The sequence below is a fragment of the Echiichthys vipera genome (assembly GCF_963691815.1).
Source record: "Echiichthys vipera genome assembly, chromosome: 12".
Taxonomy (NCBI): Eukaryota; Metazoa; Chordata; class Actinopteri; order Perciformes; family Trachinidae; genus Echiichthys; species Echiichthys vipera.
In genome coordinates this window covers 25,832,169-25,976,347 of record NC_139837.1, presented here as the reverse complement: position 1 = coordinate 25,976,347, position 144,179 = coordinate 25,832,169, and the positions used below count along the sequence as shown (strand labels likewise).

Here is a 144,179-nt window from a genome sequence, read left to right as displayed (position 1 = left end):
TACAGTGCCTCCAATCTTTAAGGTGGAGTGTTTTCTTTCATGTTACTTGGACATAAATTGACGTTGTGAATCATACGAGCCACCTTAAGTCAAACTACAGCTATTCTGTATTTCTCTTGAGGAAGAACATACCACTGTAACACTGATCAGCAGATTACCGGCAACCCAAACCCATTCAAAGTGCTACGTCACCTCCGGAGTCTTTTAAATTCCTCTCGGGTCTCATTTTGTAATGGAAACACGGCGAGTGAACGGCCATTTGAAGGGGCGTGCCCTGAAACCAGTGGCGATTGCTCTAAAACTGCAAGGGAAGCTCAGCTTCCCCTAAAATGTCAACCAAAAAACAAAAACAAAAAAGTGGGGAAAGATGTATGTGCTAGAAAGCCTTCATCTTTGCTGGGCTTTGTCCCGCCCATCAGACGCTGAGCGGCTCTGGGGGTCTATGGGACAGTGGGCTGGCCCGTACGCTTGGCTTCTGCATGATGATTGGATGAGTTGTCTTAGGCGGAATCCTTTTTGATTGATTGAGATCTAAATGAGCAAATTAGTGATCTTGAAGAATAAACATCCAGTGGAGCATTTTCCAAGTTTTCATTCCGTTGTTCTGAACTGATCCGGAGACTTTACCGATCCCCAGAGACTTTGTCTTTGTTAAAAACGACTAGCGTTGTGTCTTGTGACTCTGTTCTGTCACTCTCCGGTTCCTTTCCCCAACGGGCAGCGGCAGCTGTGGAGCTTCTCCCCCGTCACGATCACTCACAATCACAGGCAGTCACACTTCACAGTAGCCTGGCACAGCAGCCCCAGCTGGGCCAAGGCCGTTTAAGCAGCCTAGCTCTGCTGCCATTGAGAGGACACTGGTCAAGTCCCTGGAAAAGACACCTAGTTGGTACGAGAAGGTCACAGATAATTTTCTTGGAAATGAACGAAGGGTAGAATTTACATATAAATAGACAAACACATTTATGATGTTGGCCAGAACAATTAGCTTCCCCTCCTTGAAAAACCATTAGCTGCCACTGGTTAGACGGGACCACAACTGCTCATTCTCCAAGTCGTTCGGATTATGAGTCTCACTTCCGCAATGCACTGTAAAGAGTCCCGGTCACGCTGCCGGTAAGTGCTGCCACCCAGTGTCCGTAGCCCGTAACTTCTCATCATTGTGTGTTTCTCTTTTTTGGTCTAAATGAACAGAATAAAATAATAAAACAAAATGATGCAAGAGCAATAAACCAAAAAGTGCCTCCAGAGGGAATTAAACAATAATAGTAGCTCAACAAAACACTTTTGTGACTATCACACATCCATGCAGTGTAAGTATTTTCCTACTATTGTTGTTTAATTCAAGCTAAGTTAGATATAATTGCATTGCATATAAATGCAGTATAGGCTACAATAAAGAAGGTTCTTGGCAGTGAACATAAAATATCAAAATATCCCTATTTCATTATGTTGTCTATAAAAGAGCAGGTGTGATATACAGTTTAATGGGCGCTGAGTATAATTATACTTAGATTTAGTGGGTCACTTATGATTCAGTGACATGGAAGAGGAAGAGAATAACCAAGCCTCTGCCTCAGGAAAAATGATGAATTTCAACATCAGCAGGGTGATACACAACAACACCCACAAACACAGATCAAGGTCAGATCCCAGGTCTTGTCAAGCAATCGAAAGGCTTGCCACCTCATCCCAAGCTGGCAGGACATTGATGTGAATCCATCCACAAAGTGCTACATCCTCTCCAGGAATTAACTGAATATCATGTCGACATGTAATTTGCGTAGACAAACTTAATGATGAATGAGTTTGAAAAGTGGATCGGTATGGTGACCTATATGCAAAGCTTGGACAGCGTCTCCACTAGACATATTTCAGCTGTTTTCCAGGTTGTCTCTGGTTTGTCTTTGGCCCCGTTCAGACCTGTTTCTTAAATCGAATCACAGTTGGACAGCTCTTTGTCCAGGTGTGAATGCACTCAGGACAGAGTGAGGTTTAATCCGTAGCTCCCCCAGTCCATCTTTTGAAGTGTCCTTGGGCAAGACACTGAACCTCAAATTGTTCCCTGTTCTGCACATGCATGAATGTTGTTTGAATATTTAGATTCGGTGATGGGCAGATAGGCTCTGCCATTGGTATGAATGTCTGTGGGGAATGTGAAAAGTAGTGCAATGAATATAAAATAGTAAAACAAACAGTGGCGGCTGGCCCATAGAGGGCGCTAGGGCACCGCCCCTCCTGCTCTGCATCTAAATTAATACATTTTCTTATTGATTTTATTTAATCATTATTTTCATCGTCTCCGGGAACCATCATCTTATCGTGGTGGAGAGGTTTTGGTGTACCTTGTCAACCTGAGGGCTGTGTTTTCTGGAGCCTGGTGCTCCTGGTAGGGTCTCCCATGGCAGAGTGGTCTCAGACGAGTGGCCAGACTAAGAATGGTTCACAAAGACTCTATGGAACAATGAGGAAGAGGAAGAGAAAGAGGAAGAGAGACCACAGACGGAGGGCTTGCCGGTGAGCGCCTGGTGGCCTGGCCGGGCACAGCCCGAAAAAAGTGATGTGGCGCCTCCCCCTTCTTCATCCTGTGGGCACACCAGTCACAGGAGGAACCGCTGGGGTCGGGTGCACTGCTGCACGGGTGGCGGGTAAGGTGAGGGGCCTCGACGGACCAGACACGGGCAGCATCTCTGGGGACCAGGAATGGCACCTCTCTGTGTGGGGGAAGGAACCGTAGCTTGTGCGGGAGGTGGAGCGCTACCAGTTAGATCTGGTGGGGATTACCTCCATGCAAAGTCTCGCTTCTGGAACGGTACTCCTGGATAGGGGTTGGACCCTATTATTCGCTGGAGTTGCCCAGGATGTGAGGCGCCGGGCGGGTGTGGGGATACTCACAAACCCCCGGCTGAGGACCGCAGTGTTGGAGCCTCCTTACGCCTGCGGGTGGTAGGGGGAAAAACTCTGACTGTTGTTTGTTCATATGCACTGATCAGCAGTTCAGAGTTCTTGGAGACCCTGAATGGAGTCCTGCATGGGGCTCCAGTAGGGGACTCTATAGTTCTGCTGGGAGACTTCAATGCCCACGTGGGCAATGATGGAGACACCTGGAGAGGCGTGATTGGGAGGAACAGCCTCCCTGATCTAAATCCAAGCAGTCGTCTGTTATTAGACTTCTGTGCTAGTCATGGATTGTCTATAACGAACACCATGTTGGAACATAAGGATGCTCATAAGTGTACGTGGTACCAGAGCAACCTAGGCCAAAGGTCGATGATCGATTTTGTGATAGTATCATCTGATCTGAGGCTGTATGTTTTGGACACTCGAGTGAAGAGAGGGGCAGAGCTGTCAACTGATCACCATCTGGTGATGAGTTGGGTCAGAGGATGGGGGAAGATTCTGGACAGACCAGGTAAACCCAAACAAGTAGTGGCATCCCTGTGGAGGTTGGGGTTATTAAACCGGAGTGGGCAATGTTCAAAGCTTCCATTGCTGAAGCTGCAGCGGTAAACTGTGGCCTCAAGGTCTTAGGTGCCTCAAGGGGCGGTAACCCTCAAAGACCGTGGTGGACACCGGTGGTCAGGGAAGCTGTCCGACTGAAGAAGGAGTCCTTCCGGAATATGTTATCCCAGAAGACTCCGGAGGGAGAGAAGAAGTTCAGAGAAGTCATGGAGAAGGACTTTCAGGTGGCACCAAGGTGCTTCTGGAAAACCATTCGACACCTCAGGGGGGGGAAACGAGGAACCATCCAAGCTGTTTACAGTTAGGACAGGAAGCTGCTCACCTCAGCTGATGAGGTAATTGGGCGGGGCAAGGAGCACTTTGAGGAACTCCTTAATCTGACAAACACGCCCTCATTTGTAGAGGCAGAGCTCGGAGATGATGGGGAATCATTGTCAATATCGGAAGTCACTGAGGTAGTCAAACAACTCCACAGTGGCAAAGCCCCAGGGATTGATGAGATTCGTCCTGAAATGCTGAAAGCTTTGGGTTGGGAGGGGCTGTTTTGGTTGACACGTCTCTTCAACATTGCGTGGAAGTCTTGGACAGTGCCAAGGTAGTGGCAGACCAGGGTGGTGGTTCCCCTGTTTAAAAAGGGGGACCAGAGGGTGTGTGCCAATTACAGGGGTATCACACTACTCAGCCTCCCTGGTAAAGTCTACTCTAAGGTGCTGGAAAGGAGGGTCCGTCCTATAGTTGAACCTCAGATTGAAGAGGAACAATGCGGATTCCGTTCTGGACGTGGACGTCTTTCACTCACGCAAGGATCCTGGAGGGGGCCTGGGAGTATGCCCATCCAGTCTACATTTGCTTTTTGGATCTGGAGAAGGCATATGACCTGGTCCCCCAGGAGATACTGTGGGAGGTGCTGCGGGAGTATGGGGTGAGGGGGTCACTTCTGTGGGCCATCCAATCTCTGTACACCCAAAGCAAGAGCTGTGTCTGGATCCTCTGCAGTAAGTCAGATTTGTTCCCGGTGGGGGTTGGCCTCCGCCAGGGGTGCGCTTTGTCACCAATCCTGTTTGCGGATATTGAGGCATAGTCGTGGTGGGAATTGGTTGCAGTTGGGCTGGCTGACGATCTCGTCTCTGCTTTTTGCAGATGATGTGGTCCTGATGGCATCGTCGGTCAGTGCCCTTCAGCACTCACTGAATCGGTTCGCAGCCGAGCGTGAAACGGCTGGGATGAGGATCAGCACCTCTAAATCTGAGGCCATGGCTCTCAGCAGGAAACCGGTGGATTGCCTACTCTAGGTAGGGAATGAGTCCTTACACCAAGTGAAAGAGTTCAAGTACCGTGTAGCGCGCAAATTTTTTATCATTATTATTATTTTTAATTCAAATACTCATCTTTTTAGCAAAGGTGCAGTCGAAACAGATGTGTTTTTAGCCTGCGGCGGAAGATGTGTTGACTTTCCGCTGCCCGGATTTCAATGGGGAGTTTGTTCCCACATTTGGGAACCAGGAGAACAGTCGTGAATTAGTCCTGTGACGATTTTGAGTCGATTTTTACTTGATGCAAATCAGTAACCCGATAATGGCCTTACCCCGGTTAAGGGAATAATCAGTTTACACGAGCAGGGGTTAATGATGGAGTAACTCTTCGTCCGGTACAGTAGGTGGCGCTCGGCCAACATACAGCTGGTCGGAATACAGCTTTATTTTCCGGTTCACCTTTGTCAAAATCACAAGCGGGGGGAAAATGGCCGACTTTTGGACAGAATTACGACAGAAACAGGTCTTCTTGGTAGTGATGTTTCTTGCCATGGCGAAATCCTCCCTCCACTCTATTGTTGCTCTTTTCTTCACATTATTTTGGCGCCGTTGCTTCCTGGTTTATTCTATTTCCGGGTCAGAAACCGCTGCAGTGGAGTGGGGAGGGGGAGTTATAAAGTTATAACCCACGGAGCAAGTGCAGATGCAAAACCTGATAATAATCCAGGTAAGATGTTTACATGCATGAATACCCTGGTTACTAAGGAGTTCTCTAGGACTGTTAACCAGGGTGTGAGAACTCTGATTTTACCTGGGGAACAGTGTTTACATGGTGTTTAAGAAACCAGAGTATTGCCTTAACCTGAATAAAATCAGGTTTTTAAACTGCATGTAAACGCACACGACCTGACTTTGGCAAGCACTTCTGGAGCAGAGAAGTTTCACAACGACAACAACGTGAACACAACACACTGGTAATTTCAAGTTCATAAGTGGAAAGAGCCATCTTTTCCATAGCACGTGAAGGCAGCAGCAGCAAGGCTCACAACATTTCTAGTTTAGTATGTACAGAACATCAGGGCCCATATTTGTCAAGTGTCTCAGCCTAGATAAAAATCAAGTTCGCGTGTTGAACTTTTTTTTCTTTGGGACTGGATCCTATCTCTGATATTTAGGAGAGCCATTTGTACGTACACATTTGAACTGTTTTAACTGATACACTTCTGCTTCTTCTTGCTTACATTTCTACTAATAATTCAACTATGCTCAGTGTCTGCAAGGAAATGGGCACACAGTCTGTCTTACCATTTGCACAAAATTAAAAAATCTGTCTCTCACATGTACACGTTTTTATATTAAGTCGTATCTAGATGATGACCCTAGATTTGCAGAAACTTGCGAGACTTGCTTCACCACTACCGATCTTAACCGCAACCGTTGGATTTCAATGCCTAACCCTAACCATCCGGGTCATAATTTGGTCATAAACTACTGAGTGTCTTTGAATTTGTCTGATGATTTTGGCATTGGCACAAGTGGGGGGAAAATGGCCGACTTTTGGACAGAATTACGACAGAAACAGGTCTTCTTGGTAGTGATGTTTCTTGCCATGGCGAAATCCTCCCTCCACTCTATTGTTGCTCTTTTCTTCACATTATTTTGGCGCCGTTGCTTCCTGGTTTATTCTATTTCCGGGTCAAAAGCCGCTGCAGTGGAGTGGGGAGGGGGAGTTATAAAGTTATAACCCACGGAGCAAGTGCAGATGCAAAACCTGAAAATAATCCAGGTAAGATGTTTCTCTGTGAGCGTGAGTGTGTTCACACTCTCTCAGCAGCTGTCTCAGGCCTAACTAGTCTTAATGCTCCCTCCTTCTACTGGACATCACAGCAATTAGATCCTACTGAAATGAGATATTTTGGGGGAGAAGCTTGTGAGGAAAATAAACAGGCTGAGGCTCACACCAACTGAAGGCAAAGGGGTCAGCAGTGAGTGCTCACAGCACCATTCACAAATAATGATCCTTATTTGTGAAACAATTAAATGTGTGTCAGCCATTGGAAAATATACATATTAAAGTTCTCCCTTCTGCCTGAGGGTTCCTGCTGGTGAGGAATAATGATGTGATGGGCAGGAAATGTACCTTCAAGTGAGTGTTTGGAGGGATCTGTAAAAGTGTAACATCTTAGTGCCATCTAGGGGAGTACCAGAGTATATTTCCAGGGAGACTGAAACAGTGATATGACAGCTGCCTGCAGTCATCAGCAAGGGAAACAATTATGTGAGACCTCAGATTATTATTCACATAAGGAAACTACTTAACTACTAACTTTCTTTCCAAGCAGGGACAGATCATGAGACAATGGACCTCCGACCCCCACCACCACTTCTCCTACATAGGAGCAAGACAAATGGAGAAACTGACAGTCTTAGCATCTCTTAAGTGTTTATTCTCTTTAGAGTTAGTCAATCACAAAAATGCGATTCGTTTAATTCATATTTCACGTGTTATGCGGCTGTTCAGTTCAGGGATCATTGTTCCATGCGGACCGTTTTTGCAGATGCACACCGCTACATCTGTAATAGGCATAGAATAAATTTGGGATAATTTCACACTTAAAAAAGAAGACAAAAAGGTGCAATGTTTCCACTGTGAACTAGAACTGTTCTACCACAACAGCACGACATCCATGATTCAGCGTCTGAGCCCAAAGCAGCCCGTTGTTAACGCCACTTCACCGAGCGTCGCTGTTCCACTTTAAGGAGGGCGGTTGCTGTAATGACGGACAAACAGGAAGAGAATGGGTAACGTTAGCTTTCCTCATGAATGCCTCTATGTTTAGTTTTTGATGAATGTTAAACATAACGTCACCTCCCGGATCAGTCTTTATAGTTTGGTTTGAGAAAATGTGTCAGTGGAGTTTTGTTCGATGTTCGTTGATGGTTGTTACAGTAAACAGGAAGAGAATGGGTAACGTTAGCTGTCCTGGTGAATGCATCTGTGTTTAGTTTTTCAACAGAACGTCACTTCCCTGATCAGTCTTTATAGTTTGGTTTGAGTAAATGTGTCAGTGGAGTTTTGTTCAATGTTTGTTGTTTGTTGTTACAGTAAACAGGAAGAGAGCGACTCACTCTTCCTGATAATATCTTTCTCTAATTAATTTTGTAAATTAATCTATTTATATTTGAAACCTGTTTGAGTAAACACACTTGTGTCACACAAAATTTTAGGCACCACTTTGAAGTGTTTAAATTGTAACTTATTAATGGTAAATTGCAAGTGTATGGCCTTCAACACACACACATTTCTCTCTCTCTCAAGCACACGTGCACACTCAAACACAAACACACACACACACACACACACACACACACACACACACACACACACACACACACACACACACACACACACACACACACACACACACACACACACACACCCCTTTTAAGTTACCACACCAAATAGGCCTAACCCAGACATAATATGTTTTTTTTGCAAAATAATACATTTTTACGCATAAAAAGTAAATATTTTATTTTATCTGATTACTCCATTAATCTATGGAATAATCGGTAGAATACTCGATTACTAAAAGATTTGATAACCGCAGCCCTAGTTTAGTGTCTCTCTGGGGTTGGTTTGTGTGTCTTTTGGTTATTTACTTTATAGTTTTTATTTATTCTGTAGTTATGTTGTATCTCTTTTTGTTTCTTTAGTGTCTCTTAATAGTCATATTGCCTTTCTTTTAGCCACTTTTCATTCTTCTATGTCATTTTGTAGCTGTAATTCTTTCCAATTTTCCAACAAATAGTTCCTTGCAGTTCATGCTCTGAACCAGGGCTCCTTGACCACTTGCGCCCAATGCCTGCAGGCCTGTTCAGTAATCCATCCATGTCTTTGAGGCCTTATTTATTTACCTCATTACTTCCATAATGTATGTACCTTGTTTTCTTTCCGCACAAACATCCATAGACAGTCAAGACTTCACTGTAAACACTAACAATCTGAAATCCCAGAGGAAAACCATCCTCAGAAATGATTCCTCTCTGTGATGTGATTTGTAATATTCTTAGGCCTGTCGTTACCGTATATTCTCTAACAATGTTTTCTGCTTTTGATTCCCCTGGAGACTCATTTGGGTGGAGCAGATCATACAGAATGCATTTCTTTCTCCTTCTTGTCTTCACTGCAGTGGAATGAATAATTTTCTACTCCTATCTGAGCATCTGCTTTTGATAGATTCCAGCATGGCATATACTTCACTGCCTTCACCAAACCCCCCTGAAAGACGTTTCAGATGGCCTTGTAAAGTTCTGACATACTGTGTGTTTGGCTGCATTTATGTTGATGCGATTATCTGACAAAAGGAATGGCAGTATTTGTACACTGTGTGTTTCTGTGGACATAACATAAATACAGAGTACAAAGTAAAAAGTAATAGACACACGCTATACCAAGTCAGTTTTTAGAGCTCTTCAACACAAATGGAGCCTTCACGTCCTATGGAAAATACGGTAAATACCAAAATCCGACATGGAAATTGCACATGAAAACCCCCTCATGTGGTAATTTCCACTGGGAAACTCATAGAATATTTTCAGATACACGAGTTTCAGAGATGAGATAACCTTTGACCTTTTCAACATGGCATGACTATTACAACAACACTGTTTTTGAGCTGGTAAGGAAGATTATGTGCTTCAGATTAGTGTAGACCAAGACCGAACGGAAGTATTAGCTATGTCTTTTGTCCTTTAAAAAAAATCTTCTATTCATGATCTTTTAAAAATACAGTATATTATTTACCGTTTGTGTTTTGATAAATCCTCTTCCCACTGTAGCTGATGAATTAGGCAGTCTAAAATGGTTTTCTCCAAGTAACAGGTCAGGATCTGTCCACCGTGTTTCATTTCACAACGACAACAACGTGAACACAACACACTGGTAATTTCAAGTTCACAAGTGGAAAGAGCCATCTTTTCCATAGCACGTGAAGGCAGCAGCAGCAAGGCTCACAACATTTTTAGTTTAGTATGTACAGAACATCAGGGCCCATATTTGTCAAGTGTCTCAGCCTAGATAAAAATCAAGTTCGCGTGTTGAACTTTTCATTCTTCGAGACTGGATCCTATCTCTGCCGATATTTAGGAGAGCCATTTGTACATACACATTTGAACTGTTTTTAACCGATACACTTCTGCTTCTTCTTGCTTACATTTCTACTAATAATTCAACTATGCTCAGTGTCTGCAAGGAAATGGGCACACAGTCTGGCTTACCATTTGCACAAAATTAAAAAATCTGTCTCTCACATGTACACGTTTTTATATTAAGTCGTATCTAGATGATGACCCTAGATTTGCGGAAACTTGCGAGACTTGCTTCACCACTACCGATCTTAACCACAACCGTTGGATTTAATGCCTAACCCTAACCATCCGGGTCATGATTTGGTCATAAACTACTGAGTGTCTTTGAATTTGTCTGATGATTTTGGCATTGGTCCTTACCGACAGAAGTTCCTGTTGTCTCTCCAGTTAGACATTTTCGTTTGGTATTTGTTGTAAGTCACCCTTCTTCACCCTTGGAGGTTTGTTTTCTTCCGAGTTTGTGCAAGTGGCATGATATTAATTTCATCAACTAGCCTTCTCCCTGTCTGTGAATGAAGGAGGGGCTGTATTCACACGGCTCACTTGGAGATTACACAGACTTTGGTAGGGTGAACTCCGTTTGATGCATTTTCTTCTCAGCATGTGGTGAATGAGATGTAGTTTCAACTAATCTCTCCTAACTGGGTGGATACATTCAGTGATATCATTCACTCCATGCTGTGAGTAGCTTGAAGAGGGTGTGAACGGCACTCTGGTCTGGGGAGTGAGGGCACACTCACTGTCCATCCGTACCGTGCCCCGCAGCCTGGTCTCACTAAGGCGTGTGAATGACACGCTATTTCTCTCAAGCCATCTCGCATGTAATTACAACGCATGTCCTGTTTTTTGCGTGTCATTTCACGCCATTTAGTCTCAATTGACTTGTATAGTGCAGAGATGGCGTTGTCATTTCACGCACAAATGTCATTGAGGGAAAACCCACGTGTTCGTATTTCTCCGCTACTTTCCGGAGAAATCTGAAGTGGTGGAGCTTTCTGTCAGAGGGTTGTTTTTAAATCAATATTTCATGTGAAGGATGGCTGAAATAACGGGCGTGAAATGCCCTAACCCTAACCCTAACCCTTACCCTAACCCTTACCCTAACCCTAACCCTAACCCAGACCCTAACCCTAACCCTAACCCTGGGGAACAACGGGCGTTTAATGACACGCGAAAAGCTTAATATGCGTAGACATGCACGCGAAAAGTCATGCAAGTCATGAAAAGTGGCGTGCTATTTATACGCCCTCCCATGAGACCACGTTGTGCCCCGTGCTTTAGGGTACTTGTCCCCCCCTCCCTCTCCCCCGCGGCCCAGGCCTGTTTGTACTCACACTACCTGGGCCACTACCTTGCTGCCTATACGTCATCACGCCGTAACACGTCACACACATTGATTGACGTCATCGCGATGCGTCGCTTTGTTTACAAATCCTTCCATAGACCTTGGAGTTTTTGTGCGTCTTGTCCAACTGTTTTTTAATATTTTCATCCGACCAAATCTGCGGTAAACATTCCACCTCCGCATCACACCAACGTGAACCTTTCGGCGCCATTGTTTTAAAGTCCGCGCATGGTCCGTCCTTCTTTTTTCTATGTCCTAACAGGCGCACATAAAATGACATCAGAACCGCCGTAGGCCTCGTGCTCATACATGTGCGCACGCTCGTGCTCGTACATGTGCAAACGTGCTTTACAAAAGTCCACCTCTCCCAAAAGGGCCGTGACCGGCAAGCGTACCACTCCTAGGAGCTTGCACTCACACTGGTCAAACGAACTAGATTTTAGCTGTGAAACGTGCTTGGGCACGATACAGATGGACAGTGTGAGTGCGCCCTAGGTGAAATGTCTTACTCAACTACCTCCACTTCTTCACTGCACTCATGTTGACTTGTTATCACAGTCTGTGTTACTCTATGATCTCAGTGTGTTTAAGAATAGGAAGAGAATTGCTTTCACACTGTATTTCCAACACTAAAAAAAACATCGCCAGCAGGTTTGTAGCCTTGCATTCTCAAACGATTTAGTGGGTCGTACTCAAGAGCTCAGCGCCAAGTTCTAAACAGCCTGAGGAGCAACATCAGCACAATAACTTTTCCGCTCCATTACATGAGTTGCAAGGCCAAGACGCAGCACACATACACAAGGCCAGGACTTTTAACACAAAATACTTGTTTGTGAATGAAGGCATGTTAAGTAAAACAAACAGACCAACAAACAGTGTTTTTTTGTCTGCTTTTAGAAATAGAAGTAAGGGGAATCTAGGCCTATAGTGTGAAAAGATATCCACAATCATCTATCAGTAAAGATGCGCACCTTTCAGGGATGCTGTCAGTAACTCTGGGAGGTCTGAACAGATAGCGGCATAAGTAAGTGAGGTCAGACAATAAGGTACATTTAGGTAATTTCTTAGGGCGCACTCACACTGTCGTTCTGTCCCGGGCCAAAACCGTTTTTTCAGCTAAAGCCTAGTACCTTTAAGCAGTGTGAGTGCACCCGCTCCGCGCATAACTGCGGCCAGCGGGCCGCCCACGGCCCGCTTGAAAGAGGTGGGCTTTAGCAGAGCCGTTTGCACATGTACGAGCACGAGAGTGTGCACGTGTACGAGCACGAGCACGAGCCCTACGGCGGTAGCAGTATGTGCGCATGTTCGGACATAGAAAATAGAAGGACGGACCATGCGCGGACATTTAACAACAACAACAATGGCGGTGAAAGGTTCACGTTGGTGTGATGCGGAGGTGGAGTGTTTACTGCAGATTTGGTCGGATGAAAATATTATAAAAACATATAATATAAAAACAGTTGACAAGACACACAAAAACTCAGAGGTCTACGGAAAGATTTGTAAACAAAGCCACACACACGCGATCAATGCGTGTGACGTGTTACGGCGTGATGACATATGGACAGCAAGAAGCATTGGCCGAGGCCCAGGCAGTGTGAGTACAAACGGGGTTGGGGCGGGGGGGGACAAGTACCCTAAAGCCCGGGTCGCGGTGCGGAAGGACAGTATGAGTGCGCCCTTAGACGTGATGAAAGGTGTCAGGCCCAGGCAGGAATGAGGACTCAGATGCGGAAGTTTCGTGGATCAAAACTGAATTTATTAACTTGACGACAGAAACGTGGCACAGAACAAAAGTCACAAACAGAAAAATCACTCCGCACAGGAGAAACAAAACAAAAGTCACCAGTAATAAAACAAAGTACAAAATAAAGACGCTCCGTCAAGGACGAAAAAACAAAAAGCAAAGTGAACAAAATAGTTCATTAAAGAAGGACGCTACAACCAGGAGGGAAAAACAATGGAAAAAACGAGAATTCAAAAACGCTACTCTTACTTTGACAAAACAAGAAATACTATCACCAGAACATGGAAACAATAAACTCGAGGGCATGAACAAGACTGTGCGACAAAACGCTGGATACATTCGACACAAGGTACGAAATAATCTGGCACGGAACAGGGGGAAAGACACAGACTTAATACACATGAGGGAAGGGGAACCACAGGTGGAAACAATCGGGAAGCAGGGAATGAAGTCATATCGGTGACCCAAGAGGAACAAGGAACTGGAACGAGAGGAGAGTTATCTTTCAAAATAAAACAGGAAATGCACAAGACAAAAAACCCAAGACATGACAGACCTCACTGCGGCGTGACAAATGAGGCTTTTTACCACTAAACATGTAGCATAACAGACAGCCGCGTAGCTGTGGGTGATCAGGGTCCTTCCTTCCTGCAGTCAGACTTTTCAACCTAACACTGCTCTAAGTAGACTGTGCAGAACAATTCACCTCATATGCAATTATAACACTCGTATTGAGTCTTGACACGGTTCTTGTGTACTATTACAGTTTATGTATTTTTTTCCTTCAGAAGACAAGAGGCAGCAGGCACGGCGTTCACTTTAACTTCAACCTAATAATATAGATTGTCTCCCAGAATGCATGTGTTCTCCTACTAATACCTGTTACTATGGCGGTGCTGTGGCCTATACTGGCATCTCATGGTGGTTGTGGTCAATACTGAAAGACTGGAATAGTTGTTTTAACCAAAGACAAAAGTATTAACAATCTTCATTATAACGTGCTACAAAGGAAAGGTAAGTTTAACATTTTTTTTACAGGTGTGACATCAAATGTATATTCGTGTACTGTAGGTATAACTATATATTCGCATTGAATAATGTCATTTTCTCTTACAGGTCCTACACAATAACAATGTTTACTTAACGATGCAATATTAATATCAATATTTCCTATATGCAATACTGTGAATATCATGTATTCAACCTTGCGCTGTTTATATTTATGTCTCCATTTCTGTGTACTGATTTGTTATTGTTTACTGATTTTACAGCTTTTTACTGTTGTTGATTTTACCTATTTTTACCATTTATGTATTTATTCTAATGCTTAGTTGCTGCCCTTATACTGTATATTTCCATGCTGGGGGACTAATAAAGGATCTTGCACATGTATAAATATATGTATATGTACATGCAATATATGATATAATATATGATATGTATGGGATATGTAGTATGGGTATAATATACATACTGATACTAAAAAATACTATACTATGATATGTGGACTGAGCATGTGCCCAGATCTGCTTTAGTCCAGGTGGGTGATTGAGGCTCTGACGGAGGTTTATGAATTGAAAAGTCTTATTTCCGTGGGTAGGTTTCCTGATTTCCTGTCTTTTATTGGTATTTGATTAAAAAATGTACTGAATTAGGCTTAACTCTATTTTAACTTATTATTTAACAGACTTAGTTTGATAATTTGCTGTAAAATTAGTAAGTACTTAACTGCATGGTTTTATTTCCTTTTCAAAGCTTTATTTCCTTCAAGGTGAGCTGCTGCCCTCTGCTGGTGATGTTACTTCTGTACAAGATCAAAGTTTAGTCTGAAGGAGTTCTATAGAGAATCAGCCCTGACAAACAACCTCTTTACATTATTGTATAAAAATAGTCTTGTCTGACAGATCCGACATATTTCCATGGTGACTGCACTCTATACATCTCACTGATGTTGGTTAAGCTGCTGATATGAATGCTAACATTTTGGCCTGTTATTAGCTCTAAATGCCATCACATCCAAAATAAAATAACATAATATGCACCATGAGGCATGAGCTATGAAGTATAAGAGAAAATAGAATGCAATATACTGTATATGATAGGAATATGGCAGGAATAAAACATTTACTGTATTCTTTGGTGGTAAAAAAAGAAAAAGTATACGTAATATAACGTAATATAGTAATGATTTTAAAACCACTCCACCATAATTTCCCACAGCTGTGTGAGCACTGAACGCTGCAGAAAAGAGAATGATGGTTCTAAGCAAGTTGTAAATGAATTGAGCCCTTACAAGGTACAGATACAGGGAAGAAGAGGGGTATGACAAACACTAGGGTTCTCACATTTTGCCATACTTGTCATTTTTTCATACTTGTCTTTTTTAATATTTTTTACAAAAGCTATTGTTATTGTTATTGTGTTGTTTGTTGGTTATTGTTTGTTTTGTTGAGTGTATTAAAAAAAGAAACAACAGGATACACAGGAAGTAAGAAAACCTATAGTACAAGGTACTAAGTGGAGAAGGGGTAGGAATTAATAAGCTAATGCTTCTTCCTGCTCCTTTTCAAACATACAAAGGGTTTTAATGATTAGTGCTTCAAGTGTAATGTAATATATTTTTCACATGTTTGAAATAAAGCATTAATTCATTCATTCATTCATGTCTTTGTCCAGGGGACCGTCTCCTTATGATCTGCCTATCAATGATACAATACAATATCAGTGATCACTATAGTATTTTCAACGTTGTCCAAAATGACTGTATTGATGTGAGGGCTTTTATTTTCACACAACGATGCAGGGATCGGGAGACGTGATTTTACAAACACGATGTCCTTTCTGCATTTTTAGGAGTAGTGTCTTTATTCAGTCATCATACACAATGCAATAAGTATAAACTTTACACAACATACAATCTAAGATACAAACCTTTTTCCAATAATAAACCCCATTTGAAATATCTTTTTCAACACTGCCGACGCAAATCAGTGTGTGATTTACTAAACAACAAGCTTGTAACTGAAAAAAACATTTAAAGGCCAATGTTTTGAATCTATCACAAATAACATTTTTTTCAATTGCTAACAAGCACTTACCTATACTTCAGATACTTTTTCTAAACCCTTAACACAGACTCACACCTACAAAACACGATTGGCCAAATATATAATTTTCTTCTTAAAAGAATATTTTGTTAAATATATACTATCTCTTCATTTCAACATAGAACACATCTTTCTCTGCACACACTAACTTTACCAAAACACTGGAAATCTGACTCAAAATGAAATTATTCTGACAAAGAGTAACACTTGTTTCACTTCACAAGGTACATGCAGTCAATCAAAAGGCACCAGGTTTCAAAATACTGGCTATAGTTGACATTAGAAAAACGCATAGACATTTATATTTCAGTTTTACAGGTATTTGCATGCAAAACATGCAACCCACTGATTTTACACTAAATTTCTTGGTTGGGAACTACGTTCACATGTAATGTTCACATTCAAAAGAATTCCAGTTAAAAGCAAATCAGTTTTTTCCCTTTACTGTTTACTACAGGAGGTACAGTAAAAATACTGTTTACAATATGATAGAAATGAAAATGTTTTACAGTACTGCTTACAGTCAACAAGTGAACAGTGAACAAAAAAACAACAGCAAAAAGCCCAGATGGGGGGCAAAATTACTGTCTAATCTTCAGGCTTATGCCACATGTTTTCATCAACATCGCATACCATATTATCCATGGCGATGCACCTGGGATAAAACCGCTTGGGATGTCTGAGCCACCCTTGGCAATCAGCAACTGTGATGTCCCTGCAGCCTGCATCCATGGCTTCAAGGAAGGACATCTGGTCATGCGGCTGATGGTCACATACCTTCCACCTCCATGCAGAAAAGAGCTCCTCTATGGGGTTGAGGAAAGGTGAATAGGGTGGAAGGAAGAGATGTTCCAGTCTTGGGCGGACTTAGAACCATTGTATCTTAAAGAGCTCATAGTACCGTATTACCCGACTAGATCGCTGCGCTCTGAGAATGCAGGGCTACTTGTAGTTCCTAGAGTCTCCAAAAGTAGAATGGGAGACAGAGCCTTCAGCTACCAAGCTCCTCTCCTATGGAACCAACTCCCAAGTGTTATTCGGGAGGCAGACACTGTCCCTATATTTAGGAGTAAACTTAAAACTTTGCTTTTTGATAAAGCTTACAGCTAAGGCTTACGAGCCCTCAGCTATGTTGTTATTTTTAAAGCTGATTTTGTTCTGCTTAATGATGCTGCTATAAGCCTAGTCTGCCGGGAGATAATCCTGTTGCTGATACTCTTAACTTCTCATGTCTCATCAATGCATGTAACTAATTCAACTCCATGTTTACCACCATAATTATTGTCATTGTCATGTTCTGTCACTCTAGCTGTGCCTGTTTCTTGCTGTTCTGCTGTATTAACTGCCATAACTTGTAAGTCATATTCACATTGCTTTAGCTATCACTATGGTCACTGTTACTTTTGTGGTTGCTTGCATGTTTGGATGTGTGTATCTGTCTGTCTGTCTTTGTCTCTCTGTGTCCATCTGTCCGTCTTTTCTCTCTTTCTCTCTCCTTTTCTTCCTCCCCAACCGGTGCAGACAGATGTCCGTCCTCCATAGAGCTGGGTCTGTTCCACGTTCCTGCCTGTTATAGGGAAGGTTTTCGTTGCCACCGTACTCTACGGGGGATTGGGTCTATGTAAATCATAAATAAGTCATAGAGTGTGGTCTTTACCTACTCTGTAAAGTGTCCTGAGATAACTTTTATTAGGATTTGGCACTATAAATAAAATTGAATTGAATTGAATTGAATTACTGTGTAGGTTACCTACTTACAGAGTGCAAAGCTTATGGAACTGGACATTTAATTGAATATGCAGTACTATACCTGGATATATTGTCGTAGCTCTTTGACTCCCTCACCGTTCCTCTCAAAGGGAACAGTGTCGAGCTGCTTCTTCTGCACTCTGTGTTTGGACAATGTCCACGTAATGGTTGTGAGGCTGATGCTATCGTTGTCAAATAACTATCTTATGTTCCTCCACAATTCTAGTTTGAAATTCATGCAACAACCATTTCTACAATGACAAGCTCTTGATCATTCCTGAGGAGCTTTCCTCTTTCCCCAGAGGGAAGACGTTGCATTCTTTAGAGGGACAAATAAATCAACATATGCGTTACTGTATGACTTTATTGACATGTCAAGTGAGAATACAAACAATCTATGTAAAATGCAATACTAACATGTTGGTTTGTTCAAAGATGCTTATAATGAAGGCAACTGTTGCCCGCACGGTTGATTACGGGGTTAATGATAGTGGCATGCATTTCATCACTGACTGCTGTTATTGCAGCCCTTGGAATGCCACTACCACCAGGTTTTATCTGCTGTATCTAAGGTTTTGAATAGTTTTTTTTCTATTGTGGGATGTTGTGTGTTAACATTTGTAAATAACCTATAACATATAACATAACATATCCTAGACAAATAACCAAGTCCAGTTGCTTTTGACTGAAATTGCTTTGGGGATAACGATGACCTGGACAAATGAGAACATTCACAGGCTACAAAAACAAACAACATTTTGTTGGGAGGTATAGCTTGTCATTTACGAAAATGTTAGCACTGTGGAAATGTGCTCACTGACTGCATATTGTGTGAAAACGACATGAAACGTGTGCATGGTATGGCCACAAAAGACCGATGCTGTGCTAATTGTGTTTAGAGTTTTGAAAATGTGACAACTGGTTGGACAAACGCTTGTTGGCAACTGAAAAAAACTGTAATCCATTATTATAAATGCTCCAAAGTTCTACTAGTGATGGGCAAATGAGGCTCCATGAACGCTTCATGTAACCCACATGGTTACTAAACCAATTTATGTGATTTGAATGTAGTACCTTAGCCCCACCATATGGTGGCGCGTCCGCCCGTGCTCAATGTCATGGCCATTGAACGTGACCGCAGTCTGGCTCTAGCGCCATCTAGGGCCGAGCTACTTACCAGAGCACTCTGTGTCCGGGGTATCCTCATGTAAACGAGCTGACGGGCGGGGAAAGAGGGAGAGAGGAGCCGGTTTCACCGTGATAAGCCTCTGAGAACTCTGATAAGAACCATGCTACATGCTAAGGGGCTAGGCCTCGAGTTTAGCTGTTGATATTAGCATGATGTGAGAAAATTCCTTTCATTAGAGTATGTTCATAAAACCAGTCGGAGTCCCAGATATGTTTCCTAATGTTTGAAACCCACCGTGGTACTAGTGTTGCTTTCGTCAACGAAAATGATGACGAAATATCTAAGTCAACGAACCTCTATCACGTGACGAAAACTAGACAGACGAAACGAAAATGCTGGGCATGTGACGATGACTAAGACGAAATATATAATGCAATTTCGTTGACGAATAAAACGAGACGAAATGTTTCTTCATGTTCGTTGACGAAAACGAGACGAAATAACGTTGTTTCGTCTCGTTTAGTCACGTTATTATTATTATTATTATTATTATTATTTTGAAGTTTCACTCCCAGTCTCGCATCTGGGCGACGTCACTTCCTCAATCCCCACACGCGCATTATTTGGATTCTGAAGATGCCGCTGCTGTGGGTCATCGTTACCGTTAGAGTTAACTAAACTAAAGAAACATGAGAACAAAGTGTGACACCAGCCGGGGGTCGTGTTTGAGAGGAAAAGAAGAAACACTTTCATTACATAGACGTGGAAAGCAAAACGGAATGTGTTGTGGAAAAAGAGATAAATGCAGCCAAAAAATCACAGGAAAAAACACCACGGATCTTAAGAGACACCTCAGGGCATCCCATAATGAACTTTAGGTAAGTCAAGATGTAACGTAACGATACTTTCTGTTTTAGAAAGCTCATGCGACATGAGGCTACGGTTAATGTGTCAGGTTTTAAAGCTAGCTTTAGACGTTAGCCACTGGAGGTGTGTGTGTGTGTGCGCGCGCGTTTGCGTGCGTGTGTTTGTGAGAGAGAGAGACTAGCGCGCGTGTGTGTGTGTGTGCGCCTGTGTGTGTGAGCGCGCGCGCGGCTAGCGTGTGTTTGTGTATTTATTTGTGAGAGAGTGTAAAGTGTGTTTTTAGTTCCTACCTGACTGACTCACTCGATAGGTGCACTAAACTGCCCCTTGTTGGCCAAATACTTTCACTAGTTTTGTATTTCACAGAGCAAATGACACTGAACTGAGTTTAGCATCAACATAAATTGGATTACTTCTTCTAGACCTGTACATGCTGTAAACTAAAGATATCTGCATGGGTTTGGCTAAAAGGAAATGTTGGTTTCGTCAATACTACTAGGTACTTTTATTATGTTGATTAAATATAATTGCATCACTAAAAAGAGACTAATATTCTTCTTTTCTTTCTTCCGAAAAAGATTACTAGGTGAGCAAGCGCGAAGCTAATGCTAATCCCGGCTAGCGCCGTTAAGCTAACTTAGGTGTTACCTGTAATAGGAATGCTAATTGTGTAGCTGGTTGAGCCAAATTGCCACTACTTCAGCATATTACAGAGAGAGCAATGACATATGATGCATATTTGTGTTGATATGATGACAGTTGTGATAGAAACATGCTTTTTGATTAAAGTAATGTGCAAAATGTGTTTTACTTTACTGAAGTTGTTTAAATATTCATTTTGGTTAAATAATACTGTTAATATACGGTTAAGAGTTAAAAAGTGATAAATATTGATGATTGCTGATTAAAAATATAATTATCGGTTTATTAAAATAAATAAGTGCATTTGTTAAAAAAAAAAGGTTTGTGATATGTAATTGTCATGGTAAAATACTTATCCTGTATTGTAAAAAATGCTTTATGTCCTGCATCAGAAAGGCTGAGCGACTCAGGCTGAGCGGTGCACGGTCTGGTCAACTGTGGGATCTACTCCGAGGAACTTCAGACATCATCTCACTTCACTCATGGTACAGATAAGAATATAACACAACAATCTACCTGGGTATAAACCATTTGAACAGAACTGAAACTGAACACTGACCTTCTACAAAGAAGGAGGGATACTTTATTTTGAACTTTTTTTGAAATTTAATTTAAAAAAAGTTCTACCCGTATCTGCATGGGTTTTCTCTGGGTTCTTCGGCTTCCTCCCAGAGTCCAAAGACATGCATGTGTTAGGTTAATTGATGACTCTAAATTGCCCGTAGGTGTATATATGCATTTTCATACACTGCAAAATATTAATTACCTGTGGCAATAAACTGTCAACTGATAACTTCATGCTATTGTGTTTGAATAACTATTACCAGCTCTCCGAACCTAGAGAGATTGTAGGTGTCATAGTGTGTTCTTCCGATCAGGCTAAAGGTGCTACATCACTTAGAGCAGGCATCTCAAATCCTGCTCCTGGAGGGCTACTGCCCTGCATGTTTTAGGTTTCTCCCTGTGCCAACACACCTGGGTCCAATGCTCTGCTCATTATCAAGCTTCAGCTGCTCCTTATCGGTCGTCTGATCTGCTGGTCGTCTCTGGCCTCTGCTCGTTATCAAGCAGCTGAAGCTTGTCCTTGGTTAGATAATCATTAAACTCCAGGAGCAGGATTGAAGATGCTTGACCTAGAGAGAACTGAACACAGAAGGGTCAGAAAGTTTAGCATGTTTTTTTACTGATTGCAGGGTCAGCGGTTCGATCACCTGCTCCTCCTGTCCACATATCAGTGTCCTTGGACACCTTACATCGTAGCTTGCTGCCTTCAGTGTGGGAATGGATGAATGAGAGGCTAAAATGTAAAGCGTTTTAGATAAAAGCTTTATGAATGCAGTCCATCCACCAAAAACCTCTTTCTCTGTCATCAGTTGAGTTTCACAACACAGCACAGCGCTCGTAGTCTAAGGGTATGTCCACATGATCGAAAACAACTTTTTTTTCCCTCCGTCGTTGTTAACAAAGTATGCGGTTTTGCTGTCCAGACGACAACGCCACGGGGGGCGTTCTCCAATATTCCCACTATGGGACTCTGTGTCAAAAGATACCATTTTCAGGCTCCGATAACGTTGGCTCTGTGTTGATGGTCGGCCAAAACGATACTAAAGTTGTGCGGTTACAGGAAAACACGTCTTCATGTGGACGGGTCCTAAGGGGAGAAAGTCACCCATCCAGCTCCTAGGACCGGGTTAGGTTTTCACATGTAAATGACCATGCTGTGATCTACTCAAATGCAAATTAGGAGTGTGTGTGGCTCCACCAAAAAGATACAAAAGTAAGGGCATTTATATATAGTCTAATCAGATAAATAGGTATATGTTCATTAGACTCGTTTACGTTCTCAAAAGCCTTCACTTCCTTCAGGAATTTCAGTTTACATCTTTGAGAGTATAAAGTATTTATTTAAACAGCAAAAAAAACCACATCTGAGAAAATGGTATTACATATGAAAATATTTCCATATTTACACAACAGGCTAGAGCTAGGGTTTGGTAGTTGGTTGTAGTCACAAGACTAGAACATCAGTGCAGAGTTCAACCAACGTTACTAAACCTGGTAAGTTTGACTTTTCAAATGTTTTGCCTTGCTGCAAACCAACTATACATTTCTTAGCTTACCAATCTATTGACTACTGTTCGTAACAGCAGCTGTTAGTAGTTGTAGCTTGGGTAATGTAAGCTGACGAGCTAGCGTTATATTGCCAACAATAGCTAACATTATCATTCATGCTAACATTAGCCTCAGCTTGACCTCTGAATTGATCCTGAAATGGGAAACTCTGAGTTTTCTCTTCCAGAACAGCTGATCAGAGTTACTTCAAGCAACTCCTGAGTAGGTTCAGCATGAACATAAAAAGCCATTCCATCATCAATGGAGCTCTGCAACTACGATTCACCATGGCAACAGGTAAATTAAAGGCAGAACCTCCATTTTAATCCTGAGGATGTCGAGATATTAAACCATGTATATGCACCAGTGTACATTTAGCTCTAAAGAAAATAGCCTTAGTCAAAGGAGGCAAAGTGTCAATAAGTTAACACAATACAGTTTTATTCTGTATTCTCTATTAATTCATCATTTAAAAATATAGTTGAAGATGTATATTGCCTAGATGTTTGTCCGTGTTGTTGTAATAGGCCAGCAAGTTATCTTTAGTGAGAGATGACCTGTACAATTTTGCAGTGAACTCTGTATTCAAAGCGCTTTCAATGACTGTTGTTGGAACATCATCAAAATTAACAGTAAATGCAAGGGGTATATGGTCTGTCAATGCCACCCCATACTTAATGCTCATATTCCCTAAAGCCACATGTCCATCGGCTGTACTAATACAATGGTCAAGCCATGATGTGGAGTGCCAGGCCTCATGTATAGCTGTCTATGGGCAGTAGCAGTTTGTTCGACAGAGCCAAATTGTTATCCTCACTTAAGTGGGTCAGTGGTTAGCAAATACAGAGTTATTGTCTGCAATATCAGCATTCATATCCTCAATAACATATACACTGGATGTATTGTTTATTCGTATAAAAGCATTTATAAGACAGTCTATTAAGATATTCATCCTCATTTTAACAAAGCTCATAGGGTGTATATACAGTCATAAAATGTTGCATTCCTCTAAGAAACTGTCAATGACAATGCGGCAAGCTTTATCCCCTGCACTCAGCCCCAAGCGCAGGCTGCGACAGTTGTAAGAAAGAACCCAAAATGATCTACTCATAGTGTTGAATTGACACTGATGGGCACAGTTACCTCTCCTACGGCAGGCACGTTATTTGACCCAACAGCACTGGCCTTGCGTGATTCATAATAACGCTGTACTAGGGCCCCCTCAGGCCAGGTCTCTGGAGTGTACATTCACTGATGTCATTACATTCAGCAGTCACTTTGAAAGATCCAAACCTGCTATGTACATTGTGAATTTTCTGGCAGGTGACCACTTTAAGTTTACTTTTAAGATAGGCAAAGAGTGTCTCAGCCTCCAGGTCTGTCGAAAATTTAGTAGCAAACACACTCACTAATTTAGTCTTCACCATATGTATAGTACTCACAGCACCAGTGCCCCCGACGGATATAGATCCAGTCCTCTTTCTTCCAGTGGCAGTAGCCCGTCCTCAAAACCTTACTCCAAGCCTGGGTAGCTCAGATGGCAGAGCATCAGACTCTTAATCTGAGGGTTCAGGGTTCAAGTCCCTGTTTGGGAGATAAATTTGTTGGGGCGGCAGTAGCTCAGTCCATAGGTGACTTGGCTGGGAACCATAGGGTCGCTGGTTTGAGTCCCTGTGTGGACCATGGATGAAGCGTGGAGGTGCCAGTTCATCTCCTGGGCACTGCCGAGGTGCTGTTGAGCAAGGCACCGAACTGGCAGCCCCCTTGCTCTAACATCTCTCCATTAGTTGCATGTATATAGGTCCTGTCTGTGCATGTGTGTGTATTTCGGGTCTGTGTTTGTGTGAAATGAAAAAATAGAGTGAAAATTGAATTTCCCCATTGCGGGACAAATAAAGGACTACTTCTTCTTCATCATTGCCGAGAGCCAACTGGATCTTTTCCTGTTGGAGCACTTCCTACTTTGAGGCCAACGGTTGTCACAACCGTCTTGCGACTCACACCTGTGCTCAGGTTCGGCGTAGCCGTAAATCCCAAGCCAACCGCTCTATGCATGACGCCGTGCGGCGCAGTCCCTCCTCGCTGCCGTAAATCCCAAGCCAACCGCTCTATGCATGACCAGACCGTACGGCGCAGTCCCTCCTCGCTGTCCCTCCTCGCTGTCCCTGCTCCTCCAGGTGGTTATCCTGGGCAAGGCGATCATCAGCTCCCGGCTCCAGTGCAACAAGGAAGCATCCCCTGCTGGTGCATCAGACCGGAGCACCAGTGCAGTCACTCTGCAGTTTATTTCATGAGCTCTGGCCAAACTTGCTCACATACTCTGGAGCTTAGTTATGTGTTTCAAAGCACCCGTCTCAGTGCACAGCTTCTCCATTCTCCGTAGCAAACAGGAGTCATACAAGCTAGAGAACCTCACTAGTGGCAATTCATCGAGGTAATGGGCTATAAATCTAGGTATGCTCTCCCTACATTCATTCAGTACTTTAAGACAGAGTTTTATATTGTTTGGATCTTTGTTCTGTCTTTTATGACCAACGCACTGCTGTGTAGTAGCGAGACAGAGCTCAAACTAAATTTTCTTGGAGGCATCAATCGCCTCAGAGTCAAACATGTTAGTTGCCAAAAACACAATTTCATCCTGGCTTAGAGTATTAATCTTGACAGCTATAAAATTGAGTAGTTCATCCTCCACAATGATCCTGCCAGCAGTTGTTTTGTATATCTCTTGTTTTGATCGAGAACGTTTAAAAGCCGGAGAAACACCAACTGCTACTGCAGTGTCTGCCATGTTCCATTGAACATCTTGAAACTTAAAAAACAATTTTATGAGAAATTAGGTCAAATTTTCACTTTAAATTAAGTTTTGTAGATATTTATCTAAGTGGCTTTAAAGAGATATAATGTCTATTTTCTTACATTTTTAAATCAGATTTATGAGCTCTTATTTCAACGTTTTAAATCAATTTTGTGAGATTAAATCAAGTGTTTTACTATAGTTTATTAGATATTTATCTAAGTTTGACTTAAAAATATTTTGCATAACATTTTAGATTTAGAAGTTATTTGAAAGTCTCTGAGTTGAATTTAAGATACTAAATTGTTATTAAGACTAAAATAAAAATTCTTGATGGAATAAATGAAAGTCACAAGACGGAAGGTGTGAGTGTGCATGTGTGCGTGCGTGCGTGTCGTGTGTGTGTGTGTGTGTGTGTGACCCCTGCACCTGTGGTCAGGTGAGCGGAGCCGCTCATGCTGTAAATCCAATGGCTTCAAAGTTCACACACACACACCACATAAAAAAAGACACTGTTCTTCTGTGCTGTCTTCGGGTGCAGACGCGTCTCTGGACCTCTCACTCTGTCTGAGAATCTACAGCTGAAGAAATAAAGGAATTAAAGAGCGGAAGGTGAGAAGGATTAATCTTTTTCCTCTCTTCAGTGTTTATGTCCATGTGTGAGTCGCTCCTCTTCTGTCTCTTTAAGTCTCTTTAGCTCCTCCTAAGTGTCCGAGTTTAGACGTCTGTGAGTGTTTCTTGCTTCGACATGTTTGTAGTTCTGCAGGATTTATTATCGATTTGTCCTCAACTGTTTTCTGTTGTTGTGATCGTGTTTTCATATGTTTTACAGTATGACCTTAGTTGGTTTAAGAATGAGAGACAAAGGGATGTTCCCAGATGGAAAAACACACACTGACCTGGATTATGACACGTATTTTTACAGCGGGTGTGACTGATGCAGTCAGCATAAAGACTACCAATCAGCTGACAGAGCTGAGTGACCGTTAAGTTTAGACGACAAAAGGTGACCGTCAAGTTTAGATGACAAAAAGTGACAGTCAAGATTAGACAACAATAGGTGGCCGTTGAGTTTAAACGACAAAAGGTGACCATTAAGTTAAGATGACAAAAGGCAACGATGAAGTTTAGACGACAAAAGGTGGCGGTTAAGTTTAGACAACGATAGGTGGCGGTTAAGATTAGACGACAAAAGGTGACAGTTAAGTTTGGGCGACAAAAGGTGACGGTTAAGTTTAGACAATAAAAGGTGACGGATAAGTTTAGACCATAATAGGTGACGGTTAAGTTTAGACGATAATAGGTGACAGTTAAGTACAGACGATAATATGTGATGGTTGACTTTATATGAAAAATGATGAACCATATTAACACTTCCTCTCTGTGCTTTCAGCCAATCAGGATGGAGGGGGAGGAGGACGGGGCGGGGCGAGTTAAAGAGCTGCAGGAGCAGCGGATGACTGTTCAGAAGAAAACCTTCACCAAGTGGATGAACAGCGTCTTCACTAAGAACGGGGTGAGACAGAAAGTCACGAAGAAGAAGGATTTGAGTTGATTTGATAAAAAAAAAACAACTGGAGTGATTAAAATATAAACCCACGAACCTCGTTTTTTTAAGTCAGATCCTTTACTGTTGTAAAAGTACTAAAACACACTCTGAAAATACTACTTTATAGTGCAGTAAAATGTTTTCCTATGATATCTGATGTTTGTGGATTAATATTCCTGCTGCATTTGAACTCCTTTATATCCTGTTGGGTAGTTAATCTACATCAATGCATCATATTCTATGAGATCATGTGTTTTTGTTAGTGGCTGTCCTGTTTTCATCTTTGTGACGATGCATTTTCCAGCTGATCCAAGAGGCTTTTTAAAATACTTTATTTCCCTTCAGGAGTAGTATTTTGTATTAGTAAAAATCATGTAGGCATAGATTTTAAATCCCAAAATACGTCTCGAAATACTATGACTTATTCTTGAAATACTACAAGTTTTGGTCTGAAAATACTACGACTTTTGGTCTGAAAATATTACTACTTTAGTCTGAAAATACTACGACTTTTGGTCTTGAAATATTACGAGTTTTGTCTGAAAATACTACGACTTTGGGTCTTGAAATTCTACGCCTTTTGGTTTGAAAATACTACGACTTTTGGTCATGAAATACTACGACTTTTGGTCTTGAAATACTACGACTTTTGGTCTTGAAATACTACGACTTTTGGTCTTGAAATTCTACGCCTTTTGGTCTTGAAAAATTACGACTTTTGGTTTGAAAATATTACGGCTTTTAGACTTGAAATATTACGGCTTTTGGTCTTGAAATTCTACTACTTTTGGTCTTGAAAGTGTCAGAAAAACATGTGTTTTCATGTTTGTGACGATGCATTTTGCAGCTGAGTCTTTTTAAAGACTTGATTTCTCTTCAGAAGGAGGAGGATTTAGTAACACATAAAGGAACACTTCAAACATCTAACAGCAACACATCTGCAGATACGTGGTTTTCACTGGACATCTAAAAAGGAACTCAAGCTGTCAGACACATGTAGTGCACTAGAAAGTATAAAGTATCCCAACATGGAAATACTGGTGCCACTCAGCTCATGAGCTTGTCACACACGGAGACTTGAGGTTCGTCAGGTCCCGACACTGTGACTAACTGCGGGGCTCACGTGTTATGTGTTTGTTTTACGGTGCTGATGGCACTATCTTCTGCCTTCTTCTTACACTGCTTATATATTGTTCCTGTCTTATCTGTCACTCTGTTGCTTTTTAGGCACTTACATATTAATATGGCGACCAGATGTAAAATTCAGTCTCACACCCTCAAATTTTGGTCGCAAAATGCGACCATTTAGTTGCAGTCTGGAGCCCTGGTGAATGTTAATGGGTTCTCTTGGTCCAGATGTGTGAATGTAAACGGGTTCTCTTGGACAGTGTTACTCCTGCAGTACCTATACTAAAATGGACTATTGTAATATTTGTGCATACTGGGGTCCATAAACAGTGTTGAAGGTAATAAACTGGACAGTAAACATTAGACTCTTATGGATTCAAAAAAGTCAGAACATTTCAATTAAAAAAATGTGCATATTTGGAGAAAAAAGACTGAATATTTTGAAGAGAGATGTTGTGTAACACACTTCAGGGGCAAGAAGCATCATCTCAGGATGATTGAAGGGAAATGGTTCTTTTGACTGTGACCTTCCTGTCAGCCACAGAGCTGTAAACATGTCTCTTTACGCCTTAGAATAACTCTCACACTATAAAAATACAATGGAGGAAGTATTTTAAACTTAACTTAAATGTACATTGTCATTTTCTGCCGTTCAATCAAAACAACAACAACAGCATGTTATTTTTGTCTTGTGATATATGCATTCATAGTACGGTTTTGTCTTTAACTGTCATCTGTCATCACCTCCTGCAGGAGAAGGTGGAGCTGACTGACGTTTACACGGAACTGAAGACCGGAGTTGCCCTGGTTCGTCTGCTGGAGCTCATCTCCAGAGAGTCGCTGCCTCTGCCCAGCCGCCGCAAACTGAGAGTCCACTGTCTGGAGAACAACAGTATCGCCATCAGCTTCCTAAAAACCAAGGTAACTCACCTGGCAGTAGGGCTGGGTATTGTTAAGAACCTCACGATTCAATTCATATCGATCTAAATGCTTCAATATTGATTCAGTAATAGGTGTAGAAGACAGAAATACACAAATAATTCATCAGAGTACCTTCTGATTGTTAATTATAATGTGTGCAATATTTGCGCTGGTTTAGAACAAACTGAACCCAACAGAGATTAAGAGAAGATAGTTTTTTTATAACTATTAAAATTACATCAGCAACAGGTTCATAGGACGTCGGACCAAATGTTATGCACAGAAATTTGTAAAACGGTGAAAGAAATTTGGATGAAAGACCAGAAGTGGTCCGCGACAACGACAGCGAACCCCAAAAAAATATTATGTGACCGATTTTATCCAACACGGGTTGATGGTTAAGTTCACACTACAAATGGTGACGGTTACGTTCAGACGACAAATGGTGACGGTTACGTTCAGACGATAAATGGTGACGGTTACGTTCAGACGACAAATGGTGACGGTTCAGTTCAGACGGCAAATGGTGACGGTTTTGTTCAGACGACAAATGGTGACGGTTAAGTTCAGACGCCAAATGGTGACGGTTAAGTTCAGACGACAAATGGTGACGGTTAAGTTTAGACAACAAATGGTGACGGTTTAGTTCAGACGACAAATGATGACGGTTACGTTCAGACGGCAAATGGTGGCGGTTAAGTTCAGACGACAAATGGTGACCGTTAAGTTCAGACAACAAAAAGGTGATGGTTAAGTTTAAGTGGAGCCGATCCCAGCCGACATCAGGCGTGAGGCAGAGTCCACCCTGGACAGGACGCCAGTCTATCACAGGGCACATAGAGACAAACAGAGACAGACAACCATTCACACTCAAATTCACACCTACGGGCAATTTAGAGTCATCAATGAACCTAACACGTGCATATCTTTGGACTGTGGGAGGAAGCCGGAGAACTATTTATTTATTTATAATATTTACAACAGAAATAATCCATTTCAGGATTTTCTGAATCGATATTGAATTGGAAAATATTATATTACAATGCACTAATAATCAATACTTTTACCCAGCCCTACCGGTCAGTGTCAGAGTCATAAAATCATTCTGAGGAACAAACCAATCACTGTCCTTCCTGTCAGATTCGAGTGGATCTGATTGGTCCAGAGAATGTGGTTGACGGGGACCGTACGTTGATCTTGGGTCTGCTGTGGATCATCATCCTCAGGTTCCAGATCGGACCCATCAACCTGGACGAGGTAGGGAATCGAACCCTCGACCTTCTGTCTTCTACTTCTCCTCTTCTTATGTTTGACTAACCTCTCGTCTCTTCCTCTGCTCATTTTTGATTCTCCTCTCTTCTCCTCCTCTTCTCATCTTTGATTCTCCTCTCATCTCCTCTTCTCATCTTTGATTCTCCTCTCGTCTCCTCCTCTTCTCATCTTTGATTCTCCTCTCATCTCCTCCTCTTCTCATCTTTGATTCTCCTCTCGTCTCCTCCTCTTCGACTCTCCTCTCGTCTCCTCCTCCTCTCATCTTTGATTCTCCTCTCGTCTCCTCCTCTTCTCATCTTTGATTCTCCTCTCGTCTCCTCCTCTTCTCATCTTTGATTCTCCTCTCGTCTCCTCCTCTTCTCATCTTTGACTCTCCTCTCGTCTCCTCCTCTTCTCATCTTTGACTCTCCTTGTCTCTTCTCGTCTCCTCCTCTAATTTCCTCCTCTTCTCATCTTTGACTCCCCTCTCGTCTCCTCCTCTCATTTCCTCCTCGTCTCATCTTTCACTCTCCTCGTCTCCTCTCATCTCTTCTCGCCTCCTCCCCTCATCTCCTCCCCTCGTCTCCTCCTCTTCTCATCTTTGACTCACCTCTGGTCTCCTTCCCTTGTCTCCTCCTCTTCTCATCTTTGACTCTCCTCTGGTCTTCTCCCCTCGTTTCCTTCTCTCGTCTCCCCCTCTTGTTTCCTTCCCTCAGGCGGGGGGTGGAGGCAGCATGGCTCATCGTTCGGCTAAGGAGGCTCTGCTGATCTGGTGTCAGAGGAAAACGTCGGGTTATGACGGTGTTGACGTGCACGACTTTTCGTCCAGCTGGAGGAACGGACTTGCCTTCAATGCCCTCATCCACGCACACCGGTAACACACACACACACACACACACACACACACACACACACACACACACGTTTTTCTGTTCTCCATCAAGTCTGCTCCATCCTCTCTATCTATCTATTTATCCATCTCCATCCCAGGCCTGACCTATTTGACTACTACCGTCTCCACGCCGACAACCCCGACCATAACCTGGAGCACGCCTTTTCTCTGGCGGAGCGGGAGTTTGGGATCATGCAGCTGCTGGAGGTGGATGACATGGTGGTCCCCCATCCAGACGAGAAGTCCATCATGACCTACGTGTCCCTGTACTACCACTACTTCTCCAAGATGAAGCAGGGACAGACGATCCAGAAGAGACTGGCTAAGGTCTGGACCACTGCCGCCGCCAGGGGCAGTACCGAACCGCTATAACACACCAATCACATTTAAAGTTCAGGTTACAATCCCATACAGAGAGCAAAGAGCCGTCCTCACTGATAACGATAACGGTGTGAGCGTCTACACTGACGCAACAACATCACATCAGTTATCTCCCATAAATAATACATATTTCATAAATATTTATTAATGCACCTGATTTAACTTTTATTTGTCTTTATCCTTATTAATAAAAATAAGAAGAAAGCAGATGAAAAGCAGCTGCTGCTCAGCTCCACCTTATTTATTATTATATAGTTTAAACACTTTATATATTATTATATATAGTTTCAACACTATTATTACATATTATTTCAAAACGTTATTTATTATATAGATTCAACACTTTATTATTATTATTATTATATAGATTCAACATTTTAACATTTTATTTATTATTAGTTTCCACACTATTATTATATAGAGTTTAAACACTTTATTTATAATTATATAGTTTCAATATTTTATTTATTATTATTTAGAGTTTCAACACTATTATTATATAGATTCAACACTTTATTTATTATTATAAAGTTTCAACACTTATTATATATTATTATATAGAGTTTTGTGATATCAGGAATTATCCTATTACTAAAAATTAATTTACACCCTCGAAGCCACACATACAGTTCATTATTGTCACTGTCCAAAGCATTGACTCTTCTGCCCTCTGCAGGCAGCTGCAGGAACTGATTAAAACACACATGGCATTTGTCTGTGTGCTGTAGGTTACTATAGAAACGCTCACCGCCTGTTGTCCATCTGTTGGCTCAGACTGACATCGTGACTGCCTCTGATCCGTCAGTCAGCGGGGATTACTGCTGGATTAGATTCACCTGCTGGCAGAGCAACAACACACACAGACCCCACAACAACTGCCTCTGTTCTGTCTGTCAGCTGTGTCCGTTTAGAAACAGCACTAGCACGTAAAATGCACCAGCTGTGTCCAGGTGAGTTCCAGCTGTGTGAGAGGGTTTCAGGTGTGTTCCGGGCATGTTGAGGATTGGACAAGAGGCTTTCCACCTCAGAATTGGTGTAGGGATGACTGGTGGTGATGACTGGTGTGTCTATTTAGAAATATCCCTAGCAGTTTTTCAAGAAGACCAGGCTTGAATCGGATGTAACAGGTGTGTTTCAGGTATGGTCAAAGTATATAGAAGCATCTCCGGATGTGTCCAAGTGTTTTTCCAGGTATGTTAAAGGTTTCAATAAAAACGATTATGTTGGAGACAAAAGATGTACGGGTTGTATTTTTCGTGTGTTTAAAGACCCTGGAAGCATCTTTAGCAGTTTTACTGTACGTAACAGGTGTGTCCAGGTGTGTTTCAGGTGTGGTCAAAGTATATTGAAGAATCTCCAGGTATGTGCAGGTGTGTAGAAGTTTCAACAGGAAGTTGGAATTAATACAGGTGTGTTTCAGGTGTGGTCAAGGTACTTAGAAGCATGTTCAGAAGTTATAATGTATACACCGGGTGTGTTTCAGGTATGTTAGAGGTTTCAATAAAAACCTTTTATGCTTATATTGGAGATGACAGGTGTTGGGTTGTATTCTATGTGTGGTCAAGGTACCTAGATGCATATTCAGCAGTTCAACCCTTTGCACCAGGTGTGTCCAGCTGTGGTCAAAGTATATAGAAGAATCTCCAGGTGTGTGCAGGTATGTTAGAAGCGTCAATAAAAACATTTTAAGCTTAAATTGGAGACGAAAGATGTATTTTCTGTATTTTCTGTGTGTTTAAGGTACTTGGAAGCCTTCTTAGCAGTTTTACTGTATGCAACAGGTGTGTCCAGATGTGTTTCAGGTGTAATTTAAGTATGTAGAAGAATCTCTAGGTGTGTAGAGAGCCGTTTCTCAATCTGCGTTCTCATACTCCGCAGCAGTTTTACTGGTTGCACCAGGTGTTTTCCAGGTATGTTAGAGGTTTCAATTAAAATGTTTTAGGTTTATATTGGAGATGACAGGTGTATGGGTTGTATTTAATGTGTGGTCAAGGTACCAAGAAGCATTCTTCCGTAGCAGTTGTACTATGTGCACCAGGTGTTTCAGTTGAGATGAAGGTATCCAAAAGCTTTGGATTGGATCTTGTGATTTCCTCTGATATATATTTTACTTTTTTATTTTATTTTAACTGTATCTGGTGACTAAGTACCAGGTGTGTTCATGGTTACCTATGTCTCAGGTTGTCTGTTCAGGTCTCTTTTGACCTATGTCAGGGGTCTCAAACTCAAGTTACCTGGGGGCCGCTGGAGGCAGAGAATGGGTGAGGCTGGGCCGAATAGGGGATTCCACAAAAAAAACACGAAAAAAAATCCTCAAATGTCATTATTTACTGTTTTAATGATTTCATCTGAACATGAAGTGTCTTGAACATGAATGGAACATTGAATGAAGATCATGAACGGTTCTTCTGAACATGGCTCTTGCCTACTCTTTGCTGCCAGAGAGTTGACAACGCTTCTTCTCACATATCTGAGCCACAGATATGTGAGATTTGGCTTGAGAGAGGAAGCAGTTGAGACCCTCAGTATGGCTTGAAGATGATCATCAGTAAGTCTAGACCTGTACTTGGACTTATTGAAGTTCAAGGTGGAGACGAACTTTTCACACAAATATGTGTTTCCAAAAAGGCACATGGTCCGCTTGAACAGTCGGGAAAGCTCAGGGAAGCTGGGGGGCAATTCTCTTAAAAATTGCACATGCATGTCTGCTTTTCCACTCACCTCCCTGAACTCGGCTTTGAGGTCAGAGTTGCATTGCAGGTCAATGAGCTCCATTTGAAGCACAGGAGGGGCATCTTGCACAACAAAGGTGAAGGGGTCCGCAAAAATTTTAAACGTGGCTCTGTGTATCTTGAAGTCTGCAAATCTGTGATCAAATTCCTTCTGTAGTTTCAAAATGGCATCAACAAATTTCTCGCCACCGAATGGGGTGCCTGCATCCACAAGTGCCTTGCATGCTGGGAAATGGCAAAGGTTTGTCTGAGAGAGCTGGGCTTTCCATAACTCAAGTTTTGTGGAGAATGCTCTCACGTTGTCATAGGCAGCAATGACAGGCTGCCCCTGGCCTTGTAACTTCTTGTTTAGTACATTCAGCTCATGCGTGATGTCAACAAGAAAAGCAAAATCCATGAGCCATTCGGGATCGCTTAACATAGCAACAGCCGCACCATCCTTCTCCATGAAAGCTTTCAATTCTTCTCTCAACTCAAAAAATCTTTTCAAGACATTTCCCCTGCTGAGCCTCTTGTGCCACGGTGTTAGCAGAAAGGCCGATGTTGCTAAACTGACCTTTCTTTTCTGGACAGACGATACTTGCAGCCTGTAATATGCATTTTTTTTACAAACTCGCCTTCTGTGAATGGTTTTCCCGCCTTAGCAACCATCTCACTAACTACATAGCTAGCTTTGACTGCTGCAAAACTCTCTTTGGTTGCTTTCTTGAAAAAATCTTGTTGCCTCAGTAGACATGTTTTAAGACTGACGACCCGGTTGGCTCTCTCATCTCCCTGGTATTTTGCATATTCCTCAGCATGTTTAGTTTAATAATGACGTTTCAGGTTGTACTCTTTGTGCACCGCAACTTTCTCAGTGCAAATAAGACATGTCGGAATGCCCCTGTGCTCAACAAAGAAATACTGCGTCTCCCACTTTTCCTGAAATTGTCTGTGCTCATCACCAACCTTTCTCTTTACCGCAGGCTTTGAAAAAGACATGACGGGTGTGTGACAAAATATAGTTAATACCACTAACGGTCGCTCTTGTCAAATTTCAGTGAAGTGTTAGCTAGCGACGCACGAGAATGTCTCGACGCATGACGTCATTGCCGCTTATTCCTATATCAACAGCACAGCGTGTGTACAAAAGACTATATCTTCGGAAATTCCTACAGCCACCAGGTCCGTGAACGCAGCACTTACACGCATTGTGATTCGGCGATGATTATGACGACCCCCCCAACCCCCACGCACACATCCACAATCAGACACAAGCAAACAGTTGAGACTGGACTGTTTTTATTCTTCACCTGAGCATCATAAGTGCCCTGACCCGGCACTCTGGAGCGATTGCTGCCACCCTGATTATCACAGTCTACCACACAGCGTGTGATGAACAGCCCGGTAGCAGTCGCGTTTCTCTTTGCGCTCGATCATGGCTATGGCGAGCGCAAAAAGGACGACCGCTATCTGGCTGTTATTTGCACGCCGTGCTGTTGTTGCAGGTGTGGAGTGCATAAAGCCGGTGTAGCTTAGTTTAGTCCGACCGTCAGCCCCGACGAGGGACGGCGGGCGGGAGCTGGCTGAGTGGCCCCGTCAGAGGTCCACTCCGCTCACGGGCCACATTAATATTATACTTTCATAACAAGGTGGGGGCCGCAAAATATCGGCCACCAGCTTGAGACCCCTGACCTATGTGATGTAGGTGTGTATGTGCAGTGTTAACAGTATGTCAGTGGGAGGAAGTCTCAGTGGGTGAAGAGGCAGTACAGGAGCGATTCTTTCACCAGACCCCAACACAAGGTTTGTAATGTGTCTCTGTAGCAGCAGTTCTACTGCTTAGAGTGTTTGAATGTAATGTCATGTAAAAGTTATTTGTTTTTATAGACCATAACATCTCAAAACCCTCTAAAATACATGTGAGGTTCTTCAGGTATTGACCTTAGTGCCACTATCTTTCCATCTTTAGTTTTTTCTTGGTACACATCTATGTCGATGACACTCAACTTTATATAGTTGTGTCTGCTGTTGATGTGGGATCAATTGATGCTCTTAAAATAATGTATTTTAGATATAGGAGTTTACAAAATGTTTTACAGCTCAAGCAGCCATTATAAGCCAAAGAAATTGTCTGAAAACGAATAACTTCAGAAAATTGTCTTTCTATTAATTTTTCTGCTATGGAGAAACCAAGCAAAACAGTAATGTCTCGTTCTCAGATTAATTTTTTTTATAGTTTTATAAAAAAAATTGAAGGTGGAGCTGAAAGAATGACTCAATAAAATGATTAACAGAAAATGATTAAACAACAATTGAACAAAGCCTGAAATCTGATTTACTGCTTTTCATCTGCAGCCGATCTAGAGCAACACGTTTGATAGTCGTATGATTGTTCTTTTATTTTAATATACATATTTCCTGCACTATTCTTTGTTCAGTGCAGTTTTGGTCGTGTACTGCTGCTGTGACGTAAATTTTCCTCCAAGTGTAAATGAAAAAAATAAAAATCGAATTTGTTTTTTTTCAACTGCGTTCAACAAGACTAGTAATTTGAAGATGTCAGTTTGAGCTTCATGAAGTTGTGTTGGTCAGTGTATTTAACTGGCAGAAGAATTCATAATAAACAGAATCATTAGTTGCAGCTCTTGTTTAATATTGTTGAACTGTAAATATAAATCTGGTTAAGAGATATTAAAGTTTTGTGTTACCAAATTTTCAGAAATAATCAAGGTTAATAATGCAGAATAAAAGCTGAATAATTGAGAATCTTTCTTCTGTGTATCGTCAGATTGTCGGGATGCTGATGGATCTGGATGAAATGAAGGTCCAGTACGAGCGGCTCGTCTCAGATATGCTTCACTGGATCAAAACCAAGGTAAGGAAAACAACGACAGTGAGGAAGCAATGCTGGACTTGCTGATTGATTACGGTCTGACTGTCTAAAGGTGGTGCAGCTGAATGACAGGAGATTCCCAAACTCTGTGAGGGAGATGCAAAAGCTGATGATGATGTTTAAGACCTACAGAACTGTGGAGAAACCTCCCAAATACCAGGTAAGACGATGACACAAGAGCCAAGAATCTTAGCTAGCTACATAGTTGTGAAAGATCAGATTGTATCAGGCTAACATTAGCTAACAACAGACACTAGGTAACGTTACAGACACTTTTAATGTCATCATTGAACATTTGAATTGTTTAATAATTTAACTGAGGACGTTTAATGAAATAAAGACCAGTCATTTGAGTCATCACGTGTCAAGTCTCAAGTGGCGAATGCTGCCAGCGACCGAAGCTCACAGTTGATCACCCGCCATCGATCCAAAACCAGCAGTATCTCTCTTTAGCATTTAGCTTAGTGCAGTGTAACTGAACAGACAGCAGAACGTAGCAAGTCGCTGCTTGAAACGGTGGCCCTGAAGTGCAAATCAGAAAACACAACATTAACTTCTAACGGAAAGGGTGGGCCTACCTATCAGAGGATGGACCCTCGTGATTTGATAGATGACCTGTCTGTCTTTTAACAGGGAGAAGAGGTGAAAAACATGGAAAAGCTTTTATTTTGAAAAAATTAGTACTTCCGAAGATACTTTCGCTTTTATTAAGAATTATTTTGATGCAGGGCATATGTACAATGTGAGAGTTGATATGTTTAGCGCTCCTCCCCCTCCCCACCCTCTTGTCAAAACATGGTCATGTCCATTATTTATTAGACAGTTTGTGTTTTTTTGTTACAAAATCAAGCTTGACTTGCTTTCCCAACTTTGGAAAACCAAATGTAACAAATAAATACAGACATAAATTTACTGAAATATTATTAACTCGCTGTGAGAGTTTCCTTTAGAAATTATTTTGCGTTTAAACCATGTGTTTTTTTTTAAATTGTACAGCTCTTTGCACACTTTAAATGGGTTTTATAAATACATTTGCATTGACTTAAGACGTTAAATTTTGCACCTGCAACTTGCTAAAAAATCATGAAAAGCAGTAGAATTGAAGTGTAAACCTGTTTTAAATGGAGCAACAAAAGTTAAAAATGAATTAAAATTTCAGTATGTAATGTATATACTAGTGGTGGGACACAATTAAAAAAATGTATCTAATTAATTAGAGGCTTTGTAATTAATTAATCGTGATTAATCGCATATCAATATTTGACACAAGTAGCAACATTTTTCAATTTAAATGGATTTGATATATGACTTAAATTATAAAAAATAAAACAGTGCTTAGTACGGTATATTCAAGAACAGATGAAACCTAACATTGCAAAAATAATTAGAATAATATCCTTGGCATAAAATAAACAGTTAAACACAGAGTGCTTTTTCTCCCAAACAAAAATGATCCATCAACTAATGACAGTCCCTCCTAGGAGCATTGTCTGTGCTAACGTTAGCTGCAGCATGTTCAGCGTTTTCTGTACTAACGTTAGCTGCAGCGTGTTCAGCGTTGTCTGTGCTATCGTAGCTGCAGCGTGTTCAGTGTTGTCTGTGCTAACGTTAGCTGCAGCATGTTCAGTGTTGTCTGTGCTAACGTTAGCTGCAGCATGTTCAGCATTGGGGTGGAGCGGAGGCTGAAGAGCTCCAGTGGGAGGTGAATTTTTACACAGCCGTGTATGTTTCTTGTCCATGTTTCTACGTGGTCGTTTCTTAGTACTCAAATGTCGCCCACTGAACCAAGCAACAACTCATCATCTGCTTCTCATCAGTTTCATTTCTCTCCTGTTGCGTCCTGCGAGTCAGTATCATGGGCCGGGCAGGAACTTGTGCAATGAACAACATTCCGCACAGAGTGCAAAAATAAATTGCGATTAATTGCGTTATTTTTTTTGTTGCATTATTTTTTCTGTAATTAATAAATCGTAATTATCAAAGTCCCAGCCCCAGTTTCCACTTTGTGCCAGCCGGTGTTTAATCAGACAAGGTCAATCCCCACATGGATAAAGGAATCAGCGTTAACACATTCATGAACCCACTTATTAAAAATCACCAAAAGGATCACAACTATACAAACAATAATCAGAGTCACAATGCAAACTCAGTGTATTACACAATGAGCCACATCCGGCATCAGAAAATGTCTTTGAAATAATTGTCCAAAAGGTCTAGAATGAGATAAGACAAGATATTCCTTTATTAGTCCCACAAAGGGGAAGACAGAGCTGAAGGAAGAACTGGAGGAAGTCATGGTCGAGGTTTTGAAGACAGCTGCAGGAAGAAAAGGCATCCCTTGAGCAGCAGAAGAAGCTCCTGCTGAGGCAAGTCTCCAAAGAAAAGGAGACGGCCTGTGTGCTGGAGGACCTGCAGAGGCAGCTGGATGTGATGTCCTGCTCCAACCTCGAGCTGGCCTCCACACTAAGAGCACAGAAGGAAGCCTGTCAGTGTTTGGCACAACAGTCACAATCTTCTGACCTTTTTCTCGAAAATATTACAACTTTTTTTTCTACATATCCCCACCTGTCCCAGAATGTGCTTCACCAGACGGCACCAAAATAGACATAAAATTTTAAACTAACGTTCGCCTCAACAGTTTCCTGCAGCCTCTTCACAGTTCAGTTGTCAGTGATCATAATCAGTGAGATAAGAGAGCAAGTAAAAGTCGCGGTTCTGAACTTTTGGATGCACTCGTCGAAGAACTCGAGGCAGGCGTGCCGGTGCTGACGAAGGAGCACTCCTCGATGAACTGAGTGAACATCTGCTTCCTCGTCAGCTGACCGTAGATCTTCTGCTGCGTTTGGTCCAGAGACTTCAGCAAACCTGCAGGGAGAAGACCATCAGTCCCAGTCAGTCCACCTGCCACTGTCTGATGAGTAAATGATACATGATACCGACTGAGTTACTTGATTTACACAGTTAGAGGCTTGACATGCTCATCACAGAGACTTTCATTCATGAAATTCAGGCTCCACAACATCAACATTAGAACCCCCCCACCCCATCCTGAACGAGACACCCAAACTCAAAGGCTACTATCAGTCATATTGCACCTCTTTTTGGTCATTTTGTGTTTTTTTGCATCTGTTTTTAGTCGTTTCATCATCTTTTTGTGGAGTTTGCATCTGTTGTTAGTCGTTTCTTCATCTGTTTGTGGAGTTCACGTCTGTTTTTAGACCTTTCATCATCTTTTTATGGAGTTTACGTCTGTTTTTAGTCGTTTCATCATCTGTTTGTGGTGTTTTGCATCTGTTTTTAGACGTTTCATCATCTGTTTGTGGTGTTTTGCATTTGTTTTTAGTTGTTTCATCATCTTTTTGTAGTGTTTTGCATCTGTTTTCAGGCATTTTGTACTTCCTTTTAGGCAGTTTGTGGTTTTTCTTATAGTTGTTCTCCTTTGGGCACCTACACCTGTGACCTACAGTATCTATGGATGCAAACCAGATTTTCTCTGGGATTCAGCCCACTGAATGTAAAATAAAGTGTTCAAAGAACTCAAAACAGTCAATCTTCTGCAGTAGTACGGAGACTGTCCTTACCCTGTTTTAGGGAATGATCGAATTATTGAAGTTCCCCCAGTATAGATGAGCAGGGGTTGAATGGGAAAATGACGGAGTAACTCTTCCTCTGGTAAAAAATCAGAACAGAGAATGATGCATCACGAATGAAGCTCTGACATGTTTTGCAGCTTCTACAGCAACAAAAATGATTTTCCCTGAGTACATATTGAGTTTAGTTTTTCTCTGAGTGCTTTATAATATATATTGTATTTTATTTTCCGTCTGTCTTTAGGAGCGCGGGGCGATTGAAGCTCATCTGTTCAGTCTGAAGACTCAGCTGGCAGCCAACAACCAATGGGCATACAACCCTCCAGAAGGTATTATAACACACACATGCAAACACCACTAGGGTGGGTAAAAATGGTAAAAATGTCAACAACATCAGAACATCAGAGTTTTGTGATAAGTGTCAAGAGGTCCAGTCAGGACCAAATTCTCAATTCTCATGTGGTGAAACATCAACATTAGTTGTTCTGTGGCATTTTTAATCATTGTGTGTTTGTTTGCGTTTGTGTGAAGGTAAAACCCTTAGTGACATCGAGAAGAGTTGGGTTTTTCTGGAGAGAGCTGAACACGAGCGAGAGCGAGCCCTGCAGGAGGCGCTGCTCCGCCTGGAGAACCTGGAGCAGCTCGCACAGAAGTTTGAGAGGAAGGTAATAACATGCGTTTCAAATAAAATGCATCCTTATACAATTACTAACTTTGCAATACCCAATACAATTTTCCATGTCTTATTTCATTAGTGTCTTTTTGTGCAAAACTACAATAAAACGGTCAAACCATGGTTCTTCTCTTCTAAGAGTCTGTTACTGTGTTGCATATTTCTGGCTTAAATGTTTTCAGAAACATTCGTGAGCTGTTTACCTTTAAAATGAGAAAGTTAGTAACCCCGTCGCCATATTGAAAACATTTGAAAAAAGAACAAGCAATGCCAGCCCACTGGATTAAACCGGCCCTTCTTAAGTCTGTTTGATGAAGTTGGATCTCCACCATTATCTCTGCTCTCTTCAAAGCCACCAGGCTCCGTTAACAAAACCAGTAATTTATCCTCACAGAACACTAGAGCTGCCGGTCCATCGCTGCCTCCATCAAGTAGTTTGTTTGTGATATTGTACGACTTTGATTCACGAAAATAACTAAAATTAACATATTGTTGAGTCTGGTGGCTTTAAAGAGAGCAGAGATAACTAGGGGTGTAGTTCTGCCGGAGCACACGGGAACGGCCATTATTGAAGTGTATGTGTTTCAAGAAAGACGATGAAAACAAATAGTTTGTTGTCATTTTGACATTTATGGTGGCTCGATTTATTCACAACCTCAACTCATGAACTAAAATGAAAGAAAACACTGCACCTTAACATTTCCAGTTGCTGTCAAAGAGCGGTTAAAGACTGAATGATAGCGGCACTGTTCACAGCGGCAGCAGTGCAAATGTGCAACATAAAAGGTTTGAGCATTCACAGCAGCTCAGGAGGCGCCCTTTCCCGTTTCTGCTGCTGAGTGAAGTGGTTAACTCCAGAGACTCCGTCCAGAGGACAAAATAAAAGCTTCTCCTCCTGTGATTTCTGAACAGTCAGGAAGCCGAAGCAGGGAAACCTCAAACTGAGCTGCTGTAAGGTTCAGTTGAGTTTCCTTTTAGTGAAATGCTAAAACAGTTAATTACGTAGTCTGTGTCACAAGCTTTTATTGTGAACGTTAAGAAGGAAGAAGCCTTTGTCGAAAAGTCAAATAGTTTTCCGTCTGATCCATAGATGAATGAGGTTCAGGAGATCTCTGTGTCATTGTTTTCTAATCCTCAGAAGTAAAAACACAACCTGATTGGTTGATGTCTTTATTCATGGTGTGAAAGCCCTGAAAAATCAACCTTGATCTGAAAAAATAACCTTTTTGCCGTGTAATATTCACGTTCTGTGTAAAAGTACTCATGGGAAAAAAAGTAAATAATCGCAGGAAAAAGACTCCCCCAGTGTGTAAAGGCCTTTATACAGTTGACTCATATTAGGTCTATGTAGACTTGTCACAGTAGGTTACACAACCTTAGAAAAGGTGGACCATTTTAATAATGCGTGTGTGTCATAGGTACGCTGCGGTAGTAAAAACAATAGCACTACAACACTAGAGATAACGGGTTCAGTTCCTGGTCAGAAAGTCTGTCTGACACCAAGATAAAGCTGTGAATATTCTAAATATAGCACACAGTCCCTGTTTACCTGATGGCGTAAACATTCATTTAGCTTTAGTGTCAGTATTGGAGCATCTCTTGTAGGAACACAGTCGTGTTTTTTGATGTCTCAGGCGGCGCTGAGGGAGGGCTACCTGGAGGACACGCTGCGTCTGATCCGAAGGCAGGACATCCGCGGCCTCTCCGCCCTGGAGGAGACTCAGGCAGCCGGCCGGCGCCTGGAGGCCTTGGCCACTGACGCCCTGGCCAGAGAGCCACGCTTCGCTGCCCTGAGAGACATGGCGAAGACCGTCGAGAGAGGAAACTACCACAGCAAGGAGCAGATCATCAGGAGGTGAGAGACACACTCACATTTTATCCTGTTAATGTTCTCACGAAGAAGTTTTTCTCTATTTTTCACATCCTTTGTGGAACAACTATCAACTTTTTTTTAACACAGAACATTAAAGACATAGAAATAGAGAGATAAACGTATCGGCAGAGCTTCTCTTAAAGACACAATAATTCAAATGAAAATAACTAACAAACTAATGTGTGTTATGTGCATGTAAGAGAGGAGAACATTAGCCAGCGATGGAAAGACCTGCTGAAGCAGCTCCAAGAGCAGCGGGGGCTGCTGGGAAATGTAGTTGAGAACCTAAGCGTCCTCCGAGACATCGAGCTTGTCTCCCAGGAACTGAAAGAACTGCAGGTGAGTTCACACAAAAAACCAGTAATTGTTAGTCATTATTAACCTTTTTCCACTCCTCCCCACTCTTTTCTAGAGACAAACTTTTGTCTTTTTTTTTTTTTTTTTTAAACTTAAATTTTTATTGAAATTTTTCATCTCCACTTGTGGTCATCAAAGTATACATATACAGTAGATCCATGTATTACATTCTGCGTGTGGAGCAGTTGGAAAAATCAGATACAACTGAGAAAAAAGAACACAGAAACAAAAACAGAAAGAAAGAAATAAAACAGTCGTGGCTACATGTGTCCATTGTTAAATTACATTGTATACAGATCCAAGAGAAAAAAAATATGAATAAGACAGATTTCAGGTATTCCCAACTGTGTCCCATCGGGTCCACTTCTCCCATTTAGTCACAAAAACATTTTCCTTCATTCTAAGTCTATATGTCATTCTCTCCATGTTATGGACTTCTCTAATGATTTCTAGCCATTCATTCATAGCTGGTGGCTCGGTCTTATACCATCTTCTTGTTATTATTTTTTTACATGTGACCAGTAATATTTTTATTAAATATCTGTCTTTGACCAGGACATATTGATTCAAGTTCCCAAGGTACATAACACCACATTCTTTAGGTATTTCATAACCCAGGATGTTCTTAGTTATATTGTGTACGTTTTCCCAAAATGGATTAAGTTTCTGACATCCCCAGAAAATGTGTGTATGATTGGCTTCCCTTTCTCCACATAAACGCCAACATGAGTGCTGGGAGCCTGTTTGTTTACTTTTTAATTTGGGAGTGATGAAAAAACGGGTCAGGTTTTTCCACCCGAATTCCCGCCATATTCTCGAATTTGTGGTTGTGTGCTGTGCTTCACACATGCTCTGCCACTCCTCTACAGTAATGTTAATCTTCAATTCCTTCTCCCACTTCTCCTTAATGTACAGAGTGGAGACATCTTCTGAGTCTCTTAAGTTTCGGTACAGTACTGAAACTGCTTTCAGTTTGGTTCCATTGTATGTCCTGATCATTACATCAAGTACACCATTTAGATTTTTCACAGTTTGTATTTCCTTTAGAAAATAGTCCCGTAGCTGTAGAAATCTAAAATGATCTCTATTTTCAAGGCCATAGTCCGTTTTCAGCTCCTGGAAGCTCATTATGTGTCCATTCTTTATTAGTTTACACATTGCTGTGAGTCCTTTCCTACTCCAGTCCCTGAAGTTGTAGTCATTTACCCCTGGTTTAAATCCGTCATCATAAGAAAACCAGCTTAACAATTTTATGTCCCTTTCTAATTTGTGTTGTCTGACAAAATCAAACCAAATAGACAGTGTGTGTAGAGTTATTGGGTCTATCCATTCTTGTAGTGACTTCATTAGTTTTGGATTGCCAACCAGGGCCTGGGTTGGTGTGTCTGCCACCACCTTTTCAATATCTTTCCACTTTGCATTATAGTCCTTGTCACACCACATAATTATTGGTCTTAATTGTGCTGCACTGTAATAATCTTTTAATTTTGGGAGTCCCATACCTCCTTTTTCTTTTCCCAATTGCAGCGTAGAGTATTTTATCCGTGGTCTTTTACCATTCCATATGGATCTGGAGATCATTTTATCCCAGATTTTGAACTTTTCCTGTGGAATCTTGATGGGTAGAGAGAGAAAGTAGTAAAGTAGTCTAGGGAAAATATTTATTTTAATTACTTCAATTCTTGAGTTAAGATCTAATAGCAAGGTTGTCCACCTTTCTATGTCTCTACTTATCTGGAGATGGATCTGATCGTAATTTGCTTTGTATAGGTCAGAGAGTCGTTTTGTTAGAGTTACACCAAGATATTTTATAGTTTTTGCGTGCCATTTTAATTGGTAGGTTTTCTTGATTTCTAGGGATGGGGTATAATTGAAGGTCAGAATCTGCGTCTTATTTACATTTATTTTATATCCTGAGTGGATCCCAAACTCATCTATAAGGTGCATTAATTGAATAAAGTTTGTGTTGGGGCGGTCCAAATATATTAAAATATCATCCGCAAATAGACTTATTGTATGTTCCTGTCCTTTGATATTAATTCCTTTTACCTTCTCATTCTGTCTGATTGCCTGTGCTAACGGTTCAATATATAAAGCGAAAAGGAGTGGAGATAGGCAACATCCTTGTCGGGTACCTCTTTCTAGCAATATTCTATCTGTTAGGCTGCCATTAACTTTTATCCTGGCTGTAGGGTTTTGGTAAATAGTTTTAACACAATTGACTGAATCTTTGTTAAATCCGAAACGTTCTAATACTAAGTATAGGAAATTCCAATTAACGCTATCAAAAGCTTTTTCAGCGTCAAGACTTAGTAGAATTGCGCTGTTCTTATTTGATTGTATTGTATTGATTATCTGAATTGTCCTCCTAATGCTATCTTGTGTTTGGCGCCCTGCGATGAAACCTGTTTGGTCTTCATCAATTAGGTCATTCAGAAGGGTCTTATACCTTTGTGCTATGATAGATGTATATATCTTGTAGTCCACATTAAGAACTGATATTGGTCTGTAATTATTACAGTATTCTGTATCTTTTCCCTCTAAACTTTTGTCTTTTAAGGTAATGAATTATGATTTAATTTGAGATGCAGCTCAGTTCTAGTCTTAGAGTCATGACTTCATGAAGTTCATCCTCATGCTCACTAATGTATGAGGATGAAGTGAACTTATCATAATAATATGACTTCTTTGTTATACTCTTCTGACTTTTCTTGTCTAAATATTATGACTATTTTTTGTCACAATCCTCCGACTATTTTTTTCTAAATATTCTGTGTTTTTTGTCATAATATTATGACTTTTTTCTCAAACTATAACAACTTTTATTTCATAATCTTCAGATTTTCTGTGTCTAATTATTCTGATTATTTTTTGTTACATCTTCTGACTTATTACATGAAATATTGCAACTTTTTCTATAAAAAATGCGGACTTTTTGTCATAATATGCCAACTTATTAATTGGCTTTCACTTAATATATATACAGTATATATATAAAATCTAGAAATATTTTTTATTTTTTAGTTGAAAATGTCTGAATTTTTTCTCAAAATATTATCACTTTTATATTGAAATATTCTGATGTATGAAGAGTCTCTTACAGTCAGACCCAGTTTATGACCTCCAACACTCTTTATGGACCCCAGTATGCACACATATTGCAATAGTACATTTTAGAATAGGTACTGCAGGAGAAACACTGTCTGGGCGTGTCAGGAGACAACTGTTGTATCAGAGCTTTGTCCGACCTCCTCGTTCTTATCCCCCGTACTCTCCCAGTCTCAGGCCAGTTCATCTGAACTGGGGAAACAGCTGGCAGAGGTGGAGTCTCTCCTTCAGAAGCAGGATCTCCTGGACGCTCAAATCTCCACTCAAGGTGAAACCATCGCCTCCATCAGCAGTAGGGCGGCGCTGAAGGTACACGGTGTTGACAGGTGGAGGTGTAGACGGAGGTCCTCCGTGAGTCATCCACTAACCTTCAGTCTTTGTCTTCAGGTTAAAGTGAGAGACGGTCAGCAGATTCAGAGCAGAGAGAGAGCTCTCGACACTCAGTACAAATCTCTAGTGTCTCTGAGCAGCAACAGGTTTTCTTCTGTTTTCACTTTTACACACTTCATTCTGTCTGTCTGTGCTACTGTAGACTATACCAACCTCCTCTCCTCTTTTGTCTCTCCTCGCCTCCCTTGTTTCCTCCCCTCTCCTCTTTTGTCTCTCCTCTCTTGTTTCTCCTCTCCTCCCCTCCCTTGTCTCTCCCCTCCTCCCCTCCCTTGTTTCCTCCCCTGTCCTCAGGAGGAGACAGTTGGATGCTCAGTTGAGACTGTTTGAGTTCTTCTTTGACTGTGAGGAGGTGGAGTCGTGGCTGTATGAGTGCTGGTTGAGGCTCCAGACGTCTGGACTGGGACGAGACCTGAACCACATCCATCTGTCCCAACACAAACACAAGGTGGACTCAAATTGAAGAGTTTTAATTAATTGAGTTTAATTAAATAACTTTTAACTGGACTTTCGTGAAGATTGAGTCTAAAAAGCAGATCCTTTAAATAATGCATAAAAACAGCATATAAACATCAAAATAATCATGACCTTTTTTTTTTTTTTTACAGATTAACTAAATTTAAAAAAAATTGTACATCACTTTAAAAGCCAGTCAAAGACAGAAACAGTAAAAGAAATCAATATTTTAAACTGTAATATTTATTTTGTGGTTTATATATGTTCATGAGAGTGTTGATAGTTTGCATATACATGTGCATTTTTTTTAATTATTTTACATGTTTAAAATAAACCAAACTATATACAACAATTAATACAACAGTTAATAATAATAATACCCCAATAAGAGAGGTTTAGATATGAATATAAAAAAAGTCAATTGTGGTCAGCACTGTCGCCTCACAACAATAGGATTCCTGGTTCGAATCCCGGCTGGGGCCCTTCTGTGTGGAGTTTGCATGTTCTCCCCGTATCTGCGTGGGTTCTCTCCGGGTTTTCCGGTTTCCTCCCACAATCCAAAGACATGCACGTGTTAGGTTCATTGATGACTCTAAATTGCCCGTAGGTGTGAATGGTTGTCTGTCTCTGTTTGTCTCTATGTGCCCTGTGATAGACTGGCGTCCTGTCCAGGGTGTACCCCGCCTTAAGCCCGATGTCAGTTGGGATCGGCTCCCCCTGACAGGGACAAGGGGTTTAAGATGAATGAATGAATAATTTAAATGCCGCATTGTTAACCTCCATGTTTGCTTAATTCTTTTCTGCCTTTGTTGGCATGTTTATTGTCTAAATAAGTATAATTACCACACACATGAATAATTTAAATGAAATAACTTTTAATAGAAAGTTACTGATTAGAGTAAATTAATTATTTAAACTTCATCTCCAGACGCCTGAGTTAATTACACAAGCAGATAGATTCAGATAATGTTATTTTATCAAACTAAAAGTCTTTTATTTTGTAAATGACATCCTGTCAGGTGTTGGTGGCGGAGCTCCAGGCCCAGGAGTCTCAGTACCGGGGGGTTCTGGGTCGAGGTCAGGACCTGCTGTCCAGACAGAATCAGCAGAACCAGCGAGCCGTCCAGAAGTGGGTCCGCACCCTGAAGAAGCAGTGGAGCCACCTGAGCGACGAGGCGACGGGGCGCCGCGACAGATTGCAAGCCGCCGCCGCCATCAAACAGGTGGATAAAGAAACGCCATCTGCATTAAATTCTGTTTCACCTGTTTGTCTGGGCCAGTCGATATTTATTTAATGTCTGTTTATTACAGGAACATAACAATATTATAAAACTAAATACTAAACCATTGTCGTCTATTGGTCACGGCTTGATGGCAACTTTATTCCCATCACAATTAAAATGAATGAAAGGTGTTTTTTCTTAATAAAGAGATAGGAGAAGACATTTACAGGCGAACTGATTTATTTCATTTGAATACAAAAAGTACAAATGTATACTTTAAAACTGCTTTAATCTGTATTAACTTCATGGTAATACTGTATTTTCCCGAATATAAGACTGTCTTTTTTTCCTGTAAATCCATCTGAGGGATGGTCTTATTTTCAGGATCTAGATTTTAAGGTCCAAGTAACTTTGAGTGCACCCTCAGGGCACACTCACACTGTCCTTCCGTACCGTGCCCAAACAGGTTTTACGGGTAAAGCCTAGTTTGTTTAATCAGTGTGAGTGCAACCGCACCGCGCCTAGCTTTGGCTAGCTGGCCCTCCACGGCCCGTTTGAGAGAGGTGGGCTATTGTAGAGCGTGTTTGCACATGTACGAGCACGAGCGTGCGCACGTGTATGAGCAAGAGGCCTACGGCGGCTCTGACGTCATTTCATGTGCGCCTGTTCGGACATATTAAAAAAAAAAAGACGGACCATGCTCGGACATTTAAAACAATGGCGGCGAAGGTTCACGTTGATGTGATGCGGAGGTGGAGTGTTTACTGCAGATTTGGTTCGGATGAAAATATTCAAAAACAGTCGGACAAGACGCACAAAAACGCTGAGGTCTATGGAAAGATTTGTAAACAAAGCGACGCATCGCGATGACGTTAATCAATGCGTGTGACGGGTTACGCCGCGATGAGGTATGGAAAGGCAAGAAGCATTTGCGCAAGGCCCAGGCAGTGTGAGTACAAACGGGCTGGCCAGCGGGGGGAGAGGGAGTGGGGGACAAGTACCCTAAAGCCCGGGGCACGGTACGGCCGGACAGTGTGAGTGCGCCCTCACAGACTCTCCCCTTTATAAGGCCAAGGAAGTGGCCACACCTCTTGGAGAGTGAGCCCTCAACCCCTGGGGTGGCTGCAGACCTTTACAACTATATATTAGAGAGATATGGCCTCCACAATCCAGTGTGACAGTGTACAGTCACAACAGCAGATGGAGCCAAAAATCTCTATAAGGAGTTCCTTTCATGAAGGGCCGTCAATCACAATACAGTTTACAGAGACACTGTTACAGAGACAACTAGCTTAGCTTACGGTGACAGGTTTAAAGCAGAAGAGAAACAGGGGAGGCTCTGCTGTTGCAGATTTACGGAGCTGCTCTATTAGATGCTCTATTAGATCACTTGGTTTTGTTTTTGTTGTTAATGGGTTCCTGAAGAGCACTACTTCTGGTTTGAGAAGAAAGACTCATTTTGGTCATTGGGACTGTGGGTTCGAAATTAGTGGATTGAGAGAAAATACTTGTCTCAGGTTAAACAAGATTTAGTCTTTAAAAAGTATTTTTCCGGAAAATGATTCTTATAAAAGGAGGGTTGTCTTATAAGCAGGGTTGTCTTATATTCGGGACAATACAGTACTTCAAATTTTAATTTAAAATTTAAAATCTTACAAACGAATCTGTTAAATCAGCTCTCCATTATTAATGTAGTTAGTATCGTAACCTAAACTGTTGTCCACTCAATAATGTATTTTGTGATGCTGCAATAATGAATAATTAGTTAAAAGTGGTTAATTGTCTACTGAGTTAAACTGAAAAACAACACAACACTCTAGTGTAATTTGCAAAGTAGTTAGCATTTTTGATTCTTGCAGAGGTATTTTATTTAAATATAAAAAGTTTATTCTTTCTTATTTCTTATTCAAATTTGTTTATGGCGACTGAACTACTTTTCCTGGGTTTAGTACTTTGCAGATGTGGCGGAGGCTGACTCCTGGCTGGGCGACAGAAAACCACTGCTCAACAGCGAGGACCATGGGAAGGACGAGTCGAGCACAGCTGCGTTGCTGCAACGCCACCTGCGGTTGGAGAAGGAGATGGCGGCCTATGCCTCCGAGATGAAGAGATTGACAGAACAGGCGAGGAGCGTCGCGCAACTCACAGCTCTGACTGTAAGAACAGACTCAAATCCGACTTTCTGTGTCGGTGTAGCTGCGAGACAAACGTGTACCAGGGTACACAGAACCCTCCTTACCTGGGTTTAGGAGTCAGCGTTTGGCTTGTACCTGGGTTTAGGAGTCACAGTCTGGTTCATACCTGGGTTAATAAGTCAGTGTTTGGTTCATACCAGGGTTTAGGAGTCACAGTCTGGTTCATACCTGGGTTAATGAGTCAGTGTTTAGTCCATACCTGGGTTTATAAGGGCACACTCACAATGTCCATTTGTACGGTGCCCTAGCACGCTTCATAGCTAAAGTCTAATTTGTTTGACCAGTGTGAGTACAACTGTTCCACACCCAGGCACTTCGCGCTTGCCGGCTGCAACCTTGTTGAGGGAGGTGGGCTTTTAGGTGGGGGGGTTAATTACTCTAAAGCATGGGGCACTGTACGAATGGACAGTGTGAGTGCGAGTCAGTGTTTGGTCCATACCCATGTTTAGAAGTCCCAGTTCAGTTCATATCCGGGTTTAGGATTCACAGTTTGGTTTTTACCAAGGTTTAGAAGTCACGGTTTGGATCATTCCGTTCTCTCAACTTGATCCAATCGTCCTCACCTACAGGAGTCTCCATCTTGTCAGACTTTGACTCTGCCTCATTTCCTCTGACCAAAAAGGCAACTTAAGTGATGTTTGGGGGAGGGAGATACGTCCATCTTGCTGACGTCTACCTCTGAGGAGAAGTGAGGGCCAGAGGCTAACTGTCACTTAAGAGGGCACGCCCCTAATCATTCATAAACTTTAACCTCAAAATAAATAAAAACTAGCCCGGTCCAGAAGAATTCACCCCTTCAGTGTTGTCATGGAGATATGACCTAAACATACAGATGTTTTTTGTCCCAGGCCTTAAATAGGTTTAATGATGCTGTGAAAACGGCCTGTTTAACATGGGGGTCAATGAGAAACTGCTCTGTAATGAAACCTGCCCCTAGTGGACACTCGGAGAACTGCAGTTTTTGGCACTTCCTTATTGCATCAACCAGGAAGCCACTGTTGTGGGGGCTTGGTTCAAACCCAGATTTAGGAGTCATGGCTTTGTTTATACTCGGGTTTAGGAATTATTAGTTACAGTTGAACAAACACTTCTTTTTTTTTTTGAAAAATCTGACACTGACTTACTTCCTGTGTAGGCGGAGCCTCAGCAGAGTAAGATGATCCAATACAGCGACTCATCCGGAGATGAGGAGGGTCCTGGAGCAGTGACATCACCACCACCCAGCCCCGGCGGTGGGAGGGGCTTCGACAGCAAGGCCAAGGTCCGCTTCAGATACAGCAGAGGTACTGAAAGTCTGCTCTGTGTCACACAGCAGGGCATGATGGGAAATGACACAAACATTAAAACATCAGTTCATGTCGGGAACATTAATCAAAATTAATCAGCTGTGATTTCTAATATACAATTTATCTTGTTTTTGGGTGAACTGTTTGAACTGTTTAAAATTTGAAATAAATGTGGTTCCAGGTCAGTTTCCATGGGATCGTAATGAGATTGTAACAATCGTCAACACTGAGGCGGACGGAGACCGAGTTCTGGCGAGAGATGGCCGAGGAAACCAGCAGCTTGTCCCAAAAACCTACCTAAGTCTGCTGCCAGCTGCCGTACGATCACCAACCAATCATATTTAAATGAGCTCACTTATCAGTAACCTTAAAATAAATGTCTTTATGACCTCATCATTGTCCAGGCTCCTCCCACCTCCCTGCCCCTCTCCACCAAGGGCGTGCCAGAGAGCCCGAGCAGGAAGTTGAGTCGTCCAAGACGCAGCCGCTCGATGCGTCGCGGTACATCTGAGATCCAGACATCATGGCTGCCAGACCCACAGTACCAGAGGGAGACTGTGGAGAGCACGCAGGCCGGCCTGGCCCGGGACTACAGCTCCCTGTACAACCTGGTCAAGGTGAGAAGGGCACCATGGGAAGAGTAGCTTGATTGTTCTGGAGTTGAGGACAGAGTGAAAAAAGTCTATTTGTTTGTAGTCGAAGACGCTGAGTCTGCAGGAGACGCTGCGTCTGCATCGATTCTGCAACAGCTGCCAGGAGTTTGAGTCGTGGATAGAGGACAAGGAGAAGGTCCTGAACACCTTCAGCTCCAAGGCACACAACCTGGGAGTGGTTCAGGCTAAATACGAGGTGACCACACACTAATGTAGAGTTCAAATCCTGTTGATTACCTCATCTCTTTATCACCCGGAGTAGGAGGAGGTGGATGTGAGAACACAAACTTTCTGAATAAGTTAGACATTACACAGTCTGTTAAAGTAAAATTCCGGCACTCAAAAGTTGCCTAATTCTTATTCAAACAATGTGACTTGTGCTGTTCACACTGTCAAAAGCAAATCAGATTTGGGTCGCATATGAGAGGAAATATCAGATTCAGGTCACTTGGAAATGCAGTGTGTACAGAGCCTTTGAGCAGTATTAGTGGTTAAAAAAGCCGTTTTAATGCCTTCACCGTACTGCCCCCAGATAATCACTGTTAGCCGCGTCCGGCTGTCAGCGACTCTACACAGTAGTTCATACACGAAAATACTGTCCCCATGGCTTATCTGATGTATGTAAGTGCAGAAAAAGACCATGGGATGATTTTGCTCTGGAATTTCATTTTAATGCCCCATTGAGCCCATGTGTGAATGAGAGCAGCAAGCGAGTGTTGATGACATTTCTATCTTGAAGAAAAAAACAAACCTTCGACAATGAAGATGGTGATTTACTCAGAGACGCCAACAAAATGTCTAATGCCCTAATAATTTGATAGATTTAAATTACCCACAATGACGACCAAGAGACGCTTAATGACAATATTCACAAAACGATCACAAATGTACACAAAAATTCTAAAAATAGACCTAAATCAACCACAAATTGACCATAAAGAGGCACAAATTGACGACAAACGACCCAAAATGACATATGCAAAATGTGCAGAAATAGACGCAAAACAACCTTAAAATGACCTGAAGGAAGTGCAAAACGACTAAAAGTAAATTTAAAACAGCAAACTGCTGTTTCATGTAGGGCTGTAACAAACAATTATTTTCATTATCGTCTAATCTGCGGGTTGTTTTGTCTTTTAACTGGTTAATTGTTTGTTGTTTAAAATGTCATTAAATAGTGAAAAATGTCCGTTAAGTCTTTAAATGTCTTTGTTTTCAGTTCAGAATCACAAAATATTCTGTTTTAATGTGATTTAATACTAGGAAATATTCATATTTATGATGCTAAAAACAGTATTTTGCATGAAAAAAATACTTCAAGGGTTATTATTTTTCTGCCGAACCACTAATTGATAAACTAATGGTTGTAGCTCTTCTGTTCGCTGTGTTCTCTCCAACATCTTGAATGTTCATTCTCCTTTGTTTTTAATTATTTAGTTATAAGCTGTACTTGAGTTGGTTGTTTCATGTATGTTTTTCTTTTTTTAGATATGATGCATGACAGCTCACTTCCCCATTTATTTTTTATATTGACACTAGTTTATCTTCCTGACTTCCTGTTCCAGAACTTCCTGACAGAGTTGTCGAGTGGGCGTGGACAGCTGGATGACATCATCAGAATGGCGGAGGAGCTAATGCAGAGCGGACACAGTAAGCAGAGAGAGATCCAGGCGAGAATGAGGACCGTTTCCAGCAGGTATAAGCATGAAACAGAGCGTCATCAGACTCAGACTCAGTCATCAGATTACTGAAGCGGATCAGGAATGAGTCTCCCGTCCCCTCGTGTCTGCAGGTGGGACCGGATCCAGCAGCTGAAGGACAAGAGAGGACACGAGCTGCTGAGCACTGCGGATGTGCGGTCCTTCCTGCAGAGTTGCGAGGAGGCCAAAGCTCAGCTGCAGGGTCAGCTGTCCGGTCTGGACGCTGTGGACGTGGGCTGTAGCTCCTTCACGCTGCTTGAAGAGGAGAAGATCCAGACTCAGACCCTAAGAGACGTCCAAACCCTGGAGGCCAAGATCGCCTACCTGAAGAGCGTTGCCAAGATGTACGGGTCTGACGGAGAGAAGTTTGCTGATTTAGCATTTGAATCTTGTTGAAGACTGTTGCCGTTGAATCTTTATTTCAGACTTTTGACAATCAGACTGTCAATATGATAAAGTTTGAATTTACTGTTGGATATTTAATAAATGTGACAGAGCCATCTGTGTTGCAGGAAGCAAGACTGCAGTCCAGCAGAGAGTAGAGCCATCGAGGAGGAGGTCCAAGGTCTGGAGGCTCTGCTGGATCAGGTCTGTAACGGGTCTGTGATCTGTGAGGAGTGAATTATAGCTGGATGGTACAGATAAAATCTTCAGATATAGATCAGTTCTTATCTAAATAATGATAAGAATCAGGAACAATCATTCGTAGACCAGAAGCTGATCCATTAATGGAGGAATCGATCAGCAGAATAATGATGATGACAATAATCTCAATGAAATAAATTTCCTCCCTTCCTGATCCACCGTCTCGTCCTGTTGTGGAGCAGTTGAAGCGTCAGACTGCAGACAGACAGCGGCTCCTGGAGGAGGCGCGGCGGCTGCAGAGCTTCCAGCAGCAGGCGAAGGAGCTGCAGCTCTGGGCTGGCTCGGTCCTGGACCGCCTCCTGCAGGAGGAGACAGCTGCAGACGTGGCCTCGGCTGTGACTCTGCTGGAGCAGCACCAGGAGCTCCAGCTGGAGATGGAGGAGCAGAGGAGCAGGTGGAGATGTTGTGGATCTAATAAATATATATATATATATTTGTATATATACAGTGTATATATATATATATAAATATATATAATGTATGATCTGTATATGTGATGGATGCATCTGCACAGGTTAAATAAGTCCTCCATGTTGGTCCTCTCAGGTCAAAAGAGACGGAGACATTGGGGAAATCTCTTCAGCAGGGCTCGACCGACCGGAAGACCGGAGTTGTCGACATCCAGCAAACCCTGGACAAACTCAAAGCTGATTGGTCCAGGCTGGACAAGATGTGGAGCAGCAGGAAGCAGCGTCTGGAGCAGCAGGTGGAGCTCCAGAGGCTTAACCAGGAGGGGGACCGCATCGAGGCGGCGCAGTCTGGACACAAAGCCCGACTGAGGGTCAGGGACGTCGGGGTGAGGAAGATGCTTTAGTTGGATCTGTTTACAGTGAAGTGAAAGACATTTTGATTTTGTGTGTGTGTGTGTGTGTGTGTGTGTGTGTGTGTGTGTGTGTGTGTGTGTGTGTGTGTGTGTGTGTGTGTGTGTGTGTGTGTGTGTGTGTGTGTGTGTGTGTGTGTGTGTGTGTGTGTGTGTGTGTGTGTGTGTGTGTGTGTGTGTGTGTGTGTGTGTGTGTGTGTGTGTGTGTGTGTGTGTGTGTGTGTGTGTGTGTGTGTGTGTGTGTGTGTTGACGCAGGACTCGGTGGATGGCGTCCACAGTCTTCTGGGCCTTCAGGAGGAGCTGGAGGGTCTCCTGAAAGCTCTGGATCAACAGGTGGATCATTTCTGTGAACGCAGCCTGGAGCTCATCCAGCAACAACACTACGCTGCAGAACAGTAAGAGAACGAGTTCAACAGGAATCACATTAAAGAGACAAAACTCTAAACGTCTTTCCACATCATCAGATTTAAAGCTTTGAACCTTATAGACCAATCACAGCGTCTGTACGCAAGTTAAAACCATCTGTATCAGTCTTTTTGTCCAGTAAAAGTCCAACACGTCTGAATTTTCTCTCTGTGATGCTGTGGTAAAAGTGCTGAGTTTCTCTTGAAGCATTGAGGAACGCAGCAGGAGCATCCAGACGACCAACAGGAAGTTAAAGGAGAGCAGCAGAGAGAGGAGGAGTCTGCTGCTGGACTCCAAGAAATATCAGGTATAATAATGCCAATGATAATTATACATTATTAGTACCTATACTCCCCAATCAAAGCTCTGTAAACAGCTGTCAGACAGATGTAATCATGATATCAGAGCAGCTACTAAACACGAGATAATTGTGCTTATTGTGATGTCATTTATTGGAGATTCTTCAAATGCTTCATATCTAAAATCTGTACAACCAGAGCTTAAAGGTTATGTGAGTAATAAACAATAATAATTGAAAAAACTATTTAAATTGTGTCAAAAAAAAAAAGGAAGCAGATATTTTTTTTAAATAACACAAAACATATAGAGTATAGACATGAAGAAAACATTTCTTAACGTTTCTTAACACTCTGTTAATTATTTGAACTATAAAGATTTATTCGTTTTTAAGATTTGATCATTTTTATGAGCAGAGTGTTAAAAGGGGAAAGAATGAATGTTCTAGCTATTATATTATATTTATTATTATGTATTTTACTTTAGATCCTTTTATAGAGCATCATGTAAACAACGTTCTCCCTGTTATGGGGTAAATTCCGGTGCTAGTTGCCAGGGAAGACATGATTATTGTTATAATTATTATCAATATTATTATTATTATTATGATCCTAAACATTATTATCACTTGGGACAATTTTTTAAGTCATAGAAAATAAAAGTTTTACAAGTTGAATTAAAATTCTAAAAATAAATGTATATGTCTTAGTTATGATATTAGTTAAAATATTTAACTCAGTGAAGGTGGAAAATAACATTAATATATAATAATTCATAACAGTTGTAGGAAGGAGACATTTTTGTTTTCAAAGCAGTTACGTTAAGTTAGATAATTTCAGATTATTCACTGTACATATATTAAAAATATTTATTTTAAGTCACTGAAACTTTGGTGAAAAATACGAAATTTAAATTTAATAATATTTTGAATTATTTTGTGAAAAAATAATTACTGAACATTTCATTATTTTATTTGGAATAATTTTGTGGTCATTTAATGAGATATTAAATAGGATTCATGATTTAACAAACAAAAATAATAAAAGATTATATTAATATTAAAACCTGTATCCATTTGAGGAAATATAAAAAAAAAATTCTCTTTAACTCACCAAAGCTTTTCAGGAGAAATATAAATTCATATAAATTCAACATTTCATTTTATTTAGAATAATTCTGTGTAAAACAAAACTCAACTGTGTTTATTTATTACTCACTCATCACTCATTCATCTTCAACCGCTTATCCGGGATCGGGTCGCGGGGGCAGCAGCTCTGTATTTACTTAGATTCATGTAAATGAACAAATGAAGCTTTGATGAGAAATATTAATTTCATAAAATTTAGAATTGTAATTATTTTGGAAAAAAATTAACCGAACATATCGTTATTTTATTTAAAAAACTGATGTGGTTATTTAATGTTATTAAATGTATGGAAAAATATGTATAAATAAATCAATGATTTCTAAAACAAAAATATTATTAATATTAAAACCGGTATCCATGTGTGTAGTTTTAGTGTAGTGTAATTAGATTCATTCAAATGAACAGATGACTCACTAAAGTTTTGACGTACAACAAGATCATCTGAAAGATCTCAGCCTTCGCTTTATTATTTAGAATAATTTTGTATAAAAACTCATCTGTATTCAATTAGATTCATGCAAATGAATAGGGGCCTCATTTATAATACTGTGTAGAAACCTTCCCAAAACATTGAGTTTGCACAAAAGCATAAATGTGCTGCGCAGTTTTTTTTTTTGATTTATAAAACTTTGCGGCGTACATTTTCACGCAATTGTTCCTTGATAAATTCCCACCTGCGGTAAATTGTGCAAGTGTGATCTGCGCCCAGTGTCGTCCCACTTTTCCTCCCACTATCTGCCATAAATGCCATATGCTAAATAGCTCATGAATATGGAAGCTGTCTGAATGAGGACGTTACAGTGACTGACGTGAAAAAAAAGACAGAAGCAGTAGGAAAAAGAAAGTCTCTCCGAGAAGGAAATTGAGGGGCTTTACGGAGGTAGAGGCATTTCAAATAAATGTAAACAGGGCGAGTGGAAACATGTCACCACAGCTGTGAATCAAGTTAACTCCACTGTTATTATTTGTAAGGAAGTTTATCGTATTCATATACAAAATATCGGGCTATTTAAAAAACTGTGAATAAAATGGCAGGTCTTAATACGTTTATACAAAGTAAGAAAATAAATAAAGGATGATATTTAAGAGAATTATTTGTGACACTGAGATCCATACATCAATCCTTCCTATCTCAGCTGGATCAGATTTTACTGAAAACAGATGAATGTAATCATTTCATAAATTTAAAAAATGATTGTGTTTAACCAAATTTACCTTTTCATTTCATAATTGTCAGCCATAACTTTGGACATAACATTTTCACAACTTTGGCCAAACAGACACACCTGACGACGTATGCAGTTATTAAATTCATTTAAACATGTTATTAAAAACATGTAGACTTGATAATTCATTCAAACTGCATCTTAACTGAGATATAACAGTATAGTCCTATATTAGTATAGCCTATCCACAACTACAAGTAGGCTTTATACAGTGTGAAATACATTTGCTGGCAATTATTTTATAGTTAATGTGTTTGTTTTTTCTGCTGACTCAGCTGTATTTCATGGTGTGTCCATCGACTGTTGCTGATTCCCGAGTCGGAAAAACTTTGCAGGAGCTCTACTCACAGGTGATAGTTGGTGTAGGAATACGCACGCTTCTCCGCAAATAAGTTTTCTATAAATACCATCGTTTGCCAGCGCACATTTTACAGCACATGTTGGCCCCTCTACACAAGGTTTTTGTGCACACAAAATAAGGCCCCAGATGACTGAAGCTGTGACGTACAACGTGAACTAAGCCTTTGCCTTCTGCTGCAGAAGACAAAAAATGAATATTTATTTTAGATGGTTTTATACAGGATAATCTAAACAACAACCACATGTTTTTCAAAGAGTCATCACTGATCTATTCTGCAGGAGTTCCAGAGGGATGCAGACGAGCTGCTGCTGTGGATGGAGGAGAAATTCAAGGTGGCGGAGGACGAGTCGTACCGCGACCCCACCAACAACCTCCGCAAGCTGAAGAGACACGAGGCGGCTGAGAGGGAGATGCAGGCCAACCAGGTGTGGCTGGACACACTGGTTCAGGTAAACTGGCTCCAACGGTGCAGGAAACCATGGTTTGTGTAACTCTCATTGCGATGATGCACCTATGTGTGCGTGTCCATGTGTGTGTGTTCAGCTGGGGCAGGACATGCTTGCTGAAGAGCACTACGGTGGTCAGAGCATCAGCAGGAAGTCGACACAGCTCAGCAGCCGCTGGAGGAGACTTCAGGACAAGATGGCCGACAGAGGAGACAAACTGAGGCAGGCGGGACAACAGGAGCAGCTGATGGAGCTGCTGCAGGTTCGGAACGAAAACAAAACACTTCTTTATATTTACACTTTTATATGGAAATGTTGACAATCACAAAATACAGTGGACTGACGCACACACGAGGATGAGAAATCAAATAAAAACAAAACCAAGCCGTTTCATATCAGGAGAGTCTGATAGTCTTCTTCTTTGTCTATTCAGGACACAAAGCTGAAGATCGAGGCCATTCAGTGGATGCTGAACAACGCCGCCAAAGGTCACGACCTCCGCTCCAGCCGACAGCATCTGAAGGTGACGTTTATGAGCACTGATATTCTGAATATGGATTTAAACACTGATATTCTAAATATGAATTTAATCACTGATATTCAGAATATGGACTTAAACACTGATATTCAGAATATGAATTTAAACACTGATATTCAGAATATGAATTTAAACACTGATATTCAGAATATGAATTTAAACACTGATATTCAGAATATGAATTTAAACACTGATATTGGTCGTGTCGTTCAGGAGCATCAGCAGCTGGAGCAGGATGCAAAGGAGCTGGCGGAGAAAATCAACTCCATCGTAAGCAGAGCCCGACACCTGGCCTCCAACCACTTTGACTCTCAGAGCATCCTACAGGAGACCGACACCTACCTCACCTTGTGAGTCACGCCTTCTTGGTCCACAGAGGATCCGTCTCACTCTGATGATCCTTCTACTCGTCTTCAAGTGCCAGCAACAGGTCAGACGGTCAATTTATTTTCATTTAGCATTTTTTTGTTGATTGGATGATGTTTGTGCTGCAGGTTCAAGTCTCTGCAGACGCCTCTGGATCGCCGTCGAGCTCATCTGGAGGCGTCGGTGCTGCTGTTTGGGTTTTACCATGACGTGGATCTGGAGCTCAGCTGGATCTCTGAACACATCCCCGCTTCTGTATCGACTGGATACAATAAGTCTCTGGCTGGAGCCCTGAGCCTCCTGCAGAAACACAAGGTCCAGTACTGCTGCAAAAACCTCTGAGACATTTTAGAAACTTATTACTTAATTATAAAGTCCTCATAAACTCTTCACAGCTGCATCTTAAATGGAATGGTAAAGAGTTAAAAAATCAACAACTAACTAACAGCTAAAATAAAACATGACGTGTTCACGTAGGAGTTGCAGGCGGAAGTGAACGCTCATAGAAAACACCTGAACCACATCTTGGAGAAGGGGCGGGGCCTAGCCAAATCCAGCAAATCAGACAGAGAGGAAGTTCTCCAGAGGTGCTGTTGTGTTGCTCTTTTCCTTCACTGTTCATGTCAGAATCTCTTCTTCCTCTTTAGTGATTGACTGTTTTATGTTTATTTTGTTGCAGGTGCAGACACCTGAGTGCAGAGTGGGAGGAGTTAGAGGAGGCCTGCAACAGGAGAGCAGCTCACCTTAGCAAGGCCATTACCAGAGAACAGGTGAGAGGGACGTAGAGATGGATTATTATCAATATAAATGTGTTGTTTCAGAAGCATTTTGAGCAGAATTTTCTCTGAACGTGACCCGTCTGCAGCTGCTGTTGGACTGCTCAGAGCTGGAGTCCAGGGTGATTGACACGCTCACTCTGGTGAACACCGACGACTATGGCAAAGACCAGCTGGCCACACAGAGTCTCGTCACAAAACACAAGGTACAACACGCACTCACTAGTCCGTGTAAGTCTTTGTAAAACGGAGTTTCTCTACAAAGAATCCAGCAAAAGCACCAGTGTAGTAGTTTTACCAAAATAACAGAGGACCTCCTTCCCTGTAGAACTCCTCAAAGTGAACGCTTTTTACACCCATATGGAAGCTTATTCTCCAAAACATGTCCTTATTTTCCACATCCTTTTTGTTAGAGCTGTCCTTAACTAAGGAAATTCTTAGTCGTCATGATTTTTTTGACGAACGATTTAGTTGATTTAATGGACTGATCTGTAGAACTGAGTTTCTCCACAAAGAATCCCGCAAAAGCGCCACTTTATACCTTGTGTTTAATAGAGATGTGTTCATAAGTTTTCGAAGAAAAGTCTATAATAACCAATTTGTTGACCTACCGTCTAAGAGGGGGCGGCCCTACTTAATGTTTTAAACAAAATGTATGATGTTAAAATGTGGACTGTAGCAGCACCCAATGATTTCCTTGCTGTAGGTGTTGGAGGGCCAGCTGGAGGTGCTGGAGGTGGAGGTGGAGGACTTGGGGGATCAGGTGGAGCAGGCGGTTCAGAGCTGGAGCCTGGAGGAGCTTAGCAGGCCTCACAGTCGCCTCAGCAGCCTGAACCAGCAGCTACAGCACCAGGCTGCCATCAGGTAAACACAGACTCATTGCTGTTAGAGGACCAATCAAGAGCACTTGATTGATTGATTGATTTATAATCTTTCTCTTTGAAACTACAGATCCCATGATGCTTTGAGAATGTAAATATGAACAAGGGGTGGCCGGTGGAAAAGTGGTTAGAGCAGTCACCCCATGTTTTTTGTTTTTGTTTTGTTGCGTTTATTTTGAATATTTCTCCAAAAAATAATAATACACACATTTGTGTACAGACATATATGCACATACATATCTAAAACAGTAATCGCATTCATCATGAAATAAATATTAGAAAAGGAGTGAGAAGAAGTTAAACTTATAAACTCCCGCCCCTTATCATTCTTTATAACTTACAACAAAAATAGAAATGAGCTTCCTAGCCCAACAGATCTCTTATATAAAAAGTAAAATAGAAAACGCTTTGCTGAGTGCTAAGCAAAAAAAATAAAAATAAAAATATATATATATATATTTGCATATGATATCCTCAACGCACAATAAAGTAACACACATATAGCTGTATGTGTGTTTACCAAAAAAATGAATACGTGATTCAGATAAACACAGAAAGATATAGAGAAAAATATCCACCCCCATACTTTACAGTACACCCTATCACACCCTTATGGCCATTATATCACTTAGTGGTCCTGAGTAACTTCATCCCTGTACCTTGTAAAGATCACATCCTTATACCTCAGTTTAAACTGTTTTATGTTTGGACATTCCTTTAATTCTTTATGAAATCTGTTCCAAAGCCTCACCCCGCTGACTGAAACACAAAAACCTTTCCTGATCGTACGCACTAGTGGAATATTGAAATGAATTGTCCCTCTCAAATGGTAACCCCCTTCATATATGCTGAATAATTTCTGTATGTTTGTAGGTAATAAATTACCTTTAGCTTTAAACATAATTTGAGCTGTTTGATAATTGACCATATCTGTAAATTTGAGTAGGCGTGATTGCAGGAATAATGAGTTTTTGTGTTCCCGGTAGTCGGCATTATGAATGACACGTATGGCTCTTTTTTGAATGATGGTTAGTGGCTGTAGTGAGGTCTTGTAATTGTTACCCCAAATCTCAGCACAGTATTGCAAATACGGTAAGACTAAGGAACAGTACAGAGTGTGGAGGGATTCGTAATCTAAAACCTTTTTTGCTTTATTTATTATTGCGATGCTTCTTGAAACTTTGGTTTGGACATGTTTAATATGTGCTTTCCAACTAATTTTATAATCTATGGTTACCCCCAGGAATTTTATTTCATGTACTCTTTCAATTACAGTTCCCTCTATTTTTAATATTACCTGTTTATTTGTTCTACAATTACCAAACATCATCATTTTTGTCTTACCGAGGTTGAGTGATAAGCTATTTGTGTCAAACCAGATTTTAAGTTTATTCAATTCTATATTGATCACCTCCTGTAGTTTATGTAAAGAGGCTGAAGGTCCTTGAGGCAGCGGCGGATATACAGTATACTCTGCAGTAAAATATTACATTATATTAACTTTGAATTAAATTAAAAATGTCAGTTTCCAATCACTAATTCTGAATGTATGGTTTATTTTTTTAATATTGTACTGTCATGACAGCGAAAGTGCTGTGGGTTTACCTTCTATGTTCCATCTTCAAAAGTGCACAATAAAAATGTGACACTGAATTTAAAATAGCATATATTATTTCTGCATCTATTATCAAAATATTTATTAGTAATAGTGAAAATTAGTTGAATATTTAAAATTTAGTAGTTTGATTAGCTTGTTGATTTATGGTGTGTGCCCCTAAAATCTTTGGTTGCGCCCCTAAAACTTTCAGTTGGGGGCCAAGGTGCTCATAGTGAAAACAGTTAGTCTGGAGCCCTGACACACCACGGTCACAAGATCACTTTGATACTGATTAAAAACTTGAAAACATGAAGATTCTCAGGCAGGTTCTGCAGTTTTAACAAGCATCTATTTTTCTTCGTCTAAGCAGATTTGCGAAGGACATGAGAGATGATGAGATCCTCTGGAATCTGAAGTATCAATGTTGTTTTTCACGTCATGTTTTAAAGTGCCTTAGTCTCCACCGTGATCATTGTCTGTAAACAACACCATAACTAACTTCCTGTTGTCTGTAGAACGCCTGACCCTTTCACATCTCTCCGTTCAGAGGTCAGAGGTTACAGGAAGTCCTCCATCTCCACGAGTTCAGGCGAGAGGCTTCAGAGTTTAAGGACTGGATGAACCAGCAGAGACAGACGGTAGAGTGTCAGGATCTGGGCAACGACTACCAGCATGTTCAGGTTTCACCTCCTTCATCCATGCTAAAAACATTTTCTTCTTATCACAGATTCACCATTATCTGTATGTCTGTCCATAAGTGAGCTGTCTGTTTTTGTGACGGACGTTTCAGTCGCTTCGTGGGAAGTTCGAAGGTTTCCTGAAGCAGCTGGAGGTCGGAGAGGAGAGATTGCAGAGCTGCAGAGAGCTGGCTGCTCCACTGACCCGCAGCAAACAGCCACAGAGTTCTGCAGTCAGAGAGACCTTGCAGCAACTCAGGTGACACTCACACAGACTGACGGTTATGTTCACAGAGAGCTGAACCGATAAAGTGTTCAGATTCAACTCCAGGAGACCAGAGAGAAAGACAATAAAAGCTTTTAAATAACAAAACAGCGGGGGACTTTTATTGTGAAGCACTGCTTGAAAATGTGTTGAAACTGAACCGGAAATTATGATAATCCCACTGTCTTTATAAACATACACGCAGCAGGAGACACAGCTGCCCTGACCAAGATAGTCACCATCAGACATCTACGTCTATATACCTGTGATTCTTACTGTTTGGTTGTTTGCAGTGCATGCTGGGAAGATCTGAAGTGCGTGGCCCTGGAGCGTCAGGATCAGCTGCAGAGAGCCGAGGAGTGTCACCACTTTTACCAAGACCTGAGTGACGCACTGACCCTCATCCAGGTGCTTTACCTGTCCGTCATGACATCACATGACATCCACAAATGCTGGAGTCCAACCATCAGAAACTCTCTCCGTCTTTCTCTCTCCTTCTGTCTCTGAAGGAGCGACAGAAGAGCATTCCCGACGACTTGGCGAAGGATTTGCGAGGAGGGATGTCACAGCTGAGGAAACATGAAGCACTGCTCCACGAGCTGGCTGCCACAGAGCAACAGGTGGAGACTGTTCTTCTTCTTCTACTTCTTTTTCTTCTTCTTCATGTGAGAGGTGTGTGAGAGGAAGAACTGAGTGCATGGAAGAGTTTTCTTTATTTTCTTTCCTTTTCTTTGTCTTTGATCTTTAATGGATTATTGGTTGTGGTTGTGTTACATGTTAGGTTTGTGTTTTGGAGAGTTTATTTCAGTTTATAGAGTTTTTGTGGTGTTTTCGGCTCGGCCTTTGTCCGGTTGGAGGCTTCTCTGGGCTGTCGCGGAGGCACAGCCCAGTGCCGGGTCTCCATGCAGTGTGGAGGAGGTGGCGCTGGCTGTGGGGGAGATTGTCGGGCACAGTTCAGTAAGGTCTACTGCTCGTGTGAACGGGGTAGTGGTGTTGTTTTTGGAAGAGGTGGAGCAGGTGAACACTCTGGAGGAGACGAGGATCATGCTGAATGGGGCTGGTAAGGCTGGGCGGCTGGAGAGTCAGCCGACTGCTGCAGACAACAGTGACGGCTGGCTGTCTGACTGCAGTTAAGTGTCTCATGTTAAGGGGAAAATACGTCGACAAAGATTAGACACAAGCAAGTCTTGGCTTTTGCTTGTATGCTTGGCTCCATGGTTTCATTTTTTTTTAAGCATTTTCTGCAGAAAAGGACTGTGCTCCGCGCACACAAACACAGGCTGCTGCAGAGACAGACCCAGAGCTCAGGGCAGTTTTTCATTTTATACAATCCATGAATACATAATCAGCATTTAGGTAGGTGACATACAAGGTAAAGCACTATCATTAGTCACATTAATTTCAAAGGATTTCTCAGTAACATATGAACAGGCATTAACCTTCGTCATACTTATATCACAAGATAGGAAGTATCTCACAAGATACACAGAGCTGAACATTGTATGCTCAGATAAAGAATAGATAAAGCTCACACTCATGGCCTTGTTAATGTGCGGAGAAAGATACACACAGACTACAGACAGCACACATGGTCCCACCTGAGAGAGGACAGGATCTCCTTAGCCAGGCTTGACCGCTTTTATTGTTTTAAGCACCATTTTAATGTTTTTAAGGCTTGTAAGATTATGCCAGCTGGTTTAACTGATCATTCTTTGGTTTTGTGTAATGTTGTCTTTAATATAATAATAATTTACCTAAGAGTGTATGCTGGCATTTTAATTCAGTTTTAACTTTTGATAAAGGTTTTAGAGAGGTTTTAAGTTATTTTTGGAGTTCTTTTAGACAAAGGAAAGCAGATTTTACATGTCTTAGGCAGTGATGGGATCACGGAAAAGCAGAGATAAGGCTCTCATGTCAACAGTACACTCTCAATGTTACAAGAGACATCTGTCGATCTATTAAAGGTTCTCTGTTACAAAAAAAATAAAAAAGTAACAGAAGATTGCGTAGAACAGTAACAAAACTTAGGCCAGCTATTGTCTCAACGTTTATGCACAGAATGGGATTAATTCGACAAAAAAAACGAAAAGACTGAGCCAACAAATAACAAAGTTAAAAAAACATGACGGGAGCTGCTGCTACAAGCTGTCGCCTGAGGCAGCGCCAGAGAAGATGATGATGACCCTTGCTGGGTTTCTTAAAAAAACGGACACACTCATCCTGCAGTCGACAGACAGGAAAGTTCTCTACAGGAACTGGGGGGGGGGGGGGTCCACAGTGGAGGGTTTTTTATAAACCTACCCTCAGAAATCACACGGCTGACCTCCAGTGGAGAATTTTACACGGCACCATTGCCACAAATGCTTTTATCTCCCTGATGTGTCAAACCAGTTTAATGAAACTTTTAGCAAACCAGTGTTTATTTACGTTGTTAGATACAAGAAAGTGGACCAGAGGAAATGGCAGCTTCTGAACCTCATGCTGTGGGAAGCGATGCTGGTCATTTATCTGTCCAGGAAGAGCAGGATAGAGAAGGGAGGGGGTCAGGAGGCAGCCTCAGTCTGGAGCTGCAATGTAAAGAGCAGACCGAGGCTGGAGTTCAGCTTTTATAAGATGATCCATGATCTGGACATTTTTAAAAAGATTTGGTGTCACAACAATATCCTTTGCACTGTTGTCAATGATGAGCTGCAGTTTGCACATTTTTTCATCTGAATAGATACCTTAATCACCGCAGAACTTTAGGAAAACTGAAAATAGTATCTTAATATGTAAATAAAGTGTGTTTGAAAAATCGAAAAATCTTCTCTTCTTGTGTGTGTGTGTGTGTGTGTGTGTGTGTGTGTGTGTGTGTGTGTGTGTGTGTGTGTGTGTGTGTGTGTGTGTGTGTGTGTGTGTGTGTGTGTGTGTGTGTGTGTGTGTGTGTGTGTGTGTGTGTGTGTGTGTGTGTGTGTGTGTGTGTGTGTGTGTGTGTGTGTGTGTGTGTGTGTGTGTGTGTGTGTGTGTGTGTGTGTGTGTGTGTTGCAGCTTCAGGAGCAGCTCGACGCCGTCGACTCGATCCTGGACCTCTGCACGCCTCAGCTGAAGCTCCGTCTCCAGGAAGTGCAGCAGGAAGTGGTGGAGCGGTGGGAGGAGCTCCGACTCCATGCGGAGCAGAGGGAGGAGGAGCTAAAACTGGCGTGCCAGAGATACCTGTTTCTGAACACGGTGAAGACAGACACACAATGATTACAACATTAATAAACGCTTCATGCTCCTCAGCTGTAACCACGTGTCTCTCCAGGCGCAGGACTACTTCCTGTGGTGCGGCCAGCTGATTGGTGCGATGGCCGCCAATGAGAGCATCAGGGATGTGGCGACCGCCGACCTCCAGCTGGCCCAGCACCAGCAGCTGTGGGCCGAGATAGAGGCCAGACAGGAGACGTACCAACAGGCTGTGGACATGGGGGAGGAGCTGCAGACGCAGGACACAAGCAACAGCAAGGAGGTCAGAGGTCAACAGTAGATCTCACAAAGACGTGGATACAACTGAAGATTCACTTGAGATGCAACTCGACTTCTTCCAGTCATAAATCAGAAACAAACATATTGTTTTATTTAAATGTTAAGGTTTACAGTGTTTAAGGCTATAATGCATTATGATATAAGTGTGTGGTTGGATTTAACTCTTATCTAAAAAATATAGACACATTTTTCAATATGGATACAACCGATATTTTCTTTGTTTACTGCAATCAGGATAGACCAAAAACAGACACAATCAAACATTTTCCAGCAGGAATCAGATCTTAAAGTGTAATTCCGGCGAAAGTCATCCCATGGTCTTTTTCAGGTCAAATTAGCCATCGAGACATTTTTTTCGTGTATAAACTATTAACGGAGAAATCTGTTACTGTTGCTAACAGCCGGGCTAACACTGATTAGCTCGGGGCAGTACGGTGAAGGTATTAAAACGTCTTTTTTAACCACTAATACTGCTCAAAATAACACTAAACATCTGCAGTAGCATGAGAAGAGTCCCTACACAAAAAACAAAGCACCAACAACGTAGTTAGTGAACCCAGAGTTTATTAAAAGAGTGTTTTAAAGACTTACCTACTGACCCCTGTACCAGCTCCTCTCATAGTAAAATCCATTCAAGCCGATTACCAAATGCCATCCAAAAGGAAGGAGCCCATTGGTGCTTCGTTTCATGTGTAGGGACTAGGGGTGGGAATCTTTGGGGGCCTCACGATTCGATTCTATTTCGATCCAAGATCAATTTTTGCACTAGTACAGGATCTACTCCAGTCCTAATTATGGCATGAAAACATTAGATTATATTTTATTTTTGAAAAAGGTATCAACTGATTGCTATAATGTCAACACACAAAAGCAAATCTATGACCAAATGTAATTTAGTCCTGCTTAACTTCCACAATTTTTTGTATACATCTCAATTCTCAGTGATTTCAAAAATGAAAGTGCTATTAACATAGATACAATAGTACATGTTGGCTATTAGCTGTCATATATAGTTTATGTAATGGAAATAATGTTGTCACAGCAACTGGAACATTCTAACACAGAGCAGTTAATGTATTGTTGCTTTGGTTACAAAAACGCTTTTCTTATGCCAGTTTGTTTAGATGTTTGTGCTGTCATTAAAGGGAATATTAACGGATCAAGCCAACCCTCAATCATTTTTCATGGTGTCAAAAGTAGTTCAATGAACGACTAAGAGATAAATTAAGAAGACAGATGGCAAGAAGAAAAGAAATGGCATAGTTTTACCCTCCGGAAACCTTTACGTTTGACAAGCTGACGGAGTGGCCCGAGTGGATGAAACGGTTCAATTCAATTTTATTTGTAGTGTCGAATCATAACAAAAGTTATCTCAGGACACTTTACAGAGTAGGTATAGACCACACTCTATGACATATTTATGATTTACATAGACCCAACAATTCCCCCGTAGAGTACAGTGGCAACGAAAACCTCCCCTATAACAGACAGGAACGTCAGACATACCCAGCTCTATGGAGGACGGACATCTGTCTGCACCGGTTGGGGAGGAAGAAAAGGAGAGAGAAAGATGGAAAAGACGGACAGATGGACAGAGAGAGACAAAGACAGACACAAAGACAGACAGAGACACTTCCAGAGATGCAAGCAACCAAAGAGCAACAGTAACTATAATAATATCTATAGTAATGTGAATATGACTTATATGTTATAACAGTTAATACAGCAGAATAGTAGAAACAAGCACAGCTAAGGTGATAGAATATGACAATGATAGTAATTATGATGGCAAACATGATCATTGATGAGTAGCGGTAATAACAGCTACGATACAGCGAGACATACCACTGATGGTGTCTGTATGGCTACACATTTTATAATTTATAAGACTAATGATAGTTTATATGAGTAATACGGGTAATACAGTACTATGAGCTCTTTAAGATATGACGGAGCCTGACCAATAAGAGTTTTGTAGGTAAGGAGAAGGATTTTAAATTCTATTCTAGATTTTACAGGTAGCCAGTGAAAAACGCTAAGACAGGAGAAATATGTTCTCTTCGATATTTTTAGTTAGTACACGAGCTGCAGCATTTTGGACCAACTGGAAACTCTAAACAGAATTATTGGAGCAGCCTGATAATAAGGAATTGCAACAATCCAGCCTAGAAGTAACAAATGCATGGACAAGTTTTTCCTGTTTTCTTGTACTTCAGGTGGTGTTCTCATGTAATGTTAATACTTCATCTCCTCTCTTCATGTCAGAGTTTTATACTGCAGAGTGAGACAGAATGACAGTAAAGTCTTTACCAGCATGTCAGAGTTTTAGACTGCAGAGTGAGACAGAATGACAGTAAAGTGTTTACCTTCATGTCAGAGTTTTATACTGCAGAGTGAGACAGAATGACAATAAAGTGTTTACCTTCATGTCAGAGTTTTAGACTGCAGAGTGAGACAGAATGACAGTAAAGTGTTTACCTTCATGTCAGAGTTTTATACTGCAGAGTGAGACAGAATGACAATAAAGTGTTTACCTTCATGTCAGAGTTTTATACTGCAGAGTGAGACAGAATGACAGTAAAGTGTTTACCTTCATGTCAGAGTTTTAGACTGCAGAGTGAGACAGAATGACAGTAAAGTGTTTACCTTCATGTCAGAGTGTTATACTGCAGAGTGAGACAGAAGGACAGTAAAGTGTTTACCTTCATGTCAGAGTTTTATACTGTAGAGTGAGACAGAATGACAGTAAAGTGTTTACCTTTATGTCAGAGTTTTAGAATGCAGAGTGAGACAGAATGACAGTAAAGTGTTTACCTTCATGTCAGAGTTTTATACTGCAGAGTGAGACAGAATGACAGTAAAGTGTTTACCTTCATGTCAGCTCCTCTGTGCCGTTTCAATGCATTTACCATAAATGTCAGAATACAGGCGCATTACAAATATAGGACTGGCAGGTTTGACTGTCTCAATGGCTTATACGATGTATGCAGGTGATGAAAAAGACCATGGAATGATTTTCCGCTGGAATTACACATTTAAATGTGTAGAAATGAACAACATAAACCAAGATGATTCTTCCGCGACGTTAGCATGTAGCAGCTGCGCATAGCAGTGTGTGTAAAATCTTCTCTTGTTGTCATTTCAGATCACATTCCTGGAACATGTTGGATTGTGGAGTTTTTGCTTTATATTATATTTATTGTCATTTTTTGCATCGTTGACCGGTGTTTCCTGCAGGTGTGGGAGAAGCTGGAGGCCCTGCAGGAGCAGCGGGACAGACTGGAGCAGCAGTGGAACCACAAACAGAGCTGGTTAGAGAGCGTCCACCTGGAGCAGGTCTTCCACAGAGATGTCAACAGCGTGGAGAAAACCTCCAGCTCACAGGAGGTAAACTCGTCCTCTTGTCCATCTGAGAAGCCTCCTGTTCAGGGTCTGACGGCTACTCTGGTCTCTCCACAGGTCCTGCTGCAGAACAGTATTCTGGGAAACACTGTGGACGAGACGGAGGGTTTGATCAAACGCCACGAGGCTTTTGAGAAGCTGCTCAGCTCACAGGACGACAAGGTCTGCTCTTCTTCTGTGGTTTATATCTTCTGTGTTTTATCTCTTCTTCTGTTTTTTCTCTTCTGTTTTATCTCTACTTCTGTATTTTATCTCTTCTATGTTTTATCTCTTCTTCTGTTTTATCTCTTCTGTTTCTTTCTCCTCCTCCTCCTCCTCACATCTCTTCCTCCTCCCTTCTCCCCCTTTGTTCCTCTTTCTCCTCCTCCTTATCTCCTCCCCCTCCTCCTCTCATCTCTCCTCTCTCAGCTCTCCTCTCTGAAGGAGTTGGCTGAGCGGCTGCAGAAGCAGCTGATCAGAGAGAAGAGCGGACATATCCAGACCAGACTTAAGTCCCTCCTCCAGCGCCGTGACAGGATCAAGGAGCTGTCTGTCAAACGCAGAGAGGAGTTGGAGCTCTCCAGGATGCTGTGCATCTTCAACAGAGATGTCACCGAGGTAACCGACTGACCAATCGGAGATTCTCCATCCGTATATGACAATAATGTCAAAGATGTTTTTAATGAAAAAAACTCAACCCAGGTTCCTCCTGTTCAGGTTCCCAGTCCTTGTGTCCTAAAGCATGCTTTGAGTTTAGCATCTGACACTGAAACTACGTCTCCTTGATGAACCGCTTGGTCAAAGTTTCGTGTGCCGGCAGCGTCTGGCTTGACAAACTAATTTGCATAAAGTTGAGATGCAAATTCAGACTGACAAATGCTCCAACCTTCCCTCCAAACATCAGACTGTAGAATAAAGCTGCACCTTGCTAAGAAAGCTAACTCACTGGTAATTTTTTTTCAACCGGCCCATGCTTCAGAGAAACGCTCCGTCAGAGAAATGCTCTTTCAGGGAAACACACCGTCAGAGAAATGCTCTTTCAGAGAAGCGCTCCATCAGAGAAACGCTCCTTCAGAGAAACGCTCCATCAGAGAAACGCTCCGTCAGAGAAACGCTCCGTCAGAGAAACCCTCCGTAAGAAAAAAGCTCCGTCAGAGAAGCCCTCCGTCAGAGAAACCTTTTGTCAGAGAAACCTTTTGTCAGAGAAACGCTTCGTCAGAGAAGTCCTCCATTAGAGAAACCTTCTGTCGGAGAAACGCTCCGTCAGAGAAATCCTCCGTCAACGCCTCTGGTGGAAATGCCCCGTAAGGCCCGGGGAAGCGTTGAGGTCCAGTGGGTGCTTTAAAGGCCTCAAACCTCCTGTTTAAAGCCCTATTCAGACAGGATTAGTTTAATGTTGGGACGTGGGGTAAAACAGTCTCACCTCAGGGCGTCTGTAATGGATAAATAAATCCCTGTATTCTCAGAGAGAGCAGTTACTGGATCTACGCACTGCCGTCACCTCCCTGTCTCCATGTGCGTGCTGCGGAGCTTCCTGATATCATATAACTAACTAAACAGGAATCTAAAGGACAGAATGGATTATAGAAATATAGTGATCAGAGTGCTTCTTCAAGCGCCTCCATGCTCAAAAACATGTGGAAGCTCCGTATTGACAGGATATGTCGGTGTTTTACAGAGGGTCGTATTCAGATGGGATAAATTTGAACGGAGAGATTTTTTCTGACTTTTTCAGAAGGTGAAAATCAGCGTAGATTTTACTGACATTCTCCAGAATAATTACAGACTTGGAGCATTCAAAAAGGACTGAAACCTCTGGGAGAAATGACCTTACCCCACGTCCCCACATTAAACTAATCCCATCCCAATAGGGCTATTGTCATAGAATACAAACTTTTTGAAAACAAAAAATAACCACAACCATCTTCACCGGAGAGATTTATTATTTATGCTGACAATAACCTGACTACAGAAACCTGGCCTCCTGTTTCTGTGGTACAATGTGTTCAAGTGTCTAAAGTGTTTGTCTGTGCATCAGGCGGAGGAGTGGGTGTCTGAGCGGATGCAGAAGATGGCGGAGGACGGTAAAGCGGACCTCAGTAATCTGCACGCCAAGATGAAGCTCCTCCAGAAACATCAGGTGTTTGAGGCGGAGATCCTGGCTCACACACAGATCATCGGCTCTGTGCTGCTGGTGAGAAGAGCGATCTCTTAGGAGCTGCTTTGACTTCAGAGTGCAGACTGTCTTCTTGTTCTCCAGGCCGGGGAGGAGCTGGTGTCCCTTCGCCACCAGAGGTCCAGGGAGGTAAAGAGGAGCTTGGCCGCCCTGCAGCTCCACTGGGAGGAGCTGAAGAAGGCGTTGGCCGCCCGAGGTAAAGCTCTGGAAGACAACCGAGACTTCCTGGAGTTCTTGCAGAGAGTGGAAGAGGTGGAGGCCTGGATCAGACACAAGGTATGAGATGGATGGCGAGACGGTGTGTCTCTGGTGTCTCCGGTGTTTCTGATCTGTCTCTGTTGTAGGAAGTGATGATCAGTGTGGGAGACGCCGGGAAGGATTACGAACACGGAGTTCAGCTGCTGAAGAAACTCAGCGAATTCAGAGGAACTGGAGACGGAGTGAGACACACCTTTGACTTAAAGAAAAACATCAGATTTATTACTCCTCCTCCTCTCTCTCTCCCCCTCCTCCTGTCTCTCCCCTTCTCCTCCTCCTCTCTCTCCTCCTAATAAAGAAAGAAATCACCAGCAGTAAACCTAGTTGCAGATTCATGTACACATAAATGTTTATATCTGCATACACTAGAGGTGAATTTAATCTGCAGGACATGACGGTGGATGACGCGCACATCACGTCCATCAACAGACTGGCCGCCCGACTGGAGAAGAGACAGAGCGCAGATGAGCTGGTGACTGTGAGGCAGCGGAGACAGCAGCTCAACGACAGGTGACACTCCCTCAGCCTCAGCTATGCTTGCTCGCTAGCTCGCTCTCTCTTTTCCTCTCAACGTCTCGTCCCTTCCAGGTGGAGCAAGTTCCACGGAGATCTGAACAACTACAAGAAGAAGCTGGAGGGGGCGCTGGTGGTCCACGCCCTCATCAGAGAGCTTGAGGAAGTTCGAGACAGAGCCAACGAGAAGGTCGGTCATGTGACGCCTCCTTTTTAAAGCAATTCTTCCCTTTCTTCATGTCTCACAGCACCCTCCAAAGTCCCGCCCTCATCGTGCAGTGATAAAGTGAGCAGCGCAAGTGAAACAGCTGCTTTGCTTCCACTACCAGTGACATTAGCGCTGACGCTAACGCTAATCTTCCTTGCACAAATAAAATCGTGTTACAGAACTAACTGATGACAGGCAGGAAGCTCGGCAAAACATTTTATTCAGACCAGATAAAATGATTGGTCAGAGTTTTATCAGAAATATACTCATCATCACTCATCTTCAACCGCTTATCCGGTGTCGGGTCTCGGGGGCAGAACTCTAGCAGGGGACACAAAACTTCCCTTTCCCAGGCCACATTAACCAGCTCTAACTGGGGGATCCTGAGGTGTTCCCAGGGTTAGGGTTAGCTTTTACCCGCGACCTCGTTCTTTCGGTCATGACCCAGCTTTCATGACCATAGGTGAGGGTAGGAACGGAGATTGACCTGTAGATTGAGAGCTTTGCCTTCCGGCTCAGCTCTCTTTTCGTCACAACGGTGCGGTAGAGTGACTGCAACATCCCTCCGCTGACCCGATTCTCCGGCCAAACTCACGCTCCATTCTCCCCTCACTCGTGAACATGATCCTGAGGTACTCGAACTCCTATATGAGAATTGAATATTGATGAGTTTCAACACCTGGTGGATTTAGTGCGCCACACGCTTATTAGGAGCATTTTAAGATTACAAAAGAAAAGTGGAAAAATGACAGAAAGGGAAGAATTGCTTTAACCTACACTTCGCTCACTGAGACTCAAGAAAGTCCCTCGTCTGTGTCTGCAGATGCTGCTGCTGCAGGGTCAGGACTGTGGCTTTGATGTGGACAGCGTAGAGAACTTGATCAGACGCCACGAGGAAGCGGAGCGAGAGGTCGCCGTCATACAGGAGAGGTCAAAGGTGAGCTGGGGGACTTTTCTGGTCGAGAGATTTATATACATATCTATATATATATATCTATATATATATATCTATATATATATCTATATATATATATATCTATATATATATAGATATATATATAGATATATATATATATATAGATATATATATATATATATATATATATATATATATATATATATAACTGAAGCTGTGTTTTAAATAACTTTCAAGATGTTCAAGGTTAGTTCAACCCATCCTGCAGACAACTGAACATATACATATTTTTAGATGTATAAAGAGCATGAATTAATAAAATGTCATTGAGATTTTTTTGCGTATGTCCATTTCTCCTCTCCTCAGGCTATGGAGCAGGAGGTGTCGGCCCACCTGAGGGCTCGATCGGTGATGAGCGACCAGCTGAAGAAGAAGCAGAAGGAAGTCCAGAAAGCTCTGAAGACTCTGGATAAGGAGGTGAAACTCAGGTGAGGGAGGCTTCATGTGTTCAAAGTGACTGATGGAGATGTGGACTGAGGTCGTGGGTGGAGCCTCTGGACTCACTTGAGACGGTGTTTGTTCAGGAAGGAGAAGCTGCAGGAGGCCCACCAGCTGCAGCTGTTCAGAGCCAACCAGCGCCTCCTGCTGGATTGGAGCATCAAACAGAGCAGCGACATGGCAGAGAAAGGCCTCCCCAAGACCAGAGCCGAGGCAGACCGGCTCATCGTTGAGCATCAGGACTGGAAGGTAAAGTGGTCTCTGCAGCTCTGTGAGTTTCATATATCTGTGGAACTCAAGCCCCTACCACAGCAAATTTCTGGTTGATTCAATACGGAAGTACCAAAAACGTCAGTTCTCAGAGTGTCCGCTAGGGGCAGGTTTCATAATAGAGCAGTATCTCATTGACCCCCATGTTAAACAGGCCATTTTCACAGCATCATTAAACCTGTTTAAGGCCTGGTACAAAAAAACATTCAAGTCTGTATGTGTAAGTCATATCTCCAAAGCAACACTGATGGGGGTGAATTTTTTTGTACCAGGCTAGTTTTTATTTTATTGGAGGTTAAAGTTTATGAATAATTAGGGACATGCACTCTTGAGTGACAGCTGGCCCTCACTTCTCCTCGGAGGTATACGTCAGCCAGATGGACATTTGTCCCTCCCCACAAAATCACTCCCATAGATGAGGACGGCTGCATCAAGTTGAGAGAACAGACCTTGACGTAGAGGTTACGTCCATTTTTTATACAGTCTATGGTGTAACTGTCATTCCAGGCGGAGATTGATGCCCGCACCGAGCGCATCGACTCCGTCCGAGACTTCGGCCTGGGTCTGATCCGGTCGGGGCACGGCTCGAAAGCGGAGATCCAGAAGGCCCTGAACCAGCTGGAAGAATCCAAATCTGGACTGGACGAAGCCTGGCTGAGCCGCAGCACCACCCTGGAGCAGGCCCAGACCCTGCAGGTGTTCCTGGCTTCTGTGGAGCAGTGTGAGAGCTGGCTCACCAACAAGGAGGCTTTCCTTTCCAACCAGGACTTGGGGGTAAGAGCCCCCTTCTGTGACGTGGAAAAGATCAGTAAATGAAAGCAAGTCTTGCCTTTCTTTCATGACTCCCAGCGCTTTCCTCGAAAGTCCCACCCTCTTCCACCTGCCTGACCTCTGACGCCCCCCCCCCTCCCTCAACACGTGCATAGAGAGAGAAAGGCTGCGTTCCAGTGCCATGGTAAGTCCAAAGTTTCGGACCTCCAATAAGGCAAAGTGCACTGGAATGCCTAAGGCATTCCAGTGCACTTTACCGAGTTGGAGGTCTGAAACTTCGGACTTCCCATGGCACTTGAACGCACCATGAGCAGCACAAGTGAAATGGATTAACGATGACAGGCAGGAAGCTCTGCAAATCATTTTATTCAGACCGAATAAAGTGATTGGTCAGACTTTAGAAATATATGAAAATTGAATATTGATGAGTTTCAACTCCTGGTGGATTTATTTTACATTTTAGTGGGCCATACGCTTATTAGGAGCATTTTAAGATTACAAAAGAAAAGTGGAAAATGCCAGAAAGGTAAGAACTACTTTAACAAAAGAAACCCAGCTTAGCCCCTCCTCCTCCTCCTGTGTTGGCGCAGAGCTCTGTGACGGAGGTGGAGACTCTGCAGAGGAAGCAGGTCCAGTTTGAGGAGGCTCTGGAAGCACAGGTGGACCAGCTGGACCAGGTGGAGACTCTGGGCCAGAGGATGATCCAACAGAGACACTACGACTGCGACAACATCAGAGCCAAGAGCAGCGCGCTCGCCACCAGGTGAGGAGAAGCATTCAGTCTAGAAACTATTTTCTCTCAGTCATGTGTCTCATGTTAGTTTTTATCATATTTGGTCAAGCTTTAGTCGATAAAAGTCAGAGCATTTTAGTTTTATCTTAGTCACAGAAAATAAACTAATTTAGTCTTGTTTTAGTCAATAAAAACTGTTAACATTTTAATCTTATCTTAGACACATGAGCGATGAGAAAGAAATCATTTTATTGCAGATCACAATAAAAACACAATAAGTGGATTGTGGTGAATTTCTACTATTGTGATAACTGTGAAAATCTTCACGATGACTTGACGGTTGAACTTTCTGCAGTTCAAATTAAGAACAATTTAATTGATTTGACAGAAAATCATCTTCTCATTTCATGTAGAGTCTTAAAGTGAAATTCCGGTGTAAAATCATCCCAGGCTCTTTTTAGGCAAATACACTCATCAAATAAGCCATTGAGACAATTTTGTTCGTGTACAAACACTTACAGAGAAATCCGGGACGGACACTAACGGTTGCTAACAGCCAAATGCAGCTAACACTGATAAGCTTGGGGCAGTGAGTTGAACGCATTCAAACGTCTTTTTTAACCACTAACACTGCTAATGATAACAGCAAACCTCTGCAGTAGCATAATAGGAGTCCCTACACATAAAACGAAGCACCAACACCGTAATTAGTGACATCAGAGTTTATTAAAAGAGTTACCTACTCAATCTGTACCAGCTCCTCTCATAGTAAAGTCCATTCATTCAGTTGAATGCCAAATACAATCCAAAAGGAAGGAGCCCATTGATAATTTATTCCAGAAAAACACGTAAACGTTGTGGTTTGTGGCAGTTTGGTGACCTCCAGTCTATCCGTCATATAGTCAGTTGCTGCACTCGTGCATTCTTCTTCAAGCACACCTTCTTTGGGTCAGAAGCTCTTCGAGGAATTATGGAGTCGTCCTTTTCCAAATGTTTGCTGCAGCGTCTTGATCGGCGTCTCAGTTTCCAGATTCAAAACAATAAGCCACTGGTTTATCAGAGCACGTCATCGTACCACAATGGCAGCCTATGAAAAGTTTCTGGGTTGTAAGCTTTCATTTTTGTTTTGCAGCTGGGAAAGATCCAAACACGAACCATTCTGTCTCTCTTCACTTCAAATTGCAGGCTAGTCTTCTTTACCTGTGCCTGCAATCACTGTGTGTCTTCCGACAAAACACGCCCCCCTGACCACTGACCTCTCGCGTAACGTTTCGGTGCTAAAGGGGAAAGCTGGATGGGACTTTTCTAAACCTCTTACGATCTATTATTAACATCCTACATTTCACCAAACTATCAAACCACAACGTTTACGTGTTTTTCTGGAATAAATTATCAGTGGGCTCCTTGGATCGATTGTATTTTGAAAGTTAAAGTTTCTTCTTGTCAGACAAGTTAGTTGTATGGTAAGGATATCCTCTTACCTTTGCTTAGCTGACTCCAGCCTTCCTTAGAGCTGCTGTTTTCTTCCGGGTATGACGTGTTTTATGAAAACAGTTCCCCGGCCCGGTTGTGTCCGTTCCTCGCCCTGGTGCCGTCATCTATGAGATTCCATACAAATCGTGCAGTAAAACATACATCGGAGAAACTGGACGAGCTTTCAGTACAAGAAAAAAAGAACATTAGAGGGAATGTGAGCAAGAGACGGCAGGCAGGCTTACCAGAACAAAGAAACACACAGCAGAACAAGAAAATAAAAAATCAGCCATAACAGACCATTGCAGAAGAAACAACCACATCATGGACTGGGACAGGGGAAAAATCATCACATCAGAAACAAACAGATACAGAAGATGGATAAAGGAGGCCATAGAAATAAGGAGACGTGAGGGCAACACCATGAACACGGACGAGGGGGCATACATGCTCCCACACACCTGGGACTCCATTCTCTGCCGGCGGCACCAGGGCGAGGAACGGACACAACAGGGTCGGGGAACTTTATTTTGAAGCTTCCCGGCCCGATCAGCTGTTTTCATAAAAGACGTTGTACCCAGAAGAAAACAGCAGTTCTGAAGAAGGCTGGAGTACAGCCGAAACTGTCAGCTAAGAAAAGGTAAGAGGACATCCTTACTGACTAGAAGAAACTTTAACTTTCAAAAGTGGGCTCCTTCCTTTTGGATTGTATTTGTAATTGACTTGAATGTAATTTAGACTGGAGGTCACCAAACTGCCACAAACCACAACGTTTACGTGTATTTCCGGAATAAATTATCAATGGGCTCCTTCCTTTTGGTCTTTCAAAACACTATTTTAATAAACTCTGATGTCACTAACTACGTTGTTGGTGCTTCGTTTTATGTTTTATGTGTATATCTGCTGTGTGTGTGTGTGTGTGTGTGTGTGTGTGTGTGTGTGTGTGTGTGTGTGTGTGTGTGTGTGTGTGTGTGTGTGTGTGTGTGTGTGTGTGTGTGTGTGTGTGTGTGTGTGTGTGTGTGTGTGTGTGTGTGTGTGTGTGTGTGTGTGTGTGTGTGTGTGTGTGTGTGTGTGTGTGTGTGTGTGTGTGTGTGTGTGTGTGTGTGTGTGTGTGTGTGTGTGTGTGTAGGCGGAGTCAGCTGCAGCAGCAGAGCAGATCTCGTCTCAAAGCTTTGGATCAATCTCTGAAGCTGCAGCAGTTCTTGTCCAGCAGCTACCAGGTACTTTGGTCCTGAACATTACTGCAGCCACAACCAGGAGAATTGTATTAAATGTTGTGAAGTTACGATTACACGACTCTGCACAGAATGTTAATATCACACGGCAAAGACACGTTATTTTTTTTCAGGCTGTTGGCCTGGGTGGATTTATAGTGAAAGGTAAGAAGGAAGAAGTGAAGCTATCTGCGCAGCTTTTGTCGAGGCTGAAGTAGAGAAACAGTTTTCCGTCTGCACACAGCAGACCTCTTTTGCTGTCTTATAATATAATTAAACAACACATGTGATTGGTTTATGAGAGAGGAAATCACCCAACACTCGAAATATGAACTTTTACATGGAACTATATAATAAGTAGTGTAGTAAAAGGTGTGAGTGTAGTAAAGGTATGTGTGCAGTAAAGGTGTGTTCTCCAGGTGTGTGTGTGGCTGAACGAGCGTAACGCTTTGGCGCTGGATGAGAGCTGGAGGGAACCAACAAACCTTCAGGCCAAACTGCTGAAACATCAGAGCTGTGAAGCCGAGATCCTTGCTAACCGCTACAGAGTGGACACACTCACCAAGGTGTGTGTGTTTGTGAGATAAACAGATGTGTATGTGTGTGTCAGTGTGTGATACTGAACAGATGTGTGTGTGCAGGAGGCGGAGAAGCTGCTGTCTACATCTCCATCAGTTGAAGTGAAGGTCCTTCCTCGACTCAGAGAGCTGACGGACAGCTGGGACTCTCTGATCCACAACTGCAGGGTGAAGAAAACCAGACTGCAGGAGGCCTACCAGGTACACACACACACACACAAGAATGTTCACAATGCTGATTGGTCAGATGTTTCAGGGGCTGCTGCTACTAAACGTTGCTACAGTTTGCACGCTCTGCTGCAAAGCAGACATGACGACTTTTGTTCTTGAAATATTACGACTTTTGAAATCCAAATAAGACTTTTGGTCTGAAATATTATGACTTTTGTTATTGAAATATTATCAAATCAACCCCTTATTGTCATCCTGCAAAGCAGCAGTTGTACAGTGCAAAATGAGAGACATTTCCCAGAGAGTATCACATAAAAACTTTCATGCATAAAAATATCAATTCAGTTCCTGATAAAACCGTATGAATAGTAAAAAGTGCAGATGAAAAACTTTAAAAGGCAATTAAAAACAGTCTCCAAAGCAGCTAAGTTAAAATGTCCAGTGCAAAAGTTTGTTACAAAAGTGTCAAAAACGACAACACTAAAGCAGCGGAGTCAGGTGGAGTGACTGTTTAGCAGTCTTGTTGTCCGGGCTTTAATGCTTCCGCATCTCTTGCCTGATGGCAGGAGGTCCAGGTATGTGTGGAGGGGCTGCAGTGTGTCCTTCATGATGTTTAGTGCTTTTTATAGGCAGTGGCTCTGGAACAGTCCTTGTATGACTTTGGTCTCAAAATACTACAATTTTAACACAATAAATCGTCACTAAATGAAGTGTGTGTTTTTGTTCAGGCGCTACAGTTCCAGCGCTCTCTGGATGACATGGAGCAGTGCGTGGGCTCTGTGGAGAGCGAACTGACCAACGAGGACTGTGGAAGCGACCTCCCGTCCGTCAACACGCTGCTGAAGGCTCTGCAGGGCCTGGAGGAGGAGGTTGACGGACACAGAGACAGAATCCAGGTCCACAACTCCCTGATTCAGATGTAAATCTGACCAATGATTTTGTGAAGTACTGTGTGATGTAATGTTATTTTTAATCCAACAGAGTCTGGTGGAAACGGCTAAGAGCTTCCACTCTCAGGGAAATTTCCTGGCTGAGGAGATCCAGATCAAAATGGCACACACTATCAACAGGTCTGAGAACAGCTGAAATCTGGAACTATGGATTTTATGTGTAATAACAGACTAACTACAACTTTTAGTCGGAAAATACTACGACTTTTAGTCTGAAAACACCATAACTTTCAGTCTGAAAATACTGCGACTTTTAGTCTGAAAATACTACGACTTTTAGTGTGAAAATACTACGACTTTTAGTGTGAAAATACTACGACTTTTAGTGTGAAAATACTACGACTTTTAGTCTGAAAACACCTTGACTTTTAGTCTGAAAATACTGCGACTTTAAGTCTGAAAATACTATGACTTTTAGTCTGAAAACACCATGACTTTTAGTCTGAAAATACTATGACTTTTAGACTGAGAATACTGCGACTTTAAGTCTGAAAATACTATGACTTTTAGTCTGAAAATACTACGACTTTTAGTCTGAAAACACCTTGACTTTTAGTCCGAAAATACTACGACTTTTAGTCTGAAAACACCATGACCTTTAGTCTGAAAATACTACGACTTTTAGTCTGAAAATACCACAAATTTTAGTCTGAAAATACTACGACTTTTAGTCTGAAAATACTATGACTTTGAGTCTAAAAATACTGCGACTTTTAGTCTAAAAAAAATGCGACTTTTAGTCTGGAAATACTATGAATTTTAGTCTGAAAACACCATGACCTTTAGTCTGAAAATACTGCGACTTTTAGTCTGAAAACACCATGACTTTTAGTCTAAAAATAATGCAACATTTAGTCTGAAAATACTACGACTTTTAGTCTGAAAATACTACAACTTTTAGTCTGAAAACACCATGAATTTTAGTAAGGGAATACTACGACTTTTAGTCTGGAAATACTACAACTTTATGCCTTAAAAATATGTCAGAAAACTTTGTGACACATTTTGCACTTTATTTCTCTTCAGAAGGAGGAGAATTTAGTTAACACATAAAGGAACACGTCATCTTTCAGTTCATCACAAGCATTCAATACCAACACATCTGCAGATACGTGGTTTTCACTGGACAGGACAGGGCTGAAACACCGTTAACGGTTGTGTATTAACATCAGGTACAACAGTTTGTCGGAGCCCCTGCAGAATCGGAGGGAAACCCTGGAGGCCTGGCAGGTTCTGTTCCAGTTCTACAGAGACCTGGAGGAGGAGGCGGGCTGGCTGAGTGACAGACTGCCCTCTGTCACTGCTAAAGACTGGGGGAGCTCCCTGAGCAGTGTCCAGCAGCTGCTGCACAAACACCAGGTCAACACAAACACAAACACCAGGTCAACACAACACAAACACCTGTGGGGTGTACTACGAAGCTGGATTAGTGGGTTAGCGAGGTATGCTGCGCTCAAAGCCTGGGTCAGCTGTGACACGAAAGTGGCTCTCTTTTGGCGTCGCTGTATCACCATTGTAACTTATGCTTTCAACCAAACCTGGTTGGGAGGAGATTTTCAGCTCAGACTAATGGGCCGTGAATGCACTTCCACCCTCAAAAAAGCCAGTTTGAGAGTGGAAGTTTGCGATTTAGGACACAGCACTAGACTTACTGGTTAGATCAGCTACTTAAAGCTGAGCGCAGCCTCCTAGACTTCCTTTATGAGAGACACAGGTTCTCATCAGAGGGTATTCACTATTTGATTGTCCTTGTTGGACCTGTTGTTGGTAATGCTACATAAAAAAAGCTGTGCACTTAGTGTTGCACAGTGTGTTTGTGTCACTGTGATTCTTTGTGACGGGCACATATTATCATGCAGTTGGTGATGCTGAAACTCTGAGCAAAATTACGTTGTGCCGTGCTATCCACAAGGTTTTAGCTGAACTCAACTTATTGCTTAATATGTTCGTAAAGTTTCAGAGCTTTTTGCCCACTCAAACTGTTGAGGAAGGATTTTAAAGTGTTTCAGATGACATAAGATCTCCGGCTCCATGAGACAGTGTGGTGTATTACACCTTTGCATTCCCTGATATATAAAATAAAGCAAGTTGGGAGCATTTTTAAATCAACATCATTCTATTGAAATGAATGGAGATCAATTCTCTATGGTATAGTCATTTTTAGTCAATACGCAGAATCTTTTCACTTATAGATTTATACGATCTGCTGTTTTTTTTTGCCAGCACGCCTCCCTAGCCTTATTATGGTAAACTGTGTTGCCCCTTGCTGTATCATACTCTTGAACTGCTCACAGGAGTTTATTATAATGATCTGCTCCTCTTTGATGAAATCTGCAGCCCCTGATCCAAAGAGTGAGTCAAATTGCGCGATACTTGCATACAATTAACTTAAAGTGAGCTTCGTGCTACGTTTAACTCTGATTGCGAGTTTTGTATTTGTCGATCCAGGTTAACCCTGGTTATGTTCAGCACGCTTCATAGCACACCCTTCTGGTCAAGACAACACAAACACAACACAACATTTGATCAGATGGAGTTCAGAGGTGTGGATTATTGTATAATATGTATAATCCAGACTGTGTTTTATTAAATGTATCATGTATAATCCAGACTGTGCTTTATTAAATTAAATGGATGAATCTTGAGTGTTTGTTGTTTTTCAGGCTGTGATGCAGGAGATCTCAGGCCGCGCCCCATTGGTCCAGGCAGTACAGGAGGCGGGGCATAGTCTGGTGAGGAGGTGTCACTCATCATTAAAACTCTTTGTTGTTGTTCAGGAGGGGTTTATCATATAAAGACTGTCTCTGTAAGACGACATCATTTTGACCCTCGCAGGTCAGAGGCCGTCACTTTGCGTCTCACGATATTCAGGAGCGTCTGGAGGAGCTGAAGCTTCTCCACAAGGAGCTGCTGATGGAGGCAGAGAGGAAAGAGAGACTCCTGCAGGAGGCGCTCAGCATCCAAACCTTCCTCTCTGAGGTGAGAATAAGAAGAGCGCTGATTGGTGCACAGCTGGGACGTTCTCCTTGTTAACGTGAACCTGTGTATGTGTGTGTGTTGAGGTGTCTGAGCTGGAGGTCTGGTCGGAGGAGCAGCGGGCGGTGCTGCAGTCTCAGGACTGTGGGAGGAGCGAGGAGGCGACGGAGACCCTGCTGAGGAGGCTTGACTCTGTGGATGTGGAGCTGGAGAACCATAGGAGGACGGTGGAGAGGCTGCAGGAGGACGGCGCCCCGCTGCAGCACCTGGGCCATCCGTACAGGTACACACACACATGTACACACACACACACACGTGTAAACACACACAAACGTGTACACACACACACACACACGTGTACACACACACACACACACACACGAGTACACACACACACACACACACACACACGAGTACACACACACACACACGAGTACACACACACACACACACACACTCACTCACTTCACTGTTCAGCATGTTTGTTTTATTCTTAGAAATCTCAAAAACGTGTTGTTTTTAATGTAAAAAAGAAAAAAACATAAAGGGGTGTGTGTGTATGCGTGTGTGCACGTGCGTCAGTCACCTGGTCAGCGATTCGCTCCCTGGCGTCCTCAACCACTTCGAGACTCTCCTCCAACTCTCCGCCGCCCGTCGCGCCGCTCTGGAGGACCAGCTCCGCCTCTACGTGTTTGAGAGAGAAGCCAAAGAACTACAAACATGGCTGACCTCCAAGAAATCTATAGCAGAGTCCAAAGACTGCGGACAAGACCTGGAGGACGTTGAGGTGAGTTAAATGTCATATTTCTAAAAACCAAAGTACATTTTTATTTTCCTAAATGTAAAGTTAACACCGCCTTCTTCACTGTGAAAAGATCTCAAAGAATGAAAATATAAATGCTCACCGGACACTTTATTAGGTACACCTTGCTAGTACCGGGTTGGACCCCCTTTTGCCTTCAGAACTGCTTTAATCCTTCATGGCATAGATTCAACAAGGTACTGGAAACATTCCTTAGAGAGTTTGGTCTATATTGACATGATAGCATCACGCAATTGCTTCAGATTTGTCGGCTGCACATCCGTTGATACAAGGCAGGATGGGTCCATGCTTTCATGTGCCAAATTCTGACCCTACCATCCTAATGTGGCAGCCGAAATCCAGACTCATCAGACCAGGCAACGTTTTCCCAATCTTGTATTGTCCAGTTTTGGTGAGCCTGTTCTTAGCTGACAGGAGTGGCACCCCTGTGTTCTTCTGCTGCTGTAGCCCATCCGCCTCAAGGTTCGACGTGTTGTGTGTTCATAGATGCTCTCCCGCATTCCTCTGTTGGAACCAGTGGATATTTGGGTTACTGTTGCCTTTCTATCAGCTCCAACCAGTCTGGCCGTTCTCCTCTGACTAAAACAAGGCATTTGCGCCCACAGAAGTGCCGCTCACTGGATCTTTTCTCTTTTTCGGACCATTCTCTTTAAACCCGACAGATGGTTGTGCATGAAAATCCCAGTAGATCAGCAGTTTCTGAAATACTCAGCCCAGCCCGTATAATATCTATCTCTAACCAGGGGCTCTCTGAACTCTTCGAACAAGTCCACCTCCGTCAGCTTCATGTTTCTCCAAGTTTATCGTTGGTCCGACGGGCTGTCCGTGGGCTCGACACTGTCGGTTATGTTTTCGCTCCGTGTGTCTGCTTATAAACAAGCCGAACGGTCAGCAGGAGAACTCATGTCTTTCACTGTGAAACCACGCCCACTATGGCTGCAGACAGTGATGAAGCAGAGAGCAGCTGCACACACACACACGCTGCTATGCTGTTGCAAAGTTCATAAAGTACAGACACTAATAAAACATGAAGTAGTATTGTTTCTAACGGCAAGATACCGCGGAACCCTTTCTAGTATCGGTTTACTGAGCAAAACTAGAGAGGAGGGGAGGTTCTTCCAAGCTCTCTCTCCACGAGCATTACCTGCCTCTCAATGGCTGAGAGCTAACAACTCTCCTTGCGTGGACGATCCCCACGCAGGGGCGAACAGGAGACCTCTTTATCTTGCACATGCGTGGCCTACACCGCGAGATACAAATCTACAGATCTTCCTCCTTTCATTTGACCTGAGCTCTGCATGAATGCCGTGGCATAATTAAGGGGGGTCAAACGTGATTTTTTTTTTTTTTCGTCTTCCTTTTACTGGCTGCAGTAGCCACCAGGTGGCAGCACTGCAGGCAGATGAGTTATACGTTCTATGGTACAGACAGAAACAGATGAAAACACTTCGGAAATGAATTACAGCACTATCAAATTATCTGCCAGACTTTTACAGTTTACTTACACATTACAGTCTTAATGTCATAGTGGACATGTTTTATGACCATAGACGTGTTATAAAATAAGTGGACAGACTAGCTTAAGTCAGAGTGTGCTGTAAACCTTCATTTATACAGTTTATGGTCTTAATCTCTAGTTTCAAGTCTTCTTCAATACAGAATTGTCATTTAGTAAAAATGGACCATAAAGCAGCAGATGCTTTAGGGCTGGGCTGAACGGCCACCTGTCAATCAGGATGTGTGTAAACGGTTGTATGTGTATTCACGTCACTGTAGAAGTTAAAATAGCCGTGACTTGTTTTTGGGTGTTGACTGTGTTAAAGTCTCAGGACTTTGATCCTCTCACTGTGTTTTCACTTCATCACACTTCACTGGAACATTTTGACATCTGGAAATACAGCGTTCAGTTGCACTTTTTCTAACAGCTACAGCAGTAGCTGTTGAAAATCAAAGTTTTCCTCTTCAGTGAATTAGCTTTTAATACAGCAGCACGACTCAATGCTGGTTTATGTTGCCATTCAGTTCTTCACTGTTTGATATTTCAAGTGGAGCGAGAATAAGACGCATCACAGAGCTGCAGGTCGGAGTCGAACCTGTGCTGCTGAGGAGGAGTTTTCAGCCTGGTAGCAAAAAAATACGAAGAGTAGAGAATAATAATCTTTATATTGCGATTTTTAATTTTATTCCATTTTCTAAGCAACAGCGTGCGTTACGGGTTGCTCTCACCTCAACCCAAACTTCCAGAGACCAGACACAATCTAGCAGTCCAACATCAATTTATTATCACAGGGTAGTTAAAACTTCAGGGTAAGTAAGGCCGGAATAATAAACAAAACATCTGTTTGAAAACTGACTTATCTAACCAAAAATTAAATGGTAAAAGAAAATACAGGAATCTTACCTGCCTCCCTGACAAATAAACAGGAGAAAAACAGGTTCCAAACAAAATGGCTACTCGCCCCTACCTACCTGGACTGCACTCAAATAAACAAGGATTTCTCTAGTCACAGATAAATTTAACAAAGGTTCTCACTTACAATCAATAATCTATCACAGCACAACACACAGGTCAACCTGGTCTGGTTTGGAATCAGGAGGTAGGCAGAGAGGGAGACATCTGCAGCAGGCATCTTTTTAAAGATGGCCTCATCAGCTCCCAGCCAATCAGCATTGTCCACCACCACCTGAAGAAATCAAATGGGAACAAAAGAGCAGCACCACCCTCTGGCTGGGAGGATAAATTACATACATTCAAAACATAACAAAAACCTAAATGACCGATGGTCATAACACAAGAGAAACATAAAAATGCCAGAACCAGGATGCACTGGAGCGGCGCTCCTGCACTTTTTTCTCCAAGTGAGAATTTTTTTTATAAATTCTGGTTAAAATTCAGGCACAGTAAATAGTTTGTCATCATTTTGATGTTTAAGATGGCTTGAGTAATGGAAGAGGTCAACTCATGCACTCAATAACATGAAAAAAAAAAACACTCCACCTTCCGGTTGCTGTCAAAGAGCGGTAAAAGACTGAATGACAGCGGCGCTCTTCACGCCGGCAGCAGTGTAAATGTGCAACATAAAACGTTTGAACATTCACAGCAGCTCAGGAGGAGTCATGTCCTGTTTCTGCTGCTGAGTGAAGTGAAGGAGGTTAACTCCAGAGACTCCGTCCAGAGGACAAAATAAAAGCGTCTCCTTCTGTGATTTCTGAACAGTCAGGAAGCCGAAGCAGGGAAACCTCAAACTGAGCTGCTATAAGGTATTAAATTAAGTTTCCTTTTAGTGAAATGCTCTGAATGAATTTAAGTTTCCTCTGGTAAACAGTTAACTGTTGTGTAGTGTGTCTAGAGCTTTTATTGTGAAAGGTCAGAGCAGAAGAAGTGAAGCCCCGAAAAACAACAGTTATAAATATATAAAGTGCAAATTAATCACAGGAAAAAGCCTCTCCAGGTATTTAGGTTACACAACCTTAGAAAAGGTGGACCATTTTAATAATGTGCGTGCGTCATAGGTACGCTCTGGTAGTAAAAAATTTAGCACTACAGCCTGAGAACTTCATTTCATGTAGAAAAGACTAGCTCATACTGTAACAAGTTACCTGCTCGACACTGCTCCACCGAGGTGGTTAATTCTTTTGTTCGGGCTGCCATTTAACAACCCCCACATACCTACAGTAGACTATCACAATATCACTTTAACAGCAGGTCTCAATGAAAAAATCAACGGCTGAGTTCCTCCGGTTCTGTGGCTTCACGTCATCAGGGCACATAGACAGGTTCAATCATGGACCGACAGTATTAAATGGGAGAAGAAAGTAAAAGAAAAGACAAAATAAAACATTTGTTATTTCACAATTTTCGCTATTTAAACTGAGATTACATGTTGGGCACAGTCACAGTGTTTTAATCTTAAAAAAGGACATACTGATCAGTGACTTAATTCTGTGTAACATGTGCATGACTGAACAATGACTCAGCACATGAAAAATGGCATCTTTAAAAACCATATCCAGTTTTAATCAGGCTGTTTCAGACCAACAGTTTATATAACGTTAGCCTACCAACGGATGATTTAATGCATTTATCCTCAAATTAGAAATAAATGAAACAACAGGATCACAGGAGCTGCTGGAGTCCCTCCAACCAGGAAGGAGCAGGCCTGGTTTTTTTTTAAATTCTGCCCACTAAAATAAAGGGTTTTTAGCCTTCAGTCCCACCTGATTGCCTTTTAGAAATATATTAAATTGGGGTTAACTGTAATTATGAAATTAAATTTGTACTATTTAAAGACTACTCAGCAAATACACGTATATATACGGTTGTATTTGTAAATATATTGTAAAAAGAAAAACAGTTGAGCAAATGCATTTAAATCTACTCTGTGCCACATTAATGCAAGCAGATTGATTTAAAACAATGACAGTCATGTCTCGTATTACCGCTGACTCGGCTCCACAGCGGAGAATCGTCTGAATAAATATGATGAATATCAGTCCACCAGTCAACATCAAGTCCTGTGAGTTTGAGTCAACAGAAACATGGCAAGACACGGTTAGCTCAGATTTCCGTTATTGTTTTCAGCCTCTTTGCTGTAGCTGTCACTCATGTTCCTTCTTCTTCTGCTTATTTCCTGTGGAGTCAACATGCAGAAATACGGACAGCGCCACTCTGTCATTTCAGACCACTTTGTGATTGGAGGGTGTATTTTCCTTCAAACCTGTCAGCAGATTTCAAACATACTGCTGCTCCCTAGTGTCTGCAGTTATCAAGTGCAGTCCCCCACGCTTACCGCAGGGATGGCCCTGTAGTGGAGTGACGGGGGGCGGTTGGATGAAAGGAGGAACATCTGTAACCGAACAGTTAAAATCAGTGCAGCAGTGAAAAGATGTGTCTTCAGGTGTGATGTCACACTGGGGTTGTACAGAGTGAAGCGAATGAAAGTGAACTGTGTTTCAAAGTGTGAAGCTGCTCAAACCTCCTCCTCCTCCTCCCGCAGGTCCTTCAGAAGAAGCTTGAGGTTCTGGTGTCGGAGATGTCTGGTCTTGGTCGCAGCCGGCTGACCGCGGTGCAAATGCTGGGCAGAGGGCTGCAGCAGGGCGGCCAGGCCCGCAGGAGGGACAACGCCCTCAGCGAGCTATGGGACAAGCTTAACGGCAGCATCAGGACCAGAGAACGGGTGCGTGAGTAGATCTGATTTATGTGTGTGAGAGGTGAGGGGCATATTTAGGGTAATGAGAGGCATAGATAGGATAATTCTCTGTGTCCTCCAGGACCTGCAGTCAGCAAGGGAGGTGCATCAGTTTCATCACGATGTGGATGAGCTGAAGGGCTGGATGGCTGAGAAGGAGGCGGTGCTGGAGTCTGAGGACCAGGAGCACGACCTGCACTCCGTCCAGACTCTGCTGAGGCAACACGAGGCGCTGGAGGTAGGAAGGAGGCGGGAGGGATTACACAGGTGAATTATAAAGTACAGGAGTACCTGTAGTTGTGGGAGAAGCTGATGTTCGTCACATTGCGCTGCATTATAAAGAGAGCATGGATGTATTCATGGTTTGGTTTGGTTTTGCATGTTTTTTTAGTCATTTTGCATCTTTTTGGGGTGATTATGCATCTATTTTAGGCCTTTTGCATCTTTCTATGGTGGTTTTGCATCTATTTTTAGTCATTTTGCATCTTTTTATGGTGGTTTTGCATCTATTTATAGTCATTTAGCATCTTTTTTCCGTGTTTTTTTCATCTATGTTTAGTCATTTTGTATCTTCGTGGTGGTTTTGCATCTTTTTGTGGTGGTTTTTCATCTTTTTGCGGTGGTTTTGCATCTATTTATAGTCATTTTGCATCTTTTTGTGGTGTTTTTTTCATCTATTTTTAGACATTTTATATCGTTTCGTGGTGGTTTTGCACCTATTTTTTTAAACTGATAAATTTAGCCTGTGGAACCTCTACTGGTAGAGATTGGAACAGGTACAAAAGCCTTGGCAAAACATTCATCCTGACTGTGTATTCGTGATCTAGTGTTAATGTGGACCATCTTTAAATATCTTTTTGTACTTCCTTGATTTATAGGTTTAGATAATCGTTTTGTGATTACGATCCCTTAATATTCAATTCTCTTTAGTTTCCAGTTAAAGTTAAATAATTCTTGGATCACTTTTGGTGGTCTATAGTTAAGTGCCAATATCTATGTCTTCGCAACCTTCATTTTAGATAGTCGTCCAGATTCTTCCAAAAGTTTCGTCAACAGAGGTAATGATTTATTTGGGCGTTCGAGGTAGGTTATGATGTCATCTGCGAAAATTCCTATTTTTTTGTTCCACGCCATTGACCACCACTCCTTTGATCTCTTTGTCCTGTCTAATAGCCTGGGCAAACGGCTCTATAAAAAGAGCGAGAGAGTGAGTGACAGACAGCATCCTTGCCTTGTTGATCTCTGTAATCTGATTATGTCTGTCTCCCATTGATTTAAATTTTTGCAGTTGGTTGTTGATAGTGTTTTATGCACTGTATTGATAAATGTTTCCAATACTTTATATAGAAATAACCAATTGACACAATCAATAGCTTTTTCTGCATCAATACTTACTAATACAGTGCTCTTTTTGTCTTTTCTTGCTTGCTCAACTATGTGTTCTTCTAATGTTATCATGCATCTGACGTCCTCCTATAAATCCTGTTTGATCTTTCTCTATTATTTCTGGCATAAAGGAGTTCAATCTTTTAGAGATTATTGTCGTGTATATTTTATGGTCTAAATTTAATATAGAGATTGGTCTATTGTCCTTTCCTTGTTTTGGAATGACTGTAATTATTGCCTCTGTCCATGATGGGGGAATTTTATTGTTCTGCAGTGGTGAAAGCTCTTCTCCAAACATCCTATACCACTCTGCTGGGTATCCATCGCTCCCCAGTGATTTATTCATTCATTCATCTTCAACCGCTTATCCCGGGGTCGGGGTTGCGGGGGGGCTGGAGCCGATCCCAGCTGACATCTGGCGTGAGGCGGGGTACACCCTGGACAGGACGCCAGTCTATCACAGGGCACATAGAGACGAACAGAGACAGACAACCATTCACACCTAAGGGCAATTTTTAGAGTCATCAATTAACCTAACACGTGCATGTCTTTGGATTGTGGGAGGAAACCGGAGTACCCGGAGAAAACCCATGCAGACACGGGGAGAACATGCAAACTCCACACAGAAAGGCCCAGGCCGGGATGCAAACCTGTAACCTTCTCGCTGTGAGGCGACAGTGCTAACCACTGCACCACCGTGTAGCCCTTCCCCAGTGATTTATTGTTTTTTAAATTTATTTATTAATCTTTATTTATTTAATCTTAGCCGTTAATTTATCATTTTGTGTACATCCAATTGAGGGAAGGTCTAACAGCTCCAGGAGTGCAATCATTTCGTATTTGTATACAAATCTTGGTAATATCTTTGGAAAATATTTTTAATACCATCTGGAGTAGATACTATCTCACCTCTATGGGGATCGTAAATGTTGTATATATTACTAGCCGCTTCTTGTTTTCGTATACCGTTGCCAATATTTTAGTTGCCTTTGAGCCTACTTCATGGTAGCCCATCTTAAAATATTTAAGTTTTTTTTTTTTTTTTTTCACCCAATACTATCCATCCATCAATCTTCAACCTCTTGTCCCTATCGGGTCGCAGGAGGGCTGGAGCCGATCCAAGCTGACATCGGGCGTGAGGAGGGGTACACCCTGGACAGGACGCCAGTCTATCGCAGGGCACATAGAGGCAGACAACCGTTCCCACTCACACCTATGGGCAATTTAGAGTCATCAATTAACCTAACACGTGCATGTCTTTGGACTGTGGGAGGAAGCCGGAGAACCCGGAGAGAACCCAAGCAGACACTGGGAGAACATGCAAACTCAACACAGAAGGGCCCCAGCCGGAAATCGAACCAGGAACCCTCTTTCTGTGAGGCGAGAGCTACCAGTTTCCCTCTAGCCTTCATGGCATCCTACAATATTGTAGGGTCTACTGCGCCATTGTTATTTTCCTCGATGTATCTTTTTATTTCCTCTTTACCCTCTTCCTTGTTAGATCATTATTCATAATTCCCAGATTGAGTCTCCATAATGTATGCCGTCTTCTATTGTTTAAATGTATTGTTAAGTAGAGTGGATTGTGATCTGATACATCGGCGCCCCCTGTTCTGCACTCCATATGGTTATCATCTATATACATAAAAAGTAATTGTAGGTACTTTGGGTTTAATTGGATCAATAGTGTGACTATCAAATGAAATATTTGATAAAGAAAATGAATAAAGAAAAATTACTAAAAATTAATAACTTTAGTTTATTAAAACTTCACACGGAGAACCAATCAAATGTAGGGCCTTGACTCACGTTCAGATTATGAGATTGAGTATTCTCAATAAACTTATCGTTAATCAAGTAAATATTAGTTATCACCAATAATTATCAAAGATAATAATAAAAATGACTCTAGTTAAACCAGAGTTCCTCGGGGCACCACCGTCATAGACGGAGTGATATTAACTAATATTAAAGCCTCATTAAATATATTAAACTACTACCTAAGGGTTGAACACCGATAAATGTAATAGCTTAATTAGTTGAAGGATTTAAAAGTTCTTTTCTTAGTAGAAGCTGGCTCATTCATCTTTGTGTAATATTAAATAAACAGACATATGGTAAACACAAACATTTATTAACAAATAATAAATGCAACAAACATAACACAATAAACTAACTAAAGCTAACAGCAAACGTATGTGTTTGTGTGTATCTGTGTGTGTGTGTGCGTGTGTGTGTGTGTGTGTGTGTGTGAGAGAGACAAAGAGAAGAGTGGGGGCTCGGACCCCTGCAGAGAAGGTGTGAACATTTAAGTTACACAAAGGCCAGAAGCCTGATCTCTCAGTTCTTATGACAAAGTTACAATGGTATCTAGCCGTTCATACAGTCCTATAACATGTAGTAATGCCCAGTTGGTGATTAGTTACCAGTCCATGAGATGGGAGATGTTTTGCATTGCTTGATGCCAGTGGCGGGGTGAAGAAAGGAAGCTCCGTGGTAGAAGGTTCTTGTCTTATTGTGGCTCTTAGGCAAAAGAGGAAACAGATCGCTCTGTGCTGTGCTCAGTTGAGGATAACCGGTTGGTTAAACTTTTGCTGGTGATCGCCGTAGGCCAGGTCCAGAGCCGAGGGGACAGCGGGAAGCTGGTCTCCTGGGTCCGCAGGATCGCGTCGAGTTGAGTGATCCGGGAGAGAGAGCGGGAGGAAGATCCGGGAGAAAGAGAGCGAGAGATTGTGTGCTTCACTTTATATAGGCCCGGATGATGTCATTGTCAGTGGTCAATTCAGCCAATGAACAGTTTGGGTCCCTTGGAGAATTCACACCTGGGTGTGACCTGTTGTGGGGGAGAAGGCATGGCAGCCAGGCTTTTGGGCCTAGTCTTTGAGGTCTTTGTTTCAGCAGGCTTTGGGCCTACTTTTAATCAAACTGACAGTTCGAGTTAATCCAGAAAATGAACAATCATCTATGGGTGCTGATTGCACCTTCAGTAATCTATCCTAGAAAGGACTTTATGTGCTGCCGAGTAATGTGTGAAGTCTTTTTCCAGGGGCTGTAGACTCCTCCAAACATCAATCATCTGCATCTCCTCCAAAGATATGTTTATGAATCTTGTCAAATGCATTTCCGTTCTTTTTGGAACTAGTTGTATCTATTTTGTGGTCAGGTAAACCAAAATACCCTGTGTTTCTGCTATGATATCATTGATATCATCTTTATTGACGTGCAGGCGATATCAAAAATCCTTGGTTTCACCAACAAAAGTCTTTAGAGCCGTTCCCTGGTGTTTTTTTAAAGAAGAAAGATTCTCTTGAATGGACAACACGGATGAAAGAACAGCATCCATGTTGACGCCTGCTTCCTCGATGCAAGCCGCCATTGTTGTCTGAATCACAAACAGTCGATTCTCCACTACGTCACATCTATTAAAAACCCCGCCTGGCGGTATTCATTGGCCTGACCACCTGAAATCACTTTCCTTTCGAGCGATCCCAGATGGTTGAGTGGAGATAGGTGGAGTCAAGGCTAAAGGAAATGCATCTGCCGAGAGTTAGGTTATGAAAGTCCCTTCATACATCAATCATACCAATCCTCTTAATCATTTTCTTAATGAGACTCAGAGTTCAGTCAATTTGTAGAATCTAGGGTGGGGTGCAACTGTACATTCCAACCCCCCCCCCCGCCCCACAGATCAAGACATACATCGGAAGCCTCTGTAGCTATCAAATCAAATATTCTATTAATTAATTAATGTCCTATCTTGTCTTGGTGGTCTGTAAACGTTAAGTAATGTTACTTCTTTTGAGTCTAACGTTCCCCTCACCAAAACAAAATGTCCCCCTTGTCCATGATCTGCTTGGAGAGCTGAAAGTCTATTTTATTCGCAATAAGTACTGTGACTCCTCGCATGCCCACTTGCATAAGAAGAAAATACTATATTTTTAAACCTCTTTTTTTTTGTAAATTTCTCATTTTCAGTTTTTACCAGATGAGTTTCCTGCCAATGTGTTGTTGTTCCCTTTTCATCTTAGCAATGAGCCTTCCTCTCTTAATTGGATTCTGTAGCCCATTGATGTTAAGTGTTATGAATCTATATTCTCCCTGAGACATTTATCTTTAAATATAGTCATCCCCTTCACTATATGTATAAAGGAAATGAAAGGAAGAACGGCTTCCATAACAAAATTTCCTCTTAAGAAGGAGTCCTAATTTGAGAGGAAAACTTCCAGAGTATCAAGGGGCTCTCCATTGCCAACTGGGGTAACTCAGGGATGAGTATCAGTTCAGTGCACGCCCGGAATAGCTTAAACAGGCTCCCAGTCCGACGGTCTTATATTTTGATCTATTAACCGTAAGCAAAAGCATTCCTTCCAGATATACATTTGCGGAGACAGGGTTATGAAGAAAAAAATAAATAAACTGGGTACAGTGCTTCATTCGGAGCAGGATCAGTTCTTTTTCTAACTTCGTTTCGTGTTTCCCTATGGGAATCTCCTTGTCTGTGACACGCCCCCTCATACTACCACAAATGACCGGCCCCTCCTAAATCATTCTCGCGTTGTTCCCGTGAAAAAAGTTCCCTCAGCTTATCTAGGCTAGCTCGAATATCCGCTCAACTCTTCATAGACGAACCGCAAAGGATAGCGTCGCCGAAGGCAGCTCCTGGCTTTAGTCTGGATTTGCTGAGTAAGTACTTCATTAGAAGTTTACTTTGCCGTTACACAGGTTAGTTCGAGCAGTGACCGCGTTAAGGCGAACTAGCTGCCTTGTATTTGTTTACCGGGGCAGTTTGTAGCTGTGTAATGTTAGCTTTATACCCGCCGGCTAACACGTTACGGCGAGCTGACCGGACTCAGTTAGCATTAGTTTGTTAGCTGAGCTGAGTACAGAGAGTGCAGCTAACGTGTTACGACGAGCTAACTCTCACGGTACGCAGTTAGCGTGGGCTAAACCCTGTCTGCTAGCGCTACTGACCGGCAGGCTACCATGTTACGACGCGGCTTGTACGCCTGAATATTGATAACTAATCCCCCTTTTCCAGGAAATATGTCTTCAGCTACTACCCCCACCAAAGGGTCAGAGTCGAAGACTAAAGAGGCTGCATCTATCGTCTATCTCGGGCAGGGACCCTCACCCGACATGCAAATGTTGCATGGGCGATAAACACCCTAAGGCATCTTTGGCTGACCCCCTGACCCCCAGTCATGCTCTCACTGTGCGTCAATGCCAGAAAAAAATTGGAAAGGAGGCTGAGAGTGGCCAACATCCAGGACCCCTGTTTGTCAGGAGCCACAACCAGCTCCCATCTGCCACGAGCCACGACGAGCTGGGCGTACATGACGGATGATGAATCCCTGTCTATGCCTACGCTTTTCGAGGAGCTCCTCAAAGTGGGATTGGGCTGTGAGGATGAAGAGGGCGATACCAACTCTTACATGCTTGACTTAGACGAAATAGAGGAAGAGGAGGACGACTCCACTTATTCTGTTCAACAGTGCAGACCTCCCAGTGCGTCGACGCTGTTCCCACAGTGGACGGCAACCTGTACGAGGTCTGCAGACGGGCCGCGTCCAAAATTAGGGATTTAGTGGCCTGCAGCCCAGGACGCTGAGGGGGCAGAGAGAGACTTATATGACAGTAAGAGGCTCCCACCAGCCCAACCGCCGTCAAAACAACCCCTGCCAGCAGTGCCTGCCTTCATGAAAGAAATGAGTAGGTACTGGTCCAGTCCTTTCAGAGTAAGCTCCCCACCAAAGGCAGTACTAAGCTAGAGATCCATGGGATGGGGGAACTGGGGCTGGCTGAACCCCCAGTGGTGGAGCCTTCAGTGGCTTATCACCTCCACCCTAACTGTTGCTCTCTCTCAGCTTCATCCAGCATCTCTCTGCCCAGTAAGATAGAGCCCCTCTCCACCTCCACTTTTCAGAGGATGTACAGGTATGCAGCGCAGTCAGTGGGCTCTCTTAATGCTATGACTTTGCTGTCTGCATACCAGGCAGAAATCCTGGAGGAAATGGGCCAGCAGCTGGATGGTGGGGCACCTAACCCAGCCCTCTGGGATGAGATCTCTGTGGTGAATGACATCATCCTGCGCTCCTCACATGGCGCAGTACAAGGCGGCTGGTAAGCAGGCTAACCAACAGTCTCGCTCAGCAAACCCAAGACAATATTTTCATATATAGTATATAGACTATCTGATATGCTCCCCCTAAGGAGCAGGCAGGCAAAGATTCCACTACGGTGATAAATTATCTCAGGGATCTGGGGTTAAATATAAACTGGGCAAAGAGCTGAGCGGAACACATGCAATGCATGGAGTATTTGGTTCTCACCATAAACTCCCCCTCTTACAGAGTCACACTGTCAGAGGGGAGGTTAGAGTCTATCGGGCAGTGTCTCTCCCTCTTTCAACGGGGCAAAGTGGTGTCATTCAGAATGTTCCTGCGCCTGCTCGCCTTCATGGCTTCAACGATATCTGTTGTTCACTTGGGGCTTCTGATGATGAGGGATTTTCAGCGCTTGGTCGCAGCATTGCACCTGTGCCACCGTCACCTCAGCCACGGCGTGAAAGTGACGCTGGCTATGTTGCAGCTATCGTACGTGGAGGGACTCGGGGTGGGCACAGGCCCAATGCTGTGACCCAGCGCTGAAATTTCCCAGCTTATGGGTGTGTAAATGTGGTGTGAATGGTTAGTTTAGATGGTATGTAGATGTCCATTGCCATCTGTGTGAATGGGTGAATGTGACAAGTAGTATGAGAGCGCCTTGAGTAGTCAGAAGACTAGAAAGGCACTATATAAGAACAAGTCCATTTACCATAAACCTCCTTAAGCTTTTGGCGGTGTTTTTTGCACTGAGGTTACCATGTCTTGGTGAAAACCGACAACTCCACTGTGGTGGCATTCATCTACCGCCAGGGCAGCGCTCGTTCACTGGAGCTGCACAGGTTAGCTTGGGAGATCATACTGTGGAGCAGCACCAGGTTCCTGTCCCTTCGAGCAACCCATGTTCCAGGCGTTTTGAACAGGGGTGCAGATCTTCTCTTCTGGGGGAACCCCCTGTATGGAGAATGGACTCTCCGCCCTCAGGGGGAGGAGCAACTCTGCAGAAATATGGCCAGGCTGCCGTAGATCTTTTCACCTCGCAGGAAAACGCTCAGAGTCCACTGCTTTTCTCCTTGTCAGACATAAATGCACCTCTGGGTGTGGATGCTATGGCCCACCCATGCTGCTCTATGCATTCTCCCCCCTCAGCCTTATCTTTCCCACTCTAAGCAGGGTGAGGGAGCAGGGCTTGTCGCTAATCCTGATAGCGCCACGATGGTCGTCCAGGCATTGGGTAGTGGAAATAATTCAGCTCCTGGCAGGAGAGCCATGGCCTCTCCCAATACGCAGGGACCTTCTGTCTCAGGCACACTGAGAGATCTACCACCCTCACCCAATCACATAGCTCTTTGGGCTTGGCCCGTGACAGGAGGAACCTGAACATTGCAGGCCTGCCTGCACAGGTCATTGACACCATTCATTGAGTCATTAAGTGCAAGGGCCCTGTCCACTCGCTCTCCATACAGTGGTAAGTGGTCTTTTTTGAGGAGTGGTGTATCTCTAAACATGCCATTCCTTTTCAGTGCTCGGTGGTTGACCTGTTGTGTGTCCTGCAGGAATTAGTAGATAAGAGAAAGGCCTTCTCTACAATTAAAGTGTACCTAGCGGCCATCTCAGCTTGTCATGTGGGCTTTGAAGACAAGCCTTTGGGGCAACATCCTTTGGTTGGTCACTTCATGTAGGGTGCACGCCGCAAGCTCCCGGTTTCCAGGCCCCCGGTTCCTTTGTGGGACCTGTCAGTTGTGTTGGATGCCCTTTCTCATCACTCATTTGAGCCCATAGAGGCCGTGGAGATGAAGTTTGTTTCTCTTAAAACAGTGTTGCTCTTAGCTTTGAACACAGCAAAGCGTGTGAGTGATATGCAGGCTCTTTCCATCCGCCCTTCCTGCATGCAGTTTGCACCAGGACTCACCAAGGCCTGCATGCTGCCCAATCCGGCGTTTTTGCCTAAGGTTGAGGAGTCAGCCTACACATGTCCCACAGTGGAACTTTCGGCTTTTCTTCCTCCTCCCTTCCTCTCAGGGGAAGTTAGAAAAATAACTTTGGGTTACTTAACGTAACTTCGGTTCTTTAATAACAGATTGAGGTGCTTCACCATAATTTCCTTCCTTGTATAGACACGGAAAGAAACCAGTGTTGAATGATTTAGGAGGGGCCGGTCATCTGTGGTAGTATGAGGGGCGTGACCCCTGCACAGTTTGACCAGACAGACAGACGTTGTGTCATTGGAGCTTCTATAGTTTGTCACGCCAAGGCGATTCCCATAGCGAAACACCTCACTCTGTCAAAGAACCGAGGTTATGTTAAGTGTAGGTGCAACCGGCGCCCCAAAGATGATTGTTCATTTCTTGATTAACTCAAACTTTCAGTTTGATTATGAGAAGGCCTCAGCCTACTGAAACAAAGGCCTGCCATGCAACCTTCCCCCACAACAGGTCACACCCAGGTGTGAATCCCCCAAGGGACCCCCAAACTGTTGATTGGCTAACCTGACCTCTGGTGATAACATAATCAGTGTCTATAAAAGTGTAGGACACCCCTTCCTCTTTCTTTCTTGGCCTCACTTCCTTCGAATCTCCACAACTCGGCGCTCTCCTGCTGGATCCAGGGACCAGCTGCCCGCTGTCCCTTGGCCCTGAAAATGGCCTGTATGGTGTAGGATCACTGGCAAAGGTTAACCAACAGGTTACCAACTCAACTGAGCAGAACAAAGAGCGATCTGAGTCCTCTTTCGTCTAAGAGCAACAACCAGAACAAGAACCTTTCTTCAACCAGCTTCCTTCCCAAGAACCAGCCACTGGCATCAAGCAACGCAACATATCTTTCTCATCTCATGGACATAGTTTATTGTGTTTTGTTTGTTGCATTTATTAATTTGTTAATAAATGTTTGTGTTTACCATATGTCTGTTTATTTAATATTATACAAAGATGAATGAGCCAGCAGCTACAAAGAAAATAACTTTTAAAGCCTTCAACTGATTAAACTATTACCTTTATCTGTGTTCAACCCTTAATTAGTAGTTTAATATATTTAATGAGACTTTTATATTAGTTGTCACTCCGTCTATGACGGTGGTGCCCCGAGGAACTCTGGTTTAACTAGAGTAGTTTTTATTATTATCTTTGATAATTATTGGTGATAACTAATATTTACATGATTAACGATAAGTTTATTGAGAATCTCATAAACTGAACGTGAGTCAAGGCCCTACATTTAATTGGTTCTCCATGTGAAGTTTTTAATAAATTAAAGTTATTAATTTTTAGTAATTTTCTTGATTAATTTACTTTATCAAATATTTCATTTGATAGTCACACACTTTTGATCCAATTAACCTAAAGTACCTACATAATTAACCCAAGGTTTTCACTCTTATGCTGGTTTAAGTCACTGTCCTGACAGATCTTACCACATGGATGACAAATAGCTGTTAGGGTGGTGCTCACTCTGGCGTGGAGACTGTGTCTGCGGTGTCGGGGAAGTGTGTCCAGGTTTCGTCATTTGGCATCCACCGTCAAAAAACACCTGAAGCTTAGTTGGTGGCGGGGTCTGAAAACATAGGCCCTTTTCCTTTAGAAGCTTTCTGATGGGGGCGTCTCCTCTTCCGTTCTCATCCTCGTCAAAGTACAACCTCTGTTCATCAAGGCGGATCTCTCCTATTTTCCACACGTAGCATAGCACCAACTTCTTGGTTCTGTAATCCAGAAAATGAATAACCACTGATTGGGGGCTGGCGGTGTGTGGCGTTTTAGGGCCCTTTGTGCGGTGACAGCACTGTATGCCAAGTTGTATGTGCTGAAGCAACAGCTCGGCTTTAATAAAACATTCAATAAACTCTTGCAGGTTGCTTACTTCTTTATTTAGCTGACCACACTGAACGCCATACCCAGAAGCCTTCCTCTATTTTTAGTCATTTTGCATCTATTTGTAGTGGTTTTGCATCTATTTTTAGTCATTTTACATTTCTATGTTGTCTTTTGGCATCCCTATAGTCATTTTTGTGTCTCTGTGGTAATTTTTGGTAGTTTGTGTATACTTATGGTCGTTTAGCAACCTTTTATGAGTCAGGGTCCCTATGCCCGGTAGACCCGTTCAGTAATCCATCCATTAAAGAGAGTAAAATCAAACTGGAACTTTTCTGCTGCCCTTCTCCATATTTAATTGAAAAAAGCTTTTTTGTTTCAATATAAACTAGAACTTTGCATTACAAGTCAAAGTAGAAACAGGTGTGTTTTACTGCAGAAAAAGTATAACAGTTTGTTTAAGTTTGTGTGGAGGTGAGGTTGATTACAGAGTTTGTTCAGCTTGTCTTGTTGTGGATGTCCTCCATCAGAGGGACCTGTCTCTGATCTCTGAGGAGATGTCCAGGAGGCGAGAGGAGGGTCGGGCTCTGAGCCGCCGGCAGACTGGGGCCAGAGCCGCCGTCACTCAGAGGCTGGAGGAACTTGAGGCATGCTGGAGCAGTATCCAGGACAAGGCCTCCCAACGGAGGGCCAGACTGGGCCAGGCCGAAGATGTGCAGAAATACTTCTCCCACTGCACCGAACTCATGTAGGTGCTCACTCATCACTGTCTGTTGAAAGGTGCTGTTGTATAATTATGGTCTGTAAGAGTAGAAACTGGGGAAGAAACAGAGCAGACGCTGATTCTTTATGCTAACGTTCATGCTTTTTCCTCAGTCTTTGTGTCTCTCAACTCTTTTCTGACAAAACACTTGAAAGGAACTTTAAAATAATGTTTGCAAATCTTGAATTCAACACCTCAATGATACTTAGTGTGAATGAAAACCTCACAGCCTCATTAACAGACCGACTGTGTGGTGTGAACGCTAAAATAGAAGTCTGGAATGATCTTTGCTGGGACAGGAAGTGCAGTTAAAGATCAGGGTCTGTGTTGCGTCGCAGGGCCTGGCTGCGGGAGGTGCTGTCTCTGGTTCGAGGCGAGGGGCTGAGCATGGAGGGAGCTGACCTGGAGCAGCTCCTTAAAAAGCACAGGGAATACCGCATCCAGATCGACAGACAGCTCAGCAAATCACAGGCCATGAAGGAGGAAGGGAGGCGCCTGATCGAGGGAGGAAACATCATGTCTGCGGAGGTGAGACAACACATCTAGAGGCCACGGTGCGCTGATAGCTTCTTCTCTGACCTACTGATTTTCCTCACAGGTGGAGGAGCGTGTCTGGGAGCTGGAGGAGCTGGGGGGGCGAGTGGAGAAGGTCTGGGACGAAACCATGATTCTGTACGAGGAGGAGCTGGAGATTTCCCTTCTGCAGAGGGAGCTGGAGCAGGCCGAGCGCTGGCTCAACTCCTACGAAAACACACTGATGGCCGACGACTACGGGGTAAAGTACTGTTCAGGCGGTGGATACGTCCATCTTTATTTACAGTCTGTGATCTGAAGTGTTATGACAGAGTTCAGAGCATCTTTACAGTGACAGGAACAGCGGGTTCTCTTGGTTCCTGCAGGACTCTGTGTCTGACGTCATTGAGCTCCTGAAGAGGCAGGAGGACTTGGAGGCCATGATCCAGGCCCAGAGCGACCGCTTCATCGCACTGCAGAAGAAGAAAACACAGGTTGGTCGGGACAAACACTCGTTTCTAAGTACGATACTCTAACAAAAGAGGACAAATAACATTGCTTTCAGCTTCATTACACTGGCCACTTGTGTGTTTTAGAACTGATTTGAAATGTGCAACATATTTCAGTGTAAAATTATTATTATTGGATAATTCCAATTAATAAGTCGGCATAAGTCATCATTTTTCGTGAAATAAAGTCTGAAGAATGTGAAAAAAAGTTTTGATTATGACTTAAAAAATCGTAATATTTAAACAAAAAGTCGTGAGATTGTGAAAAAAAAAACGACCGAACTAATCAGCGTTGATTTTGAGAAATACAGATCCCTAATGAATTTTTGAACTGGAATAATAATAATAGACCTTTTCTATGTGGATTGTGCACTGATATGACTCTGCAAAGGTACTCAGAAGGATAACTCACAACTTTAATAAAGAATATATAACACTGTTGTTTTTTACATTCAGAGATTAAAGCAAGAAACGATTTGTGAGCCTGAAAAGTCGTCCAGGAGAAAATGTGTACAGTGTATTGAATTAAGTATTATATGAATTAAAAAACGAATCTATTCCTGAAATCAGACGTGGTGTGTGAGAACTTTGAGCCCTGAACATTTTCTTTGTTGTTCTCGATAACGGCGCTCCCTCTCTTCATTTACTCTCTAGTTCATTATAACTATATGCTCGTCCTCAGAGGGAGAAAAGACTTGACAGAGACAAGAGCGTGGATGATCAGGACAGAAAACCTCTGGCCAGAGTTTCATCCCTGATGAGGAAACCATCGGATCCAAAGAGCCTGCTGACCTCCTCCTCCATCGTCCGTCGATTAAGCAGCGGGAAGAGAACAGACAGAACCATCAGAGCGTCTGTGCTGGATAAGAAAACCGGGGGTCGCAGTCCACCACCCAGCATGGGCACCAGGAGACGCTTCAGTACCATTAGGAATACATCGGAGATGGACAGCAGTCCTCCTGTTAGTCCAAACTCCAGCCCGATAATGAAGCCCTGGATAAATCGAACCTCTAATCTGACGCCTCCTGACTCCGCCTCTCCAAAGCGTCCTCAGTCACCTCCACCCACTGTCTCTTCTTTACCTCCAGAGAAACACGAACGTCCCAGATCCAAACCTCCTCTTGCTCCAAAGCCTCTTCTCTCCTCTGCAGAGTGGATGTTGGGACACGGTTCTGATCTGCTGAACCAACCGGAGAAGCGCGCCACACCGCCTGACTCACCTCCGCGAATCATAGCTCTTATTCCTCCCACTGAACCGCCGCCTCCACCCGTCGCAGAGAGACCTCCTTCCCCTGAATCACCTTCATCGACGGAAGAGCTCCACAGTGATCCTGCTGCTCAACAGGTGACGCCACCGACTGCTGCAACAATCACAGAGGAGGATTCTGAATCAGCTGCTACTTCGTCTCCTCCACAGAGCAAGTTAGAAGATCTGTCTGAGGAAGGAAGCTCAGCTGAGGTAAAAACTCAACACTCATAATCAGCTGTCACCACTTTTTATAATTATTCAAAGCTGATTGGTTGCTGCCCTCTCACAACTGTTGTGTAGGTTACAGCAGAGCGGCCAATCAGGATGGAGGGGGTGCTGGAGATCAAACTGAAACAAGGAGGAAACAAGGTGACAAACGTCTGACATCCGAGTTAAAGTGTATTTCCGGTGCAAAATCATCCCATGGTCTTTTTTGGCACTTACATCAAATAAGCCATTGAGACATTTTTTTTTCGTGTAACAACTATTAACGGAGAAATCCTGTAGAGTCGCTAACAGCCGGCCGTGGTTAACACTGATTAGCTCGGAGCAGTACGGTGACGGCATTAAAACGTCTTTTTTAACCACTAATACTGCTCAAAATATGATGATGCATGAGAAGAGTCCTTACACATAAAATGAAGCACCAATGGCCTCCTTTCTTTTGGATCCACTTGAATGGAGAGGAGCTGGTACAGGGGCCAGTAGGTTAGTCTTTAAAAGACTCTTTTAATAAACTCCAGGCTCACTAACTACATTGTTGGTGCTTCGTTTTATGTGTAAGGACTCTTCTCAGCGGAACAGTATTAGTGGTTAAAAAAGACGTTTTAATGCCTTCACCATACTGCCCCGAGCTAATCAGTGTAAGCCACGTCCGGCTGTTAGCGACTCTCCCGGATTTCTCCGAAATCCCATGAACCACCTTCACATCCACGACTTTAAGAAGAAAAGATTTTCTAAAGACACAACTTTAAAGCTGTTTTTCTGTTACTGCCTTTGTCCAGAACAGTGGGGATGAGCTATATGACTGAAATAGAAACAAAAAGAAACAGTGTTTACCTCCAACACGTTCATTGTCTTGTCCCTCTGTGATTGGCTACTGCAGGGTCTGGAGCACTGGGAGGAGGTGTTTGCAGTTCTGGAAGGAGAGACGCTGAGCCTGTTTAAAGACCGAGTGGCTGCTGCAGAGGTCTTTATTTCATTACATGTTCAAACACAATAAAACAGACTTAATCCTTCCTTAACGGTCGGATGGCCTGTTTTGGAAATTATTTTGAAAGTCAGAATATTTTAATATAAAAGTGAAAATATTTTGAGAAAAAAGTCAGAAATTTTCAAACTAAAAAAAATCAGCATATAAAAATGTAAAATATTTCAGAAAAACAGAATATTTCAAAAAGTCCAAATTTTTCAGGAAAAATGTTGCCCTATATCATAAAAAAGGCAAAATTTTTAGACAAGAAAATCAAAAGATTGTGACGAAAAAGTTGTAATATTTAGGCAAAACAAGTTGGAAGATTGTGATAAAAAAGTTGTAATCATTTGAGTGAAAAGTGGTATTATTACGATAAAGTGTTGGTCTCTTGTGGAGTCAGTGAGCCCAGTTGTCTTCATGTGTGATGACTTAGGGCGCCCTCACACTGTCCTTCCGCACCGCGCCCCGCGCTTTAGGGTACTTAACCCCCTTCCCTCTCCCCCCGCGCCCCAGGCCCGTTTGTACTCATACTGCCTGGGCCTTGCGCAAATGCTTCTTGCTGTCCATACGTCATCACGCCGTAACACGTCACACGCATTGATTGACGTCATCGCGATGCTTCGCTTTGTTTACAAATCTTTTCATAGACCTTGGAGTTTTTGTGCGTCTTGTCCGACTCTTTTTGAATATTTTCATCCGACCAAAATCTGCAGTAAACACTCCACCTCCGCATCACACCAACGTGAACCTTTCGCCGCCATTGTTGTTGTTAAATGTCCGCGCATGGTCCCTCCTTCTATTTTCTATGTCCGAACAGGCGCACATAAAGGACGTCAGAACCGCCGTAGGCCTCGTGATCGTACGCGTGCGCACGCTCGTGCTCGTACATGTGCAGACGGGCTCTACAAAAGCCCACCTCTCTCTCGCTGTCCTCAGTTATGCGCGGAGCGGGTGCACTCACACTGCTCAAACGCACTAGGCTTTAGCTGAAAAAACGGTTTTGGCCCGGTGCGGAAGGACAGTGTGAGTGCGCCCTTAAGTCCCCTAGGAGACTTTTTATTTTCTCAAAGTGTGTGTGACCTCGAGGATAATCACAGCCTCATGAAACTTTACAAACACAAACTAGAGACCTAGGGCTTTCAGAGGTTGGATGGCTTTCACCAGGAGATTCACATTTCTGACCATCCAACACAACACAAGTCTCTGTCTCTGCTGTTTCTCAACATCTGGGTGTCTGAATGTGGGATTCTGGAGCATTTTGGAAACATTTCGATCAGTTCTGCAGTTGATATTTAACATCAAATATGTGGAAAAACTGGGATCAGCTGAAAAAAACTGCTGCAACAACTACCGAGACATTAGTGAGCATGATGATGATTTAAATGTTAATTTTCTGAACCCTAAAACATGTTTCTTACAGATTTGTATTGTTTCCTCAGAGGACCTCTAGGTGGCCTCCTATCAACATGGACGGAGTTGTTTGCAGGGAGAACGTTTACTACAGGAGGAAGGAGAACACCTTCAAACTGATGTGAGTGAGCTGCAGAACAATGTTTACTGTCCCTGAGGTGGCTTTATTATCAAATATATACAATATATCATATACATCTCCTCTAAAATTTGAAATAAAGTTCTGTAGGTTTGAACTAAACTACAGTTAAGTGTCGTATTTCTGTAAAATTGAATTAATACGTCACATTTCAGCCACAAGGCAATTCAAAACATTAAGACAAAGTGCAAAAGAAAAGGACATTAAAAGGAAAAATAGTGGGAAAAGAGAGCAGAGAATAGAAAATAAAAGAAGACAGAAAGAAATTAATAATTGTGTGATTGAATAAAAGGAAAAATCTTCAGTCTTGATCAGTGATGTCTGGCTTAACAGATTTTCAAAAGGTCTTAGCCTGTGGAAACAGTCTTTGTGGAGGTTTGTTGTTGTTGATGTTGTTGTTGATTGTTATCGTCTCAGCCTGCAGGACGGCAGTCAGTTCCTGTTTGCAGCCTCCAGCAGAGACCTCCAGATGTTTTGGGTGAAGAAGCTTCAGAACTGCTCAGAATGTTCCAGCAGCGACTCTGACGACTCCGGGTAAATATGGAGGACTGAACCTGCCAAAATAAATAAATCAGTGACTCCATAAATAAATTCATTTGCCATTAAAAGTGCCAAAAATAAAATTTCAAATAAATGTAGGCATTAATAAATTGTTAAAATGTCACATAAATTGATGTTTCTACTTTAATTGGCTTCTTTATTTATTTATATTGATGTTAAATCCCCTATTTATTTTGTTTCCTATTTACTTTCCCCTTTTATTTATTTATTTTTGTTAAAACTGAACCGAATTGAACAAAATGTGTCCGACCTCTCAGTTTCATAAAAGGTTTAAATCTCTTCGTTCGTCGTCACTGTCGAGCCGACACGTCTCCACTTTCACTTTTACCAGAATATAAGCACATAAATTTGATAATACGTCTTTGAAAATTGAAAGTCTCTGTTTTATACAGGAGTTACTTTAAATATGGATGGGGGTCAGGGGCCCTGAATCCCAAAATGGTGCTAAAAATAGAAAACAACTACATATGACTGAAAATGGACACACAATTACCGTAAAGAGAAACAAAATTACTACAAATAGATGCACTTAAAACTACTAAAAACAGATGCAAAACAATCACAAAGATACAATTAAACTATAAAAAGAAACAAAACAACCACATAGCCACATTTTATGACTAAAACGGATGCAAAACCACCACAAAAAAGATCAAAAATTACTTAAAAAGGTTACAAAACAACCCAAAGACACAAAACTACCAAAAATAGATACGAACAACTACAAAATGTAACAAAACAACCACATAGAAATATAAAACGTCTAAGAGATGCAAAATGATTAAAAATAAATGCAAAACAATCACAAGAGATACAAAATGGCTACAAAGAGACAAAAAAATACTGAAAATAGAGGCAAAACAACTATAAGAAGATGAAAAATGACTATAAACGGCTACAAAGAGATGCAAAATGGCTCAAATGGATGCATAATAATAACAGAAAAGAAGAAAGGACTTCAAAGATACATAAAATAACTAAAAAGACATGCAAAACATCCACAAGAAGAAGCAAAATAACAAAAACGTGGACCTTAAATCCAGTTCATAAAAAAAATAGGAAACAACTTAAACACTTAACAGTCTTAAGAAAGTATTAGTTTGGTATTCATTTCCATCAGTGACCCCGTTCACTACTGATTAATTTAATTTACTCGAATGAACGCGGACACAAAAGCTTTGCGTGACGCGAAGTGTTAGATGGCGTTTCGGGGCCGAAGTGGTTTCCATCAAACTGCGTCAGGTAATTTGACTTTCACATCTTACCTGTTCACACTGTGCTCTGTGGGGACACCGGGCGCCTCTCAGGTGGGTGAGAAGCCAAAGAAATAAAAGTCCCTGCCAGCAGGACTTTTTTTTCTTTAATGAGATACTTTGACAGGGTTGAATTCAGCCGACACATAATGGTGGAGAAACACACGGTGGCACGGGGACACAGTACTGGTCTATTCAGCTGTCATGCAATACGTTCCTTCTTTTAGTGTGCAGCATGGAGATGAAGTATACAGCCCGGCAAGTCATAAAATATATTCATGAAGTAATTTCTGCAGGGGCGATATGTTTATTTCACAGCGGTAGGAATAGAGTCTTGCAGGGCTTTGTGTAGGCCAACCCAGAAGTTAGCGTCGCCCCGTTCCTTCAACTAAAGACAAATGTGATTTTTTTTTTACCAGAAAATAAAGTTTGTGGGAAACAAACATTTGTGACACAAATTACCACCTTTAAGGATTTTTTAGCCTATAGGCAACGTTTTTGTAACCTGACCCTCCCAGATGGATATGCTGAGCAAATGCGAATCAATCCAGCTCTGGTTTGGAGATCTTTTGGGAAGGACTGAAAATCCTGGTTGCTGATTGGATAAACCACGTGTATCCCAAATATACGGTCCAAATCAACCAATCAGATCAACGAAGCGTATGACGTACTAACAGCGTGGAGGCAACGCTCAGAAAGTAAATATATGGGTAAAGGATATTTGCTGTTTGTGTAACGTGAATTTACGGATCAAAGGAACAATTTCAGGAGCCCGGTCCATATTCAACAGAAGGATCCAGAGAAAAAAGAGTTCCATAGCTGCTCATCTCATTCGCGGAAGCCGCCGTGTTGTTTACAATCAGTTGCTTCTCGTTGCGTCACTTAATAAACCTCAAAATCAACTCTGATTGGGTCGGTCGCTTGGCAACCTTCTTCAAATTTTCTCCATCGCACATTACCAGACTGATCTGAATGGACCTCAGAGATCAGGATGGGCTCACGAGGCTACTATTTATGTGTGCACACCTTAATATTCCTTTAATTTTTCCCTTATTTGCAGGTTAGCTAGCAAGCTAGGTAAATGTTAACTCTTTAGCTGATTAATGTTAGCTTATTAGCAACTGAACCATGTGACCTGGAGTTTGGAGAAACAGTTAAATTACATTTGAACGGTCAAAATTCTATTTGTACATATTAGGTGCATTACAATAAATATTAGCCTGCCAGCTAATGTTGCCATAATTTGATATTAATGCTATTGTAAACAAAATGTTAACGTTCATACCATTTCCACCAGGCTTTCAGAGTTTTGTGATTGTAGTGAAAATCACTAAATTTGATGACATTTTCAAATCTTTGATTCAATTTTTAATGATTTTGTGCTTTTACTTTAGTATTCCTTTAATTTCTCCCTCAATTGCAGTTTAGCTAGCAAGCTAGGTAATGTTAGCTCTGACGTCTGTGACGTGGAGTTTCGAAAATCGGTCAAAGTACAATTTGAATTGTCAAAATACTATTTGTATTTGTACTAGGTGCATTAAATTAATATTAGCCTGCTAGCTAACGTTAGCATAACTTGATGTCCATGTTAATATAAACAAAGGATTCATACAAGTTTGATTATTGGAGGTGAATATTAATAAATTAGTTAGCATAGGTTTCTTTCAGTTTGACATAGCTAGCTGTGATAGCTACACTGAAATGAATACTAGCCTGCTCGTTAATACATCATTTGAAACCCGTTGTCTATAATAGCATGGATAACATTCAAAGGGTGTTATGTTATATTGTACGTGAAAATTAGTAAAGCAGGTGAACTTCAATTTCGACAAAGCTAAGCTAGTAGTTATGTGCTTGGTAGCTAGCGTGCTAACATGCTAGTTAGGTGACATTATCTTTCTAAAGCTAAAATAAGTGTGCTTATTAGCAATCAGAATATGTAGTCTGAGGGTTTATAAATTACTTAGAATAACTTTGGTTGCTGTAAGAATACAGTTTTTACACAACAGGTGCACTAAAGTTTGCTCGAATATCCTATAATTTAAAATATTCCTCATTTTACCTCGCTAAAATGTTAGCTCATATTTGGAAGTTGAAGATTAACACCTTGTGTTACAGTTAGCGCTCTGAAATTAACATCATCTTGTTGTTGTTCAGGAGAGCGTCATCAGTCAACCTGAGTTTGGAGAAATTGGCCGCGGCTCCAGATGATTCGGCCTCCAACAAACTGCTCGACAGGAGAGCTGAGAGCCTGGAGAGACAATCATCCACCGAGAGACAACCTCCTCCGAAACCGCCCCACACGTACTACAACAAACACCGGTACCCAGAGGAAGAGGAGGGGACCACAGGTGAGTCCACACAGCGTGTAAGCATGTTAGCATGTGGGCACGTGAATTAATCTGTCATTTATCTCATTTCAGGTACCCAGAGTCGTAAAAACCAGCCACCTTCAGTGGAGCTGCTGCCTCCGCCCGACACCCAGGTCCCCCCCACTGTGAACCCCCAGCTAACAGAAGACATCACGAGCAAGTCAAGGAGAAGCGTCTTCAGGAAGTTTTTCACTAAGAAGTAAAACTTTATTGACTCTAGGAAGCCATGAATATTGGAATAATCAGGTGCCAAGTGAAAATAATCTGCTTTTATTTAAGTGCCTCAGAAAAAAAAGAAGTTAGCATAAAAAACAATTCTAAAACAAACAACAAACCAAGTGTCTGAAAGATGAGGTTGAAAACTCAAGAAAAAGCTTGTAAATGGACCTTCATTCACACTTTTAGTTTGTTTTAGAGAGATGCACTTATAATATCTTGCTCTTGTTAATGGAGGACTACACCTGCCAAAATAAAAAATAAATGACTCAAAAAATACATTAATATGCCACTAAATGTACCAAAATTATGATACTTTGTCACATGAATTTATAGCAGCTTCTTTATTTACCTTTGTATTTATTCTCCTGTTTATTTACTTTTATATATTTATATTATTTGCATAAATGGAATTTTTGTATTTATTTTTTATTTAATCTTCAATTTTGTTTTCTTTATACATTCTTTATTTAAAATGTGTCATGCGGTTAACTTTTCATCGATAGGTTAATCAACATCAGAGTGAACAGCATGCATTAAGGAATTTATAGAGAAAATAATACAGAAATCTATATTTTTTCAATAAATACACGCAAAATAAATAAATATAAAATAATAATATAAAATAAAATTCAATAGGAGAGTAAATAAATAGTATAATAGTATTAATACAAAGGTAAATAAATAAAAAGGTGGATTAAAACTAAACCTTGTCACATTCTACGACGTGATGAAACGAGACCTGATCGCTCTACATTATCATACTCATTGCACGGCTGCTAACTAAATAAAATCAATAATTGGAAATAAAAAGATATAATAAAATATTGTTTTGAAAATGGTCCCGTGTCTACAAATTTATTTAGCGACCTAAATAAAATCCTACGCATGGGTGGCGACCCAGTCTCGGGGAATCACGGCTGGATCACTGAACGGGCCTACCGGGCACAGGCCCAGGGGCCTATAAGGTCAGGGGCCCTGACTCAAAATGCTGCTGGAAAAAACAGAAAATGATCACAAAATAATGCTAATTGACTATAAGGATGCTAAATAACCACAAAGAGATGCTAAATAAGTGAAAATAGTCACAAGCCGATCACAGAGACACAAAATGACAACAAAGAAATGCAAAATGATTAAACATTTGATCACAGAAACAAAACGAAAACATGAAAACATAAAATGTCTAAAAATAGATGCAAAACCACCCCAAAAAGATGACTAAAAATAGATGCAAAACCACCCCAAAAACATGAAAAATTACTAAAAATAGATGCAAAACCAACACAAAAAAAAGAAAAATGACTAAAAATAGATTAAAAACTACCTCAAAAGATGCAAAATAACTAAAAATAGATGCAAAATCACCTCAAAAGCTGCAAAATGTCTAAAAAAAGATGCAAAACCACCACAAAAAGATGAAAAATTACTACAAAAAAATGCAAAACCATCACAAAGACATACAAAACAACAACAATGGATGTAAAATGAGCACAAAGAGAAACAAAATGACTACAAAACGACTAAAAGGCGACTCTTTAAATTAGTGTGTCTTGTTCCTAAGTAGACAGAGTGGGGGCCTCTGACATATCTGTGCCCAGGGGTCCGTTGGCTCCGCAGGTCAGAGGGAAAGTCCAGAACTGGACGGATTAACTCATCTGTCAGTTTGATCCGTAGTTCAAAAGTCTTTTTGTTCATGAAACGGAGCCACGTTTGGTCTGACGGTTCAAATTCACCTCTGATGAGAATCTGCTCGTGTTTCGGATCTAAAACAGTTTTAAGTGACTTCATCTGGAGAGTTTTGACGGATAGATCTACGCAAACAAATCCGTCGCATTGAGGAGCAGAAAAAGGTTTCATGAGATGTCGAAGAAACATTTTTTTTAAAAGCTGAACTTTTGGTAAAAGGGTGAAGTGCTTTTTTGGAAACAAACATTATTTTTATTAATGAGCAACGAATCCAAACATCTTCAGGCTCCATTCAATCAGATCAATAAGTCATAAGTCGCATTAAAGATGTTTGAGTTGAAACACTTCAATCAGTTTTTAGGAAATTAAAGCCAATTGAAGTGATTGAGTGAGCCATTCAGAGTTTATGAATCATAAACATGTTTTTACATAATCACATTAAGACGACAGTGATGATATTCAGGGTTTTATATGAAAACTTTGTTTCTGTATTAATCATTGTTTTGATTATTGCACTGCTTTTACAATGTAGAAGATTATAAAAATATTGTTTCATAGATGAACGGCACTTGATTAAATATTTCAACATTTCATCGTTGACTTCCTGAGTCTTTATTCTTCTTCTCTGTGCACCATCTGGTTATTGATTTATTGATCCTGACTGTCCTGTCAGCGTGTTTACATGGCATTTAAAGAGAAAATTATATTTGGGTTAAATCAATACTTGGAAACACCTTACTTTGGTTCAAATCAGAGTTCTCATACTCTGGTTTACAGACCTAGATAACCCCTTCAGTAACCGCTGCTGTATTCATGCATGTAAACACTTTAACCAGAGTAAGATCGGGTTATGCATTAACCGCTCAAATGTCTGTTTTCATTTAATATTTTCAATTTAAATATTAAACATGTTCAATATTGACATAAGTGTCTGTGGCTGCTTTTAGCTAAATATAATGTTCTCTCAGAACTGTGAAGCTAGCTAATATTAGCCTGATACAATATGTTCCCTCACAACTCTGTAACAAGCTAACATTAGCCTGATACAATCTGTTCCCTCAGAACGCTGTAGCTAGCTAACATTAGCCTGATACAATATGATCCCTCACAACTCTTTGGCTAGCTAACATTAGCCTGATACAATATGTTCCCTCACAACTCTTTAGCTAGCTAAAATTAGCCTGATACAATATGTTCCCTCACAACTCTGTAACTAGCTAACATTAGCCTGATACAATCTGTTCCCTCAAAACTCTTTAGCTAGCTAACATAAGCCTGATACAATCTGTTCCCTCCCAACTCTGTAAGTAGCTCACATTAGCCTGATGCAATCCGTTCCCTCACAACTCTGTAGCTAGCTAACATTAGCCTAATACAATATGTTCCCTCACAATGCTGCAGCTAGCTAACATTAGCCTGATAAAATATGTTCCCCTCAGAACTCTTTAGCTAGCTAACATAAGCCTGATACAATCTGTTCCCTCCCAACTCTGTAAGTAGCTCACATTAGCCTGATGCAATCCGTTCCCTCACAACTCTGTAGCTAGCTAACATTAGCCTGATACAATATGTTCCCTCACAACTCTGTAGCTAGCTAACATTAGCCTGATACAATATGATCCCTCACAACTCTTTGGCTAGCTAACATTAGCCTGATACAATATGTTCCCTCACAACTCTTTAGCTAGCTAAAATTAGCCTGATACAATATGTTCCCTCACAACTCTGTAACTAGCTAACATTAGCCTGATACAATCTGTTCCCTCAAAACTCTTTAGCTAGCTAACATAAGCCTGATACAATCTGTTCCCTCCCAACTCTGTAAGTAGCTCACATTAGCCTGATGCAATCCGTTCCCTCACAACTCTGTAGCTAGCTAACATTAGCCTGATACAATATGTTCCCTCACAATGCTGCAGCTAGCTAACATTAGCCTGATAAAATATGTTCCCCTCAGAACTCTTTAGCTAGCTAACATTAGCCTGATACAATCTGTTCCCTCCCAACTCTCTAAGTAGCTCACATTAGCCTGATGCAATCCGTTCCCTCACAACTCTGTAGCTAGCTAACATTAGCCTGATACAATATGTTCCCTCACAACGCTTTAGCTAGCTAACATTAGCCTGATAAAATATGTTCCCCTCAGAACTCTTTAGCTAGCTAACATAAGCCTGATACAATGTGTTCCCTCACAACTCTGTAACTAGCTAACATTAGCCTGATGCAATCTGTTCCCTCACAACTCTGTAGCTAGCTAACATTAGCCTAATACAATATGTTCCCTCACAATGCTTTAGCTAGCTAACATTAGCCTGATAAAATATTTTCCCTCAAAACTCCGTAGCTATCTAACCTTAGCCTGATAACGATTTATATCACTTATTAACCTACCTACCAAAATAAAACATTGGCAATAAATGTTTGATTATGTTGTGAAGTGTTGTAACGTTATATGTTTAGTGCTTTTATTGTGAAAGGTAAGAATAAAGTAGTGCAGCTGTTGATGATTTCCCAACTGTACTTTTCACCTTTTTTTATTCTCTGAACATATTTATTCTCAACAGCATAAAGCCAATATTATCAAACGCATTCTTTCTTAGCTTTAACATATATTTATGTTTTATACACACATATCGGCATCCTGACATCCGAGATGGAGCAAAATAAAGATGTGCTTTTTGTCAGTCTAAAGAGTGGAATAAAAGGGCCCCATAAAAATGCTGTATGGAAAATAATAACGGCAGCGCTCCACCGTGACCCGAGTGCGCCTGTGCGCACTGTTGGACAGGTGTAACCCAATTAAAAGCACACATGTTTGAACCTATGAATTGCAAGAAAAGCTGGGATTATATTTAGGAAACGCTAAGTACATTCAACTTGCTCAAAAGATCCATTTCATTCATTTTGTAATTATGGCTGCAGTATATTTCCACAGAACATACAAAAGGGTGTTTTGTGTTCGCTATTATCCAAGTTTGTGATTTTAAACTCTTTAAAATAGTTTAAAGACTGTAAGGAACCAATGTTCTGACCGTTGTGGGTTAGATGTATATAAACTACTCCTATAGGTGGAAACAACAGCCTTCTGATCCAGAATATCACCTTTAATGCGAGGGGGTGCATTTCACGGCAGGGGTGAATACGGCACAACACCAGCGCTCTTGCTCTGTAGCGGGGTTTGCCAGCGGGTTTATTAGAAATTCCGTAAGAGAATACCTTTGTCACCTAGAAGAACCATACCAAGATGTTAATCATCTGATACCTTGTTTGATTTAATGCAATTTATCGAGGGTAGCCACGAACCGAGGAGATGACTTTGGCTCTGCAGTGCGTCTTGCTGCAGCCACGGCCAACACATGCATTCATTCATTCAATGTCGGGGTCGCGGGGGGCTGGAGCCGAGCTGTTTTGAAATATAAAAGAATTGTGTGTCCCCCCCGGTCACCTGGCCACCACGTTTAAAAGCGACAGCTTGGCATCACAAATCCCCTGTACATTTGTTTTATCGATTGGTAGTTTTGGCGATTGATGAATGCGTAATCATTCATGGATGGTGCCTTCAGACGCGCATGAGTACAATCAATTGCTCCAACCACAATTTTTTATTTTTTTTATTCGTTTTAAGAATCCGTTTTGATCTGTTCTTAATATGTGACTGCTTATTCTTAATGACGGCTGAGGTTTGTTCATTATATTCAGCCAGATTTTGCTGTGCTGCAGCGCAAATGCACAGGCTGAAATGTGCGTACACGATCTCAGACCAGACGTGAAGTTTGATCGTAGCTCACGCTCACGTCCAAATTGATAAATGCCGACGGTTGCCAGGAAATGGTCGTACGCACGTTTTTCTGCCGTACGTTCGTTTGATAAATGAGGGCCCTTGTCTCTATTTTCTGTCATTTTGTGTCTGTGGTTTGGTTGTTTTGCATCTTGATTATTTCCCATCCATTCTTTAGTCATTTTGCATCTCTTTTAGTTGTATCGCGTGCCTTTGTGGATCTACAGTCTGCATTCATTTGGGGTCGTTTCTTTATCTGTAAGTTTTTGATTTGTTTGTGTCTCTTTCTGCTCTTTAGTGTCTCTTTGTATTCAGTTGAGGTCTTTCAGTCGTTTTTGCACCTGTTGTGGTCAGTAAGTGGCTGTTTTTTAGGGGGGGGGGGGGGGGTTCAGCCTCATGTTGTGGTTCAGACAGGACCCTTGACCCCTACAGACCCCTGGTCCCGGTCCTGCGGTGCCGGACTCTGGATTCTTCCTGCTGTCTGACCTGTGTTCCTGCAGTCCCTCCTGCGGCCTCACGGTGTCGCTGTCGGAGGGGTAATGAGCCTCTTGTCCCCCCGGGGGCTCGGGCTGAGTCTGCGGGCTCCAGACGGCAGATTGTCCGGTTCAGAAGTTTATTTTCAGCGCTTGACATTGATTGAACCATTAACCCTGCGGCGCCAACACAGCTAATGATTGGCGCGGCTTGTTTTCAGCAGGAAGTTGTCCTTCTCTTCTTCCCTCCCTGCTTCTTATTGAGTCACTGGTGTTTTCACCGCGGAGCTGTTTGTGTTCATTTGGCTCTCAGATCCTCACGCGAGACTTTCCACAGTCAATTTAACAACTCCACGCTCAAACTGAAGGCGTCACTTTGAGAAGAGAAACACGTTTAAAGAGCAACGAATAACAAAGATGCAGTAGATAATGAAATGATACAAACACACCCTAAGCCAACGGAGCTTTATCACCCCAGTATTATAAGTTATTATAATATGTATTTTTTTTTTTGCAAAGCATGATTTAAATGTGACTCAAATAATTCCACAACAAAAAATAAAATAAAATGCATTATATACATGGCTTCAATATTAGAAGAAATAAAGGGGGGGGGGGGGGGGGGGGGGGATACAATGAGGACTCAAATAATGAAATGATAATAATAATAATAATAACCAGAATGGGAATGATGAGTATCAGTTACACCAGGAAGCATCACAAGTTTATTTGACATAATAAAAGCATGAATATAATGCGAGTTTAAAGAGAAACTACATAATAATAATAATAATAATAATAATAATAATAATAATAATAATAATAATAATAATAATTTTCTAATAATAAACTTTATTTATATAGAACCTTTCAAAACTAAATGTTTGACAATAACAATAGAAAAAAAAGAATAAAACTGAACTGAAAGTCTAAGATGCATGAAGGTGATAATCGAATGTAACCACAATAAATTAAAATAAGCAGGCAGGATATGCTTTCTGATGAATGTGTGTTTTAAGAAGAAGAAACTGATTTATTTCATCTTAAATAAGATATAAAAGTGTTCCATGTGCATTCATGTCCTTTCATTTCAGAGCAAACCGGGTAATGAAATGAAATGAAAGGACTTCATAGCTTTAATCCCGCATGATGAATCTGTTTGCATGTTAATATTTGAGCTCCAGTTTATTATTAACCAACAGCTTTATCGCCGTCGTTTTATGCTTGTGTTGGACACATTTTTGTCCCTCCAGACCTCCGTCTGATTCCTGTTTCAGCATTCAGCTCACAGGCGACAGAGAAGAGCGAAATCAGCAGGAGGTCCGAGACACACACACGCACACGCACACGCACACGCACACACACACAGAACCCGTTCACTAACCAGTTGAATGTGTCCACTCAGCACATTCATAAAGTCATCTGTGTGTTTTCTGCAGAGGAGATATTCCTTCATCTACACTCTTCTTCTGCACTTTCACAGAAGAAGAGTGGAGCGGTCAAATATTCTAAAAGAATGAATTAAAAACATTCAAAAGATCCGTGTATTGAAGCTGTCAAAGAAAATATAAACAATAAAAAGTGAAGACACAAAGATGATTTTAGACGAGATTATGTTCTGTTGTCATGTAATGTTATTATAGTTAAATAACAGTTTATTCAGTGTAGAAATATAACAGAATATAATGTTTTGTATAATGATTTGTCGATCTCTTAACTGTGAATACGACACAGGAAACGCTCACTTTGTTCTTATAACTATGGTTAAATAATGATTTTTATGAGTTTTGTTTCTAACCAAACATCATTTGAATGATAAACTGTTTAATGTCTAAGGGGGACTGTCTAGGGGACTCGGCTGAGAACCGTAGGGTCGCCAGTTCCAGTCCCTGTGTGGACCATGAATGGAGCGTGGACTGGTGGCTGGAGAGGTGTCAGTTCATCTACTGGGCACTGCCAAGGTGCTGTTGAGCAAGGCCCCGAACCCCCAACTGCTGAGGGCGCCGATCCATTGGCAGCCCCCTCGCTCTGACATCTCCCCATTAATTGCATGTATATAGGTCCTGTTTGTACACGTGTGTATTTCGGGCCTGTGTGTGTGTAACCTGAACAATAACAACAACAGAGTTATTTAAAAATTGAATTTCCCCTTGCGGGATTTATAAAAGGAATTCTTCTTCTTCCTCTTCAATTCACAGTTTGCGTATATGATAAAGAATCAACTTCAGCAGAAATACAGTTCATTTTCAAATGGATGGCAACGATAATATGGAATTATTCTGTAAAAGAAAGATAAAGTAGGATGAGAGAGAAAATCAGCAGGATTGAATTCAAACCGCAGAAATAACTTGAATTTATTTGACAAACCTGCCTGATATTATATCACATTTACATCCAAATACTGAAAGGCAAAACAGATCTCAAAAGTTAAACATGTTTTTTTTATTTCCCTCCGTTCATAAAGAACATAACTTTTCTCTCGAGTTTCGAATGAAATCAGTAACCTTTTTTGAGAATTGTGACAGAAAGGAACCCAGTGGATCAAAGATCAGAGTTAATAAATGTTTATGCTGGAGTTCCTGTGTCCGCCTCTCGGGGGCGCCCTCTCTCCTCTCATCCTCCTACTCCTCTGTCTGCTGCTGATCCCTCTGCTTTATTTTCCTCTGAGCCTTAAAGCCAATAATAATAATGATAATAATAATAATAACACTGAGGCTGTTTATATGCAGCCAGCGTGTTGAGAAATCACTCAGCGTTCATGTGTTCAAACATTCACACTCAGGGGAAATACCTTCTGCAGATTTACCTCCATCCCTCCATCCCTCCACCCCTCCGTCCCTCCGTCCCTCCATCCCTCCATCCCTCCATCCCTCCGTCTTTGTGCAGGGTTAAGGGAACACTATGGGATCAAAAGCCACGGCTGAAAACAGGATGAAGGTTCTGTTTTCTAGAATCAACTATTGCAACATTTAAAACCAAACATGAAGAGAAGAAGAAATCCTCTACTGTAAAACTTAAAGAGTCAAAGAATTTCCTTTTTACCCTGTAAAGAAATATCCTCCTGAGCCCGTCCTGATCTCTTAGCTCCATTGTATTTTACTCACAGATCAGTTTGGTAAACTGTGACAGAGAAAATCTGGAGAAGTATTTGCCCAAATTTGCCCAAGTGGAGCTGGATTTAAATAACGAAACGAGAAGTGACTGTTGAGTGTAAACAACATGGCGGCTACCACGGATGAGATGAGCAGCTATGGAGCAATCCGCTCACTAACTCTTTTTTCTCTGGATCCTCCAGTTAAATATGGACCGGGCTCCTGAAACTGGGCCTTTGATCCATAAATTCACGTTACACAAACGGAAAATATCCTTTACCCACATGTTGTTTACTTTGCCTCGACGCTCTGTTAGTACGTCATATGCTTCGTTGATCTGATTGGTCGATTTGGCCTATCTATCACCAACATAGGTGGTGATAGATAGAAGATTTATCCAATTAGCATCCAGTATTTCCACCTCTTCCCAAAAGATCTCGAATGGAGAGTTCCCAGATGGATATGCAGAGAAAATGTGAATTATGCGAATCAAATCATCAGGAGCCTGGTTAGTAAAGAACCTTCCCAAAACTCATTAAGATCTCCCTTAAGAACCAAGAAAGCCCCTTTCAGCACCCCTGAAAACCCTCCAAGGCAGCTGGAATGCAACTGAATCACCTTAATAACACAACAAACCCACTGGAAGTCCCTATGAACCCTTTGAATACCCCTTAAAGTCCCTTGAAATGCCACCAAATCCCTTAAAACCCTGCCTGAGAACCAATAAAACACCTTAGCATTTCCCCAAACACCTTCAGGGCTGCAGGAACCCCCTTCATGACATTATCGACCCACTTCTCTTAAACTTACTTAAAACTTACTCAAAACTCCTGGAGAGAACTATCTGTGAATACCCCTGCAAACAGCTCATGGACTTCAAGAACACCTTTATTTAACCACAGTGTACTTTGTGCATCCCCCTTACAAACCAAAGGAACCACTTAAGGGCTGCTAGACCCCTTTAAGACGCCCCAAATCATTCTTAAAACCCTTGCTCATACATCAGAACCCAAAGAAACAATTGAAGGGCTGCTAGAACCCTTATAATAACCACATGAGCCTCTTAATAGGAGCCAGAAATCCTGGAACACCCTCAACTCTTGGATCCCCTTAAGAACTCTTCAACCCCCCAACAACCCTCACTAAGAACCTGTGAATCTTCCTCAAGAACTCAACGAACAAGAACAGCTAGAGCTACCCGAGAACCCCCTTGAAGCCCTGTAAGATCTTATATAAAGCCCTTAAGAACCCTGTAAAGACCCATTACAACATCATTAAGAACCCCCAAAACCCCAAAAGGCTACTGGAACCCCCAGAGGAACCACAAGGAACCCCATAATAATTCATAGCCATCTTTAAATACCTTAGACTACCTTTAAAACATGTGGAACTCACTACGAACCAACCAAGATCCACAGCAACCTCCTAAAGAACATAAGGAAACTGTTAAGTTAAGAACCACAGGGGGTAGAAGTCAGGAATCCCACACAAGAAACTGGAACATCCTCAACCTTGTTAAGAACTAGTTAATCCTCCTCCAGAACTCAACGAACAAGAACAGCTAGAGCTACTCAAGAACCCTCTAAGATCTTATATAAACCCCTTATGGACCCATTAGAAAATCATAAAGACCCACCCCCAACCCAAAAAGGGCTACTGGAACCCCCTACAATCCTTGATAAGAACAAATTAATCCTCCCCAGCTAGAAATACGTAAGAACCCCCTGAAACCCTCTAAGATATTATATAAACCCCTTAAGGGTCCATTAGAACATCCTTAAGAACCCCTAAACATTTAAGGGCCCTTGGAACCCCTAGAGGAACCACAAGAACCCCCATAATAATTTATAGAGATCTTTAAATACCTTAGAACATCCTTAAAACATGTGGAACTCACTACAAACAGACCAAGATCCAATGCAACCTCATAAAGAATGTAAGAGAACCCTTAAGGGTGACTGAAATTCCTTTAAGAACCACAGGAATCCCTTAGTAACTGCACCTAAGAACCCCCAAACCCCAAGATGAACCACTAGAACCCCTTTTAAGTAGCCTTAGAACATCCTTAAAAATTGTCAAACACAAACAGACCAAGATCCAATGCAACCTCATAAAGAATGTAAGAGAACCCTTAAGGGTGACTGAAACTCCTTTAAGAACCACAGGAATCCCTTAATAACTGCCCATAAGAACCCACAAACCCCAAGATGAACCACAATAACCCCTTTTAAGTAGCCTTAGAATGTCCTTATAACCCCTGGAACTCACTACGAACCAACCAACATCCAATGCTACCTCCTTAGGAAGGTAAAGAACCTGTTTAAATGCCACAGGAACCAGTTAATAACATTAGATTTAACTTAAGAACCCCTGAGTTCCTAGAACACCCTAACAACCCTTTTAAGCTCTTGATAACCCTCTTAACGGCCACTGGAACCCCTCAGTGCTTCATTGACCGATATTTAAACCTTTAGAACACTTTTGTTCTGCGGAAGAATCTGATCTCAAACGTTTGTGGTATTGATTAAACACGGCAGATAAAATGACCAAACATTAAACAATGATAGTTAAGTTGATGTTAATCATGACGGAGGTCAGAGGTCTCCTTAAGGTTTCTTTCTCTCGATTAAATTTCAAAATCATTCTGTTCCACAAATACCATGTAAAAAAACATTGAAAGTTAATTACATTTTTTATTTTCAACAGTCAATAAATTAATTTCATACAAAATGTAAATGGCCTCACCTTCAAATCCAAATGATAAGTATTTTCTGCATTCTTATATCCAATAAAAATGCTTAAATCTGCGAACAAACCTGGTTAAATGTGTTCTCTTTATGTGAACTCATCTTTTATCACCAGTAAGAATATTTAAATAACGCAGGTGTGTATCAGCGAGTTTTTGTCTTTTTTTCTCCAAATGTTTAAATTGTTCTTAAACTCTGCTTTGGTTTTGTCATAGTGATTCACCAACAAACCCCCTGACGCCACGGCTGGTGTGATCCCAAAACAAGACGGACTCAGGTTTGTTGTTGTTCTGAGCCTCTTTCAGGTTATTTGGCATTTTGTGTCTCTTTGTGGTGGTTTGGTGTCCCTTTGAAGTCGTTTTGTGTCTCTTTGAGGCTGTTATGTGTCTCTTTGTGGTTGTTTTGTGTCTCTTTGGGGTCATTTTGTCTCTTTGTGTTTGTTTTTAGTCTTTGTAGTCCTCTTGTGTCTCTTTGTATTAATTGTACGCTTGTTTATGGTCAATTTGCGGTTGTTATGTGTCTCCTTGTGGACATTTTTTTTACTCTTTGTGGTCATTTAGTGTGATTTTGCAGGTAAAGGCCAGGGGCCCCTGTAACTTTGGGCCCCTGGGCCTGTGGCTGGTAGACCCCATATTGATCCATGTGTGTAGTTCAGTCCACAGAAGCTTCCCTCTTCTCTCGTCTGTGATGAATCCACCCGCTGCTTCATTTGAAACTAATGCCTGAAAATCATAAAGTGATGAAACAGCAGTTTGTCTCTGCCCCCCCTCCTCCACACACACACACACAACAACAACAACAACAACAACAACAACAACAACAACAAACAGGCAGTATGTTTAGTTCACTGAGTCACAGAGAAGCTGACAAACCAACAGCAAGTTCAACTGTTCTATCAAAATAAAAGCACGAAACAACAACAACAATGTTCATCAACAGAGAGAGAATTGCGTATTCACGAGCGTTTTTACGCAAGAAAGACGCTCCTGAATGGACGGGAGATAAAGTGAAGCGTTGGCTACTGTATTTTTTGTCAATTATGCAGACTGTTTATTCTTTTTTTTAGTAATCAACTTAATAATAAAAAATTATAATCGCATTTATTTTAAATCACGTCTGCTCACTCCTCTTTACTTTTTTCTTTCTTTGACACTTTATTGTCATTTCGTAATCAAACTTCAAATTGCAGCTCATCTCTCCCTTCATGTTATGAATGTGATGATACTACAATCATTCAATATATGGGGATAAATCTTTTTGTATCAAACAACAAATAAAACAGAAAATAACAATAAAACGATCAATTCATTTCTCTTCCGTGCAGCTGCAAACTGAAATAAAATCACTTAAAATGTATTATTATTATTATTATTATTGTTGTTATGACTATATGTATTCCTGTGTATGTAGGACCTGTGAGCAGAATTGGACAGAGCTGCAGTTCAGACTCACATTTGTTGCTCAGTGTCGCTTCAGTGTTTCGGCTCCAAGTGCCCGACCTCCAGCTGCACACACACATAGCTGAAGTGAAGCTGGAGGAAATCTTTAATGGAACTCCCGCATCTGTGGGGTTTTTGTGCATTTTTTGCCTATTTAGTTTGTGTTTTTACCCGCTGCAGCATCTTTTCTTTGAGAAGCTTTTATTTTGTGGAGTTCACAGCGTTTTGATAATAATCTGCTTCATGTTCATTAATGTGTTTGAGCACGTGTGAGTGCAATAGTAGCATCAGTGATATGAATTATTGATGCTGATCACAACAGAAACTCTGCAGTAAAACAGTGAATCCGTTTATTCTCAAGTGTGTTTAAACTGCACATTTATCATCACAGCTGCAGCGGCTGAGCGGCTTTGATTGTGGAAACCGAGAATCTAATAATGTTTTTTCTTTTTAAATCTCAGTAAAAATGTTTATTTCACCAGAGAAAAATAACATTTCTGTGACTTAAACTGTCCAAAGCCACTGTTAATAATAATAAAATAGTTATGTGTCAATGAAAGCACTTTTTTTATACCTGACATTCATAATAATAATAATAACGACAACAAAAACAACAGCAACAACAACAACAACAACAACAACAATAATAATAATAATAATATTGTGTAATAGTGTAAAAGTACCAAAGTGATTGCTGCTAGTTTTTTGTCTAAAAGGAGTCAAATTTCAAAAATTATTGAGTCCAAATGTGACCGGAATCATCAACAAAATAATCCAAAGTTTTGAATATTGTGAATGTATTTAATATGAAGCGCAGTGTTTGTGCAGCGGCAGCAGCAGCACGTGAGGAGGAGCCGTGATGAAGCAAACCTCAGATTAAATATGTTTAACCACAGAAAAGGTGAAATAAATGAATAGAATAATAATCATTCTAATCATTAAATACTTCACTTATATACTTAATAACAAAAAAAGGCTGAAAACACCCTTTGTTGTTACATTTTCTGCTGTAAAATTCTCCTCGCGGCGGCCTCCAGCTCTGCTCCCCTCTTCCACTCCTTCACTCCTTCATTCATACATTTCTTCCCTCAGTGTCTTTCTGCCCCCACTTCACTTCGTGTTGTTGTTCAATTCTCCTCCGACTTGAAGCTGCCGGGAGAAACCGGCTCACTAACATGTCACCGTGTTTACGCCTCTCCGGCGCCCATTTTACGCGCATTTTACGCACGGAGAACCGGCTTTGGAGAGACAGCCCGCAGCCTTTCTGTGCCCACAATCTGGCACACAAATCTCCTCCGCGTGTCCTCACTGTGTCCGCGTGCCCTCCGGATCCCCCTCTCTGTTTATTTTCCCTCTGAGTCTGGATGTAAACAGTTTGAAGACGCCGAAGGGGAAAATATTTGAATCGGAGGAGTGTAAATATAAGGAGCGGCGGGGATTTGGGTTGTACGCATGCACGGTGTGTGTTTTCAGCGACGGTTTTAGTTTAGGTGGGGGGGGAGAGAGGGGAGGGGGAGGGAAGGGAGACGAGTGTTGATAGGGCTGAGTGTGTTCTGCTCCACGCTGCAAAAAGTGCCCGTGATGGCGACTTACTCGGGGCGTCGGAGAGCTCTGAAAGTCTTGTTTTTATCTTGAAAAGATGAAGAAGAAAAAAACACACAGGAAATGATCCGTTAGATCTAACATTTTTATTTTTTATTTTTTCAAATCAAAGTGTTTTTTTTTTAAGAGTAAAAATGTGAACTGGAGACAAACGTTTCAACATTAAAACCAAGAAAGCACAGTTTGAAAACACAGATATGAACCCGTCTGTTACATCCATTCAGTGGATTTGAATCCAATGATTAAAAAAACACAGAAACCAAACTCCCTTGGTTGAATTTCTTGCAGCGTGCTCTCTCTTTGGTGGATGTGTGTGTTTCCCTGCGCGTCATGATTGGCTGAAAGCGCAGAGGACGCCTTAATATTTAATACTAATCTCCCCCTGGTTGGCTGAGGACTGGAAAGGTCCAACCAATGTTTTTTTACTTGCTTTAGTGGCTGCGGCTCCCTAATTAATTGCAGCTATCTGTCTCCTATCGATGTGTGTGTATATGTGTGTTGTGTGTGTGTGTTTCCTCTTTTCTCCCCAAACCGAACATGAAATAGTTTGTTGGGCTATACTTTCTTTCTTCCTATCGTTCCCCCCTTCCTTCCTTCCCGTCCTGGTTCGCAGGCTCAGCCCGGACAGATTGAGACCCAGCTGTGTTCGGCGCTTTTGCTCGTTGCCATTTTCCCCCCTCATCTGTGCCCGGTGATGTTGGATATGGGAGAGCGCAAAGAGGTGAAAATGATTCCGAAATCGTCTTTCAGTATAAACAGTTTGGTGCCCGAGGCCGTGCAAAGCGACAACAACAACCACCAGAGCCCGCATCACAACCACCAGAACCCGCACCACCACCACCAGAACCACCACCACCACCGTCCCGGCGGCACGGACGAAGCCGAGCACAAAGCTCCTCTCCCGGCCGCGCAGCAGGACGCCAAAGCGGATCCGAAAAGTGACTCCTCGAGCCAGGAGAGCTGCCCGGACGAGAAGGAGAAGCAGGAGGAGAAGAAGGACGGGAAAGACGGGGACGGTTCTGCCGCGGGGAAGGACGGAGAGAAGAAGAGCGGCAAGTACGAGAAACCTCCTTTTAGTTACAACGCGCTGATCATGATGGCGATCCGGCAGAGTCCGGAGAAGAGGCTCACCCTCAACGGCATCTACGAGTTCATCATGAAGAACTTCCCGTACTACCGGGAGAACAAGCAGGGCTGGCAGAACTCCATCCGGCACAACCTCAGCCTCAATAAGTGCTTTGTCAAGGTGCCGCGGCACTACGACGACCCGGGCAAAGGGAACTACTGGATGCTGGACCCGAGCAGCGACGACGTCTTCATCGGCGGCACCACCGGGAAGCTGCGGCGGCGGTCCACCACCTCCCGGGCCAAGCTGGCCTTCAAGCGGGGCGCCCGGCTGACCTCCGGGCTGACCTTCATGGACCGGGCCGGCTCCCTGTACTGGCCCATGTCCCCCTTCCTTTCCCTGCACCACCCGCGGGCCAGCACTGCCCTGGGCTACAACGGGACCTCCTCGGGCTACCCGGCCCACCCCATGTCCTACAGCACTATGCTCACCCAGAACATGGGCAACAACCACTCGTCGTTCCCGTCCTCCAACGGGCTAAGCATGGACCGGCTGGTCGGTGGGGACCTCCCGTACGCGACGCACCACCTGACGGCGGCGGCCCTGGCGGCCTCGGCGGTGCCCTGCGGCCTCTCCGTGCCTTGCTCCGGGGCCACTTACTCCCTAAACCCGTGCTCGGTCAACCTGCTGGCCGGGCAGACCAGTTACTTTTTCCCCCACGTCCCCCACCCCTCCATGAGCACGCAGTCTGGCGGCTCCTTGCAGGCCGCCCGGGCTTCGGCCTCCAATTCCCCGCAGGCTCCGTCCTCCTCCTCGCTGCCCTGTGACTCTCTGAGGCCGGCTCTGTCCGGCTCTCTGCCGGCCTTCTCCTCGGGACTGTCCGGGGGTTTGTCTGACTATTTTACGCATCAAAACCAGGGTTCGACCTCAAACCCGCTTATACACTAACATCCCCGAACCCCTCCACCTTACCTCCCCTCTCCATCCATCCATCCACCCATCCATCCATTCATTCCGCCCCCGAAGGAGTGAAAATCTTAAAAATGACTGGAACTGTAAGTTGAACATTTTACACTGAACGTTACCTTGTAAAAAACAAAAATTACAAAATTATTATTAACTATAAAAAAAAGAGGAGAGACTAAAACTGCAAAACAAAAAAAGAGCAGCAGAGAAACTGACAGAAAGCACCCTGAAGTTTCCAGGTATTTTTTAATATTATTATTATTATTATTATTATTATTATTATTATTATGATGATGATGATCTCTTCTCCTTCTTCTTCTTCTTCTTCTTCTTCTTCTTCTTCTTCTTCTTCTTCTTCTTCTTCTTTTTCTGCTGCTCCATCTTCTCCTGCAGTTTACTTTGTGTGTACATACTGTCTGAGTGTAAGTGTCGGTTTGTGTCTGTAAAGATGAGCGCAGCTGCAGAACAGACGCTGTTCTCGTTCTTGTTGGAGGAGGAATTACTTTTTATAGAATGTGTATTTAAAATAGTTTTGTCTAATTTTTGAGATTTAAAAAAAAGGTTCAAATAATAATAATAATAATATCTTTAATAGCCGGGTTGTGCCCGCATGTTTGCAGTATTATCAGGTCTCGTGCGGCGGAGAAATTATTTTATTTTACAAAATTTAAAACACTAATTATTTTTTTTTATTTTCTATAAAGTGAAATGTGTGTTTTTTAAAAAGCGACTCCCGCCGGCCCAGTCCCGAGGCTGCTCCTAATTATTTCATCTCCCAGTGTCAACCTGTACTTTTTTATAGACCAAAGAATCAGTTTTTAGGAGATTTAGCTGAACTAACGAGGCCTCATGTAGTCGAGTTAAAGCGTGAATGGGTGAGCGGATGAACGGAGGAGATGTGCCTCTACCACCGCAGAAAATGTCCATTTAAACGAGATTTTTATTGCACTTTCTTTTTAAACTTTATGTTATATTAGTCGAGTTTTGCCTGGAGTTTGCGCCCCGCCGGTTCTCCCATCCTTTTTTTTCCCAGGATGTTTTTGTGCAGCTCGAGGCTTTTCTGCCCTAAACCGCCTCGTCTTTTGACAGAATGTTAACGTATTGAAACGGCGTGAATTTAAATCCTTAATCATTACAACAATTCACGCGTTCAGGCAGAAGTTTGAGCGTAAATGTCTCGTTTCTCCAGATGGATGTTTTCCGCGGTCATGTGCTTTTCTTTGACTGTAAACGTGATCGCCGGTAACAACGGACCTTCACGCCTGTTCTTCTTCATTATTATTATTTTTTAAAATTTTGTATAATTAGTAAAAGAGAGATAAAATGTCTATCTGTAATTTGAACTTGGGGGTTTCCTTCTTTTCTAAAAAGAAGAACAATGTAAAACCCCGTTTGTTTGACAGAAGAAAAAAAGCCTCATTATTAATCTACTTGGAATGATTGTCCTTTAACTGTCGTCTCTAAAAACGATTTTTCATGGTTGTGATAATATTGTGGTCTTATTCTTATTCCCGTGTTTGTCGCTTACAGAAGTTAAAAAAAGAGAAAAAAATGTTTTAATCCTTAAAAAAACAAAAATAAAAGAATAGGTTACCTTCATAACTAACGCAAATCCTTTTGTCTTTTTTGACTGCAGCCTTGTTGTCCCTGTTTGATCACCAGGTCCCTGAACGCAACAAAATAACATTTAGTTCTTATTTATGACATGTTAAAAATTTTTTTTAAGTAAAAACAAAAACATCTTTTTTTTTTAGGATTTAATCTTAAATCTGTGTTTTTTTTTTAAAATTCGCTTCTTCACCGCGAAACTTTCCAAATGTAACTTAATATTTTTTTATATTTGAAATGAAAACAAACTTCAGATGATTTCAATTCCCCGAAGTCTTCTCTCTTGTTCACATCACTGTACTGTTTATGTTTTTGGGAGTTTTGCTTGTTGTGGTTGTTGTTTACACACACACACACACACACACACACACACACACACACACACACACACACACACACACACACACACACACACACACACACACACACACACACACACACACACACACACACACACACATCAGCGCCTGTGCGTAAAGCTTTTACGCATAAAGATTTACGCGCGTCTGGGTGGAAAAAACTGTGTCAAATGATGCAACCCGAGGTCGCGTTGAGGCCGCTGGAGCCTGACTGACTCTCAGACATTTCCTCCTTTTCAACAGTGAAATGTGAGGCGCTGCGGGCCGCCGGCCTCACTGCGGCTTTTTACTGCGGCTTTTTGTGCGGAAATCACCCAGAATATCACCAACACGCGCTGTTTTAAACACCACACGGGTTCATTTCAATTCTGCTGTGAATGGATGAAATGTTCTGGTGCATCAGCTATTTAAATATCTGACATTTATGCTTTAAACGCGCTGATTTTTCTTGATTTTACTGCAGATAATTCCAGTTTGAGCAAATTGATTTCATTCTCTGTGCGTGTGTGTGTGTGTGTGTGTGTGTGTGTGTGTGTGTTGCAGAAAAACACTTTTATTAACACATTTATCATTTAAACTCGCAGGTTTTCCGCCTTTTAAAGAAAAAAAAATCGTATTTTCGTGTGTTTTTGTTTCTCGTCGTCTTTTCTTCACTCCGTCACATTTCCAGTCAAAAGAAACTTTGTGTGTCCTCGTGTCTTTGGCTTCAGCTGCTGCGGGTTTTTTCTGTATTTCCAGCTCAGACTTTGGTCACAGAAGCAGAATCTTCTGCGGCTTCTTGTGCACTTGTGAGTGCGTTGGTGTTGTTTTGGCTCCTCGGTGTCACTTTGGTTTTGCTCCAGTGTTTCATGCTCTGATCACAGTTTCAATGCTTTTATTTTTTATTTTTGGTGCAGCTGTTTTTTTTTTGTTTGTTTTTTTTTTTACAGATGAACCTTAGGCTGCAGAAATAGATCCTTCCTTGCAGAGAGTAAATGTTTGAACGCTGCTCTGGTGGATCTTTGCTCCGACAGAAGTGTGGTCTGAAGGTCCGGTCGTTGCAGCTTTTGTCTCTTCTGGTGTTTAAATGATCCTCGTGAAGCTGCAGCTGCATCTTCAGACTCAACTGCTTCACAAATCTGCTTTAACAACCGAAGTGAAGGTGTTTTTAGTTCCGATCTGTGCTTCCTCCCAGAGCTCAGGTTTCAGTCGAAATGGTTTGTTTTTACAGATCAGATCTAAACTGACTCCAGAACAGAATTTCTTCTTGTAGATTTGCGGGTTTTTTGGGTCAGATTTAAACCCTGAATTTGTTCATTTTCATGCTTCTGCAGTTTCAAGTGTGAAAGTGAGAGTGTGTGCTGCTCAGTGTGGCTGTTTTTGAACACGCTCACTCTGAAGAACAGATGAAATTAAAGCTTTAAAGCTGCACATTTCTCTCCTCTTTCCCCCTGAACGTGCTGCTGCTTTGTGTTTGTGCTGCGGATGATGGAGCTCATGTTTGTTGCAGCTTCTTGTTTCTGCAGAATCTCCTCCACATGTTTCGGAGTCTCAGAGAAACACGTGTAAACGGACTCCTTTCTCCCGCTGCAGAATGAGACGTGTTTGTGTCCTTTTATTATTAAAATGTGCAGATGATGCAGACTGAAGCTGCAGTCCCTCCTCCTCCTCCTCCTCCTCACCTTTTGGGATACAGAATCCCAGAAATGTGTGGTGTTGCACCTGCTGCAGCTTCTTTCATTCACCTTCTCTGCACAACGTTGTTTTCACTCTCAGCTGCATGTTTTGTGCACAAATGAAAACAGAATTCATTTTTTTTATTTTGATTCATTTTTGGTGGAAAATATTTTGATTTTGGGAGGAAATGACGACATGAGAGACAATGGGCTGACTGTCTTCTCTGCCCTGATGTCTGTCTGCAGGTCAAAGGTCAAACACACCTTTTATTATTAGATTGTATTTTACTGGAAAATCCCCAAAACAAACAAAAAAGAGGTTTTCTTTGGCATCAAACCTCCTCATTCGACTCTATTTCTCTTCCTGAACTCGTCTTCTTTCAGAATATAAAGAAAACATTTATTTGACTTCAAGTTGTCTATAGATTTCTCCTCAGTTCAACAAAAGTGAACATTAGATAACGACTCATTTGTATTTGTAAACATAGTATTTCTGAAAAATAGTGTTAATGTCAGTTATTATATTTCGTATCATTTCTCATTTCCACCACATTTATTCATTAAAAAATGGAGAAAGTTTTATGTTTTATTTTTAAGTATGGAGTCATAGGAGTGCCATAAAAAAAACAAAAATCTGTAAAAGAATAAGAAAATAAATATCGAAATATCAAGAAAAATAACATAATATATAATATAAAGAATTATGAGCATTTTCATTTATTTGTTAAATTATTTCTGTAAATATGTATTTAGGTTTGCCTACACATTATTATTTTATATTTTGATATTTTACTTTATATTTCCACATTTATATTCTTATTATTTTACAGATTCATTATTTTTAATCTTTGATTAAAAAAACCTGTGACTCTAATTTGTCAACAAAATGAAACAAGAATTTTGAACCTGGATTTATCCAACGTTGAAAATACCTCATATTTCATGACATATTGCCTCATTAGCATATTTAAACATGACATTTTAGACAACCTGGTGATATCTGTTAGGTCAAATTGTCTTCTGTTAAATCAGGTTTAAACAAAAATCATGTTTAATATTAAAAACTCCCATGCTTCTTCAAATATCAAATAACACTTTCTCTCTCTGTGTTCTAATATTTTATTTTGAAGCAGAGAAAATTAGTCTTTTAATCCAGTAAAATGTCATCTTCATAAAAAAAAACATTGAAATATTCAGACTTTGTGTTCAAACCTCGTCCAGTTTGTTATGAAATTTTTATCTGACAAAAGTGTTTGATCTTTGAAATGTTCATGTCGAACATAATTCAGAGAGAAAACAAAGTGTAAAACTTCCTGTTCCCACTCCCCTCTACCTGAAGGTAGTAGGGGAGAGCGGGGTCAGTTAGGACAGGGCAGCCTTAAAGTGGAGCTTCTGACTATTTCTGGTTATTCCTCACAATTTATTTACAGTTTCGGAGTCTATAATATTATACCATGTTTAAGGACGGGGGAGACAGGCCCCTGCAAATGAATGAACCAAACAGAGCACGAGCTCTAAAAACATGATTAATGAATGACCAAAAAAAGATGCAAAATGACAAAAAATTGCAACATGGCTAAAAATGGATGCAAAATGGCTAAAATAGATGCAAAAATGATTAAAAAAGATAATAAATGACAAAAGATACAAAATGGTTAACAATAGATACAAAACAACCACAAAAACTTGCAAAATGACTCATTGAATGCAGTCAGGTGGGGGCCCAGGGGCCCAGGATCCGTCCGTGTGTGGACAGTGTGCAGACGTGTGTTTCCAGATCATTGGTGGATGTTTGTGTTTGCAGCCACAGCAGCAGAACGCATCATTGGATCACAACCATGGTGATGAGGTTTTTGAGTGTTGGCTCATCACTCATCTCTGATATCTGACTGATCTGATGGACCTTTGTGTCTCTGAAGTCTCTGTTCAGTCCAGCTCTTGCTTGCCTCCTCTATCAGTTTCCCATGATGCTCCAGGGCTTTTTGGTTCAGAGGAAAAGGTTGAACGTTCAAGTCTGGGTCCAAAAAGTTCTGAATGTTTCTGAAGATCTCTGCGAGTCCGGACAGATTTCTGATGCTGTTGACGTGGTGCGGTCAGAGTCCAGAGAGCTCTGAGTCTTGATCTGCGGACGGCGTGACGTCAGGGACGCACACACACCCGTCCACCACTGCCGTTCAGGAGCTGGAGGTTGTCTGTGATCTTTAAAACGTTGATACCAGCCTTTAAAACTCAATGTGTTTATGTGACAGGGAACGACTTTAATCAGGCTTTTCCCCACACATACTGTCAAAAGGAAAAGTAATGTTTTCCACCTGTTTATTTTGGGTCTATCCCACGTATTTAACACAGGAGACGGCGGGTAAGACGTATTTATTCTGAACTTAACCGTCGCCTTTTTCCGACTAAACTTAACCGTCCCCTTTTATCGTCTAAACTTAGCCATCGACCTTTTTCTTTCTTAACTTAACCGTCCCCTTTTTCGTTTAAACTTAACCATCACCTTTTGTCGTCTAAACTTAACCATTGGTTGAGCTGGTGGTGGCGCTCATGTCCTGGACGTTCTAAACCAAACCACAACCTTTCTTCTAATCCTAGAACAAAGTGGTTTTCATGCCACATCCTAACCGGCACCTTTTGTAGGCAAAAACCGGTCATGTGACGTTAGTTTTGGTGCCTAACCCTAGCTTACACCAACAGCAACCGCTGCGGTCGACTTATGGTCATCGTTTCGTAACATATTAAACAAATTTTTGCGCTGAACTTTTCGTACAATATCCTACGAACCTACTGGTGAGAATACGCTGACGCCCGGCGACGGACGAACAAAACTTGGGACACGTCAGATTAATTTGAACATGGGGTCGTGGTCCTCCTCAAACAAGTTGTGTGGCTCATAAATCGCTGATAAAGACTGCTGGTATTCGTCTGATCTCAGGTCTGCGTCACAGCCGCTTCTCTCTCTCCTCAGGTTGTTTGTTGTCGGCTGATCTGAGGTCAGTCCACAGGAACAACAAAGACGGACTTTCAGCAGCAATTTGTTCATTTCTAAAAGAGGGCCGCGAGTTAAACGAGTCCGACTGTAACGCAAGAACTCACCCCCCTCACCCCCTCACCCTTCCTCACCCCCCAACAATGAAGCTGCCGGGGAACCCAATCTCTGTGGGCCTGATGCTATCTGTCCATGTTAAATGGGGTGACCAGCAGTCAAAAGACAAAAGAAGCAACAGAAGGACACGGGGGAGGAGAGGGAAGGAAGTGGAGATTTTCTCTTTCTCTCTTTCTTTCTTTCTCTCTTTCTTTCTTTCTTTCTTTCGCTCTGTTTTTCTTTCCTCCTGATGTTCGATTCGAGCTACAGCTGCCGATAAAGTTTTGACATTTTTAGCTTTGCAGCAATAAACACTGTTCAAATGTTCTCCTTGAATCCGAACATTAACTCTCTGATTTTGCAAAGAACTTTTTCTAAGCCCGATATTCAGAGATTAAATCTCTAAATTGAATTTTTGCTGAAAAAAAAAAAAAAAGACACAAAACACTGATCATTTTTGAAAAGTTCCTGAATTTGTCATCTCGCGAGTAAAATATTTTCATTGGCGTCTTCGTGTGAGTCACTTTCTTCTTCTTCACCGTCAGAGATTCATGTCCCGGAAAAACCAAACCAAATCACAACCGTCTTTCTAAACTTAACCGTCATCTTTTGTCGTCTAAACTTAACCGCCACCTTTTATCGTCTGAACTTAAACGTCACCTTTTATCATCTAAACTTAACCGCCGCCTTTTGTCGTCTAAACTTAACCGTCTCCTTTTGTCGTCTAAACTTAACCGTCGCCTTTTGTCGCCTAAACTTAACCGTCCGCTTTCGTCGTCTAAACTTAACCGTCACCTTTTTTCATCTAAACTTAACCGTCCCCTTTTGTCGCATTAACTTAACCGTCACCTTTTATCGCCTTAACTTAACCGTCACCTTTTTTCGTCTAAACTTAACCGTCGCCTTTTGTTGCCTTAACTTAACCGTCACCTTTTATCATCTAAACTTAACAGTAAGGCTTTTTTTCGTCTTAACTTAACCGTCACCTTTTTCGTCTAAACTTAACCATTGCCTTTTTCCAACTAAACTTAACCGTCGCCTTTTGTCGCCTAAACTTAACCGTCGCCTTTTGTCGTCTCAACTTAACCGTCGCCTTTTGTAGTCTAAACTTAACCGTCACCTTTTCCTTGTGGCCGTTTTGAATGATGTCCTTTGCATGTATGGTGGCTCTGAGTGGTCAAACTACTCTCTTTTGACTGATGTGTAAAAAGAAAGGTAAAACCTGTTCGGAAACTTTAACGATGGATGTTTCAGAGTCGCCGTGTCAAGGTGATCCGCACGTCGTGAGGTCGTATTTATTTTCAAACCTGACCAAAAACATGGACTTTGTTTGTGAAGACTGTTGTGAAACATTTAAATCCGACTGAAAACATTTCAAATGTTTCCCGTGACTCTCCTGCAGTCAAATGTCAAACTGCAGATGTCGGTGTGCAGTTTGGTCTGCAGGGCAGCGAAGTTAATGTCATAAGAACTTACTTATGTTTTGTAGTAAAATGACTTGTTTTTCATCACATCGTGGGCAGCAACCGTCTTAAAGAATTAAGAAATCTAATTTAGATCCACAAATGGAAGTAGAGCTGCAGAAAACCTCAGTTTGAAGGTTAAGTTGTTGTTTAGTGTCAGAAAAGTGTCAAATATTTGTATTTAACGTGGAAAAGAGTGGATGTGATCGGAGTGTGAGACATGAGCTTGTCTGGTCTTTAATCTCTCTGTGGGTTCAGATGTGGAGGCTTCTGCCGGCTGCAGCCATTGGCTGTTGGACAGTGTGGAGGGTTAAATCATCTGGGTCAAAGGTCACCTGACCGGACCAGGCTACTTCCTGGAACAACAGGAGTAGTGCAGAGAATTATTTTCATTTCATTTAGATTATTTTAATCATTGGTTCATCTGTTGAGAAAAATACCAAAGTGACGTCTTAAATGTCTTGTTTTGTCCGACAGTTTAAAACTCAACATGTATGGAGTCCTAGGAGTGCCATAAAAAACGAAGCCCTCTGTAAAATAATAAGAAAATAATTTGGAAATAAAATAAAGATAAATAAATGAATAAAAGGGTAAATACATAAATAGGGTAATAAAATGTAATAAAAAGATATCTAAATAAAATAAAACATAAACAAAAAAGGAAAAAGTAACCTAATAATAATAATAATAATAATAATACATGTGGCAATTAGGAAAACATATAATTTAAAGAATTTTCATTTGTTTTTAATTTTGTATTAGTTTATTCCTTATATATATATATATATATATATTATTTGATTTCCATGTAAATTACTCAACTATTTTTTGTAGTTTAAATTTCTTTTAATTATTTTCTGTATTCCTTGAGGTGCCGAGCTGTCAACCAACTGGCTCTGAACATTTACAGCCACCATGAAGACGAGGAAAAAAGGAGTAATAATCAGTCTTTATGGACCCAATCAGACAGTAAACTGTAATAAAATAAAGTAAGCAGTAAATAAACAACACAGTGGATTCTTTTAATTAGGTCATTAAGATAGTGTGATATTAATTTAATGTTTGTGTAGTTTATATAATCTTCCTACTAACACAGTCACATACATTGTTATTTTATATTTATATAGATTAATCGAAATATATATATTAAAATGTTTAATTCCAGTAAATCTTCATTCACATGGTTAGGTTTGAAATCTGGATTATTATGGCAGTTTTTTGAGATTCATGTGTCAAGCCTTTATTTTGAAAAACAGTATGAATAATTAATACTTCTGAAAATAAATAATTAAAAAACCATCAGAGATATAAACAATTATTGGAAGTAAGTGCACAGGCTGTGATAGTGTGTGTGTGTGTGTGTGTGTGTGTGTGTGTGTGTGTGTGTGTGTGTGTTCCCTGATTATTTATTTATTAATTGTCTGATGTGATGACAGTATGGAGTCATACGAGTGTCATAACCACAACAGACAATAACAGAAAATAGCAAAAGGGGTCAAATTAATTAAATATATAAATAAATATAATGAGTAATAATAAGTTTTATGCGAATGTTAATATATACGTACATATGAAAAATATATGATTTTGTACAGAAATAAATGTGAAAAGAAATGAAAATGATAAATTATCTTGTATTTTGTCTCTATATTTTATTCAATTTAATTAATTCGTCTTTATATTTCCAATTATTTTATCTACTCATTCAATCGTTTTTTTGAATAGATATATTCCCACAGTTATTTTCTTGATATTTTATATATATTTATATATTTTATTACTTCTATGACTCCATAGGCGGGCCACATATTGATCAGTGACACCAGCGCTAAGAGAGGAAGTGTGATGGGAAATCTCCTTCTTATTGTTATTATTATTATTATTATTATTATTATTATTATTACTACTACTGTTGTTGCTCCTTTGACGCGCGTGCCCGTGGCCCTGGTGTTGTGCGCACTGACAGAACTCAGGAGAAACATGTTTTCCATCCTGATGGGGTCAAATAAAAACAGGCCGCTGCAGCCGCGCACTGTTTCCTCTTGCAGCAGCAGCAGCCGCAGCCGCAGACCCGTTTCTCGGTTTTTATTTCATATTTATCATCAGAAAACAGCTGAAATCAAAAGACTTACGTTGATCCCGCCGAGCTGCCTCCCGTTACCGGATAAAAGCTCCCGTCATCCCCCGGAGAGGAACTCGTTTTATCTGCAGAAGCTGCTGCAGAACTCCGGCTGTTTCTTATTCTTTACGTTTGACACAGACGGATGATTATCGGATGGATATTATCAATAGAAGAGAGAAATAAATATCAATAGGAATTAAACACAACAAATACATTCAATTAAACTACAGAAAACAAGGAAAAAAAACTCTAAATCTGTAAATATAATATCTAAAGACACACTAGAATACACATAAATAAAACTGCTACTACGTAGGATAACGACACATATGGAGTCATGGGAGTGCCATCTGTAAAAGAATAATGTGGAAATATAAAAAGGAATAAGTAACACAATAAGTACGTCACAAATGTGTAAATATAGAGAGAAATAATAAAATAAATAAGACTGAATATGAATAATAAGTATAAATGGAAATAAATGAAAATAAAATGAATATAGAAGAGGAATAAATAAAGAAAATGTAGGAATACTAAACAAAATAAACATAAATAAGTAAATTACAAAATCGTGAATTTAATGATACCTATATAAAATAATGAATAAATGTTGAAATATAAAGTCCAAATCATAAGACTTACATATAAAAACATCATTATAAAGAGGTAACCACTGGTCTAAAGCTGCAGATTAAGTTGCATTCTGGGAAGTGTAGGATCAAGTGTTTTCACACTTCAAGTCAGTTTAATCCTTTTCTTGTAACTTTACAGAAGTGTTGCACTAAATCACGTCTTCCTTTAATTCTGTGGTGGTTGGAAAAGAACAAATCACAACCATTTAAGTCAGAATATTCCTGTGTGATTTGTTTGTCGCAATAAACGATCAAATGTTCGTCCAGAGAGACTGGAGTTGATCTTTGGAGTTTCAAACTTCTTGGTCCCAGTAGATTCTAGTAAAGTTTCCTTGGATCCGAGGTGTCAGGTCATGAGAACGTGTTCTGAGTCTTTGGTTTGAACTGGTTTCACTGGTGTTGTAGTTACCGTTAAACCTGCTGCTGCCATGTGACCTCAGAGTGGAAAGAAAGCAGATTTGAGGCCAAAGAGCGGGATATAAATACCGACAAATAATTAGGATTAGTGTATAGCGAGACTGTGTGTGTGTGTGTGTGTGTGTGTGTGTGTGTGTGTGTGTGTGTGTGTGTGTGTGTGTGTGTGTGTGTGTGCGTGCGTGTGTGTGTGTGTAAAGTCTCCATTATTTTCTTCAGCCTCGTCGGGCCGGCTGTCGGTCAACAACGATTAAGAATCGGGAATGTCCACCGCTCTGATTTTCTTTCTGCCTTTAAACAGCTAATCTGGATTTGATTGGTCCAGATGAGGCCTGGGGGTTCCTGCAGCAGTTTGACCACTGGACACACACACACACATACACACACACACACACACACACACACACACACACACACACACACACACACACACACACACACACACACACACACACACACACACACACACACACACACACACACACACACACACACACACACACACACACACACACACACAGGAGCTGGTCCTTCACTAGTTTTATTGTAGATTTTAATCCCAGTCTGTCCTCATCCACTGTTCGTAAATATAGAACTACAAGGAGTGATGCACTGTAATTCACATAACCACCACCTTTTTATCATCTAAACCTCGTCCGTTTAGTTGACTAAACTTAACGGTCACCTTTGTTGTCTCAATTCAATGGTCACCCTTAGTCGTCTAAACTTAACGGTCACCTTTTGTCGTCTAAATTTACCTAACCAACTAAAGTCTGGAGGCTATGCGATGGAAAAACATGTTATCTTGGGTTAGAATATTTTTTTTATCCATTGAGCTCTTTAGTAGAAACACATCCTAGTCGTTCATTGTTTGCTTGTGTACGCCGAATATCGTTTGGAAAGTAAAGTTACAACATTACAAACAGAGAACGTCACAACCACAAAAAGATGCAAAATGGCATACAATAGATGCCAAACAAGCATAAAAGTAATACAAATAGACTTTAAACAGCCCCAGATCTGACAGATACAGACTGCAAATGACCCCACAGGCATACAGTGATGCAAAATGACTAAAAATAGACACAAAACAACCAAAATAACATGCAAAATGACAAAAAATTGATGCCAAACAAGCACAAATGAAAAATAATCCCCAAATAACGGCAAGAAGTAATAAAAAATAGACATAAAACAACCACAGACAGATACAGACTACAAATGATAAACAACTAGAAATAGATGGAAACAACCACAGAAAAATGCCAAATGACTAAAAATAGACATAAAATGACCAGAGAGACAGAAAACAACCAGATAGTATTGTAAAATGACTGAAAATAGACACCAAACGAACACAAAAGGATGCAAAATGGCTAAAAATAGATGCAATACAAACATTTAAGTGACTACAGAGAGACAGATACGGACTACAAATGATCTAAAATGACTAGAAAGAAACACCAAACGACTAAAAATAGTTATAAAACAACCAGAGAGACATAAAACAACCACATAGAACTGTCAAATATCTAAAAATAGATGCAAAAACTACTACAGAGTGACCACAAGAGGTGCAAAGCCGCTAAAATAGACCTAAATGGACAATAAAAAGACACAAAATGACCACAAAGACGCGCTAAAGAACCATGAAGACACGGTCAACGTCTAACTCTTTGAGTTTGGGTGTGCACAGGCTCTGGGGGCCCAGGGGCCCATTGTCTCCTAATCCGCCGGTGCATAGTGAGCCCTAAAACAGCGCTTTAAGTAAGAAGGTTAGTAGTATCCAGAACTAACAGCCATAGAAAGTGGGACTTTACCGTGAAAAGCAATAGTGCATGTTTGTTGGTAGGTTTTGGGAGGGCTAGCTGGTGGTTGAGGGGGGTGGGGGTGGGGGGGCTTCATGTGAACGAGCAGGAAAACATTCGACGGGTCGTGAATAATCGTTTTAATGAGTGTGTAAAAGCAGGCGGCTCGGTGAGGGCCTGTCGGGTTAAACAAACTCACCAAATCCGATTGTCAAAGTGCAAAGTGGTGTCGTTTCAATTTGCCCCCCCGTCCTTCCTCCTTCCTTCCTTCCTTCCTTCCTTCCTTGTCTTCGACCCCCTCCACCACCCGTACCCATCTGCCCCCCCTCGCCCGGTTCAGTCCTGCCAATTACAAGACATAATAATATTTTCTTAAACCCGGTGTGATCTTTGGTTTGTTTTTTTTAAAAAGCCCGCTGATCTCCGTGCGCTCCGCTGCTTTCTGTCAATGGAGCATCGGCGGGGACAGATCAGCGGCTAGCACTTCCTCTTTATCTGCTCACAGCACCGATTCATCCTTTCACAGCGCACGGATGTCTTCTTAGAGACCGTCTCACCTTTAAGCAGCAGAGTTTTAGAGTTTCACACTGTAAAACCACTCAATTTAGTTGTGCAGGTAGAACTTTAATAAATATAAGAATAAGTCAATATAAAAATTTGACTAAAACTGTTAGCTACAATAAAAAGTTAACTCATAGCCTAAATCTGTCTGCTAACCTGCACCAAATAACTGTTAAACTGAAACTGTTAGCTGCTAAAATAAAACAGTAAACTAACACACATTAAACCATTAGCCAATAAACTTCAGATTTTAGCTAACTGATTCATAAAGTAACCTAAACTGATTTACCTGAAATGAGTTAGCCTATTCACAAACATAAAACACACCTATGGGTGTAACTGAACCAAAACAAACAGTTTTAGCGGCCAATCTATATGGTAATATTTAACTAATTGTTTTAGCTGCTAACCTATTTGCTAATATTTAGCCAACTGTTTTAGCTGCTAACCTATTTGCCAATATTTAACCAACTGATTTAGCTGCTAACCTTTTTGTTAATATACGGTATACA

At 41.7% G+C, this 144,179-nt stretch overlaps 2 protein-coding genes across 2 annotated transcripts; both read left to right on the top strand.

The window, feature by feature from the left end:
• Nucleotides 1–26,757: 26,757 nt before the first annotated feature.
• Nucleotides 26,758–113,095, top strand: sptbn5 (spectrin, beta, non-erythrocytic 5; the record flags this gene model as incomplete). Its single annotated transcript, XM_083924632.1, has 78 exons — nt 26,758–26,871; nt 28,786–28,953; nt 30,094–30,210; nt 30,921–31,078; nt 31,195–31,423; nt 36,980–37,066; nt 37,137–37,244; nt 40,919–41,003; nt 41,206–41,339; nt 42,982–43,202; nt 43,421–43,559; nt 46,857–46,994; nt 47,073–47,161; nt 47,367–47,520; nt 48,548–48,751; nt 50,701–50,907; nt 52,082–52,229; nt 52,414–52,550; nt 52,637–52,849; nt 52,929–53,081; nt 54,451–54,581; nt 54,678–54,929; nt 55,098–55,173; nt 55,413–55,624; nt 55,777–56,026; nt 56,307–56,446; nt 56,664–56,763; nt 59,766–59,936; nt 60,031–60,195; nt 60,367–60,456; nt 60,685–60,821; nt 60,966–61,152; nt 61,315–61,424; nt 61,517–61,607; nt 61,703–61,819; nt 62,320–62,477; nt 64,639–64,771; nt 64,882–65,027; nt 65,327–65,441; nt 65,543–65,653; nt 68,061–68,240; nt 68,317–68,520; nt 71,775–71,924; nt 71,997–72,101; nt 72,348–72,536; nt 73,957–74,112; nt 74,179–74,370; nt 74,439–74,534; nt 74,741–74,862; nt 74,941–75,055; nt 75,897–76,010; nt 76,356–76,477; nt 76,574–76,736; nt 77,265–77,531; nt 78,119–78,291; nt 80,864–80,954; nt 81,368–81,514; nt 81,590–81,727; nt 82,426–82,593; nt 82,679–82,767; nt 83,820–84,006; nt 85,311–85,379; nt 85,483–85,626; nt 85,710–85,906; nt 86,206–86,410; nt 91,444–91,623; nt 91,718–91,873; nt 103,459–103,676; nt 104,030–104,219; nt 104,290–104,466; nt 104,591–104,698; nt 105,396–106,172; nt 106,263–106,331; nt 107,068–107,151; nt 108,597–108,688; nt 109,124–109,240; nt 112,678–112,871; nt 112,944–113,095. 78 exons carry the CDS (start codon nt 26,758–26,760, stop codon nt 113,093–113,095), a joined length of 12,192 nt encoding a protein of 4,063 aa, XP_083780758.1.
• A 15,527-nt stretch (nt 113,096–128,622) lies between these two features.
• foxg1a (forkhead box G1a) lies at nt 128,623–129,942 on the top strand (the record flags this gene model as incomplete). Its single annotated transcript, XM_083923885.1, has 1 exon — nt 128,623–129,942. The coding sequence occupies one exon, from the start codon at nt 128,623–128,625 to the stop codon at nt 129,940–129,942; it is 1,320 nt and encodes a 439-aa protein (XP_083780011.1).
• Between the last annotated feature and the right edge of the window lie 14,237 nt (nt 129,943–144,179).